Source organism: Apteryx mantelli, chromosome 1 (assembly GCF_036417845.1).
Source record: "Apteryx mantelli isolate bAptMan1 chromosome 1, bAptMan1.hap1, whole genome shotgun sequence".
In the NCBI taxonomy this organism is placed as follows: Eukaryota; Metazoa; Chordata; class Aves; order Apterygiformes; family Apterygidae; genus Apteryx; species Apteryx mantelli.
Window position 1 is genome coordinate 103645080 of NC_089978.1, and position 144179 is coordinate 103789258.

The 144179-nt window shown below is 41.6% G+C and overlaps 2 protein-coding genes across 2 annotated transcripts; one reads left to right on the top strand and one right to left on the bottom strand.

Annotated features, from left to right (window-relative positions):
• Positions 1–22341: 22341 nt before the first annotated feature.
• CLIC6 (chloride intracellular channel 6) lies at positions 22342–52851 on the bottom strand. Its single transcript, XM_013955235.2, has 6 exons — positions 52795–52851; positions 27108–27217; positions 26523–26648; positions 25183–25289; positions 24034–24215; positions 22342–22623 (listed from the first exon to the last, which is right to left on the bottom strand). The coding sequence occupies exons 2-6, from the start codon at positions 27161–27163 to the stop codon at positions 22462–22464; spliced, it is 633 nt and encodes a 210-aa protein (XP_013810689.2). The 5' UTR covers positions 27164–27217; positions 52795–52851; the 3' UTR covers positions 22342–22461.
• A 15345-nt stretch (positions 52852–68196) lies between these two features.
• Positions 68197–112615, top strand: RCAN1 (regulator of calcineurin 1). The gene is made up of 4 exons (XM_067298943.1): positions 68197–68481; positions 105378–105551; positions 106558–106717; positions 109786–112615. The coding sequence occupies exons 1-4, from the start codon at positions 68242–68244 to the stop codon at positions 109947–109949; spliced, it is 738 nt and encodes a 245-aa protein (XP_067155044.1). The 5' UTR covers positions 68197–68241; the 3' UTR covers positions 109950–112615.
• The last annotated feature ends 31564 nt before the right edge of the window (positions 112616–144179 follow it).

The window sequence follows — 144179 nt, forward strand, 5'->3', positions numbered from 1 at the left end:
AGCTAGGCTGGAAGGTGAGGGAGATCGGGTTTTACCATTTATTCTTAGGCTGCTCTTTCAAAGGGTCAGCACCTTTCATGGGGAGCTGCAGTGTTCTAGCCCCACAGAGCAATAAAAAACTGGAATTAAACAAGTATACGTAATTGTCAGGCATTAAATCTAACTACCTAAAAGCTGAGCCCTTCCAACAGGGTTCTGGTGTTTGCTGGGAACCTGAAAGCTGTTTGATATGCTGTTGAATCAATAAAGGGAGAGTGGAGTGTTCGCAGCATTTGCTTGGTGTCTGTGAGCTTAGCAGATTGTTTCTTGGTTCACATGGCGCTGGCTTGCTGGATTTAAATTGAAAAGGTCATTATATAAAGTTGTAACTAGGTGCCAGGCTTGAGGGGAAAGCTGTAAGCAGGAATGAGAAAGGCCTCAAGCATCCACTGAGTCACAAGGCTGCAACTGAGCTCTACCAGGAGGAATGGATATACATTAGTGGTAGCTCTAGAAAGAATAACATGCTTTTCCTTCTGACAGAAGGGAAATTAAAAAAAGCCATTGACCTTGTCTGCAAGACATTTTCACCTACTGTGTTCATTGCTGCTGGATGAGATTTTCAAAGCCATGCCAAGGGTGTATATAGCTATATATCTCCTGTGAAAATGGAACACATCCATCTGGCGTTTCTTTGAAAGTTTAAACTACTGATCCTTTCTTCACTTTTTTGGCTGGGAAAAAGTCTGTTACCCACTCTGCCACCATGTGGGGGACTTGAGCAGTACAACTCAGGGGAAGGATACCCTGGAGCAGCCCGAAACGTTGCATTGCAAGAGAGTAGCAGGGAAAGTGAAATCCAAGGAAGAAAAGGCTCAGAAGTAGAGCTGAGATGAGAGGGATTATCTTAAAGCTCGTGACAATTGCAGATCTCTAAATCTGAAGAAAAACAATCATTTTTGTAACTTAGCTTTCCTATAAGAGGCTTTTCTAATTAACTGAATCCAGGCTTGGCTGTATTATATCTTTGGGCCTGGGCCTTGTGGTTATGGCCCATTTAGAGGGAAATCCTGACCTTCCCAGACAGATGAGCTAGCTGAGAATGTACTGATCAGGCAACCAAGACAACCATCAGCAGACAGATCCATAAGTGCTCATGCGGGATAAATTTGAAGAAGTCATGATCAAAACTGTCAGGAGCCATAAATATATCCATATGGGAAATAGCTCAGAAGAACTTCCCAATGCCACATCAGAGACATGGAGGCTTTGAAAATGTTGAAAGTTGACTGTAATATGATGTTCAAAGCTAATAGGCTGGGTTGTCTGCAATATTGTGTTATGGCTCTAATCTCAGCAATGCATCAGATGACTTAGATGACTGATTGGAAGCTTTTTTGTTCCTTAAGAAGGCCAATTCCTACCCCTTCAGCAATATTCAGAATATTAGTACTCAGTGTTTGACTCCCATTCTTTCACATCCAAACTTTTGGAGTGCCAAGTGCTTTGTGTCTGACCTACAGGCCTGTTTGAGCCCTGTGACAACACGGATTGAACAGTTTCCAGTTACATCTGATGAGATGCCTGAGATTTATGGCTTTTTTCAGTAGAATTCAGACTGATCCAAAGATCATGAGAAAGTACCAGCTAACAAACTGGACCGTTTTGAAGCATTTCTCTGCCTTAATGATATTTTATCTTCTACATGTTTGGCTTTACTTCAAAAGTGAATGAATTACCACTTCACTGTGACTATAGCAAGTGTCAAATCCTTCGGTTCACTGGATTGTTCCAGGTGGCAAAACCAGGATCTATAAATGACAGGTGGTTTTTACAATCAGTCTTACAAACAGCCTTTTTGATAAAACTTTGGCCTAGATCTGAACATATTTTAAATTCTAGATTCAAATTCTAGACGGTCAGACCTAGAGGTTGGATTCAGACCTACATCTAAGAAACAGAAACTATTCAAAGGGAGACTCAGTGGCAACAGTTGTTTGCAAGAATAGCAAAGGTCATTTTGTTGATCAAAATCAGAAATTCTGATCTGGTTGATAATGACAGGGGCCTGAGGGCCCTAATAGGCCTTAATGGCCCTGACATCCTCATCTGAGGCCTCCACCCGTACCTTTGCCCAGGACCCTACTTCAGCTCAGCCCAGGGCCATCAGTCCCTGCCTCAGGTGTCCTGCAGGTGTGCCTGTCCCCAGCCCTGTCTCTGGCTCTGTCTCCTGGATGGACTTTGGCCACATACTATAGCCTTGTCTCCAGCCCTGTCCCCAGCCCAATCTCCTTCTGCTCCTGACTGGATCTCCTGGTCGGCCCCCAGCCCCTGCTCCATGCCAGGGGCTGTTGATGGGGCCCCATTACCAGTCCCGGCTCTGCCCACCGTGGTAAGGTGAGATGATGCCCAATGGTGAGGGCACGGCCTGTCCTGGGGTCACCCTCAGCGCCCAGTGCATGGCCCTTAGGTATCAGCTGACCTTCGCTGTGCCCTGACATAAGACCCTGAATATCAAAAATCACAACCAATATGAAAAAAGTCAGGCAAACAACTTCTTACCTCAACAAGAGACATTTGTGGCCAAAACCTATCATCTTTCCTAGTACAGATACATGTGTTTCACTGAAAATGCACTAGTTAGTTAGCACTAATGGGCACTGCTCTTGGTAGCTTCTGCAGAAGGGTCAAGGATTCACCAGAAGCGGAGGCTAAGTCGTCTGCTCATAGCCTGGGCTGGCCCTTCTGAGGCAACACAGAGGCAAGAGTGGTAGGGCTGAATGAGGGAAGCTGCTACTGCTGGAGCCCAGGTTCTTCTCAGGAGTTTGCTTGTCTCCAGAGTGGTCAAGTTATCACCTTTCCCAATGATTAAATTTCACTTTAAAGATTTATGAAATCCTGAAAAAGTGTGTAGAACTACACAGTAGGAAACATAACATTGTAATGAAAGAAAGCTGTCATCTTAATGAAATATTGTTTTGGCAGATTGAAATTGCAAATGGAGATAATACTCAAGTATCCCAAATTATGTACTATATTTATATGCTGGATTGGAAAAATCCATGAGATTAGCCTGGTCTTCAGAGGAACCTAAGTAAAAGGTGTTCTGTGAGGTCTTTCCACCCATTTTCCCAAGATCCCTGCAGCCTTCCCAGCTCAGTTGCAAAGTGTATGCCCAGAGCTAACCCTCAGTGTTGTTTCTGATACATGTTGCACTATGGAAAGGCAGGACCTACAACTACAGTTCCTGGGTGACCCAGCAGGATGCCTATAGCAAAAAAAAAACAAAAAAAAAAAAACAAAAAAACCCTAGAAATTCTTACTGATGTATGCTGCTTATCTGAAACACTGGTACAGACCTAATCTTGTAAAGCAATGTGCTGATACCCAGCCAGCCAGTCATGTAAGCTAGACTGCATTTCTTTCAGTAGCATGAAGGTGGGGTGCTGTGTTTCATTGCCACGCTTAACTTGTAATACTAACCGGTTCCAGATGTAGGTGTAGTTGTACTAACTGCATGTGCATGAAATTAGGTATACTTCGGCTTGATCTGGGTCCTCCAAAAAAAACCTGTAGAATAAAGTATAAAACAGGTGCATTTTCTCAAGTCCACATGTTTTCACAGGAGAGAATATATTCTTTTCTGATAGAAAGAAATTAACAGGCACAGGTTTAAATACCTCCTGCATACTGAAATTCCTTTCCTCTCTCACTTAGGTATGTCTGTCTTCAACATATGGTAAAATAGGTTTCTCCAAATCATTACTGTATTCATCTGCATAGCTCCCCTGGGAGTTAGATATGCATGAACCATAATTTTAAGCACTATAAGTTCAGACAATTGCATAATAACTAGGAGCGACTATTACTACTAGCAAGCGCCATACAAACATGCAGGCCTGGGCAGCTTCTTCATCAGAAGTTTCCAGAAGTGCTGAGGTTTCTGCATGGAAATGCTGCTGACCTGAGCCATCTGCACAGCAGTGAAATGGCCCCTGGCTGTGCAGCCTGTCTGCAGATGTATTGTCAAGAGTTTTGGTTTTTTACTTCTTTTAATGACTGTCAGCCTTGTCTTAACACACAGCCTAGAAGAGAAAATGGTTGTCTCACCACCCCAAGGAAATTTTAAAAAATGAGGAGTACTTCATTAACTTCTGGTGGAGAGGGGATAAATGAAAGGAACCGATAGGCAGGCCTGAGACATGTTTACTTTGCATGTATTATTTCTTTATGTTTGGGAGGCATTTCTGGTAAAAAAAAGAAAGAAGAAAAAAAGAGGAGTATAATTAAGTGAAGGAATGTTTGTAATTGTAACCATGGATAGAAGTCTGGGCCAAGGAGCTACACCTCAGTGTCCCTGGGGTGAGTTGATCACCCTCACCAGGCACTAGAATGCAAAAGTTACAGCCTCACAAAAAAACCAAACCAACACCAATAAAGCAGAGGGGCAGAAGAAAAAGGCTTTGATTAAAAGTCTTCTTTAAAGGGTAGAACAGCGCAGAATCCCTTCAGAAGTCTTCTCCAAAGTGAGAGACGAGAGTGGGCTGAAGGGTTTCCTGAATGCGCAGGGATGGGGGTAGCCTGAGATATTGCTTTCAGTCTTGCTGAAGAGCTGGGAAAATAGAAATTTCTAGCAATGCCTAGCTCAGAGAGTGAGGAATGGCGAGAGGGAATGGCTAATGGAGCAGACAGCCCAAATTAACCTTGCTGTCCAGCAAGGCTTGACAAACCCAAACTGGAAGTGGGATGGAGAGAGGGAGAGAAGGAAGTGGCCAGCCCATGACAGACCTAACCAACTTCAAAGAAGAGGACTGTGAAATAATAATACTAATATACTAGGAGTTACGTATTGCCTGTTTTGCTGTTTATCTACCTTTCTTTTCTCCCATTAATAAAACATTGTTTGTTTAGCCAACTGAGTCATGTTTGCAAATAAGGAAAATTAGCTTGCTGAGCACCAGAAAGTTTAGTTTTAATTTTCCCAGGCTTTTGGAGGGGCATCTGAGCTGGTGTTTTAGAAGTGACCCCTAAGATTTGAACTCAGTCCTTTGTTGCCAGTCAAGTCCTGACGAAAGGGTTGTACAAGCAAATGAAGGTTATCTGGCCTTTCCCTGCCCAAGGCCCCAAACAGCGGCTTTGGCTTCTTTTTTATATACAAGCTATGTGGGATCCTGTCAAAACAATTCGCTAGTCTCTTTCTTGTGGTTTCCTTACCCGAAAGCACAGCAAAATCTGTTCATACTCAGCTCTAACCACGCACCCAAGCTTTGTTTTCAAGAAACTGCCAACAAGCAGGAGACAGTGTCTCACTGAAACATTTGCTCGCCTGAGACCTGCCATAAGTGAGTTTGACAAAATGGCCACTGTGACCATTTGCAGAAACATGCAAACACATGGCCAGGAGTAATCCTATTTACTCAGACTCAGTCCTGCACGAACTCTGGGTGAAGACTTTTTTGGTTGGGTAAATTCTAAAGAATTGAGCTATTAGACATCCTTCCTCAGAGCAGATTAGGTCACATGCATCCTTTCAGGATCGCTCAGCACTTTTTATTTCAGTCAGAAGAACAATCCTTCCCTGGCAATGTATTGACAACACATTTTATCTATACTGAAGAGAAAGAATAATCTGGTGGTGAAAATATTGAAGAAGAGAGCTGCACTTTGTGCCCAGCACTGCTCTAGACCCCTTCTTTATGCTTGGGAAAACTCGTTTGGATTTCAGGCTTCTTTCCCTGAACCTAAGTAATGCTTCCCTACCTGAGAGAAACAGGCTGCAGCTTGTGGAGCAGAGAAGCCTCATTAGACAGAGGGGGAGTCCAGTAAGTGGGTGCATGGAGTTAGCTGCATGCACCATGTTGCAGTGGGTGGTGCAGCCCTGTGCCAGGAATGAAAGGGAGCCTTTTGCCCAGCCAAATGCCAGTGCTAACCCCAAGCTGCTTCTCTCTCCCCAGGATGGTTCCTTTTCCCCATGTTACACTACCTAGATGTTAGGGAGGTACAGCCCAGGGGTGTACTTTTAAGCTCAGCTACTGTTCTGCTACTGAGAATGCACCTTGCAGCATTTTCTCTGGCATTCAATACCTCTGACACGCAAAAGGAAAGCTCTTGGCTATCACTCCCTGCAAGCTGAGGCAAGCGCTTGAACCCGTGGTGGTATATCACTCCCACTTCACCTTTGGCTGCCAGCAGTTGAGTGATTTAGCCCTGCTTCTGACGGATTCATCCAGGCTGATTTCACCCCTATCCCACGTTTTGACTGAGTCCCCAGGAGCACATGGCTGAGTTTGGAGGCTTTGCTATTTATTCAGTTCTTCACTGTTTGCTCTGCTGACAGCTGGCGTCACTGGGGTGTTTGAAATCTTGGCTTCTGAAGTAGTACCCCTGTTTCTTGTTTGAATCTTGACAATGTGAATCCAGAAGATTGCCCCTGTGCTGCTGTTAGCACTCAGTCCCAAAGTTTGCACACACGTTTGAGATTCTCCTGTTCAAGCAGCAATAACACCAAGTTAATGTGTTTGCTCAGGCAGAGAAGAGGGCTCTGACGTTGGTGACTCTATTATTAGGGTGGCACAATGCAAGCCTCAGAAAATAGAAAAAGGCACATCACCAAATGTCAAAATGCAGGTCTTTGAAGTGGAATGGGATGTGGAATTTGTTCTCTGGTTAATGAGGGAAGGCCAAGGATTTATAAGGCAGGAGATGGGATGGTTCATTCAACCAGAGAGAAAATGTGCATGGAGTTTGGACAAGCTTTTTAGAGAAGTGCTCACAGTACAGACTTAGGCACCCAGAAGATCTCGTTTGACCACAATGGCAGCCAATGTGCTGGCTAATATTCTTATCACTGCAATTATTTCAAATGGTTTTCTAGCAGCTACTTCTCCAGGCTTGCCTGAAAAACCACAACTTCTAGCAGGTAAGATCTGCTTCAGTGCAGGATCCCAATGCCATCTCACAGAACCTCTCAGCAGAATGCCAATCTCCTATCAAGGGTGTAACTGTAAAGCAAGCTGATATGAAGGATGAGATCACAGATGTAACTCAAATGAATAAAGAGGTTTTTTTGTATTATTGTAGGGATAACTAAGATACAGAGCAAGATATTCTCAGGTGGAATTACTGTCACAGTCCCATGGAAGAGTCTGAAGAGCTAACTTGCCAAAGATGTTGTACTCCTTTAAATAAATGGCAGCCTTTTTATTCTGCATATTAAAGCTGTGTACTTCACAGCAAACTCCACCACTGAGCTGAACTATACTGCAAGGCTTCCTTGCTGAGGGCAAAAACATGCATAAAGGGTAAACATATCTAAGAAGGACAAGTAGATGCAAAGTCCAGCCAAATCCTAGATGCTATTTTACACAGGCCATTTAAGAAGGTGATAACACTTCATTTCTTTCTTTTCTCAAACCAAGCTCAGAGGCAGACGGCATTGGAGATGCCTGTAGCTGATCAACAAGAAAGGATACTGAAGATTTTGCCAGCATTTGATGAGGCACAAAAAAGTGCCAATCCCATAGCAGACCTGAAAATCAGTGGAGTCAAAGGTAACTGCCAAAAATTGCTTGATCTGGAAGTTTGCAAATCCACTATTGGTTTTAGGAAGTGTTTTATATAACTTATTCTTTTTATGCCTGTCTATAATGCACGTAAGAATCTGTAACAAAAAGTAGCAAGTGCCTTTTGAATGGGGTAAAGTTCTTTTTTATTTCCTTGATTGTTGTTTTTAAATGTGTTTTCCTAAGGAAAGGGTACCTTTATGTTTGTCTGTTGTGGGAAAATTTTCTGGGAAGGAGAGGTGAAACAATAGAACTGAAGGAAGCTTAAGCTTATGCATATTCCCTAGCAAAACATCTTGATTCTAGTTAAAAAGGAAATGATGAAATTTATCTATTTCAAAGACCTTCTGCACTAGAAGGTCTTACAGGCATGCAAGGTCTCAGAGAGTTAGAGATGTTTCTTCATGATGAAGTTCAAAAATGGAGAGAAAAGCAAGCTGGAAAAAAACCTACCATAAGCAATATGTCATTGCAAGGCTTTTCTTGAGTGTTGGAGTATTTTAATGGCACCTCATTTATTAATATTGGTTCTGTATGTTTTATTTCTAATACAATTTGCCATGTCATTCAGCACTAGTGACTCAGTATGACTCAAATACTTAAGAGATTAAAGATAATATCTGCAAAGCATAGGTCATGTTTCAGTGTAATTGGAAGCAAAAACACACTAAGGGGGAATTTAATCAAGAAACAAACCCACAAGCCACAGAATTTCCATTGACTTCTATTTGGACTAGTGATGTTTTGCTTTTAGATCCCGGAGGGGTAAATAATTTCTCTTACTCACACTTTCGAGATCATGTTCTAGCTTCAGAAATTGCATTTTACATAACCTGACTGAAGTATACCTTAAGCATCATGCTAACTGTAAATGACTGTTTCCTCACTATGTTCTAGTGGGTCAGATATACCTTCTGCCAGTTCAAGTGTTAAACATGGGTCCCACTTCAGTCATAAACTTATTTAGTGCAAGTTCAGTATTTATCCATAGTCTTGTAAAACTTCTCCACAAAATAACAGGGAATCTATTTTAACTTAATGAGAGGTGAAAGTGTACAAATGGAAGCAACAAACGGGATTTATTTGCAGGGTTGAAGTTAACCTTGTTGTTAACTGATCTTGTTTCAAGGAAGAATGTAAGCCTGCGAGCACTTGAGCGCTGCTCTAAATTATGGCATGAACATCCTGCTATGAGAAGCAGCAATAAATGTTGCTTAACCGTAAGCAATATAAATTCTCAATTACAAACCACCCAGCTAACCACCAAACCAAAAAGAAAGGTATTTGCAACTTTCTTGGGTCAAATTTAGTAGATGTCTCAGTATTAGAGAATTTTATCTGAATTTTATGCCTTGTCTGTAGGTATCTAAAAAGCCAGCCCACTTTATAGTCAGCTGAATTAGACTGTGATGATCCTCGTCACTGCCAGAGCTGCCACGTTGCCCAGTAGCATTTTTGACAGGTATATTTATTGTGAGTGAATGGCTCTGGCTGAATTGATCTAGGTTTATGTCTGTGGGACTCAGATTGTCTTATAGGTATTTCTGTATCTGGACAATTTCAAAGACCCTTCAGGAAATAAAACTACCTTCCTGGAGACTCAAGTCAGCTATGTGTATCTTGAAAGACAGCTTTTGCATAAATGAAAAAAAAGGGTGAGAGTTCTAAATATAGGTTTGCCCCTGCATGTCTGATTTGATTTTCTTCAGTCCTTTTCAGTCTGCTGTTCATCTCACTGGTTCTGACTGAAAGTGGCAAGGCAATGTTCATACACTACACAGTGTGACTGAGATTCAAGTGGCTATGCTTCTCTGTGTAGAGCAGGAGTGGGGATGAATTTCCCCCAGTGCACACCTGGTATTGCTTTTCTCAGGTCCACTGTCCCCAAGCAGAGGCTCTGACTGAGGCTTCAAATGTATGTACACACTGCAGTGCGTTTCTCATGGCTACTCTATTGCTTACTGCTCCTAAGTTAGGGCTCAGATGCCCTATAATGCCTGGAAAAAAGAAAAAAAAGCTCAGAAAACATCTGAACATCTGAGCAAGGATGCCTATTAGCCATAAGTGAAATACAGAGCAAATGCCTAAGGCTGAAAATAAGTGTGTCTAAAGCCAAGCAGAGTCCCAGTCCCAAGCCATAGCACCTTACATGAAGCTAGGGACTTGCAGACCTGATGTTCCCATTGGTTAAAGAACAAGGGGACTGTTACTGCTTGTGTATAGCCAGCAGCTAGTGGTTTGACCGCCTGTCAAGAGGACAGTATTCAGGATCAAATCCTTCTCCTGTCTGGGTGGTGATCTGAAGGTGACCTGAATTTCCAAAAAGTGTCCAGTTGCCAAGGTACTGGATAATCAAAAATGGATCTGTTCAGTCTTAGCTGTTATACAAGTAATAAAATGTTCATTGCACTGCCAAGAGGTCTCCTATGCTCTCTAGAAAGTCTGCACAACTCGGTAGTTCATGCCCTAATCAGAGATATAAGTGATGCTGGGAGTGAAAAAGACCTTAAAGGGACATAAGGCAACACTACATTTATAGAAAAGTTAGCTGTGGGGAGAGCCAACTCTGCTAATTTTACTCGTGGAAGTATCTACACAAATGATGGGTCATGCTGAAGCGTGCAGGAAGCAGAATCACTATCTTCCAGAAGAGCAGTTTCTAATTGTGGTTCCTTTTTGCATTTCAGCTTATGCCAAGACATATGGAAAGAAAGTTGAAATGGTGAGAACAAGCAGCTGTGTGATTTCTCTAATTTGCTATAGTTGTTGTCTAACACCTAGAAACTCTTCTTGTCACTGTTCAGTAAAGTAAGCAACAGTGTGTTCTGTGTTTCCTGGATTGCTGATGTTTTCAGTTTCTAGAGGTTGCCCCACCAGCATTGTCCCACATACGTATTGCTTTGGTCAGGAAGGTGTAAGTGAAGATCCATCTGATCGTCCAACTGAACTGAGCAAGGACCTGCTGGAAGTAAATCCTTTACGTGGAAAGAGCTTCTGGGAGCCTGCACTGCCAACCTCCTGGAAAATTAAGAGAGGTAGGACTTAGAGTGATGCTGTACCTTGCCTAGCTTGTTACTGGATCACTTTTGTACCACAGCAAAGTCTTGCAGAAGGTGCTGGAAATCCCTAAGTAACAAAATCTCTAGTGTAAACTATAGCTTTCTCCCTGAACCACTTTCCCCTAAAATTTGTCCACAGGTGGAACATCAGGTCAGTCTCTAGAATCATCCAGACCCTGGCTTCAGGCTAATCATGCCAAATGTTGATAAGGTCCACAACACAGTAGAATATCTGGGCCATGAAAACCACTGAACAGTCATCAGATAGTAGACATTTTAGTCACGATCAAATTGAATCAGATCTGGCCTTATATTACCAAAGAGAACAGCTGTGCAGCTCCCCCTGAATCAGCGATGCATTTATTACAAAGTCTCTCCAAGGAAAGCTCTGTTGTGGTTGGGGCAAGAGCTTGGAGTCTGAGTCCTGATTTCACCACAGTCTGCCTCATGTCTCTGAACCAGAAACATTTTCTTTGTGCCTTCTGTGAGTGTGAAATGAGAATAACATCCATCCTTACGTGACAGGGGTATTATGAAAGTGAATACTTCTGGAACACTCGGACACTACAGCAATGGGGGTGAGATAGGAAGCTGTCTAGAAATTAAGTGTTTCAACATTTTTGGCGTGAAATCTTTTGAGATTATTTTTTAAAAGATATTTCATTTTGAATTGACTTTCGAACCTCTTAAAATGTCAGCTTCACAAATGAGATGTTGTTTTAACATCCAGGTGAATGATTTTGACTGATCCACCATTAATTTTTTATAATGTCATTTTGTGGCAAGTTCTTAAATTCAGGAGGGGAGAAAGGTGTTCCATTTACAACTTCCCCCACTCCTATTTTAGTCATGTCATTTCTTACAAAGCAAAGTGTGGTTCCTGAACACTTACATATTCTTTAGAGAGACAGACAGACAGACAGACTGATAGAGTTTGCATTCTGACTGAGAGAACAAGAAACACATATCCTTAAAGGCACTGTGTATTGTGAATATATATAACATTGTTTATACAAGGTATATGCAGTACAAATGCTGTCTACTACTTAGAAAGAACATCTCCCTTCCCTTGTCTCAACTGACCTCCTTTTTTCTTTTTTACTCTTTCATCTTCTCCTCTTCTGCCTCTCTCTTCTCTTTGTCCTTTCTAGTTCCTACACTTTGGGTTTATATTCCCAGTAGATGCATAAATCAATAAATTAGTACCTCACTAACAGCTCATAACCCTGACTCCTGAAGGGAAAATTGCAACTAGTATTTTTGGGTTTTGTGCTTTGAAATTAATTATTAGCTTTCTGCTTGCAAGAAAAGCTGAAGCATGTAAAGCCTCAAACACCAGCAGGCAAAACAGAAGAGGGAACGCTTACCATTTTTGGTCTGCCACACTTTTCAAGTCAGTTCATTCTTCCAAAGGTCTAATTTATGATTTTTGAAGCTGAAAAGATTGATAGTGGTAGATGTACTTCACTTCAACAGCACTTCAGCATTGCATACCACACATTTAATATGCTGGAAGATTTAAAAAGCCAAGCAACAAGCAGGAAACAACCATGTAAATTCAAGTGATCAGAATCAGGTTTTGGAGCTTCTTACACCTTGGTCCCTCTCTGCATACTCTAAGTACCCCTTAGTCCTGCCTGAAGCTGTCCTCAGGTAGAACCTCTCAATTCTACCCCTCTTATTAGAGTAGGGCTCAAGCACAACAGGAGCCATTCACCTCACTTGCTTATCACACTGCAGGGCCAGCTGAAATTCTGTCCTCTCTAGCTATGCTTCTGTTGGACCTGGGAGCACTTCTAGCTCAAGGTGTGCACTCAGCCCCAGCTGGGGTGAGACCTGAGTAAGCAGCTTCTCTGCATGCCCTAGGTGAATTTCTGTGCTGCTTATGCCAAGGGCTAAAAACCTGCTCCTTGGGAAAAGGAGGACATAGGCAAAAACATTCCAGTGCTTCCCCACATGTGTCTAGAAACAACACTTAATTCAGTGAGAACCACCTTGCTGTGGCATCAGGGATGTGTCTACATGATATGAGCAGATGGCTGTGGATACCCCAGCTCAAGTGAAAAGCAGAGTACACACTTATCTTGGTGAAGAAAAATAGGGTAGCTTACACAGTTTGAACTGCTGAACCAGGTTAGAAAGCTGTCACACAAGCCTGCAAAGCCGAGGTGATTGAATGTCTTCAATAGGATGCAGGAACATGGTAGGCAGTGGCTGCTCTCACCTCTGCTATGGGTGCAGCTGCAGCCTGAGCTGCAGGTGTGACCCAGCCAGCTGTATTTCAGCAGACTGTTTTACCAGTTCATTAATGCAGTTATCTGGGTGCACTTTTGCTACCACATTTCCCAGGGCATATGTTTCATCCAACATGAGGTGGGGGAGGGAGGGAGGAGGGGAAGAGGCCTCTAGTTTAGTTTATACTGCATCCGCAGTGATGTAAGCTCTATCAGAAGAAGTTCCAGCCTAGGAGCACCCTTAAGAGAAACAGTACTGATGCAACTAGCACTTTACATCCTCAGCACAAGGTATCATGCCCAGTACTGTTCCTGTACAGACACATCCTTATCATCTTGCAGCCTGTTGGCTCAGGCATCTCTAGGCACCGCGAGCTTGTTAACGCTCTGCCTGCTACAGTACCAGTATATGTGAGGCACACAGAGCCTGTGCCTTGTGTCAGGGGCTGTGACATGCAGCATCCTCCTTGCCACCTGTGGAAGGTCCAACTTCCATGGTCCCAGCCATTAAGTATGGCCTCATTCCACAGAGCAATTTACAACTCATTTCATGTCCTATGATGGAGCGAGCTGGAAGATCTGCTCTGTGGTTATTCCTGTAGGCAAAGCAGCAGTAGGGTTTTCATGTGTAAAGACCCCTTCCTTTCACTGCAGGTCATTTGAGAAGAGTGAAATTTTCAGTAGCTTGGTGCTGATCATAATGTTTTTGCCCAACTTCTTGTTTTTCTTTAGTTTGAAAACAGCTTTTCAAATATTTTTCAACAGACGAAAATATGGGTTTGGTATAGGTCTGGTTTTCCTTTTTAATCTTGAATTGAAAACCAAGGTTTGATATCTGTTGGGCTTTTTTTTCTCTTTTCCTTTCCAGCAATTCTCTCTCTCATTTTTCCCCTTTCATCACTGAAAAAAGTAAAATGGAAGGGAATGATAGAAGGAAGAAATCCAAGGGAAACAAAAGCCCTCACTTTTTGAAAAGGAACATTTATTTTTATTTTAGTTCATTGGTTTGATTTAACCAAAAAGTTTCTTCAGCAAGTTGTAACGAACTAGTGAGATTTAGATATTTGCTTATGCTCACACACAAGTAGCTTGCTGATATGGATGGATATGGATGATGGATACTAATTTGCTTTCCTGAGGTTTATTTTTTCATTGCTTGGAAGATATTTCCAAAAAGAATGTATCAGGGGAAATATGTTACAGTTAGTTACTCTGCATTTGATTTAATTTCAGCTTGTTTTTGGAAATACTGCATTGAGCGCAAGTAGTGTTTAACCTTCAAGTTGACTGGCCATTTTGATGACTAAGATATTTGAAGCCGACAAAGAAATCTTCAAACCTTGAAGACTTTTCTACACAAGTGATTGAAGAACAATTAATAAAGTAACTATCTGACCATATTTGCCTTGCGTATAATAGGTGTTTAAAGGGGAAATGTAAAAATTTGTATGTAAAATGATAATGTAATAAAAACAATTTTTTTACAAGCAACACTACACAGAAGACTGCTTGTGCTAATGAGCATATGGAAATCAGTAGCTCCATCTCCACAAACATGCCATTAAATAATGGAACAACCTATCCCTTTATCTCACCTCATTTATTCTCCAGTAAATTGCTGAAAAATATTTCAATGGTCTTTTAAAAATAGAATAATTCGAATGTGGGCAAAGAGGGTTTTTTTCTAAGAAGCATTTCTGTATAAGGAGGGGGGAAATCAGACACTCAAAACATGTTGTAGATATGGATTCACTTACCATGGGATGGTGTAGGCACATCAGCTCTCCTCTCTACCGACTCCAGAACAAATGAGCCACTGCAGTTTTCTGATCTGCTGGGTCATTTCTCACAGCAGCAAGGTAAGGTGCTTTACTATGCCTTCTCCCTGTCCGCTGTAAGCCTTGGTAGAGCTGAGAACATCAAAATGTTTGAATAAAAGCCACCCCTATTTCTGCCCTGCTCCTGCTGTTATCCCACAAGCCTGGCGTTAGTGATGGTGGTGAGATGAGTGTTTCTATGTGTCTCTTCCTTTCCTGCGTCCAAGCAAGGGGCTGCTGGCTCTGGCTGCGATGCCATCCCCTTTAAAGAAATAAGTGGACCAGAAGGAATTGGCAGACCTGTGTAAATCAAATGGGAGCTGAAACCATTTATAATGTTGGGGAAACTTTGGAGAGCAGGGGGGCTGGTTTGTATTTTTTCATTGTAAGTTTGGCTTCCAAAGCATGACTTGCACATGTTCAGCTTTCAGATGACTAGAGATGAGACACTACATTCAGGTTTTATACACACTAGGGTAGGTCTACATGTAGATACCAGATGTTTTAAGGCACTTAAGGAACTCTGAGAGTGGGGTAAACTGTCAATGCAAGCATAGTCATCATGAGGAAATATTCGGTCCCTACCTCTGCTTTTGCAGAAGATTTGGAAAGACATAGCAAACCAACATTATCATCTGTGGTGGCTGCAGTCTCCTAAATATTCCCTATATACAACTCAAAGTCACAGCCAGAAGTCATTCAATCCCTCTGACGTATGCTCAGTTAGTTCTTCAGTCTGCAGGGCTTCAAACCACTTGGTGCCCCAAAGCATGGGATATGAGGCTGTGCCCCTCTTCTGAATGCTTTTAGCTCCCAGAGGAGAGACTGGGAGCACCCCTACCCTAGGTGGCCAACAGGCTAGTGCTTGGGGTGTGCTACCCAGTGGGGGGTGGAAGGAAGGACTTGTCTCCCCTTTTGCAGGTTGGGCAAGCACTTTAACTGTGGGGATGGGCAGTGGAAGGAGATGAGGGACTGAACCATCCCCATGTGCAATTTAAAAGAAAGCAGTCATGACTGCTTTCGACACTGTCTCCCATAACATCCTCATAGACAAGCTCAGGAAGTGTGGGCTGGATGAGTAGACAGTGAGGTGGATTGAGAACTGGCTGAATGGCAGAGCTCAGAGGGTTGTGCTCAGCGGCACAGAGTCTAGTTGGCGGCCTGTAGCTAGCGGTGTCCCCCAGGGGTCAGGACTGGGTCCAGTCTTGTTCAACTTCTTCATCAATGACCTGGATGAAGGGACAGAGTGCACCCTCAGCAAGTTTGCTGACGATACAAAACTGGGAGGAGTGGCTGATACCCCAGAGGGCTGTGCTGCCATTCAGAGAGACCTGGACAGGCTGGAGAGGTGGGCGGAGAGGAACCTCATGAAGTTCAACAAAGGCAAGTGCAGGGTCCTGCACCTGGGGAGGAATAACCCCATGCACCAGTACAGGGTGGGGGTTGACCTGCTGGAAAGCAGCTCTGCGGAGAAGGACCTGGGAGTGCTGGTGGACACCAAGTTAAGCATGAGGCAGCAATGTGCCCTTGTGGCCAAGAAGGCCAATGGTATCCTGGGCTGCATCAGGAAGAGTGTTGCCAGCAGGTCGAGGGAGGTGATCCTCCCCCTCTACTCAGCCCTGGTGAAGCTGCATCTGGAGTACTGCGTCCAGTTCTGGGCTCCCCAGTACAAGAGGGATGTGGCACTACTGGAGCAAGTCCAGCGAAGGGCTACAAAGATGATTAGGGGACTGGAGCATCTCTCTTATGAGGAAAGGCTGAGAGAGCTGGGCCTGTTTAGCCTGGAGAAGAGAAGGCTGAGAGGAGATCTTATCAGTGTGTACAAGTATCTGAAGGGAGGGTGTTGAGAGGATGGAGCCAGACTCTTTTCAGTGGTGCCCAGCGACAGGACGCGAGGCAATGGGCACAAACTGAAACACAGACAATTCCATCTGAACATGAGGAAAAACTTTTTCACTGTGAGGGTGACAGAGCACTGGAACAGGTTGCCCAGAGAGGTTGTGGAGTCTCCTTCTCTGGAGATATTCAAAACGCGCCTGGACGTGATTCTGTGCAACGTGCTCTAGGTGACCCTGCTTGAGCAAGGGGGTTGGACTAGATGATCTCCAGAGGTCCCTTCCAACCTCAGCGATTCTGTGATTCTGTGACTGCCTTTTGTCTAAGGTCTAGTCGCACATTCTCAGCGTGTTCTTGCCTGGGGACCCTGGGGCTGCCCTGCCTTCTGTTTTGGCCGGGGTTGAGGGGCAGAGAGAGCAGGGGGATGCTGAAACTATCTGCAACAGAGCAGCTTCGGAAACCCATGGAGTGCCATGGCCCCTACAGTCACACAGGGATTCAGGGAACCAGTGAAGGCAGTCCCAGGTAAGATGGCAGCCAAGCCAGCACTTTCAGGATTGACAAGTTTGGAGTTAGATGCTTCATTTTCATGTCCCTCTTTAGGTGCTGAAGTCTATACGGCTACATCTGCCATGGCTGGAATCAGGTGTGTGGTTGGGTATGGCCCAACTGGAGTAAGGGACAACATTCCCCTCCTCCACATATACATAAATACACACCACTTTGTGTTTGGTGCCTTCCATTAAACATAACAAAGTATTTGGGGCTAGGAAGAGCTTTTCTGTAGTGTACCTGCATAGGTATTTCTTCCAGCAGAGCAGATTAGGAGGATGGTGCAGTGGCTCAGACCTCCCCTCTTCCTCCACCCCTGCTGCTTTGTGAATAGTCTCGTGGCAGTCTCTCCCTCTCTTTGAGGACACCAGCAGGCCTATTCACATGAGCCTGGACAGCGAGAACAGGCACTAGCCATGTGCAAAAGCAAGGACTGAAAAAAACACCCAGACTCCTCCTAGTGTCAAAGCTTTCACACAGGCACATCTAAATCTCCAGGCTCTGCCTGCCTGATGCATGCTTTGGGGGCTGATTCAGCTCCAGCTGCATGGAGGGCTGGATGTGAGGCTGCGGATTGCAGGGCTGGAGCCCTCACAGGTGCAGTGCCCAGGGATGGTCCCTGTGCCGCTACGCGGTGCCCAGCCTGCTGGGACCTGCCAGTGCCTTGCCAGCACCCTGGCAGATCACAGCAGGAACCAGGGCCTGCCCTGGGAGGGAATCAATGGCGCTGCTTACTTGCCCCTCTTGAGGGCTGTATTGGACCAGTCTCAGCATGAGAGAGACCAACAACAGAAATAAAATTGGGTGTGAGCTCTTTGTTTTGGGGGTTTTTTTTTAATGCTATAATAATGAAAACCTCAAGAACAGCCCTCTCACTCCATCACAGGTGTCAGCATACAGGTCCAGGCTTTTTTCCCCTGTGCAGTTAACTCTCCCAGCAGCTCCTCCTCTGCTGGCTGATGTCTTGCATTCAGGCTGAATTGCAGACTTGCCCCCAGAGCCATTTTCCATCACATTTTGTTCCTGAAGAGGTGGGAAAAACCTGTTGGCCCTTCTGCTAGTTTCATTTGAGCTGGCTCTAAAACCCTTACCACTGCCCTTCTCTAAAGAGGCAAATGTAGCTTTAAGAACCACTTGGAAAAACGTCAGCTGAATTGAATGAGATAAGATGAGGGGTGAGAGCTTGCCCCATTGGGGCATATAGGGTGGTTAGGGGGGGAGTAGTTTTTGGTAGAGCAGGTGGCAGCCCTCACTGGGAGGGAATTGGGAAGGGAGAAGTTGAGAGGAGGTGTTTCACCAAAGAAGATAAAGTCTGAGGTTAAAAGCTGTGTAGTACAGGTGAAGGAAATGTCTCTGGGATGTCTAGGACACAATTCTTTATTTGGGCTAAGGGTCTTTTGTCATTTGCTTTTAAATAAGTAAATAACCTTTTCTGCTTCAGTCTCCACTTTCCATTTGGGAATATCCCAGTGAGGTGTAGAAAACCCTTTTTTCTTTCAGCTGCAAATCAACCCATTCTGCAGTTAAAGTCTATTAGAAGCTAACACTTTATTTGATAACTATTTGATGTTTGACTGATGTGTAAGAATACACTCATTGTTAGAAAGAGCAGAAAATTATTAAGCACTTCTACCTGTAGATGAATGGTTTTGGTTATGTGCACATGTGAAAAATTTGTTTTCTGAGTGGCAGTCAGCGATATAGGTCTTCCTTTTTTTATTCAGAATGTCAGTAAAAGTTTCACATCAAAATTAGAGTCTGTGTGCAACTCTCTGCTTTTCTTTCTTTTTTTTTAATATCTCTACCCATATCATTTCACTGTGTTGCTTGAAATATGCAAACACCAACTGTAATGTACTGTTTATCATAGCATTATGGGTGCCATGCAAATCACCGTAGAAGGCTGGAGCCATGAACCTCTTCTTTTGCATGAGCAAGAGAAATAGGGAAACGACTAAACATCAGGTTTCAAAGCCATCTGTGGCCACAAGCATTTAATCAAACATCCTTCTAAGCGACATCAGATTTTAAGAAAAGAAACCCTCTAGTCCCTGAGTGTCTGAGGGTTTTTCCCTCAGCCTGATACGACTGAAAATGCAGGCATGCAAGTCTGACGATGCCTTAGAAAAAGACAACAGTGTAAGGGAGGCTAAATGAATGATCTCAAAGCAAGAATTATTATCCTGGAGTGTATAAAGCATAAACATGGGCATCTTGCACAGCCCTGTGGCGTTTCTTGCAAGTGTGTTGCTAGCCCTTTCCAGCTGGTGAGGATGGACGGTGATGGGCTGCCACTGAGCCCTGGCACACCGAGTCCAGAGCTGCTGCCGGACCCGGGCTCAGCTGTGGGCTTGTGCTCGGGTTGGGAGAGCAGGCAAGGACAGGTCACGTGTTGCCATCCGTCTGGGGGAAGCAACCTTATGGAAGGGGAAGGTGGTATTTATTTTAAATGCAACTTACTCACACTTGGTTTCCCATCATTTCACTTGCACTGAGACATGAGCCTGGGCGGGCTGGGCAGGGTGGCCCTGTGGGAGGTGGCAGGCGAGGGGTTACCTGGCTGCTCCTGTTCACTGCTCTTCATTTGTGACAACTAACTGATTTCTGTATGTGCCTTTTATACCCTTTAGGGATCTGTTTGGGAGCTTATGGCTCAGGATCTTGTCTTGCCCTTCACGACTCTAAGGCAAATAAGCAAATTCCTGAGGCTCATTGTTCTTTTGGTTTCTTTATCAGGGTATTTTATGGCTCCCCTCCAGTTCTTCTTCATCTCTTTACCTTGCTTTGGGCTTCAGTTTGTTCTTCATCTTCCTGCTATCTGCTCCTTTGGGTGAATTCACTGCTACAATGCCTTGTAGCCGTCAACCCCCAGTCCAGTCTTTTAAGCTGGATTGCTTGGTTTCTTCTAGTGCTTTCACACACAAATTTCCATCCATCCTTTCCAATCTTAGTATTTCTGTTACTAATATTGTGCCAAATAGCATCATCCACAACAACATGCAGGCCTAATTTGGAGATTGGTGCTGTTTCCCACCACCAGCGTGGGTGCCCTCTTTCCAGGAGGTAGAGTTTGGCTGTGCAGATGCGAACCACACATTACTACACACTCTCGGGGCCAGAGAGCAGGCCATGGTCTGCTTTATTTACTGGTTATAAACAGCCATAACTACACTCATACTGAGAAATAGGAGTGGGCCAGGGAGCAGGGTTATGCACTTGGACCTCTGCATAAGCAGTGTGGACAATCTCTGGGTGTTTCGGGGCAACCCAGGTGGTTCTCTCCAAGGCAAAACTTTTACAGAAGGGACCAGCCCTAACCAGCACAAGTGTGGGACAGTTTGTGCCAGGTGGCTTTAAGGCCAGGGATTATGCCCCTATCTTTTTTTATTCAGCAGTAAAAGACATAGCTGCTAGGTATCTGTTGTTCCCCAGCTCTGACTGCAGGTCTGCGACATAGGTGATTCCTCGAAGACAAATCAAAGTTTGGTTAAACTTTGCCTCTTATTTCTTAAAATCCAGGCCACTCTTGCAATGCACCTTGCCAGGAAATTACCAAGGAAATAAAGACAGGACACTGCTCAAATTACTTATGGATTTGTGTATTTTATATTTAAATTTTAAGGCATATGAAAAGAGTATATAGATTTTATGTCTTATATATTTTATTTATATATATATATTTGAAAATACAAAGTAGCAATTAGTAAAATTTGATGAGTGACTGCTCAGCTATCATCCCCAATATATAAATTCAGAACTGAGAGAGGAAGGGGAAAGATATTGTGTCTGTTCTCTAAAGAAGACAAATTAAAATTCTGTATTTAACGCTGTTTACAAACAATTGTGATAGGACATTTGCATCAGAACTCACAGTTGTAGTGTATAGGATGATGTGTGTATATATGATGTAGTGTGTAGGAGCAAAACATTGCAGATACAATATACCTGACACCTACTGTTGCCGTAAGTAATGCTTTGTAAGAAAGTAGGTATATGTTTGACATGGGCAAAGATGAATGACTATTCCATAACAGTCTCTTTGTGGACACAGATGTCAAAATAGGCTATTTTTAGCCATTTTCACATCTATTTTGTACACACAGGCAAAACGCTTCCAAAGGAAATTTCCAGATGACCCTATGACTAAAGCATTGCACCCTCTACTCCTGCTTGCCTGCTGAGGGCCTGCTCAGCAGAAGGCAGCTGGGGATGTACCTTCTCACAGGCCAAACATCTCTAACGGTGCATTCCCAGATGCCAGGCTAGAAGGTATTTCTCACCAGTACTCACTGCCTTGAACACAGATTCCTGCAAGGCTGGAGGGGCTCATCTAATGCAACCCCCACCTATGGCAGAAGCAATGTCTATCTTAGATACCAGGTTAGATACCTCTCTCATCAGCTGTAAAGTTCTCAGTGATGAAGGCCTAAAAACTGCCCTGGGAAATCCAGTACACTGGAGCTCAACCAGCAGGAGAGAGTGAGAAAGGACTATTTCTGTCTTAGCCCTTCTCCTCCTCTTTGCTTTCCAAAATAAAGGGGAGTCATGGAAGGAGAGGAAAGAGTGACCCCACCTCAGTAGCTGGAAACAGATGTTCTCCCATTCCTTGTCTCTACAGTGACAAGCAAGCCTCCATTGTCAAATATTTATTATTAGATAGTCTACAGGCCAGGGGCAGTCTGTGTTCCCCTCTTTGATGGGGATCACCAGGACTGGAGGAGGCTGGGTGGGTCGTGCAGCCCTGAGAAAGGAGAAGGCAGGATAAATACTGAAGAAGGACTCATGCAACGTGCAAAGGAGTTGTTCTTCGTCGACCTGCTCTACAGGTCTCTAGCAGAGAGGAGAGGGCTTCTGGGAAGGCAGGTGTGGTTCCACCTACCAGCTGGCCTTTCTCCTGGATAAACCAGGGTGCTGTGGGCATGCCAAGAGTTGGCTTGTGGCCCTCCGATACTTCCAGAGAAGCAAACAGAAACCTTCCCAGTAACTGTGAAGTTTGGCAACAAATATGAAACAGAGATCAGAGGCAGCAATAATGACAGGTTAAACATGTGTGAGAAACAGGGTTGTTTCTTCCTAAAATTCAGTAATTTAGCGTAAGTCACTAGTCTGTAATTTTTCTATAATTGTGTGACCTATATTGTTCCCCTAACATCAACAAATGGTTTAATATTGATCTGATGCCTTTAACTTGGAATGCAGTACACACGTTTGTGTGTGTATATATCTGTACAGAGACACAAACATATACATGTATAATTTAAGAATGAGCAAATAAAGCTATACAATTACCAGAAAAGAAGAACTGGCCAGTGACAGAACTTACACTGCAGAGTGTACAGTTGTTGGGTGTTTTTTTTTTTTTCCATCTTGGCTGGTGCCCATCTAAACCTCAGAAATAAAGAAAAACAGAAGCATCTTCCATTTACTTCATTCTCTTTGCAACATCCAAATATGCATACTCAATTTCTTGATCAGCAGGACAAGTGTTTGTAAATTCATCTCTTGCATATGCATTGTTCAAGTATCTTGAAATCCCTGTCATTTCAGGTGGAAACTCAAAATTTCTGTATTTTTTTGCAACAACCTTTTATTAAAAGAAAAAAGAAAAAGATTATTACACACATGATCTGCATAAAATAAATCTGCTCTTTATATACATTTTTTATTTTCCATTCGTAAGTCTTTCATATTTACAATATACGTTTTGGTGGGAGCAAAGGAGAAGAAAAGACAAAAAAAGAAAGAGAAGACATGGGACGAAGAAAGCTAGCTAACTAGCTAATCCACTCAAAAGGATTTATTTAGTATAAATATTCTGCTAGAGTTATGCCAGTAGACCATACCTCCTGGAGGAGATGGAGCTTAAAACAGCAAGAAAACTAGCATAAACCAGAATTAACAGAATACTCTGACAGTAATAAACTGACCCACAGTTGGAAACTTTCACTTAAAACAGAATGGAAAAACTTAAATTAAAATACTAAATTTCACATGGCTATTGGCTGTTACCTAACACTTCCCTGTGGATCAGCAAGGATGGCTTGACGTTCACCCTCCACCATCCTTTAGACGTTCCTCTGACATAAGGCCGTTCCCTTTGCAGGGGCCCTATTGACCCCCCCCCACCTGTTACGCTTAGCTGTGTGTGTGCCCAACCTCTGAAAGGGGCCCCATGGAGTGGGAAAGGGCTTGTGTTCTCTTGCTGCTGTCTGAGGACTAGTTTCAACCATGAGGTCTCCTGGGATAGTTTTCACTCATGAAGGTGTCAGAAAACAATTCAATCCACTCCTCCTCTGAAAAAATAGTAGTCAAAACTGCAACTTTCTGAAGTGACCTTGTTTGTATCAAAACCAGATGAATTTCCAAAGTGGCCTTTTCTCTTCCAGAGCCTGGTTGGCTCCAAAGCAGCCTAGGGACAGGCTCTAGCAAAGCCCAGACACCTTGGTCCCCAGCACTGCTAGAGGGGTGTGGATGCTCCATAGCCCTGCAAAAAGGGGCTGGGAGCCTTGGCTGGAAGGGTGCTGGGTCCCCAGCCAGTGTTACTGATATTACTGGTGATGTTCAGCAAAGCAGGAGTTTTGGGTTAAAGTTGGGAGAGATTCAGACTTCACCAGTTGCTGGTTTCTTGAATTGGCATGGACAAAAATCATTTAATCTTATTGTTCCGTGGCACTCTTGCACATGAAATACAAATGAAAACATTTCTCTACAGCACTGAATATAGTACCTCACTCATTTAATACTTGTGTGATGCTTAGAGAGTGCAGTCATGACCCAAATATGAAATCAGATATTCTAACTGTGGAGTCATCAATCTGAGGATCTGCCTAGCTTGCTCTAATAAAATAGCCTTGTGTATTAGCATTCATTCTCCCCACATTTAGACAGCTGCTGTGCAGCTTCAGAAAAGATACAGGATTCCTCTGCCTTCTAGAAGTGAGCTTGGGCTTCTGTGTTTCCCCCCTCCTCAAAACACTGAAATGCAAATGCAAACCTTAATTATATGGAGCTTTGGTAGGAGGTTGCAGTCTGCTAAGGTGAGCTCATCTCCATCCAGGAACTTCCGGCTGGAAACAGTGATCTCCTCGGTGCTGTAAGCATCAATTTCATCCGGCAAGGGGCTATTTAAGTAGTTGTCCAGCTTCCTCAGGGCTTTAAGCAAAGATTTTTCCAAATCTAGGTTAAGACAATAAAAAGGTCATTCAAGACTGTGCCAAGGTCTCTCTTGAACACCCAGCAGACAGACAACTCCTGCCTTCTGTTTTCTGGCACCAGTCCAGCTTGCAGACACCCCCACCATGCCAACTCCTGCAATTTCTTTATTCTAAGCTTAAAACCTAATGCTGGGGTAAGAGCTATAAGTAGCTCTATTTGGTTCTGATAAAACCAAACTGGGTCTGCTTAGCCACAAACAGCTCCTGAAACACATACGGGGGCTGTTCGCGCAGAGTGGCACAGCAGCAGGGCCAGAGATGGTGAGACTTGTGGCGACAGCAGCAAGGTGCCACTCCGGACCGCATGGGAAACCCACCTGCAGGCACTGTGCTCTCCACGCAGAGTAGTGGGGTGGAGGCAGCAGGGGCTGGCAAGGGTGGCTGCAGTATACCTAGGCTAGCAGTGCCAGTGAACAACTGTGACGAGGGGAGAAGGAAACAGCAAGGGGAACAGGGCTGTAAGCTGGAGGGCAGAGAAGTTAATGCACAGTACTTAGGGTCCTACTCCAGATATGTGCATGGGAAAGTAGAGCTATGGGGTTAGAGCCTTCATGACTGACACAAACGGAGGAGAAAGGCAACAGGAGGATGGCGGGTAGCAGACCTGAAGCTAAGGTCCTGCTTTGAGCAGGCAGTGCTTGTAGCAGGGGCATGGGGAAGATGCAGTGTTACAGGCCTGGGAGCTGAAGAACCTGGGAGGAGCTGGAGCTGGTGCTCCCATGCTGACAGTGGCACCTGAGCAAAATAACTTTAGGAATCCCTGACTAAAAGAGGGAATGGGCCCAGATTTCCAAAGCTTTTATGCTCTAGGAAATGACTGCTTACCCTAAATTGCAAATGGGATAGCTACAGCACAGTATGCTAGAACTATTCAGTCTAATTTGTTCCAGAAACTACCAGGGCCAATGAAAGAACTATATTGCACGTACTTTCATTAGCATCTTTTCTTGGGTTCTTTATGAACGCAGAGAATTTCGCAAACACATCATTTCCTGCAGAGTTAGACTCAGGGTGGTTTGGTGCAAGTTTGGGATACCTGAGGAATTAAAAGAAACAAAAAAAGTTATGTGACTAACCACTTTTTTTTTAATCTCCATTAATTATTTAATATACATCATTTAAATTGCAGCATCACCCCTTTGCAAACAATATATGATTACACAGAGCTTCTGGAGGGAACCATCCTAAACTAAAGATCACTTGGCCAGTATGGCCTCTGGCCCATACCTAAACCATGTCGCTCACCTCCTTTTCCCAAGGGAGATGGGAAATGGCAATTCATGCTGCAGATTCCACCCAGACAACCCAATGCCTCTTCCAGGTCACCTCCAGCAGGGATGAGCCAAGGCTGAAGAGAGGGTGGCTCCTGCTGCGAGGAGGGAAAGTCTCTACCAGCACCGAGTGCTGCTCCTCCCAACCTCCTTGCCTCTTCCACTCACACATGAGCAAGCTCAGTGTGGCCAGGCCAAGAGCTGCTGTTGCCACGGGCAAATAGGAGGGAAAAAGTGAATGGGAATGGCTGCTAGCATGGCTGAAGTCAGGTTCGGCTGCTTGAGATGGGAGTGTCGCAGAGGGCAGCTGCTGTCCTGGGGGAGAAATGGGTGGGGGATAAGATGCCGCTAGTGGTGGGATAGCTAGTTTTGGGAGAAGTGGGAAGAGCTGCCAGGGTGGGGAAGGACAAGTCCCAAACCCAACCCCTGGTGTGTACGGAGGCTGGCCCATCTAGCCGCTCAAAATGAGCATTGACAGTCTTTGCCCCCGGACTCCTAGGACACAGGTGGCTTTCACTAGTGTTTTCTTTTAACTACTTGTTCCCAGTAAGCGCAATTATTTGTACAGTGTGAAGAGGGAAACCTCAAACACACACAAATGAAGGAAAAGAGGTCAGGTTTCTGCAATGGTATGCAGGTTTCTGCATATACTTGCTGCAGCAGGGTGGATTTCATGCCTTGGGAATGACTGTAGTGGCATAACATAAACGTGGGGTAAAGGCAAAGACAGTGGGAAGAGCACAACCAGCGGCCCGGGGCAAACCCTGGGGCCAGCCCTTCCACAGGCCTTGGCTGTGGTTCACTTCCCTCAGTGTTGCTGCTCCCAGCAAGTTCAACTGCAGCGGCTGGACTGGCCCCTCCTAAGCTTCACAGGCTCATCATAACTCATGAAGCTAATCAAGGGCTTGATCTGCTGAAACCAAAGGGGACTCTGCCACTGACCTCTGTTGAGGGCCATAAGGGGCTAAAAGCAAAAGAAGTGGTTGGGGATACAGTACCGGGGCGGCGCTAACTTTTCTTCCAAGAACTCTTCAATCTTATTGACATCGGTTTTCACTTCACCATCAAACGTCATGAAGGGGGGGTTCGTTCCCGGGGCTAGGTTCTGCAGGTCCGCGGGTTTTCTAATGGGAGGAAAGAGACTGGGTTAATCACAACGGGAACTACATTTTCAATTTCTATCCTTAACTGCAATGAATTGTTTCAACTTCAGAATAACAGATTACTATCTGTCTTGCATGTAAAATAAAACATAGCCAGCTGCCTTACACTGGTGTTGCAAGAATTAGCTAGCCCATACCTGAATGTGCTCTGAAAAGCTAAAACTGCAGTCTTATGTTACAGAGACCTACTGCAAAATAGATTAAAATCTCAAATGCTTCAAAGGAGTTAGTCCACTTTGTATTAGTGAACATTAAAGAGGAATCAGACATACAAACTGCTGTCATAATACCAAGGCACAGTGTAAATAAGGTCTGCTAATTTGCATGTGTTTTTCAAATCTGTCAGAAGAGATCCACCCTTTAAAATCACCATTTTGGTAAAGTCGCTCTGAAAAATGACAGCTCCTATTGTAATCTCACCTTTTCAAATCCACGGTTGTGACATTAAATATGACACCTTTTAGCCACAGAATCATAAAGAGACGCTGAGAGAACGGGCAATTTCCAATACTTTCCCCATCACTGCCAGCCTACAATAAAAAATAAAAAGGATACATACATCTATAATAGCCAATTTTGATAGCAGACGCAGTAAAAAAGCAGAAAATCCAGATCTGCTGTGAGTATGTATAACATGTTACTCATCTCTACTAATATGTATTTTCAGGCAAAGTTTCTTTATACCCTTCTCCCAACACGCACATAGATATGATGAATAATCCTGTCATCGTGGAGATGTATTTTTTCATTAAAATGTGTAATGAATGTTTTCATAAGTTAAAAAACAAAATTGGAATTACAGCATTCTTTCCAAGGGCAAAAGTCTCCACCTCATTTGTCTAAGTGTACATAAATCTACCTAAATCATTGCAAGATTAAAAAAGTTTAAATCAGTTTACGATCACAGGAAACAGGTATAAAAAGATTTACCAGCATAAATTGAGAAGTAATGCCTGAAGCACTTAAGGGAACAAACAGAATAAATCAAATACTTAAGTGTTTTAAACTGAACAGTTGCAGGGGCCCAGGGAGAGGGAAGGAAGTTGCACAATGGCCTTGCTTCGGCTGAACATGCAAGTCCCAGTGCTTTGCTGAACTGTGGGCTAATGAAGCACAAATGCCACATAACTATGCCTTAAAGCTGAGGAAAATGCAAAGGAGGGGAGAGGAGCACGCGGTTGCCCCGTGGCTGCAGCGCAGGCCATCTCCTAGTTCTAGACCCAGAGCTCCCACTTCTCACACTTAAGCATGACTGCACCCGAGTCACGTAACTGCTCTTCCTGCATGCACCTGTAATGATGATCTTTCATTTTGGCTAAGCAAATCATCCTGTGTTAGTGTAAAGCACAGAGGCTGCAACTCACCATACGTGTCGCCGCAGAAGCATTGCTCTAATTTACTTCGTGTTGCATTTTGCTTAGAGGTTCCATTAGAATGTGGTGAAGCCTTGTGTAGTTGTTATTGGCTACTTTAGGCTTTACACGGTGGTGTTGCAAGAGGTGAGCGCTCTGATTTTTCAGGCTTTTCTCATGATTCTCCTAAAGTGTGCAGTTTTAAAACTTGCTTTAAGGGTACAAAAGTAAAAAATCAAGTGTGTCATTTACTTAGTTAAAGGGTTAGTTCATTATGCTTGTAGGTGGTCTTTATATAACCAAATGACATGCAGTAATGAAACCAGTTCTGCTTGCTCTTTCACCTTTCTCAATGCTATCAAATTAATTTCAAATAGAGCAAAAAGTTTTCCATAAACAAACATTGCTGTTACATTGCTTTAAAAACCTCACCTTCACAAAGAGCTCTATGTCTGGAAATGAGCATCCAGTCTGGAGCGAGCAGTTTTCTGCCATGGAGCTTGAGGAATGTAAGAGGAATGATCCTTGTCCGGCTCAATAAATGCTCTTACTCTCCGTATCAACCTGAAGGAGTCTCCTCTGATAACTCTTTGCTTCCTTCTGTCTTTGCTATTATGAAACTACTAGCTTTTGTGGTAACAAAAAACAAAATAGCTTATTGCCTTATACACTGCCTGGGAATAAAAACTTTTAGAAATGCTAAAACAGCTGGACCACTGTATTAGCAAGTCTTGTTTTGTAGGTGGCAAAAATGAGAGCTGGTCATAAAAGCTACTCTTGTATTTTTCCTCCTACTCAGAGCACTGCTTTGTAGTGCTGTATAGTTTACAGCAAGAATGATATTTGGCTGAAAACTACTGTGTATTTCATAAGAATGAGATGTCTGCCAATGCTGCTAGCACGTGCGCTTCAAAACAGAACTAAATACATGACACCACCGTTTTTTCTCAAAGGATGTTAACATATATCCTGTCTTCTATGCGATGTGGTGCAAAACCTGGTGCAAAATCACGCTGCAGCCTGTGCCCGTCCCCAGTGGCTGTGCAAGGAGGGAGGTGGTTGTGGCACTGAGCTGCGTGCGGTGGGAACCCACTCCCACCCAGGGTGCTCCCGGTTCTGCCGCACCACATGGCAGGCCTCTGTGGAAAGCCACCAACCTAAAAGAGGACCGATGACTTCCCAAAATCTAGAACAAACACTTGTCTAGGAAAACTGGGAGGACAGAAAAAGCAATATATTAAGTATTCACTTATAAAAACAGATGTTCTCAGCCATAATAATGCAGAGTTACACAAGAACTGAAAAGTCAGCTTTTATTTTATTCAGGGGGTGAAGGAGATATTAGTTCTGTGTGTGTACATAATGTTTGAGTGAAATCTGTCCCAGGCAAAAAAATGCCACTTGTGATGCTTCCACTGCATCACAATCTGTGGAGGCTTTTCAAATGGAAAGTAGCATTAACACTGTAAGGTGTAAAATCATTCAATGTATACTTTGGGATCTTAAATAATTTATTATGGAGGAATTTAAACCATTAACCTAAGTCAGTAAAGAAATAATCTTACACTAAGAGTTTGCTACGTTTGGGAAATACAGCACACGTGTCCAGAAAAGCAGTTCCTATAAATAATTTGACATTTTCATTCATTCATCCTTTGATAGGCAAAAATAAATTATCTCATCAGGGTTGATGTAACATTCAGAGAGCTATGTGACCAAGAGTGACAGCAGGATGAACTTTTCCTGTTCAATTACTGTGTTCTCCTGGACATTAAATACTAAAATTTTGGCTCTAACTTTTCCTGCTGGAGGTAAGGAAACATGGCCATTGCTTTGTTTTGTCCCACACTGCCTTGGTGACAGTAAATTTCAGGGAGTCAGACACAGCAGCCCCAATCCGCTTTTCTGCGGAAATTTCCATAAGGTAGAGTCAGAGATCCAGACAGACATGTTACCATGAGAAATACAGAAGCGAAGCAGGCAATGTGTCCCAAATTGTTATTAAACTGGAATGACAAATAGGCTACCAGGAAGCTGAGGCACTGGCAGCCTTGGAGAGGTTACAGAAGCAAACGCATGTCTTGTTTCTCAGTGCAAACTTTTTAAGCATCTCACCACTACTTGGGAAGAAAATTTACTACAGCACTACTGTTTTTCTCTTTTTGCAATGGATAAAATAGCCAACAGCCAATCTCTCATCCTTTTCTCTTTATGCTGCTCAGTCTGCTAGTAACCTATAACAAAAAGTAAACAATTTGAACACTGAAGAAATGAATAAAATGGGGGATTAAGCATTGCTCTAGCCAACAGTACTCCAACAGACAGCTCTAACCATTAAGATGATTGTTTGTTCATTTGGGGTTTTTGAAATGCTTTAATTGGCCAGTCCTGCTGGTGTTAAACACTCCTCCGAAGTCCAAGAGGCTGCTGATCTTTACATTTTGTGCTGTCTCCCTCCCACGCAACATACAGGGGACGTTAATTACATCCTACCACCTGAGTTGCATTCTGTGCAATGCAGGGAGCCCAGCCTCTAGTGAGTGCAGCTGAGGGTGCCTACCCAGCCTTGCTGTCCCCTGTGGTTATGGTAACCACTTTGCTTCACAGCAGAAGGGAAGCAGCAGTCACTCAGGCAGGCAGAGCCATGAAGGTGGCAAGCCACATCTGGCTTCAGGAGGCTGAAAGCCATTTAGTCCCCTGGGGGGTTGAACTCTGGGCAGGAGGCGGAGGGAGGACAAACCACTAGAGTCTCTATTAGCCGCAGTGGGGACACATAATGCTCAATTTCTTTCCGTTCTACAGAGCTGGAGGCAAGTGACAGAAAAATTATGGTAGCCCACACAATAGCACAAGCAGTTATTAAAACGTTGCTTAGCGTAACAACAGCAAGCAGTCCCTGCTGAAGTGACTGCAAAGATCTCAAACACCAAATCTGATTCAGAACTTGACATGTTTTGACCCAGCAGCTCAAAGACACTGCAGTCAGTTTTGTGTAACCTTAGCTGAAAGCCCAGAACATGAATACTTTGACCTAGCGAGGAAACCAGGGTGAATACAGCCAGCTAAAATCACTTCAGATACATCAACTTCCATTCTGGCTTACAGGAGACAACGCTGTTCTCGTGACTCAGCTCATCTAATCCAGGGAGCTACAATTCCTACTGGATAAAAAAGCATTAGTGACACATGCCAAAGGTCTTTGTTCAAGTTTCCAAACAGAGGGTCTGCCATGTTGACACCCACACTCAAAAATCATGACTCAGGGCACTGAAATAGCTTTATAGCTCTGAATTCAGCAGCACAATAGCTGAATGATGCCATCATCATATGACAACGTACTTTCCAATAACGGGTGGCTTTTTTTTTTTAATACAGAAGTGAGACTGTGTCTCAGTATCTTTCTTTGTGGGAACATGATACAGCAGTGAGAAAAATCAGAAAAGGCCCACCTGCCCATTTGTTAATACAAAAAAAGAAGACAGCCCAGCTATCCTGGGAGTAAAACTCTCTCCACTGCCATTCAGGGATGTATTACTATGAGCTGTGCTTGGTACATGCACTAATTTAATTAACTTCCTCACTGTTGTGTTTTGTGATGACCCAAGGTGAAATCTTAACTCCAGTGAAGCCAAAGGGAGTCTTGCTGCTGGTTCAGTGGAGGATTGTGTTTCCAAACTGATTATAATCTCAATGACCAGGTAAATGCTGGTGTAATTGTAGGTAATGTTGCAAGTTGACCTCCACCTGCAATTAGTGGGACGTTCTCTTAACATCCAAACCTTGCTGGCGAAACAGGCCAAGTCATCAAAATGCAAAGCTGTTTTTCATGCTGTTCTGCTGCTTAAATGTATGTCTAACCAGTGTCTTGAGTAAGTGGCATTTACATTTTAATTGTGATCAGTCAGGGGGTCAATATGCTTTTCCTAGTAACACTGGGATTTAATGAGTTCATTAATCAAACAGTTATGACAGCCATTGCTGCAGATGAGAAAAATTTCAAGCTGTGCATAGAAGCTTTCTTTCAGAGCCTTCAGAACTCTAGGCAGAGGGTTGTATAGTGTGACAGTATCAACTCATTACACCTCTCTGTAATCATGTGCCATTACTTAATGGGATTATCACAGATATGCAAATTCTCTATCCATTACAGAATCACAGCCTACACTCCCTGTTTTCATTAATTTTTCACTGTTCCACACTCTTTGGGGTTTTTTTGTTTGTTTTTTGTTTGATGTGTGTGTGTGCACATGTGTGTTGGGTCTTATTCAAAGATACCAGGAAAAGGAAAAAGCTCTCCACACCCTTCTTTCCACTATTGCTTAAGCTCACAGGCATAAGCACCATCATGTCTTTAACTAATTTCACAAGGCAGCAGGACCTTATGCACAGGATATTAAATAGTGTCACAAAAGAACCATATTCAGTTCCTGGAGCTGCTGCTGCTTTGATTTAGCAGTTCTGCTTTTCTGAGTTGCCTCAGCACCCTCATCTATAGCAAAAGGGTAATGATAGTGCCTTCAGTGAGGAGGAGTCACACGCAGCATGTCATTCCTAACCTGGCAGTTTGGGCCCTCCCTGAATTGTAGTTGCTCTGCCTCTGGAACCGTTGTCAGAATTTGTTTTGTAACAGTTTCTGTCCAAGCTTCTCAGGAATCTTTTTTTTTTTTTTTTTTTTTAAGGTTTGACCTCAAACGTTTTGTGCATCCAAAATTTTGATGAGAAGGGAATTTGTTTTTCCTGGACTTTGTTTCCTTTTGAAGGTTTGGGGGGAAAAACATTTCAGAAAGAGAAGGCTTTTTTGTTTGTTTTTATATAATTATATATCCTTTTGAGGCTACAATAAAAAGGAGAACAAGGAGTACAACATATTCTTTTTCTTCCGTAAAGCTGAACTCCAATTCCATTTTTTTCTTCAACGCAAGGGAGATACGTTACCTCCTTTCCTGTATTTATTCTGGCTAAAAGGCACGTTTATGCAGCAAGTGGAGCAGAACCACTGCCTAGTGGGAGGGAAAGAGCTGTCCAGCTGGGAACACCCTCGTGCATCTGGCTCCTTCCTATTCCGCTCAGCCAGTGATCTCAGGCTTAACTGGAATTTTCCTGCAAATGCTGCATCTGATCCCCAGCTTTTATGTGCTCATCCTTCTCATACCACCCTCACAGCTCTCCTCTCCTTTTTCACGGTGCATTTGGTGTCCAGTCAAAGAAAAGGAGCAACAGCACCAGGCTCAAAACTATCACCTGAAAAACTAGGAGCAGTTTGTGAGCTTGGGTCAAAAGTAGGAAGCTGTTGTGAAATAAGCCCGGGTTCAACTTTTGAGAACAGCAGCTGTTTTGCTTTAATTCCTTCTACAGACTCACTCGTTCTGCACTGGCACAGCTAAACTGAGCCCACCGCATGCTGGTGCCCGCCGCTGCCCCACACAGCCTCTGTGCGCGCAACTGCAACTCTGCGTCTGGCTCCGCTACCCCACCAGGAAGGCCTATTGCACACCACGAGGTGCTAAGGAGAAAGGGGAGGGGAGCTGCCCGCACGTGCCCTCTCCTCCCGACCCCGAGACAAAAACCTGCTTCTTCACTGTGAGGCCTCCAAGCCATTTTTTAAGAACCTGGTCATGCATGCATTGCTCCTTCCTGAAATGAAACGTTCATCAAACTTCTTAAAAACAATATCAGAAGTATCTCCTTATGACTGAAGGTAAATTATTTACATGGCCAGCCACTTGGCGGTTGCTGCACCATTTAACTGCTTCCTGCAGAGCTGACAAGTTGGCCACGGCTTTGTGGCTATGGTTAATGCTCCCTCCACTCAGGCCGCTCTACCCAAATCCATCACACTGAAATGCAGGCAGGCAGATGAACCCATCCATTTTTCTTTTCTTGTTTACGTGCGTTCAAAGTCTGATATTATCTCATATTATCATGATTTTAAACGATAAAAATACCAGAGTTAGTTTTCTCAATGCAAAACCTTTGTTTAAAGGGAATAAAGTGCTTTCACTAAAGACCTTTTATGAGGAGTCCTCATCACTAGTAATTTCTGCAGACTTGGAGAAATAATGCCGACAAGATCACAGGCAGAGACACAGAGAGCAGCAGCACGATCGCACTCTCATACTCCCACTAGCACAAAGACATCCTTCAGCCTTGGCAGAGGTCCTAAGAGACCCATGAGTTAGGCTGCAGTGTAACAGAGATTTTCTAGATGCCAGCCTTGTTGTGTTGGCGTTCCGTGACAGATATACTGTTTTAATTAAAAAAAAAAAAAATCTTTTCCTTGAATGCACAAAACTTGATTTATGTTTTTGATATCTGCTACAGTATTCATGCAGATTACTATAGTGCCATAGTGCTGAAAAAATGCAAAATTTGCAATATCACTTTTTTAAGAATGCAATAAAAATACAGTTACATGTCATTCTGGTTCATTGAAAGCAACTCTAATGCGCTACAATAACATATGATGCATGGTGATGCTCACAGAAGCACCACAGACATGTCATTTGGGTAAGATCATGTTCAAACCAAAGCTTTTTGTGAGGAAGAGAGAGATTACATGGAATTTTCTCTATTTAAACACTATGTTCATTTTGTGGCCTAGGACTAGGGCATGTACACCCAAACACTGAATTTTACAGAACTGTTTTGATGCCACCTACTGGACTTGAAAATCCTGACTTCTGCTCCCGCAGTGATGAGCAGTGGCAGCCTCAGATGTTAACATATCAGGAGAGGCTTTGCCTCAGAAAAGTCTGCAGCAAGAGTCATTGTTTTTTGCTAATAGCACCTCAAGATTACTTCAGATGCTGAAATTATACTTTCAGGCTAAGTTTTAAGATAAAGCATCCCAGCCTTCTGTAATTTAAAATACATTTTTAATGAACAGAAATTAAACATTTCACCACTAATTATTTCAGTACTTTTAAGCAGTCATGTAGTTCTGCCTATCTGCTGATATCAAGCATTTAAAACAGATGTTTCCAGCTGCTATTTAATTTCCCCACTGAACTGCAGAAAAATTCATATTCAGAATGTGGTTGGTAGCTGAGATTCCTGCACATAAATTGTATTTTGGTATTTACCAGTGTGGACTCTTGCTGTGTGTGAAATCCCCAATAGTGAACCTCAGTGCAGACACTTCTTCAGCAAAAATCTCTCTCTCATTTGTTTTTTGTTTGTTTTCAAACAAACTGAGCACCCTGATATCTAAAGAGTACCATAAAGATTTGTTTTAAAAATAAATTTCTCTTTATATTTAGAAATATTAAAAACATCTATTCAATCTTTTATCTTGAACAGTATTACAGGGTTCAGAGAACACAAAACATTATCATCCATACTTTAAAAACTGACAACTCTGAACATTCAAGCTCAGCAACACACTTTTTGTCCTAAACCCTAATTCAGCTTTCAGATTAAGGAGGCAACAGTAAATATAACTACAAGCATTCTGCTAAAAATAGCTTCTTTCTCTTTTTATGGTGCTAAGGTAAAAAAACAAGCAGAGGGAAAGGGGAGCAAGTATACGAAAACCTTTTCTCTAAAGAATGAGGGGCTGTTCTGGCTTTCCCCATCCTCTGCTGAAGCTGGAAGTCTGCCTCTACTGAGTCAAATACAACTGGGACAAACTATGAGTGCTCTCCTTCCAGTAACACTAACTTCTGGTACTACACCAGAAAAGTGTCTTTGGTGAAGTCCAACTCTGTAGGAAGCCTGGCCCCATCCCACATGAGCAGGAAGAATCTTCTCTACCCTCCACCCCCAGTGCAGGAGGGACAAGTTAGGGCTTGGAAGATTACCACAGCTGCAACCTTCAGCTACATCATAGACAAATTCCCACTCTGTGCTCCCCTCGGAGCCCATATTTGGGTTGCTCAGGATGTGATCTCAGTAGTGAGATCATTAGATGCAAGACTGAAAGGATCCTAATAACCACCCATTCAAATTAACACCCATGGTGGCAAGTTGCAGTGTATCTTATAGGACATGCAAAACTGGCCATCTGGAGAGTCGGCTGAAAAATGGACCCTGGGGCTTCTGAACGTCTCCCACTCCCTCCCCTTCATCCTACTCCTCTTTCAAACCACAGTCTATGCATTTGGGTACACGTAACTTTTAGACAAGCAAGTAGACTTGCCAACTGCAAATAGAAGGATGGGTCCTTTGAGTTTTGTATCTGCTGAAGTTTGTATCCTATTGAATAGCAACCTGAAATGCAGCTAGTTATATTGGATCAAGCGGATTTAATTTTGTTGTTAGAATAAAGCAGCCTTTGATTACAACTCCTGTGCATCTATAGGTGAGAAGTGACAATAAAAAATAAAGCATCAATTGACTTTACATCCTAATGATCCAGACTGCAAATAGACACACTTTGGTAAGAGGATGTGATGGAAAGGGTAGGTGGCCAGATCAGAAAACTGCACAAAACCTGGAGACAGATGGAAGACAGAACTGCAGGAAGGAAGTCCGGAGGAGAAAGCAAAAATTCAATCTGCATGCACTTGGGCTAGACCATGAACCACTACTGCCCAGAGGCATGAAGCCCTCTCCACTCTAGTCAATGGATGTTGTGTGCTACAGGTAGATCAGCAGCACAGAGGATCTCACTGCACAGAAGGGAACATCGTTAACCAAAAAGCAGATGACATCTAGAGCACCAAGGCAGCTAGAAGCAACTCAAGTCATGGTGCCTGCTGGCTTTCCTGTTTTCTTCCTCCCGCTCACAAAAATGACATCACACACTAGTCCAGGAAGGAGCCTTGCAGGTCCTGCCTGGCATTGCAGACAAACATAAGGACATTTTTCAAGCAGAGAGATGCTGGAGAGCTATCTGGTGATAGAAAAAGATCTGCAGGTGGAGCCTGCCAGCCCAGGAGGCAGGAAATGCAGCATTACCAGTGCTTTTTGGAACAGACTGGATACCCCACAAACCACCAATGACCCTGAGTACTGGAATAGTGGAAAAATACTGGAATACTGATAAAAATGGGTACAAGTGTTACATTATGCTGGAAGCCACTCATATAATGTCAGCCAGAAAAAATTAGGTCTCTGAACAATGGAGACCAAGAAAGACACCTTTCCTTGAGGATGATTCATCTTGCCTGTCTCAGACACCCAGCCACCTGGAATGATGTGCCTTCTGGTCGTGCTGCTGAGTACAGCCTTAAACAGCCCTATACAGTTTAAGCATTTAAGTAACCTACGTGAGCTGAATCCAACCCTTTGAGACTACCTATCAGCTATATATGACCACTGACAAAAAAAGACCAGTGCGTTAATCCCAATGTGTGGCCCAAATGTCTGATACACCTTCAAGAAAAAGGTAATATGTTAGGTTATGTCAAACCAGTTACTTCCATGAAGGCCAGGCAGTATTCATGCCACAGCACACTGCACTGTACAGGGTCCTCAAGAGCTCTCTGCAAAGATCTGGAAATCCAGATTCATGAAAGATTAAGTCAAACTGAACCAAGTGCTACTAAGGTGATGAGGAAAATGAGGAACCTATCTTACAACACGGGATAGGAAAATTTGGGGGGGTTAAAGTTAGAACAGCTTCTAACCATCACAGCAACAAGATTTTGAACCAGATTTCCAGTAGGATTAATGGGTATATAGAGATGTATGTGCATATGTAACAGCACACGAGAGGAAAAAAAACAAATTTATCTAAAGACGAGACTTGATCCCTTTCAGCAGGGACTTGGACTTATTCTCCACTGGGAGGTCTCTTCCAGCCCACTGTTTCTTTGCCTGCAGCAGGGACACCACTCCAACAACTAGACAATGCAAAGCTCCATGCTTTTGTATTCCAGGCCACTGAATGTGTCCAAATGACTACAATAAATGTAACAAGCTCCAGGACAACAATGGAAGGAAAAGGTGCCACTCAGTAAACAGCAGCAGTCGTCCTGAACAGAGGCAACTTTCTAAAAGAACTCAATGTTCATTGGAAAAGGAAACAGGTGATGGATATATCACCTGTGGCAGGGAGCTCCAGGTCATCCAACCAGACATGAGATAGGATAGGATGCTATTGGCAGTGAAGAGAATGCATGTATTAAAATTAGCCAGATTGCAAAAAGCAATCAGTACCAGAGGTCATCCTCTTCCATGGATGAAGGGGAGAGCTCTTTGCACAAAAGGGGATTTTATTTAAAGGGGCTTGAGCAAATCACTGTAAATCTAAGCACAGACATCATGCGCTTGACATATGCTTACAGCTGGGGATGAACACATGCTAACATGGTCCAGTGTATTTATCCATTAGATAGGTTCAGTTGTCCACCTTAGAGAAGACAAGGAGCAGTGCGAGGATCACAGGGATGACAACTGAAAAAAAAGACTTGACTCTATCCAGTGGCTACACACAGCAATGGCCAACAGCAACAGAGTCAGAGCTGCAGTAGGACACAAGCCCTTGAGGCAGCTACAGGACCCAAATGAAACCCAAGATAGCTGCAGCAGCGTCCTTGCAGACCGTCACACACCGAAACAGCTCAGACCTCACAGAGGCCAGGAGGGCTCAGAAGGTATCTCATCCACCAGCTGGCCTGATGTTGGAAAGTCATCAAAACAAGGTATAGGCACATACGGTACCATCTCACAGAACAAAAGCGGCAATGGATAGGGAGCAAGTCTCCTACCTGTGAAAACAATATCATCAGGGAGTGGGATGTTGATTCAAAGATGAGCATACTTGGAAGACTGAGTCTTAACAGCTCATCAAAAGGTTGGTGATAAGGAGCGATAACTTTCAAACAGGTCTTACCTGCTACATGCCTGGGCCAGACAACAGAAGATTGTTCTGGGTGCTTGTGGCTTGCGTCAGCTGGGTGCAAAGCATGGATGTAGGTCGTCGCCTTGATGAAGGGCCAGTTCAGCCGCCCAAACATGCAGCCATCAGGTGTAATTGCCCAGTGCACAATCCACAGAACAGGCTACAGAGGTGATTTCTTAGGATCCTACTCTAAACAGATATCAGGGTGTGGAGCTCCAGGGCATGGAGCTTGGATGTTTTACCGTCAGCTACTAAACTGGTGCAAAGGTGCACAGATGAAGAAGAGTGTGGCTGGGATCCTCAGACAGAAGGATTCCTTGATCAGCCCAGCTGTCCCCTTTACCTCGCGGGGAAAGGGAGAAGTGTGGACATTTAGTAGTAACTAGAAGCTAAATACTAAGTCCTGTACAAATCTAGAATGAAAAGATCACTCCTAACTTAAACAGAAAACATATATGGAGAACATTAGCAGTCCTTTATGAAATACTGTGTTAGATTAAGGTTTTTAGCCAAAGTTGGGTCAAAAAGAAATGCCAAAGGAAATAGGAGTACAAGAAATGAGTATAGGTGAAAGGTGGTAAAAGGAATTAACTTTTCACCTGCACAGCTTCAACTGACCACAGACCACAATTAAACTTTTTTGTGACCACAGAATAAAAAAAGTAGACTAAAGGATGCATCTCCTTACAATTTGGGTGATAATTTAGGTATACCTACATGCTGTATATGTAATGATGCAGCTTTTTATTAGTGATTATCTTACCATTAGTTATCTGGTTATTATTAGTGATAATAAAAGATGGACTCTGTACTGAAGCAATGGTCTTCTGGCACTGAATATGAGTCCAGGCTGAGCTTTCAGCTGCAGGAGTAATGAAACCCTTGCTACCTCAAAACGTAACATCTGAAGCTTGGCAAGATTTGCCTCGTGGACTGGCCACCTACTAGCATTTCACCACACCTTCTAATAATTTCATTAATAAGACTCTCTTCTTTCTTTTAGGCTTCTGAAATTATACATTTATATTTTTCTTTCATGCGGTATTTGCATGATATTATTATGATTATTTTGTGGCACTGGATTTCATAAGTCATACTTTCAGTAAGGCTCTTTTGAAATGAGATTTTCAAAATACTTTGGTTTTTGTTGGAAATGGCTCTTTGAATTCTTTTGGTCCCCAGTTCACATTGAGGGATTAACAGAGTGCTGGAGTTTCTTTGCAGGATATTTGCTTCACTCTTGCTTAGGTATTCAGTACTGAACAGTGATCCCAGCTCAAAGGGGTTATATACACCTGGAAAGTCTAATCCTCTCTTGACGATAGAAAGGAAAAGAAGTCTGAAGCTGTAATTTCCTCTGGTTTCAGTTCTCTCTTTTCCCCAAGATGCCAGCAGCCATTTCAGAACAGAGAAAGCCTCCATTATTCTAACTTTTGCTACCTTATTTACTTACTTACAGTCTGCTGGGTAAGTAATTATTACCGAAATTAACTTAAGTACTTAGTAAGTAACTAAATGCTTTTGATGCATAGGAATAAATTTCCTTCATTAAGAAGTAACTTTTTGGCAATAAACTCTTTACCTTTCTAAAGTCCTTCATAAATAATTAGACCAATATATTGGGTCTGAAAAACACTAAAAACCAACACAAAGCCCTTTTCCATTTTAATAGCTGCATCTCTCAAAACTGATTAAGTGAAAATGGTAGTAATAACCAAATGTTATTTTAAAAAAATTAAGCAGAAGCTACTTCAATTCAAAGGTTAACTTTGTTCCAGAGCATTATAGGCATCAGTTTACAGGAACTTATAATCCAAACATCTCCAGAACCACTAGTAAGTACAGAAGGTAACATTCAGTATTAAGGAGCCAATCAAATGTTAGACCTTTTATTATTTTATCTTTTATAGAAATAAAAGGCCCAGATTCACTCCTATTATTTAGATGAAACACCCATTTACTTTTGATTTTCAATATCTAGTCTGTCCAGTACTTCTGCCGAACAGTGTCTGCCTGCATGCAGGCCTTCTAATTCTTGTAATATGTTTATAGAAACTGTGGTCTTACTGATATTCGCTCCCATTTAAGTTAAAGGAAATATGAAATTAAACCTATATACGTATGCACTCTTACAAAAGGAAATGTAAAACAGTTCTCCGTTTTACATAAGTTACTGCTGCTAACCTTGGGACAGGCCCTTAATGTTGTCACTGGTATTTTCAACTGCAACTGTGGCTCTCTATGGGCAGTTACAGCAGGTGCTCTCAAAAATCCTAAAATCAAATTAAATCGCAAGATGAAAAATGCAAACTGAGAATTTATTTCCTCAGATACCTTGCAACTACCTGTGTTAGGTCTGCAAGTAAAGCAACCACGCTAGCCACAGCACTCAGCATAACCCGGGATGGTGCTGTGACAGGGTCAGGATGAAACCATCGGTACCTCTCAGGAGGGAAGGCCACTAATTAAACCTAAGGGGTGTCTGCATCTAACTAGCTGACACCCACAGCAAAATAAGCACATGGTAATAAAGCAAAAGCAATGGATAAGCAGTAATCCACTGCTTCGCTAACTAAACAGTAATTTACTTAATAAATTATTTCAATAATGATGCCTGACCATCACAAGCAAAACTATTTGAAGCACACGCTTCTCTCGCATTGCACTGCGGGGAGGGAGAAAGGGGGATCAGGTGCTTCTGTGGCCGCACCAGCATTTGGAGGGAACCATAAAGGAGTTTTTCTGGGACTGCTTCAGTTTTGAGGGCAGATTTTTGCCTCATGCTCTGGGATTGCCACCCCAGGAAGGACCTGCAGTGCTTCAGCAAGCCCTGCCACAGGGCTGGGGAAAATTCAGCATTTTCTCTGGTTTCCATCTCCAAGTCTTAATGCAGCCATCTTGCACAGCCCTCAGTGGGCCAGATTTTAAACTTTTTAGGACAAAGAACATATTTTTTCTATTGCTTGTTAGACTTTGGGCCCAAAGCAACAATAACCAGTAGCATGTTGCTTCACAAATACAATAATTCTCTGTAATAACTTTTTTCCTAAAACACTTTGTAAAATTATTTCAACAAATAGTACTTTTTCCCATTCATAATCACCGTTAATACTTATTTATCTCTACCCCTTTACAAGGTTTACTTATAAGACTATGTTTAGCAAGCTTGCAAGAACTATGCAAGGTAAGGGAAATGAAATACAAGAACAAATGGGAAAACTGACATGTGGCGAGCAAAGACTGAAAATCTTTAACTACAGTTTATTAGGGAATAAATGAATCTTGCCAAAACTAGAAATATCATTCTATACAAGTAATTGTTATATTGCATTAAATGCACTTGTTTTAGATCTCAACCAAAATAGCATTACTGTTAGTTATCATCTTTTTTTAAGTACATGATGATAATGGATTATACGTGTATTACTCACGCACAGCAACTGAGATTTTTCAAACCAGTGGAAGTAACGATTGCCGCTTCTGAAAAATGGAAGCCATTCTGTTTTAATTGAAGATGTGACAAAATCTCTATTGCTTTTAAAACATCAGGCCCTAAAAGATCAGCCATTTTATTCGGAGGAGTAGGGCTTACACAAAGGCAAAGGGTAATAGGTGCAAAGGTGCCCTGCTCCTCTCCCCTCTGAAGTGAGCTAGAGGGAGGAAATTCCATTCCTGCTCATCTACTTTAGTCACAACAGAAACCTGCTGGCTGATTAATAAAAACACATTGCCTCAGAAAGAGCACTCTTTCTAATCCTTATCCACTTTACTTTTAAGATTCTTACTAACATAGTTTCAAAAAAACACCAATAGCCTACGAAAACTGAGCCCTTTTTAACTGAATATAGTTAAAATCTGAGCATGTGTGAACACTGGGAAACACTGCCCAGCTACAGATCACTAGCTTGCACATTTAAATCTTATACCAAGTAGTTCAAAACTGAATTTCTTTTCATATGAATTCCAACGAGAGACTTATTTCTGTCTGTGTGTTAATGTGAACATTACCAGGTCACAAGCGCATAAGCAACAAACCAAATGCTATTAGCTATTTATCCTGTTACAAGAATTATGTTTAAATACCTAAATGCTATTTCTAAGCCGTACTTAATAACATGGCAAGATACCAGTTGAACGGTCTACATTGAGACAAAAATCTTATATCCCTGTTAAATTCTTGTGGGGAATTACTTCAACAAAAGAGCATTATATTCTAGCACACATTATAGGTCTGGGAAAAACAGATTAACTGGTATTTTACTCACACATCCTGTTGTACACTTTACCATATGATACTTAACCTGCAACATAGCTGTGCTGTTGCAATCTAAATGCAAAAACTATAAACTATCTGTAATTTGTGTTGTAAATAAATAAGTAAAATATAAGTAGTAAGTAAATAAGCAGTTTTATGCTGGTTTAGAAAACAGGTCATTAAAGGCATGGTGAGGGGCTTGAGAAAATAATTTTCCAGTGGTATTCCTAATTCTGATGTTTAAATCAAGCTGTGAAGGTGAAATATGAAGAGAAGGATTTGTTTGTTTTTTTTCCCCCCTCTCCCTCTAACAGTGATATTTTGATCCAAATGGAAAATAAATCAAATGACCAGGTAAAACGTTACAAATAAAAAACCTCTCAGCTCCAGTGGGAATTAGCAAAGACTTGTCCTGAAAGAACAGTTAAAAACCAGGCTCAAGTACCTGCAAAAAACATTAGCTTGACATAAAGGGGGTTTGGATTCTATTCCTTCCTTTCCCAGTATAAACTCAAGTTCAAGGTATTTTTAATTTTTCTGCCCCCCACTTTGCTTCTATTCAAAGACTTCTGGAAACCACGAGAAACACAGTATCACCCATTAAAGTACAATTTTTAAATGGAAATATGCTGCATGAATCATACTGCAGAGCAACCAGCCCCAGTATCTACAATTGTAAACACTGATGTTCCTCAAAATAAGTGTCAGAGACCTGAGGGCACTGCCAGGCCTTATTTGATTTTTTTTCCCCAAAAAGCTCAGGTTCTGTAATAGCTTTTTAAAATAATTCCAAAAATTACTACCACTTAAATATAAACAAATGATCCTCAAAGACACAAGTGAGAATTTTTCTGAAATCCGAGTAAATGGTGCAACATCTTCATAACTGCCCCATTTTAATAACTTGAAAAAGAACATGCATTTGCCATGTGGAGTTCACAAATGTCCTGCTGTCATTCACTTCATGCCATAACAGTTACAATTCCAGTCTATTTTGAGTATTCAGATATATTCTGAAACTTCAGCATATGAAGAGGAAGAAGAATGAAGTGAAAATACCACCTTGCCACCTCTGCCTGGCTGTGAGGCTTCGCAATCATCATCACTGTAGAGAGAAAAGGAGAAAAATAACTTTGCTCTCTTAAGTTAGCTATATATATATATGTATGTGTATATATATATATATATATATGTATATGCATATGTGTGCATATGCATGTGCGTGTGTGGGTATATATGTAAAAACTAAAAAAAAAAACAAAAAACAAAAAACACAAACAAAACACAAAACCCCACCACTCGGCGGTGTGAACAACAGCTTCCCCCGCAGAGGAAGCGCGCCCAGTGACGGAGGACAAGTTTACAGCTGAAAAGGACTATTTCCTACATGTCTCATCACAAGAATCCGAAGCCTTCCACCTCACACACACGCACGTGGTACATCACACAGTTATCCAGCACAGAAGTCTCACGCTTTTCATTTGTACACAACTGTTATGTGAACATTTTCTGCTAAGTAGGTCTCAGACAGCAATTTAAGATGATACACTACACAAACTGCCACTGTTTGGCTTGAGAAACTACATATTTTTATTAAGGAATTAAAACAGCTTCCTTTAGTGCTGACAAGGCTGATGTTATTGAAAGTGACTGGAAGGCAATCATTCAGTTTGTTCAGTCTTTTATCAGTAAATAATCAGACGCTGCAAATGGAAATGCATATAACTCCTTATCACGGCGTGACATTTCATTATCAGAGCAAGAAAATAATCATGTAACCTTCATATGGCATTTACTTATGCTCCTTGGTAAGAGCCCAAGGAACATGCAATTTCTTACTTTTTAAAAGAAGCAACAGGATCTTTTCAAGGGAGAATTAGCCTTGGCTCAAAAGTCAAGACACAGAGAATACAACCAGTGATGGAACATGAGTAAATTTCCATGCTTCAGTTCCCCTTCTATAAAATAAGTATAGTATTTCCTTTTACTAAGATTATAATCTCTGAAGAGCAAGGTCTATTTCTTGCTAAAAAGTAGACAGCCACCAGTTCAAAGTGACCTTGTCTGAGATAAACATCCTAAAACCGTATAGTCATATTAATAATTTCCATTACCAATTCTGCTTCACAATAATTAAACTGTATTTTAAAGAATAACCATAAACAGAATTTTGCATGGATCCTTACAATAAAGAGCACAAGACTTTAAGAAATGCAGAAATACAGTGTCCCTCTGATGGTTAACCCAGGCTGGGGCCCATAAAGGTGAAGTGCCCCAAAAGGTGGAATTGTTTGTGGAGAGAGAGTGATCATAAGATTGCCTAATCCCCTTCCTACAAACAGGGCAGCAAAGTTCTGGAAATAACTTATTTCAAATGAAAAAACACATGGGAGGAAAAAGTTTTTAGGATTAAGGATATCTGACAAATCAAACTGGAAGGTTTTTGGTCAATGAAATGAAAAAAAGGTTCATTTTTGCTGGTAGGCAATTTAGTAAAAGCAAAATATGGATTCTCAAATGGACTGAGCATCATTTATAACACCCGCAAGGGAAGGGGACACAATGCCTCTTTATCTTTTCTATGCCAACTGTATTTTGTTTTCTCAAAGCATGTGGCAGCTCATCCTAGCCCACAACAAATCCCAGAATCAGCAGCAGCCAGGGGCCACTGGATACCTGTTGCTATTATAGGAAAAAACAGCACATGAACCATACCTTGCCTAACCATAAGGCTGCTGGATGCTTCTGACTTCTCACATTTCATCTTTCTGATGCTGTCTTGTCTCACTTGGCAGCTATTATTAAATATTGATGGTGTCAGAGAGACAGCAGTAATAACTCTGTAACTCTGCGTCTGTGGCACTTGCTTGGGTGAAGGATGCACACTAATCTTCTGCTTATGCTCCAGGCAACATCATCATTTTGTGAACAGTGCCTAAATCTAGACCAAAGGTTGACAGGTAATATTTCCTCAAAAAAAAAAAAAAAAAAAACCTTTTATTTAATCAAGATGACTTGCAAAATTTGATCTGAATTCATTAATGTTTTCATCAACTATAGTTATATTTTTCAATGAATTAAATATTGGCCAACCCCCTTTCCTTCCCTCCCCCAGAAACTCACTCGGCACATTCTAATGTTTTAGATTTGTGAATGCCAGAGGAGTGCTGTACACTGGTTTGTTACCCATCTACTTAGAAGTATGAATGAAGCCTCAAATTAGACAAACAGCATGAAAATTCCCAAGCACAAGCTGCGTAATAATCACCTAATGCAGCAGTTGTCAAAATTTCTAAAGCAACTTGTCAAAATTTTTAGATGCAGCCATCCAACAAGATTTATAAAATGAAGGTTTCACTTCTGACAACCAGGGACCAAAGACAGGAAGCAAATAAGGAAAACTTTCGTCTTTGCCCCTGGTTTGTAAAGAACATAAGATCAGGCTCCTTATGAAGACAAAAGAACTCAGTGAACAAGGGCTGTACAGTTGAATTTTGGGCAGCAGGGTGATCTCGTGAAAAGTTCCCACGGGTTTCAGAGAGCAAGAAATACAGGACATGCCCTAGGACTGAATCAAGAGAGTAGCCCCTGTTTAGCAAAGGGCTTAAATGTCACGTGACTTTAAGCCTATGCTTAAAGTAAAACACATGGTGAGGTGCTTTAGTGAATCAGTGCACTCAGAGTAAACAGAAATAGAAAAAGGTATAGAAATGTAGTTTTGAAGACATTTACTTTATTTAAAAACTTTTTTGCCTAAAATAAGCCTGGACAATAGCACAGATGTTTAAGATTGGTATAACATTATGGACACACGCAGTTTTAGGACTTCCAAAGCATGGACAAAAAGGTGGCCCCCAAAAATATGACTAGATCCTATCAAAACAATCAAAGGTTAGGTGCAACTTCACATTTGTGATGACTTATGTGCATCTGTATAATTCTGTGGTTGGAGTGTTTCTGGAACAGGATTTGGACTGTAATTTGTCAAAACTGCTATTAGCATAAGTAAACAGAGCAGTGCTGCTTCATTAAGCATGCCTCCAGCAGCAAAGCTGCAAAAATAATTTTAGGGTAGCTTTTAAAGCTATTCTTCAGTGAGTGGCTCCAAGGAATTTATTTCATTGTAGAAGTCTAAAGCTTGAAAAAGTTGAGAACCTGCATCGCCAAAAAGGAAAGCAGGGACTGGTAAAACTGAAAAAGATCATACATCCATAAAATTTGCACAGCTTTCTGAGAAAAGGGTTGAGATTGTTGCCTTTTAAACAAAAGTCTCCCAAGAACAATTTTATTTTAATAAAAAGACTGCTGAAAGAACACTCAGCTCCCAGAAAAACTGCTGCAGGTGCACAGGGCCCGCACAACAAACTGAAGAGTTAAAATCACCACACAAGCTATTAATCAACCAGCAGCCCGTAAATGGGGACTATTCTGATTTTGCTGGGCAGCCCTATGGCCCCAACAGGGCTCAGCCACAGCTGGGTTTCAGTAGATTTAGGCTACACAGTGCTCGTGCTCTGCTCCAGTACCTAAGCTTCCCCCCAAACCTCTTTTAATCCATAAATACCAGGGTAGTATAACTCCATCTATAAGAATCTTTACTTTCGCCCTCCTGAGGTCATCTGAATTCTGAGTTCCTACAGTAAATCCATATTAAAAATGAATAGTAAACACATATCTACTTTCATTCGATACAGAACGTCAGCTGTTCTCCTTACAAACCATACTTATCTAACTGATTTACAGACTGATTGCACTGATGAGCAAAAATCCAAAATTGAAGCATAAATACCTCCTTGGTGATTTTACTGTAAATGTTTATGTCAAGCGTCAGGTACAGAACAGAGTCCACTGAATAGGCATGCAGGCTATGGTGATTTTCTAGAGATTTGAGCTCCTGCTTTCCACAGACTTCATAGCTATAGTATTCAAAGCCCAGAGGTTCAGTTTTAGAACAGTCCATTTTTACTTTAAATATAAGTTATGTACAAAGCACAGTTCCATCACACAGCAGAAAATGAAATTCTTTTCTTGTTCCATAGTATGTTACACACATTAACATTTAAGCAGGATAATTTAACTGTGGTGGCACAGTTTGGAGACACAGATGCAAACACTTGTTATTTTCTATGTCTCTAGTTACAGCAAGGCTTCCGACATTTTTACTTTCTCATTTATCGGCACTTCTGATAATTCAGCACGTCTCTAAGTATATCAAGTCAGTCAAGCACATCTCAGGAACAGTGCAAGGAAACTCTGCATCAGTAAAGTAACCTCATTTTTATCAGAGCATAACAGAATCTGGAATCACATAAAAACTTTGTTCTCTGGTAGGAATGAAATAAGTCCCTGAAAGAAATAAATGACTTTGAATTTGAGTTCAAGAATGTCACAAAGATTGGATAAAGCCTACTTCTTTTCACCAGATAAAATCTATTACCTTAGGCTCATGGGCAGCTTTTACTATATGCCATTTAACCCAGAATGTAAGCAAGAACCGTCTTGGAAGGGAAATAATCTCAGAGAAGACCTCATATACAAATTGGGTTGAGCTGGCTGAGTGTTGGTGCTCAGCACTTACAGCTGAATTGCTATCCCTAGAAACCTTCAGAATGATGTAACTTGTAGTTGTGACTCGGGTGTTTAAGTTTCATATTTGTAACAAAATATAAAACTGAGAGGAAAGTTTTTTTTTTTTAATTTAGCAATGGAATTTTACATCCTATATAAGTTTTTAAGGTTTTGATTGTTTGAAAATTTTTTTGAATAATTTTGACTAGAGTTCTATTATATTCAAATAGTAAGATAAGCTCTTCCTGAAGTGGGGAGGATAGCATACACATACCATTAACCTTAGAAGACAACCAGCTAGCAAGCTTCGACATGGCCAAGGTGTCCTGCTCAAGGTGCCAGATATGCCTTGTGGAATTACCAAAGAGCAATCAAAAAGTGTATCTGGATGCCCTTTGCAAATATTTGACTTTGAAACACCAGAAACACCAAGCAACACTATCTAAAGGAAATGTACAGTGCAAGTTGCATCATGGGAAACTGGAAATCAAAGAGGAGCCTTGGGAAACCCACAAAGCAATTTTGATATGGTCTTGTTCAAGGAGTCTTACATTGTTCAGCTTCATTTTGAGCACCAATCAATTGCCTAAACACAGGTGTCTACTGTCTTTTGAGGTGCCTTAGCATAGCCTGTGTGGCTATGCATAGCAGCTAGTCCAGAAGGATGTCCTCTCCCATAGATACTATGTTATTCCTTCTAACTGCTAGAGTATCTCAGCACCAGATCTGTATCCTGAGTCCTAGGTGTCAAAGTTCAAACTACCCCGCATTGCACAGCAGCCCAAAGCAGCTTAAAAGTACAGCTCCCAAAGTCCACTACCCTGGAGGTAGCAGAAGCTTCACCAGCCACCTCACAGTGGGAAGCACGAGGCAACATGATATTCACAACATTCAAATACATGTATGCAAAATGAAACAAGCCAATGCAAAGCAGCAGGAAGCAGAAGAGAACAAATTTCTAAATTAGAAAGGACAAGCTCATGGTCAACAATGGTAAAAACAAGAAATGCTTATAACTATACAAAAGTTGTGACTAGTCATCAAATAGTTATATCCAGAAAAGGCTCACTGTCTTTTTGAAGGTGACACTTCTGTTTGTTATCCTCTGAAACTTTATTACTGAAAGAGTGGCAAGTACTGCAATGTCAGCCAAGTCTAATGTAACACTCCTAACAGGGAAACAGTGAACATCATTCTGACTACCACTTTCTTGCGAGTTTTCTCCTGTTACGGGGTTTACTTCTAACACTGCTTTGTATTCGTATTGTGCTACCAAATCATGGGACAGACCTCCTCTCTGATGAGCACTGTGCACAGAGGCACAGATAACAGGCAGACAATCCCCACCTTGTCCATTTACAACTAAGCCAAAAATCAACAGGCAAATGAAACAAACAGAAATCGGGACCACAAGGAACCTGGGGCCATACCTTGTTAGCAGCTTCCAGTGGCTTTGAAGAAGGGAAGAGTTTTAAATAGAGGTTTGAGGAAGATCAGCAAGGTGATAACTAGTGTATTTACAGGGAACCCCATCAGCTGCACAGAAGAAAGTACAAAAGGTGCTTGCTCAGAAATGCAACAGAAGGGTGAAAGACACCCTTCAGCAGCACTTGCACAGTGGAGGTGGGTGTCAACATCTCAGAAGCATGCAAGAGGTAATAGGCAGGAGTATAATAGTGGTAAAATAGAGCATAAGCAGATTGGTTACATGCATATTAGAAACATGCATGTGAAGGAAGTTGTTTCAGGCTGCAATTGAAATGTCTGCATTCAGTTTGATCGCCTATCTTGTTTCCTTAACCCTTGAGTTTTAGCAACTGCTCAGCAAGGAGCCTCATGTCTGTGATAGTGAGACTGTCTCCAAGTGACAGCAAGAGCAGCAGGAACTCTCCCAAGAGCAGGAGAGAGCTGCTTCCCACCTCCCAGCACTGCGCTCCCTGCACAGTTCAATGAGCGAAGGGATGCTGAGCTCTCCAGTAGGCTTTTTCTTGTATGAAAGTGGAGAAACTCTCATCAATCTCAAACTGAAAAAAAAAAAGAAAAAGAAAAGAAGGAAAGAAATCTAGCTCTGGGTGAGATAAAATAGTCAAGCTTTGTAATATTCCTCCAGTGAAATCATTAGAATAGTGGCTGTAGTATTTTCAAAGCATTCTGAAATTACTAATGCTAAGTCTATCATCAAAACGCCCCTTCCTCTGTCCTCATTAACTCAAAAATATATTAAAAAATGCTTAATCCTTGTATTTTTGGATTACGAAGTCACAATAAATGTTCCTAGCCTTATTATAGCCTGCTTCCTAATTTTGGCCAGGTTATTCTTCTACAAAGAGCGCACCCAGATCTGATGATACAAACGTAGCCCTTATGACTTGCTTATAATCCTGCCACACTCTGGCACTCACCTGGGGAATATGGCACTCACCTGGGGAATATGTGAGCGTAAATCAAGAACAGAAAAGTTGCAAAAGCATTGGTGCAAAAGGGAGCTGTTGATCTGTGAGCCAAAAAGTACATAAATCATCTCTGCCAGGCTGAGCAATAGAAGCTTCTGCTGCATAAACTTAACACAAAATCACATATTTCAACTCGTCTTACCATCTAGCTAACGTGGACCAACTTGACATACAAAGTTACCTTTAAGCCACAGACTCTCTCCCAGGCTGTGTTGTAAGGAAATTCCTGAATTATGTAGAGGCTGGAGCATGTTCACCAAAACCAAACATTATTAACTTTCATCTTTCCAGTATGGCGTTATCCAGTATGTTTGGCACTAAGTATATGTAAGTATCAGAGCATTCCTCAGCTTTTTTTCACTTATGGAGGCTGAGTCTTGGGGGGAAAAAAAAAAAGTGCACACTTCGGTGGGATAAATCAAGGTGTAGATATTGATCCCTACCTCCTCCTCCAGAGGAGGACTGGTGACAAATTTTTCTTTCACACTTAATTCAGGCTGCTTGGCCAACCCAGGGGGTGCAGCATTTGCATAGGAAGTATGGCTGGCAGTGGAGAATGCCCAAAACACCTTCCACTTCCTTAGGTTAAGTCTGGGTCTGCTCTGAGAAAATATCCCACCCTGTTCCACACGTTATTTTGTCCAGAGAGGACAGAGAAGAGAGAAGAAAAAGATCTCATGATGGTTTTTACATACAGAAACTTCACATCTGATATTTTGTCTCTGTGGATGGATGCTGTTTCCCACATGGAGTTCCAGTGATTTTAGTGGGATTACAGGTTCAGAGGAGAACAAAGCACTAAAGCTCTCCAGCATAAAATAGCAGAAGTTAGTTTTAAGACCACTGTATTTTTTTCACCCTTTTTTGGCCATTTTCATCTAACCTAACATCTTGCCTGTCTGAACATGCACAGGTTGTACAGTTTTAATGGATAATGTTACATTGTTGGACAGTTACTTACTGACTTTCTGAATCCAGTACTGCTACATTTAGGGGCAATTAGCTAAACTTTGGGGATTTTCTAGCATGAACCAGGATCAATAACATATTTAAAGAGATATTTTCCAGTTTCTTCCACCTAAGCACTTATGATGCTGTACTATATACCCTTACTACACTCTGAAGAGCTTAAAAATCCCTTGAGAACCCCTGAAAAACACTTCCTTACGTCAGAAGTTGCAGCTAGCTATTGGAAATAGATGCCTCTAGGTACATCCCCATGCACACACCAGGTCCCATGCACCGCACTGAGGAGGCCACAGGGTCCACCAAAACTGGAGCCTGCCAAAACTCAAATCCTGGCACATGCTTTCTATTTACACTTAGACAGACATCAAGTAACACAGCCCAGAGCTCCTCAGCAGAAACTCTGGGAGAAAACACCTTGGCAGGTCAGGTCTGTGTGTCTCTGGTCCTGCTGGTGCCACCAGCCCCCTGGGCCAAAGGGACAGGTGACCCCGGTCTTCAGTGCACCAAGCAGGAAGCCCGTTCCTGTCCTGCCTGCCCTGAACCATGAATGGAATGAGAAATCAGAGGCAGGATTATTTGGGGCGCTAATAGCCAAATCACCTTAGCTACCTGGGGTTTTCACCTGCTGGATTTAAAAACCACTAGCCACAGGAGCTACCCAGAGGTGCCCATGGCGGGGAGGCTGGCAAACCAAGGTTTCCCCGACGATCCCCCCACACCTTACCTTGACGAAGAGGGAGATATCATGTTCCTGCTTCTCCTCCTCCTCACCCTCCTGCTCCAGGGCAGCTGGCGAGCCCGCCTCATCCTCGGCGGGACCCCGCAGGCCGTTCAGGCTCAGGCCCTCGGGGCCCGGCGATCCGTCGGGCTGCCCCGCCGCTACCGCGCCTCCCCCTGCCCCCGGGGCTGCGCTGGCCTCTCCTGCCCCCGCCGCCCCCGGGGCTGCGTCCTCGCCGCCGGGGCCGCCCTCCCCGTCCCGGGGGGACGCCCGGGGGGCGCCCTGCTCCCGCGCCACCGGGGCCGCCGCCGCCGCGGGGTCTGCCCCCGGCGGGGCGGCCTCCCCCGCCGCCTCCTCGGAGTCTGCCCCCGGCGGGGCCACTGCTTCCTCCTGGGGGTCTGACCCCGCCGGAGTGACCTCGCTCGCCGCCGCCTCGGGGTCTGTCCCCGCTGCGGCCGCTGCTTCCTCCGGGGGGTCTGTCCCCGCCGGGGCCGCCTCCCCCGCCGCCGCCTCGGGGTCTGTCCCCGCCGGGGCCACCTCCTCCGACGCCTTCTCCGGGTCTGACCCCGCCGGGGCCACCTCCTCCGACGCCTTCTCCGGGTCTGACCCCGCCGGGGCCGCCGTTGCCTCCCCGGGGTCTGCCCCAGCCGGGGTGGTCTCCCTCACCGCCTCCCCGGGGTCCACCCCCGTCGGGTCAGCCGCCCTCGCCGCCGCGGAGCCCTCGGGTGCGTCTCCCTCCTGCCCCGCCGCCGCCGCCTCTCCTCCCGGCCGGGCAGCGCCCGCCGGGCCGCCGCCGTCGGGGTCCCGCTGCTCTGCCCCCGCCTCGGCCCGCTGCCCCGCGGCCGGGGGCTCCGCCGCCCCGCCGCTGCCCCCGGGGGGCCCCGCCGCCGCGGCCCGCTCCTGCCCGGCGGCGCCTTCCCCCGCGGGGGGCCCCGCCGCTCCCTCGGGGGCGCCCCCGGGCCGCGCCGCCGCCGCCGCTTCCCCGCTGCCTCCTCGCGGCGGGACGGCGCTGCCGCCGGGCTGCCCCGGGCTCTCCGCCATGCCGGCCCGCGGGGACCGGCGGTGCCGCCGCCGCCGCACCGGGGATCAGCGCCGGGCACCGACGGGGGGGACGGCCGCGCCTGCGCACGGCGGGGGCGTGGGGGGGGTGCGCAGGGCCGGGCTGCGAGCGCAAGGGGGCGGGAGCCGCAGGTGCAGGTGCTCCTCCTTCCCGGCTTCCCCCGCACGGCACCTGGTGACACTCCAAAGCCATCCTGGCCCATTCCTGCCCTTGCTTCTCCTGCCCCCTCCTTGCAGCCCTCCAGACACCCAGCCCGCCCTCCGCTTCCCACCGCGGTCTTGGACCCACGAGCCCTGAAGCAACATCTCCCGCCTGCGGGCAAGAGTCCCTGGTCTCCCCGCTCCTCCCAGTGTGGCAGTGCAGCAGGCGAGCAGATTGTGGGCAGGCATTCCCCCTCCATCAACCAGCCAGCCCTCATGCTGGTTTTCAAAGAGTGAAGCAAGTGGCTGAATCCACGCTCTGACCGGCTTTGATCAGAGAAAGCCATGGGGTCCATGCAATGCCCATCATGGCACGCCAGGAAGGAGGCACAGCTCAATATCTCTGAGAACTGCTTGAGTATTTGGGGTCAAACCTGAGCCACTGAGCTGCAGTGCCTACTGGCCACCTCTTACTGCATCCCGGTGCCCATCTAGCTTTGACTTTTGTAAGAGTGACATGGGAGAGCCAAGAGCATTGGCACCATGCACACTCAGTCAGGAGTAGGAGACTGGCGAGAGGTGAGTGGGGGCAGAGTACTTCAGGCTGCCCTGCCAAACCGGACCCACTGGCAGGTGCAGCTGGTGGCCACTGAGGAGCTAATGGTTTGCTAGCCACGGTGCAGTGCACACAGTATGGCTGCAGTCAGAACAAGGCACGGGGCTCTGCTTCCCTAAATCCAGCCTATGAAAGGAAGCACGAATAAATACCCTGAGCACCACCGACCAGCTGAAACTGGCAGAGCAAAAGTACCCATGAACCAAGATTTCATCTCAGTAGCTACTTAGTATCTGAAAGATGTTCCCAAGTAGTCTTTGGGCTGCAACAAATACTGTTAGGATGCAAGCCTGTAGTAAGGCAGTGCAAAAGCCTGTACCCATACCAACTAGCATACAGCTGTAAGAGCAAACATCATAACACTGGGGAAAAAATAACTAGACCTTATTTTAAGTAGCCTTCCCTCATATATTATCATGCCAGGTATTGCCTTGCAACATGCCCCTGCAAGAATCTGGAGTTTGCATTTAAATATAACCAGAAAGCACCTGCACCTTTTGGGTGAGGCAGCTGCAGATTCATCCCACGTACATTTTTCTTTTCAAGATATGAAGCACCTTTTCATACTTTTGGTAATTTCTCTTGCTTATGGAGGCACTGAAGCTCTACAGAAAAGACAATCTGTAGGTGTGAGGATAATCTTCAGTACAGTTTTGCTGTAGGCAAGCAGAAATAATTTTCTAGGAGATGTAACCTGCTCTAGTCCCATTCTCTCCAGAAGTCTAGTGGCGATGATTAATGTGAAAGGATTGCTTATTTCACAGATTCTGCTGCTTGAAAGGAACATCTTCCTAGTTTTCTAGGTGTAGAGGGAACAGTAGAAGGAAAAGTTAGCTGACAAGAATGAGGTAGCATATTTGAAAATATGGAGTTAAAAATTTTTATATAAGTATTTATAAAAACACTTTTTCATATTTGTGTGTGGAGAGCAAGGGGGCAGATTGTAAATGCGGGATTTTGGAATGAGCAGCAAGAGAGAAGATGCAGCCAACAGGAGCCAGGAAATACCATACGACAAATCAGTAGGCCAGATAAAATACTCACTCTGATAAAAGTAAACCAACAGGCAAAAATAATAAAAAGAATAGTGGCACAACTATTTTTCATAGAAGTTACACTTGCCCAGAGGTGCTTTGCCAGGGAGACAAAGAGAATTGGGAGATGGAGACTGAAGTCGTGGGCAGTTGTGATCAGAAGGTGTCTCAAAGGTGTGGGCATTTGGGAACAGAGGCTCAGCGTGATCCATCGTAACACAATTGTTTCTCTTCTCTAGTAGGAGCTCTGCTATCAGGGGAATTAATGCACATCTCAGTCATCTCTATTTCTACAGAGATGATATAGGCTCACTTGTCTTAACCCTTGCTAGCCGAACACTGGCCACATTCCCCAGTGCAATACAAATCCTCTCTGTAATTTTACAAAGTTTTCAGATGCGAGATGGAGCACAGCTGAAGACAGCTGTGCAGACAAGTCACTGGCATTGCCACATTGTGTCCTCTCCAAAAGTAGATGGGATGCTGGCTGGAAGGAAGAAGGCTCACCTCTGCTGAGGTTTTCACCATGGGAATGACCAACATCCACAGCGCAACAGTGGTGGGAAATTTGCAGGAGAATCCTAGCATAGGCATAACCACTGAGGCCAGCTGGCTATAGTCAGATGACCACTGGGTTTGGTTGTGCCCCCTGAGAAACTGTCTCCTGCTCCCAGTCCCCTTGAGCTCAGCTTTGATGACTGATGGGCACTACCAGTTGAGCTCCCTCTTGCAGCCCCATGTGGCACAGCTCCCTTGGGCTCAACTGAGGTGGCTGCTCCTCAGTGTTTCTTCTTTTAAACTGTCCCCTGGATGACAGCTCTGCATCACTGCTCCAAATACCTTTTTTGGCAGTTTCAGTTTTCATTCAGCTTATGAGGCTGGCATGGGACTTGCATTACAATGATTTGATGGCACTACATGAAAACCAACTGTGTCTCACCAGGGTTTATTCACTGGAGAGCAGTTTTAACCTGTTTCTTATTTTTCTTTATTTGTCTATTCCCTGCTCTGTGGCTCTCAATTTGGTATCAAATAAGGTGAGGATTTCAAGGTCAGCAAAAAGTCTTTCAGTGATAAACACTGTCTGATTATTAATGCTGGGCAACATTTAAGAGTAATCAAAGATTAGCTATTTAAATACTCATAAGAGTCTGACAAAGGCAGAACAGAAAAGAACTAACAGCTGACACAATCAAGCTACTATTGTTATCTTTTTATAACAGGGAAAAGTTTAAGGTATAGTGTTAAATACAATTGCAATTTTTATGGAGTAATGTTTGAATAGTTTGTAATGGATCTTGGTATGTTTTTCCTCAAGTATACGCACAGACATTTTTCTAATTTTGGCATAGTTAAGACCTAGCAATGATATTTGTAGGCATTGGATTAATGATTCTTTTTAAGGGCAACTAAAATATTTTGGAGATGTAGATTGACAGATTAACTGTGAAGTCAAATTTGTGATGAATCCAGCATAGAAAACTCCAAGGGTTTTTAAAGCCAGTTCAACTATTTGATTCCCCCCCATTCTTTCCATATGGAAAACATATTATCTGTTTTTCAAATGCAAATAGTTTTCTCTGCAGAAATGCTTAGATCGTTTTCATGCTGACTGTTCCTGTAGTCCATAAATTAACAGATTGTAAATGGAGGGTAGATGTGACTTGTGCAGTTCATTCTCTTCTTTGCCCTAAGAGGTGCAGTGACTGCTGCCTGCTCTAGCTGTCCACCTCACTTGTGCTTATGCTGTGAAATCCACATGCAAGCAAGACAGTCAGAGTAGAAATTCAGAGAGCCAGTGGGGAGGGGTTAAAGGGGACAAGGTGAGCACAGTTCAGAGACCAGCCAGCCAATCAGCCTAACAGAGAGCTCCTTAGAGCTCTTCAATGTGGTTTTACAAAGCGAGTTTTGGAAATAGGCCATTAATAGTAGATCTGTCCCAGTGAAATCCTAGAGCTTTGGATATCTGTTGTTTCGCACTCTGTTCATGCAACAGTCTTCCCCTGTAACTCAGTCACTTAACAATTAATCTTTCTTGATTCAGGCTCCTTTACTCCTTCAAGCTTTTTACATCCCATCTGTTGCTAAAACAGGCTCTCAGCTAATAAATACAGTTTTCCCAGTTTGGCTTCAGGAGGGATTAGTGCACACCTTCTTCATTTCAAAGATGAGTGCAGGTAATTAAGTATCACAGCTGTTAGACATTAGCAGACAACATGAAGACCCCTTCATAGTCTGTTAGCAAACAGGTTGTATCCCTGGCAGTTATCAGTTAGGCTGTACTTCCTTGGATTATTGTAACTCCTCTTCCTTCCCTGACTCTACAGTGAGCTGCAGACCAAAGTAATAGTTTTTGCAGCCTGAGGTAAGAGAAAAACACCTCTCCTTCTGAGAGCGCCATCCTCCCCAGCCCCACAGCAAAGGCAGCAGAACAGGATGGGTTTTCATGCCTTTGCCAGCCAGTTCATGGTCTTATGCAGTAACACGACTGCCAATTATTTAATGGTTTACCCTAAAACCCCAACTGTGAACTGGGGTAATGGTACCAGCAAGGTGCTTTTGCCTCCCGTGCCAGCTGCGACCTCACCCAGGAGCCTGCTCTGCCTGTTCCTTGCTGCCAGCTGAACTAGTGCTGGTTTACCAAGCATGCGCATCGGCTTTCCCCAGGGTTTACCACTTTTCAGGAATGAAGCTACCTACCCCCAGGCCAAAAACTGCCTGTGCTCACAAAAGAACAGACTTGTGCTTTTTTCCACCGTGAGCTGAGCAATTGCAAATTTGTACTGAACTCAGTGGGAAATAAGAGTGAGCAGAGCCTCTAGCACCTACTTCTGCACACGAACTATACCAGCAACTGAGGGCGATTGGCTCAGAGAGAGCTGTCACTGCTGGACACACCTGAACTCAGGTGAGATGAATCTTGCCCCAGGTGGTTCTCTTAAAGCCTAAAGTTTGAAAATGGCCTGTCAGCAAAATGTGGGCTAAAGCTTGATTCCCCCCCACACACATAAGCTCTGCATTAGCTCTTATTGCAGTCAGTAGTTTTACTTGAGCTTCCGCAAATTGTGGTATAAAGTATTATCCCATATAAGAGCATGGCTACCAAACCCTTTGTGATGAAAGAAAAGAAAAAAAAAAAAAAGAAAAAACTGTGTTTGCCTTGTATGTAAGCCGGGTCTGTATTTTCCTGCCTTGAAACTAGGGAAAAGATAAAGCTGCAAGTGAAAAAATAGTATTAGAGGGCTATAATTTTTACTGCTTTTAAAGTATGTTTATGTTAGCTATGCTCTTTTTTTGTCACTGGTTTCTTAAACTGTTGTCAAGAAGCTTGTGTGGCACCCAGTTGCTTTGTATTTGATAAAGTACTCAGTCCTCCCAATCAAAATTAGCAGAAAGAGATGCCTCTTCTCTGAAAATCAGGGTAGCACAGTGTGCGCACTGTGGGGGGGAGGTGATGCTGTCCATATTTAGTTTTGTGAGCTTCCCTGCGCTAAGCTGATTAGGGGCAATCGGCTCCTTCCCAGCTGCTTAGTGGCAGCCTGCTTGGGAAGGAGGTGCGTACGTATACGTGCAGGAGGGGAAGCAGCCTGTAAGCAGGGGTCAGAGGCAGCATGCTGTTAACGTAATGGCAAAACAAGCAACATGGGGTAACTTATTTCAGATGTTCTCTGTTCTGCTTTAGTCTTCTGTTTGCCAGCAAAGTTTCAGTGAAGTATCCTTAGCGCGACAAAAGCAAGATGATTTTTATAGATCTAAGGTAACACAGAGAGATTGTGCAGGTGGCATACTGTTCTGCTGTAATTTAGAAGTTAGCTTATTATTTATGACTTTCTCTGCATTTGACTGCAGCATCTCTGAAACTTTACAAAGTCAGTACTGGTGAAAGTTGTGGGTTTAGAAAACATAGACAAGCTACCTCTAACCAAGGCTGAGAAAAGTAACAAGGAAGAGTAGATGCACCTTTTTGCCTGATGCTACCAGTCCCTCTCTTCCTTCTGTTATTAAGTTTTCTGAATTCTTGGCTTCCCACGAAGCTGCAGGCTCTAAAGCAACTTCTACAGCAACTTAAATTCTGAGCACGATTCTGAAGTGTGATTAAAAAACTAGAAGAGTATCAATAACAAGACTTTCCAGTAATGAACTCTGTACTGTTTGCCATTTAAAAAGAAGATGGTAAGTACTTAAAATCAGTTTATTCCCCAAAAGAGCCTTTGACTTTCTTCTTCCTATCTTTTATTTTTCTTTTTGTTAGGCAGTAGCATTTTAATGAAGCAATTGTGTACTCCAAGTGCCAGTGGCAGGATAACAAGCAGACCTTGTATGTGGATTTTTATTGTCAAGCATCACATCTAAGTCAATAAAATAATTGATTTGAATTAATTTTGAAAGTGCTCCAGAATTATCACGGTCCTAGCAAGTCTAATGACTCTCCCAGATCTCACTTCATCTCATTTTCCAGGTAAATAAGGCCAACTTCAACCCTCCCCTGACTTGAACTCCAGACCTGCTTTCATTTTGGGGTATCCTGGACCATTGCCCACTCTTTTGATTCTGCTTAGAAAATCCCAGTCAGACTTATTTCACTGAATTCCCCCACCCCTCATTTTCAAATGCCTTTCTACCACTTGCATCTCCTACCTCATGTACCATTGCTTAGAGGATACTTGCACAACACTATTTAAAGGACCATCATGATTTGGACGATTCAATAGGATTACTGATATGTGTAAAGCTAAGAGTCTTTGTAAGGATCTGGGCCTTATTAAGTAACTGTGATTTCATTATTGTCATCCTCATTATTCCTCTATCCCTCTGTTTTCTGATGTATACTGTAACACTGAATTTGGGGTGTGGTTTTCAAAAGTACTGAGCTGCTCTAACTTCAGTTGAATTTTGTCTGTTCAAGGTATCTGAAAACTAGTCCTTTAAATGTAAGCTCTTTGGAGAAGATAACATGCCCTTGCTTGTTTTGCAGAACTCCAGGACATATTTATGCTCAAAACTGCATGAATAAACTATGTAAGTTTCCAATGTTGTCTATGTTATAAGCAGTACTTTTCTCACTTTGACCTGGTTTACAAAATTGCATATGAAGTCCTTGTTAGATCCATCGGCAGATTTTACCATGAACTTGGAAATAACACAGAATTGTTCCCAAGGTCCAAGAGACTTCTTTTTATTTTTAATAATGCATCTGGATATTTAAATCCCTCTGTTCCTTTTATTCCTATTACATTAAACTCTCATTTATTCCATATTAGTTTGTTAATTATTGTGCCTATAACACCTTGAAATAACTTCTTAAAATGTAATCTCTATCACAGTTCATTTAATCTTTATACTGTTGCTTGTGTGTTAAATTTCAGTTTACTCCCTACAGCTCTTACAGATTTCTTCCTGTGTAAAACAGGATCACACTCTGCACAGTTTCCACTTGAACTTGGCCTCTAATAGAGTTCCTATTTGCAAATCTCAATGTACTTTTAAAATTATTATTGCTTTTCAAATAATTATAGTTTCAGGAATAAAACTTAACATTACAAAATACTCATAAAATTATTGGAATAATTACATAGGTAATATAAAAGTAAATTACATGTGCAATTGAGAGGTACATTGATCATTAGCACCTTATCATCAGTGTATGATAATTGCAGATTTACTTGTATGCTTACTATTAAATCATTCAATCTATTGGAAAAATGGATTACTTCTATATGTAGTTCTCTGTAAATGAATACATATTTTGAAAGAAATCTGAAGTGAAAGCTATTTTATACTCTGTAAAAAATAGCTTTGAAAATAACTTTTTATATCATCAGTAAAAAAAAAAACAAAAACTATGCTTTTGTAACCCTGTAGTGAGAGGCTGGAAGAGAGAATCTCCAGAGGTCTCTTCAGCCCTATTTTTCTTTTCCTTAATTCCAATGTGAAATTCCCATGAAAGCTATACAGCTGAGTAATTCTTTTGAGTGTGTTTAATGAAACTTGTTTTGGTACACAGTGCTCTAGAAGTGATGATAAGGGGTAGGAAAAAGCAGGCACAAGATCCCTTGGGATAGGGTTACACACAGTTTGTTCTTTATGGACCCAGGTCCATTTTTCCCCAATGTTCATTTTATTGGCATGAAGATTGTACAGCCATTTCTTTTGTGTGTGTGGCTTCCTCTCTTTTCCCAGGATTAGGAACCCAACCTTATTCCTTCTATTAACAATTTTCATGCTAACAGTTTTCATACTTTTTTGTTGTTGTTATTGTATTATATTTATTGTTCTTTTTCAAAAGTGCTTACCCACAAAACCTGTTTGTTCTATGGCACTTGTAAAGGACCTCTACAGTAAATCAGTAACCAGACATCTTATTACTGATTGCTCCTGAAATAAATGGCTCATTTACCTCTACTATGCATAACTCTTTCTACCTAATTGAGGAGCTGACTTACCAGAGCATAGTTTAAAAATCGGTAGAGGTACATGGTAACCTGCTCTCTTGCTCTAACGAAGAACATATTGTTAAATCTGGGGTGGTATCCAAAGGTGGCAGTGACCTTTGGAGTCCAATTGTGCCAGGCACAGTGCAAACATATGAAGACACATTCCAGAGCACCTTAGCATCTAACTCAGGACGAGCCTGCAGTAAAGGGGCATAATGAACAAAGGGGGAAGAGGGAGATACGCAGAAAAGGGAGGAGATTGTGCTGATAGACGTTTAACAAAGCAACCAACCTGAATCGGTTGCATGAGCTCTGTATGCTACCTACCACTTTAAAGACACTTTAGTAAGCCTTAGCTGCTTTGGCACTTCAAACTCATTCTCGGCCTCCTACCAATATTAGGGTAAAGAAAGCTGAACTTCACTGCATATAAGTATGGCATTTTATTTGCATGTTTCTTCCCTGCCCTGGGAGAACTTCTACACTTTCAAATACTAGAGCACCTTCTGAAGAACACTCCAGTTAATCCTACCACTCCTTCAGATGACAGGTCCTTCTACAGGAGGCTATCCGTACATTAATGGTTTCTTATTCTCACTATTGTGGTTCCAAGAAGGATAGGTCTGTACCAGTGAAAGAAAGACAGAAAAACAAACAAAAAGGATGTTAAAAGTGGAATGGATGGTGTATTGTTATGTCATTTGGTGCTTAAAAGGTACTGGTAGCTGCAGTGAACCACCTGCTCAATTTTCTGTCAGAAATAGCTAAGTTGGGCTGTTCAAGACTTTTTGCTGTGGGAGTCAGAATCATGAGATGTTTTTAGTCCATTCAGCTGGAAATGGCTAATGTAGGTGGTTGATATGATACAGACCATAGCAATTCCTTGTATGCCGTTGACTACAAAACCTGAAAAATACATAGAAAAATGATCTGTACAAAGCATTCCAAGTCAACAAAAAACAAAACCATGGTAATGGTGTTATAAGATGTATGTTTGCCTTAGTAAGGACTTGGGGAAGGGTACCAAACTGAAGTATGCATGCTCAGGACACTTGGTCACTGTGGCTGCTGTGGCTATTGATGGCTGGAGGCCAAGTGAGGCAGGCAGCTGTGAAGACTAGAGGTATCGGGAAGGAAAGGCAGGGTGAAGGCTTGGTGCTACAGAGGTGCGAGGGGCTTGGCAAGCAGCACTGCACAGCATCTGGACTTCAGGGGCAAGGAGGGAGGCTTGGGAAAGGGAATCTCATGGGGTGTCTGGAGTAATTCAAGGGAAGGAAGGGGAGCGAGCTGGAGAGAAGCATGGCCCAGGCATGAAACCACTTTCAGCAGATCTAAGAGAGAAAATGCTCTACATCTTGAGAGGTTTGCTGGACTCCATCTGCTTGGCTGAACAAAAAGAACAATGAGGAGGGACGCCAGTGTAAAACACTAAGTGTTGAGAGAGTTCTTCAAAAAATGGAGAAAAACATAACAACAACAAATGTCTTTAAGTGAGAATCAGGCAAATTTAAGCTAGAAATAAAACATACCTTAAATAGCAGCTAATATCAGAACAAACTGTTAAATAAGGCCAAAGATTTTCTTTATAACTGTTTTCTTTTTGGGGTACAGGCTTTGCTCAAATTGAGTTTAAAGCAAAAGTAGCAAGGTGATGTGTATTTTATATGGTCATTTTGAGATGACTGGCTGGCTTTACAGACTGTCCGATCTCTATCTATGGGAAGCTTTTTTTAAGGGGAACATATCTATGTGCAAGTAATTAACCTAGATGGGCCACTTGGCAGATAACAAGCACTTGAAAGAGGTAAAGTGAAGACTTTACTAAGGAGGATTTCTAGAGGAACCTGCTAGAGAATGTGACCTCCAAGATGGCTTCAGTTAAAGCTCTTTGGACAGCTGGTGAAGGAGCCATCAGTGAGTGAAAAGGTCCTCCTAGTTGTGGGAAGGAATCAGCAATGAGTGTTTCCCCTCTGCCAAAAGACCTGGATATGGAGCAGAGGGACTGAAAAGTAACAGGCATACTTAAGGTATGTCCTTCTACTTAGTTTTAGAATCCCTTCCATATTTCTGTAGACCTTTCTAATGAAGGCACACTGCCTCACAAGGCAGTGGTGTTGGACCAGTATGACCTAACCAGCAAAATAAAGAAAATATCCAAAATAATATACCATGCACCTGGTGTGCCATGCTCCACAATGGGGAAAGAATAAACATGAATCAAGTTCTTTTGACTATGTTTTAGATTCAAGTGGAGTTTCTCTGAGCTTGAAAGTCTGTGAATATACTGGACGTATTTTTGTAAACCTGGGTGGCTATTTGGTTATGGTTTAGGAGGTCCAGGTTTCCAGTTATAATACAAATATAAACAAATAACTGGTAACACAAATGTTTCAATATCAATGTAAGCAAGCAGCTGAGGATATGTGCTTTTGTACTTACAGGATATAGAAGTAATTAAAGTATTTATTTTAGTAGCTGAAATTAATATAGAATGTTACTAAATGCATGTATTAAATACTCATAGTTTTAGTTAAAATCTGCAGATGAAGAATGATTGCAGTGCTGTCTTGCAAATAGGTTTCTACAAGGGGAGAAAAAGCACTCACTCTTCTGAAGTATTGTCACTGATACGAATGCTGTGTGTTTAAACGGCTAGCTACATTTGCCTGCATGTAGCAGTTAGAGGTGTGTTGAAAATCTATTCTGAGGAATATTAAGATAAGACAGTAGTTTAAATAAGTATTTAGGATATAAAGTCTGCCCATAGGGTGGCATGTTCTGTCTTTCTCCAAACATTTTCTGTGCATTTAAATTTTCTTTTTAATCGTGTTTTTTTTTTTTATGCTGGTTCAGGATAGCTTATTTTCACTTGAAGTGAGGATTTTTGTGTGCAGATACATGTAATAAAAGTTTTGAGTTTTGAGATGCTTTGTGCTTTTCCTTCTACCACTAGATGGTAGTGTGTGATGTTTAAAGTGCACACTAGGTAAACAGTGTCATTCGGCAATTTATTCACCTATTTTCAGCTATGAATCTGATGCTTGATTTACAATTACCAGCTGGGGGGTGGCTCATGCCATTACACCAGTAGTAGGTAGATGAATGTTTTTCAATGACAAACATAATAGTAAGGTGGTAGACTGAAATCAGAGGAATTTGGTGGTGGTGGGTTTTGTTTCTTGTTTGAATGTTTTTAAATATATGTAATAGTAGATTTCCATCCAGGTTCATTGGGTGAAATTTTTGTAGCGGGCTAGAACTTCTGATGCAGAGAATACAGGCAGGCTCTCTTTAAAGAGGTGAATGTCACCACTCACATCAGGAAGCAAATTTGAGATTAAAGAATGAGCTTAAAAATGCACTAGCTTATCTAGAGGTTGGAATAATTTATCATTAAAAAGTTTCAACTAATTCATGTGTGGGGTTTTTTTTGGGGGGGGAGGGTAAGCTACAGTTTGTCTGAACCAGTGTGAAAACTGGCATGAGAATGTATGCAGGCTTAGGGCAATTACAGCAATCAGTCACAAAAATACCCTGGATCTAAGATGAGAGCTTATCTCCCTGAGAAAGGCTTATGTGGTTCAAACAGACAGATTACAGTCTGAAAAAAATTCTAACAGAAGAGGAGGGAAAAGGCAAATTATTATTTCTTCACTTAGCATTTTTCTCCTGTCCTCAAAGATCCCGTTAAAATTGGCTGAGACCAGTAATCCATCAGTTTAAAGTCTTTGATCTGTTGGAAAAAAAGGTCAGCAGTGTTAACTCTAAGATGTGATAACAGCGGTATCTCAAGTAGTGGGGCTGTTGTCTCTGCTGCAGCCTTTGCACAATACAGATCGTTAAGTAGGACAGCATTTCCAACTGTCAGAATTAGTTTTTCAGAAGTTCTTTACTTCACCAGAAATGTCTTGTTCTATGCTACATTTTGGAAGAGAAGATCTGTAAGAATATCTTAGTTTGAACACCACTAAAAATATTTGCTGTACCATGTTTTAAACAACTTATTAACATTGCTGAACAAGTGATCCATTATAGCCTGTAGGAATATGTTTGCAGTCTGGTTACAAAATCTAATGCTGGGTTTGGCACAGTATTTTGTTTTTCCAAGAGCACACTAACATGTGTTGTCTAAACAAATGTAGTTAAAAATTCATGATCTAGAATATTAGACATTCTGTATTGAAATATATTTTTTTAGTCTGACTAGATGATTCCTGATGATAAGATCACCATGTGTAGTGAAGTGTTTCTTTCTAAATAAGTCCTGGGACTCTGCGCTATGGTACAAATGCCAGTTGTCTCCTCACTCATGTCTATGAGAAGTTTCTTGTAACCTGCAAATGAGAATAGGATTTGCCCCTCATCTTGCTTAGATTGACTATCCCATAATAAGAAGGAACTCTAAAGTTACGCCATTAGCTATATCTAGTTCATTACAGGAATTCAAGTACATTCAGCTAGTAGCCATGCTTTTGGTCTTGAGGTCTGAGATAAGAAAACAGTTTTTTGGTTGTTGATTCTTTCTTCTTTTCAGACCTCTTTTTTTTTTCCTTGTGCAACCCTGCAGAGGTAGAATATTAGGTTAGTATTTTGCCAGCTATTATCCAGCACCTTCTCACTCTTTACCGCATTTTAGTGTTCTGCATTATCCTTGTACTGGGATAGAATGTTTTGGGAAAATATGCAAGTATCACAGTAACCCTAAAAAACTGTGACCTCTGAAGTTCACTTCTGGGTGAACCACTTCCCTACTAGCTGAATGTACTTCAGTATATGTGTATATATACGTATATGTGTATATATACATATATGTAAGAAATGTGTTTGTCTAGGTCAGTTATGTTAGACTAACCAGCTGTTTAGGAGGAAGGGTAAGCACATTAGGTAGACTTTGTTCTCCTATGTAGGAATGTCTGATACAAGCAGCTCCTTGAGCCTAGCTAGGAAAGGTATAGTTCATCTTTTCCCATGTGTCAAAAGGCTATAAGAGAGGAGGGTTGTAAGATGATGCCTCCTTCAGCTCCCAGGTGAGGAGGAAAGGAGACAAACATACACGGTTTTGCACCATCTTTGCATGTCTTCTTTCACAAATATATAAAATCAAAGCATATTTGGTTTGGCCCAGCAGTAAGATACCTCTGAAGAAAGTACAAAGAAATGATGATCAGTTGCATCACTCCTCGGCAAAAGACGATGCAGCTGTCCAAACAATGTTATCACAACTTTTTTTTTTCCTTTCTTTTCCCCTAGGCTTCCTTTCAGAAGCGCTGTGCTCTGTGAACTGTTTGCAGAACACGATGGTTGGTTGGCTTGTTCTTGATGCAAATAAGTGAAATATGATGTACATGATTGCAACTTGGGGCCAACTAGTTTGGGGAAGGTTTTTTTTTTTTAAATTAATCTCTTTGGTACATAATATTCTCTGTCCTCCAAATCAAGATGCTTTGTTCTGTGCTCTGGTTGCGGTGCAAAACACAATGGCATGACTGACTGTGTGACTGCAGCAGGCCTCTGGAGCTAAATTTGGCCCTATGTTGCTTGTGGCTGTCCATGACCAAATGAAACACACGGATGCCCTCGTTCACCAAGCACGTGCCCAGCCAGGTATGTGCTGGCCTGCCATGGGGAAGCGCAGCCCACCTCAGCCGGTGGGTCAGGGAGGGGATGCCCTGCCTTGACCCCCACCCCTCACACACCCTGCCCTGACAGACCGTATGCTCTAGGCTCCTTCTTGTCATGTGTGTGCAGCTGCCACCCGTGGCAGCCCCCCACAACACGAGGGACCCTCCGGCTCCCTCGCACCCCACAGCAGCAGGGCGGGGACGGCTCGCCCACTGCCCTCACTCAAGATGGCGGCAGCGGCGCCTGGCTCGGGCCCGCCACCTGTTGCCGTGGCGGCGGCGGTCTCCTATTGGCTCCCCGGGCGCCGTGTGCCTTGCGCGCGCGGAGTGGGGGGGGCAGGAAAGAGACGGTTAAACCCTCGCGGGGGTTAAAAAAAGAAAAGGGGCGGGCGGGGGGGGCTGGTAAGTTTCGTGTGCGCGCGCCAAGGCGGAGGGGGGGGGGGGGAAGGTTACAACTGCTGCCGGCGCGAGGCGCTCAACGGCGCCTCAACCGCCGCCGCGAGCCTCCGCCGGGCCCCGCCCCGCGGGGGCCTCGCTCGCCCCCGGCCATGGAGAGCGGCGGCGGGAGGGGCGCGGCGGGGCAGGAGGAGCCGCCGCAGCAGCCGCCGCTCGGGGAAGGAGGAGAGAAAGAGGAGGACGGGGACGAGGAGGAGGCGCCGCCGCCCGCGGCCGAGTCGGACTGGAGCTTCGTTGACCGCGAGATGGAGGCGGTGGCGCTGCAGGACCTGCCCACCGCCACCATCGCCTGCAACCTGGACCCGCGCGTCTTCCAGGAGGGCCCGTGCCGGGTGAGAGCGGCGAGCGGGGCGGGCGGGGGCCGCCCCGCGCGTGGGCACCGCGCCGGGCCGTGGCCCGGCTCCCTCTGCCGGCGGGAAGCCGCCGGCGCTGCTCCGCGGGGCTCGGCTCCGCTCGGCCGGCTCCCACCCGCCAGGGCCGCTCCTTCCCCGCCGCCGCCTCGGGCTTCCCGTGGAGGGGGGGAGCGGCGGGGGCGGGCGCTGCGGGCCGGCGCCGCCGCCCCCTTCGCTCAGGACGGGGGTGGCGAGGAGGCTGAGGGGAGGGCAGAGGCTCTGTCTCCCCGCCCGCTCCCAAGACATGAAGCGAGTGTGGGGGGACGGTGACTTTATTCCGGCTGGCTGGCCCAACCGTAGGCGGCTGTGTAAAGTCTTTCTACAGCTGCCTGTCTCCTGGTTTGATCCCAGGGGCCCGGTCTGAGGTTATCCTGCAGGTTAGGGCGAATAAGTCCATAGAGGAGAAGGGAAGAAACCTGCCTCTGATGCTCTAAACAGAAGTCAGAAACATTGCAGTTACGGCTTAGTGAGGAACAGCAAAGTTTGTTGATGCACCTGAAGGCATTTGGTAAGGCAGAAGGCAGCGTTTGGAGACCTGGACGTGCAGGGTACCTACAACCTAGAGTTGGTAGACAGGGAGCTGAGTGGATATAGAGCCTTTCTGCGTGCAAGCAAATGAGGTATCACTGGCATGAGCTCCCACAGGGTGTTTGGATATACCCCAGTGACTGTCTTATTGGCAGTAGCAGTAACTCCCAGTTCCTTGCGGGTACAAGATATGAGCACAGGGAGGCATTTACATACCAATTTAAGTTGTCTGAGTATCACACAGATCTGTAGTGCTTCTCTGAGTGGAGGAGCATTTTGTTTAAAATACTGTTCCAGAGCAGAGAGAGGTGATAGCGGCTGTCAGAGGAATCAAGCAATTCTACTATAAATTGTCTGAAGTAAGTTGCAGCTGTAGATGCAAAAATGAATATTTCAGAATTACTCCTCTTAACGTTATTGTTGGCTGTCTTGACACAGGAGGAATTCAAATCAAGCTTAATTTTTCACTCTTCATTTACTTGTCTCACCCCTCTCCAAAACAAATGAATGAATGAAATTTAATTTTTCGCTAGGTTTTGTAGTTGGTTTTGCTATCAGGCTCTTATTTTCCTAGTGAGTTTGATACTGAAAGGGATGTTCTATTTCTGAAAAGGTTACAATTAATGAAATGGACTTGAAAAAATAGGTAATTATTATACTGGTTTAAAATCCTATTAAAATAACTTATGATAAACAATCTAGAATTGTTACAGTAGTAGTCCAACAGCTCGACTGTGCTAACAGTCAGTTATAGTGCATTAAAATGAGCTGGACATTCGAATACAATGTAGCTGCATCTCATGTTACTTTCTAAGGTTATATAGTTTTTTAAGGGCAACATACTTTTGTATCACTTAGGTTACCTGCTGGTGTGGTGAGAATGGCACCTTTATGAGGATTTGCCCAATTTACTTTAATTCAAGATCATTCCAAATGTTCTCAGTTTTTTAGGGTTTTTTTTCCCCACCAAGGAAAATATCTATAATCGGTTCTATGTAAAATCATCAATAGCATGTGGAAATAGTATTTTCTCAGATGAATTCTGCAGGCTTGAAGTGCATGTTCTGAAACAGCAGTTAGATGGATGATGAGATAGAAGCATAATCCCTTGCAGGATTGGGAGGTATCTAAGTACTTAAACCATTGTTTGTCTTTCTAGTTTTCATTCCAAGGAATCTTTGTCTCCAGACACCTAACTTAGATCAAAATAAACTCTTACTTATATTTCTTTAAAACTACAATTAAAAAAAAGTTTTAACTGCTTACTTTCTTGCCAAGAGTGGCAGCAGAAAGGAATGCAGATTGCTTAAAATAATAAGAAAGTAACTGGAGATTCAGGATAAACTGTCTCATCTTAACCATGGATAACAGTATGTATAGTTATCACAGCATATATTTGCATTTAAAATGGCATTTTATAAATGTGCTGGGTATACATGGACTTTTAAGAGATTAAATAACAGTTAGGTGTTGGCTGTGATCAGTGTCCTCCATTGAAATGAATAACTTGGCTTCAATTAATGCAGTTAAAGAGATGGCAACAGCAAACTCATTAGAACTGAAAAGGTACCACTGCTGTGCAGGAAAACAGTAGATTTTATGGACTGGATACACTTTTAACATGTTCTGCTAACATGTCAAGCAGCTGTAAAGACACAGAAATACTACGCTATGTATTCAATGAAAGGAAGTAAGAAGTTCCACTTACAACAAGCAGAAAATGCACAAAGCTTCAATAAAGCAATAACCTTCTTAGAGCGGGAGTTAGAGAATATTTATTTTTGCTTCCAGATGGAAATCCGGGTTATGTGGAACAGAAATTTCAAACTCTGGAATGCAAACTACCCTTCACTGCATGAAGGTGACTTCACTGTGTGAAGATACTTACCTGAGTTCTTGTGTGTGGAGTTGTTTACCACTGTTCAACTGGGGGAGGTGGGATGAGGCACCAAGGCTGGGTCTCAGTCTATTTGCATGTGTGAAACTTGGGTTTGGGTAATGTTGTTGGACTGTATGAAAAGAATAAAGTTGTATTAAAAAGAGGAAAAGATTACAGTGCCTTCCATGCATGCATCTGGTCCTGCATTAGCAGTCACTGACTCAGGTATCAAAGAAAATTGAGGTGTTTTGATCTGGAGTGACAACTTACTATCTTGGAATCATTTTCAGATGCTAATAACTTTAAAAAGCTATACTTGGAATTTTCTTACAATTAATTCTTTAATGCTTGCTTATTTTACTGGAGAGCAGATGCAGAAAAATCAAGCTTGCTCTTATCATTGTAGCAAACACTTGCACATAGCTTTGTTTTTGTGATGATGCAGGAAGAGTAAAGGCATCATAAAATATAACATCACTAGATTTAAGAAAGTGTGTATAAATATTCTGTGTGTTTTGGTCTGTGCAATATATTTCCTTCTATTTTAGGAATATCCTACTTTTTCCAGTGTGTGTAACACTCTTAAATTACCTTGTCTCCATAGCTGTGTTTTTTCTCTTTAGTAGGCCCCTTAATAATCCCGGATTGCCCTATTTGAGGACAGTTGATCCAATCAAAGGTGAAATAGAAGGACAGCTAAGAGAAGACTGACAACTATTTCTGTTTTGCCCTCCCCCTTTTCAAAGAACAATTTGCATATGTGTGAAACTCCCTCTGTACCTAGGTTTAGGTAGGTATCTGGCTCCAGGTCTTTAGATTACTGTTATCACCAAACTGCATGGGCAGAGATGTTTGAGAAAGCAGCTAGTGTAAGCTCTGTGAGTGGGCAGGTTGTCTTTATAGAATGTGAGAACATTGTGAGTTACTGTTCTACTAGATTTTCAGCTCCTGATTCTCCCAAGCTACATATGTCGTCAATTAAAACAGTCATTTGACCTAGAAGTAGCAGGCAGTACCACAGTTGGTATTTTGAGAGGATAGGTGGCTGGTCCCTGAACAGATGGATATTTAACGTCAAAGTTTATTCTTGTAGGATAGGCACCTATATAGCTTGGAATTAGTTCCAAGGGCTTAACAAAATAGAAAATGATTTCAAAGGCACTGTTTATTCAGTAAGCATTGTTGTTTAAAACAAAAAAACCCAAAAAACCCCACACACTTACATGTGATATAGAAATGGCTAAAGCAGATGGTAGTCTCAAGTCTAACATCTTGACTTCCATCTGATGCCTCTGGCTGCAGTATTCTCTCAGAGTTATGGTCCCTGCCATTCAAAAAGGGTGCTTTCTGTTCTGTTTGCATTGGTCACTGCTCTTTGTTTAATTCCTTATCTCTGAGTAAGCTTGCCTAGAGGCCATTTAATGTTATCTCTCACAGCAGCAGTTGTGAATATGTCTTCCATGCATCAGAAAGTTATCGGGAAAATCTCAAATATAAATATGGAACTATTTGTTGTTTGTGATCTTAAGAATGTCCTGGAGCTTAAAGTTAACTGTTCCAAAGTCCCAGTGAAGTTGATGGGAATACATGTTGAGGTTAGGCATCTAAGGCAGAACATCTCAAGAAATTTTATTGGATTTAGCTGTTACCTTTCCTCAAAGATTTGCACTTGTTCCTTTTGTCATCACTACCTATCCTGGCTATGAGAAATTTTATCTACAGAATAGGAAGCTAATGCTTCACAACTGCCAGCTTGGTTATGCCAATGTAGTGTGCTCTGCTGACCTTTTTATTAGTGGCTGTGTTGGCTGATGATATATCCTGTTTTGGATAAAGAATTGCAGGCTAGGGTCCGCTGTGTCTCATCAGATTTTCATATGAAAGAATAGATGCAAAATAAAAAGCGATTTCTGCCGAGCATTGTCGATGATACGAACCAAGCTGACTTCTGTGGAATCAGCATCAAGTTTAAGTCAGGAATAATAATCTTCTTCTTCCAGTAGGTTCTTTGAAATCAGCATTTTGTCTTCAGAATACCTCTTTGAGAAAGTGGTTGTTCTTTTGTTTTTGTCTTGTTGGATTTCCCTTGTTCTTCTAACAGAGAAAGTATTGAAATAAGCACTAAACCAATGAGATCCTTTTTGTGATACTAGTGATACTACAAAGGTGAATTTATATGATCTTTAAAAATCTCAAAATGAAATGTTGGTTGCATGTTCTTCCTCTTTTTTAATTGAGATATATTGATGTTGCTGTTGAGAAATCTGAAGTTTTTTGACTAGGTTTGCAATAAATTTCTTGAAAACAGACCATCCTCTCAAGTAAAATAACAGATCTAGTAAATGAGTTTCTCCTCTCCTTAATTCTCATAAGAGTTTCTCCTCTGACTGACTTAAATACCTCTTTTCAATGTCAATTTTAAAATCCTCCTGAGAATGCTTAAACACTTATTCTTTTCTTTTTTTTTTCTTTTTTTTCCCCCCTAAAACACAGTTGGAGGAATTCCTATAGATTCTTCATCCTCTTACCTGTCTTTCCACAGTAGTATGAGAAAAGCTGTCTCAGATCTAACAAAAGCTCATCTGGTCTTCAAAGCTGGCTAATTGCATTGGAAAAATGCTGTTCTGATTTCCTGATATGTCATCTTCCTCTTTCCACAGGTTTTTTGATCATTGTACTGTTGACTTTATGCAAGAGGAGTCATAATACTTACTTAGGAAAGCAGTATTTCTTCATACAGCATGCAGATGAGTTTGATCTGTTGTAACTGTATTCCTGCATGCTTATTTAAAAAAGAGAAAGTGTCAGTATCTAGTTCCTACAGGCAGCAATCATATTTTTGTACACTTCTGTCCTCCTCAACTGGTATACAATTTTTAATAGCCTTTTTTTATGTCAGTAGAGGACACTTTTTTTTTTTTTTAATAGAACTTCTACTGTCAAATGGCAGGTACAGTAGATAATAGGCTTGGTTTTATCTTATAATCCTGGAGGGATGTGGCATACTTCAGTAATGATTTTAAAGTTCTGAATACAGCCACAGGGGGGCTAAATAACTTCATTTATGTCCTGGTAGTCCCTTGCTAAGTAGGTTACCTAGGTCTGCTTAAACTGTCAGGTTTCCATTTCAACTTAATTGTAGACAAATACCACTTATTTCATTTGTGGGGAGTAGGAAAGGAACATAAGTCATATCGAGGAAGAATTCAACTGTGGTTGACTGAGGAAAGAATTTTTTTTATATATAGCTAAGACATTGAAAGATTTTTATGATGCAGCTGTTTTCCTCAGAATGCTTTGAGATCCTTAAATTACTTTAAACTGCCTGTAGTTGCTGTATTCTGCTAAATCATCTTGCAAGTTACTGCAAACTAATGAATGTAGCAGAAGGTTTCTCTTGATTAATCAAAACTTACATTTGTAGATAACAGCTTGTTGTCAAAAGTTATATCACAGTGATAATTTTCCTCCAGAGCTTGCTAGGAAAAGTTTTTCACTAAAAGCTGGATTTTTAAAGAAATTTAGCTTGATTGTTTTTAAGTGTTTTGGAAGTATGAGTAAAGCAGTCTCCTAGGTAGTCTTATGTCCTCACATAACCTCCCCTGGCATGCACAAATAGAACTGCCTTTGAAAGTGTCTATGGTAAAAATCATGAGGGATCAAGCTTGTGTTTGAATGTTAGGCCTGAAAAAGGTCAGAAATCTCTGCAGTAATGGCAGATATATTGCATCTTGTTAATGATTATCATAGCTTTAAAAGTCTACCCTTCCTTTACCTTAGATAGTTTTAATATGGAAAAACTTGTTTGTGAATTGATCTGAAAATAGAGTCGTTGTTAAATGACCCATGCTTTCGGAAATTTTTAATTGACTTGCAGCCTACTGAAATGAGATGTTCAATGTATTTTGTATTCCATTAAATATTCAGAGAACTACTTCTACTTTACAGGAAGCTTGTCATATTTCTCATGATTATTTAGAAAACTTTCTTTACAAAATAGTACTTGGGTTTTCTGGTAATCTCTTCCTGTCGCATGCCTCATTAATCCTTTTAATCACACGTTTGGTAATCCTCTTATGTCACATGTTTAAAAAATATTTTAGAAGTAAACTTCAAGAAAGTGAATGTTTGTACATGTTTTTATTTGTTGTTTGACCAAAACACTGTTTACAGTGAAATGTTCCCTTAATGGGAATTTAAAAATTCCTTAATGGAATGTTTACTTTTCTGCATATATTCTGAGAGTTTCTGGTTTTTCTCCCCTAACATTTTTCCTTAAGCCATTTTTTGGTGCCTATTTTTATAATTCTTTCTATACTACTGCTTTCCGAAAAGGACAAGGGTTTAGATTGTTGTTCAAAACCAGATCCCAATGGCCTGTTTAACATGTTGAATCGTGAAATGATTAAAAAAAAAAAAAAAAGACAGCCTTCCACTATGAAAATTTTGTCATAGAATAAAAGTTCCAGAAGTATTAAGCTCCTGTACTTTCAGATGATGATGTAGATGTATTCTGTAGCTATTTAAAGGTTAAGGCAGACTTTTATGTTACGGTAGAGCGCAATACCATGCTAATGCAGTTTTATGGCTCCTGGAGTGCATCCAGTCTGCAAAGCACATAAGCAAAACTTGTTCATATCTCTGCATGTGACAGCAGACATGAACTGTTGAGAGTCGCCAGGAGGCAACCTCCTCAGCTTCTTTAGGGACCTTGGAAAAACTTGCTGTCTTTTTTTCTAAAAAGATAACAGGCATGCTTTATGAACAATGCAAAGAGTGCTAACATTTTATACTGTATGTATAGTCTGTATGAAAACTTCAGCAATAATCCTAAGGATATAAAATATCTAGAAGGAGTGAAGTGAGAGTATTCCTCACTTTGAAGACAAGATCTTTACACTATGTAGTCTTACAGTAAATGGGAATTGTGATATCTGTAGTTTGCTTGGTGACAATGCTGTCCTCTTCTTTTTTGTGTGTATGTGTATATGTGTCCATTCTTTCTATACTCCTATGCCTTTAATAAGAAAATGGAGTTAAAATATGAATGTTGTTATATATTTTAGCAAGTATTAAAATTGTATTCAATTTTGGTGTGTCTGTTTAATTTAAGGATAGCGCCCTCAGTCTTCTCACCTGAGTGATGTTTTCTGGCCTGTGAGCCCAGAGCAGGCTTTCTAGTTGGTTGTGCCAGTTTCCATGTGGGACACTGCTTTGGTCCCCATCACAAAGGTGTGGTTTGAATAAGTGACTTTTTGAGCTGAATATTTTATTTCTAGAGTAAAAGGGTCCAAAGAGGCTGTACAGCGTAAAGATGTTTAATCAGGTGTTTCATGGCCACTTTTTTCATGTACTTTGGGGGGGGGCCTTAAATAGTGATTTAGGCTTCCTTTAACTGTTATCCCTATGTTAGTTATCCTTCTGGTGAAAAATAGAGATAATGCCATGAAACATTAGTAAAAAGCTTGATTCCATGAGGAGATGGAGACTTATTTTCACTTTTGTAGCTCTTTGCTATGCTCAAAACATTTCAGAGTGCTTTTATTACAAGTATGTGAATACCAGTTGATGTGCTGATAAAACAAGTAAGCTATTAATAGAGAACCCTCATGCTTGCAGCTTTGATTATCTCTGTCTTGTTCAGAGGAGGTATTTGGAAACAGGTTCAGATTTACAGCACGCTTAGACCCTCTCTAGGTGTCCTACTGTGTCAGGTGAAAAGAGTGAAATTCTTATTTCTGTGTCCAAAATTCTGGTGCTGGTTAAGTCCTTAAAGTACACTGATAATTCCATTTCTCAAGAATGAAAAATGTAAATATCTTCGTACTTAGAAATAAAATTATGTCATGTTATGTAATATGCTAAGAAAAGTCATACATGGGGTGAAAATAAGAGTTAACAACATTCAGGTCTGACATGGTTCATTGTAAATGGAAACAATTTCAGTAATGCTGCACAAGATAGTTGTTAGGTGTCTTAATGCTTTCTCCAGAATAAAAATAAATATTGTAAAATGCTCATTAATAACATAGATGTTGTAGATATTAACAAAAAGTATTCCCACATGAGCTTATGTGTGTCATCATTAGCCTCAAGTCTTAAGAAAAGACCATAAGCAAGATCTATGCTAACAGAAGATTTAGAGCTTTAATCTTCCTAGAGAATCAAATGGAAACTTGAAAGAACTTTGGTTTAAATCACTGTTTTCTGGTCATGTTAAAAAGTCCAGGATACATTAAGATATTACGTAGTGTCCAATTCTGATCTCCCCAGTACGAGAGATGGAGGTACTGGAGTGAGCCCAGCAAAGGGCCACAAAGTTGATGAAGGGACTGGAGCATCTCTCTCATGAGGAGAAGCTGAGAGAGCTGTGACTGTTCAGCCTGGAGAAGAGAAGACTGAGAGGGGGATCTTATCAATGCATGTAAATACCTGAAGGGAGGGTGCAAAGAGGATGGGGCCAGACTCTTCTCAGTAGTGCCCAGTGACAGGGTGAGAGGCAATGGGCACAAGCTGAAACACAGGAAATTCTGTCTGTGTATCTCACTGTGAGGGTGACTGAGCACTGGAACAGGTTGCCCAGAGAGGTTGTGGAGTCTCCATTCTAGGAGATATTCAAAAGCCATCTGGACACCGTCCTGGGCAACATGTTCTAGGTAACCCAGCTTGAACTGGGCAGGGTTGGACTAGATGATATCCAGAGGTGCCTTCCAACCTCAACCATTTGGTGATTCTGTGATTACTTTTCCTTATGTCTTTTCGTATCTTTTTTGTTTTGTAGGAACAAATTAAACTGTTTCCCAGGTATTCAGACACAGATATGCCCATGTAAAAAGAAAGTACGAAAATGAGAAGTACAGAGGGTTAGATGTGATACTAACCCAAAGCTCATCCTGAAAACCTTTCAATAAGACATTTTAATATTTGATAATATAATCGTGAATACTTTTGTTCATCAGTAATGACTAAACTTTCCTATATAGAATAGGTTTAAAATGATAAAAAGACAGTCTTTTCAACAGCAGTTGTACAGAAAGCTGAATTGTCCAGCAGAGTTTGTTGCTGAAAATGTTTATTCAGTTGAGCAAGCTTCAGTAAATAATATTTCTATAAATTCACATTTATAAATAAATTACATTTATATGTATAAATAAATAACATTGGGCTGCAATAAAATGCTTTTTAGCGTAATAAGTGAAACTTCAAAAGAACTGAAAATGAGGAAAATATTTTAAAAATGAATAGAAATGTGATCATAATTTGAGGGGTTTTATAAGTACATATAAATAAGTAAAATGTATTTTTTAAATGGATATAAGTCATGGCTTTTGATGCTTGTCAGCAGATGGGGAGAGCTTTTTTGTTTTATTTTAATGGTATTCTATCAAAGATGTGTCACCTCCTTCAGATGAGATGCCAGGTAGTTATAGGGTGTTCCCACTGGCCCCCCCCCCTTTGCTCTAAGGACAGCTTGATCCAAAGTCTCATTATACATACTTCCAAAAAAAAATTTTTTTCTAATAGAGTAAGGGACCCAGCTGACACCCTTGTAAGTAACATAAGGACTTTATCTGCAATAAAAGCCTTCCAGACACTTCTGGCATGAAATCAGCTAGGAATGGCTTTATAATTAGTTATAGGTTTTTCCATTCAGATAGCCAGAAATACATTCTCCCCTCCCCAAGGGAAACTATATTTTTAAGTCTGAAGGTATTATTAATGCAGTACAAATTATTGTAACCTAGTGTTTATGAAGGATTTTCAGACTTGTATAAAAAAAAAAAAATACTCGGGCTCCATCAAGTCCTGCAAAAAGAGTTTGAAGAATAATGGATTGTGATATTCTTTGGGAGAGGGAGCAGTGTGGGAGTGAGCTACCTCATGGAATACTTCTACTCTTATATTTCTCATAGAACACATGCTGGAAAAGCCTTGGTGAAGCTGAAATTTTCAGCTGTCTTCATTGAACCTGAAATTGAGTATGAGGTCTAAAATATAAATGATTTTTTTTCCTAAGTAATGCATAATTAAATAGTGGAACTCATTGTCCTAGAATGTTATGGAGGCCAGAAGCTTAATATTAAAAAAGAGGTGGGGCTGATTCATGGGTGGTAGCTATCAAGCAGAGTGGTTGGGATAACTTGATCTTTCTCAAAATCCTTGAAGTGCCATTGCCAGAATATGATGGGAGAAGAGTAGTCTGTTTGCCTGGCTTTATACCTTTTGTCTCTTCCTCCAAGTATTTGCTACTGGTTACTGCCAGAGATAACTAGAATGGTAGTCTTCTTAATTTTTCATCAACTGTGTGTAGTCATTATTTATTACTGCTGCTACTCAAAAGAAGAGCTATTAATAATCATAATATCTGCACTGGATTTTCTTTATTTAAAAAAGAAATCATTGTCCCAGATGGGCTTGATTCATCACTTTGGTATAGAAGACTTTCAGATAGTTCAGATAGCTGTATATGACACTTTGATAATTGAATCATTTTTACTTTTTCTGAGGTTTTCTTTTTTGCAGTTATTTGTCCTGTTGGCAAACTTCTTGGAAGGGAAATGCACTGTTACCTCTTGAGCTAAGAGTGCATTACAAACCTGATGAGTTGGATTTTAGTTAGTTACGTTGTTTCTGTAGTACCAAATGTATTACAAAGCTACAAAAAAAAATCTGCACTGTGAGGCAGTATATCTTTTTGATGAAATGGTGATTTTTTTTTTAGGAGTGGTAAATGTGACCCAGCTGCCCTACTAGGACAGTGAACTAGGAGAATGTTGAAAGTGTTGTGATTACTTCTTCCTCTCTATATTCAGCCTGGCCAAAGGTTGTTTCTGACTGGAGAAATTTGAGTCAATTGGCAGAAGATTGACAAGGAGAAGAAGGTGCTTTTGGCACTTTTGTCCTGGAGGTTACATTGCCATATTAAGAAGCTGCAGAAAGCTTTCTTGAAGCATACATGGGAACTACCATGAAAGCTTAACACTGTAATGGGTTTGTGTCTAGTCTTTTAGCAGCAAATAGCTTGTTACTGTGCAGTATTATGTCTTGGCTTTGATGAAGATTATGGTGAGATAAGGAATGTTTGACAAATGGAGATATGTGTGTGTGTGCATATCATGCATATACTTTATATATGTGTATATATAAATATGTATATATGTATGTGTATAAAAGTCTTGGTATTGACAAAAAAAGAGTCAAACTTTGACAAAGGTTCCCCTTTTAAATGCTGTTTTCCTCTTTCCAGTTTTTGTAGGTGAAGATGCCAGTCAGAATCCACATACTTAAATAAAATACATCTTCTATGAGGCTTCTAGTGAAAATATGAGAAAAGGAGGGCAACCTAACACTTTAGAATGCTATTATATGTTATGGAATGCATTATGATGAACTCCATCTCTGTTATTTCTTTATGGAATACTGATAAATTATTCAGTGCTGATGGTCTTGCTAGGAAGCTGCAGTACTAATATGTCAATTCCCACAGCAGACTGAGGTTTCTTTTAGTCCTACTTGTTGGCTAAAAGTGGGAAAATGTATGTTGCAGTCTGGTTTGCCCAGTTTGCAGAGGAGGATGGGATTAAATATGGGCAACGGAAGGAAAAAGTAGATAAGAATTAGAATCTATATTTCCTGCAGATTATGAAATTATTAAATAAGAGATGGTTTCTTGTGTCAAGTGGGCAGATAAACTTGTCAAGTATTGTGCTGAAAGCTTGTGTACATGGCTTGCGTAAGCAAGAGGGAGTTAATGGGAACCCGCTAGCAGTAATAGTCCAACTTTTGAAGTATGTGGGCGCCTCTTTGCAGGATAGATTTTTTTAATCAATTTCCTGTAGTTAGGGTTCTTGGCACTTTGGCCGTATCACTTCAGGCTGATAGCAAAGATCTGTTGGCTAATGGAAACAATGATTAAGGGCTTGAATTTTCCTGAGGCTCCAGAGTGATAGTGAAACAGCTGCTGTTGCAGGCAATGGAAAGTATGAATAACTCTTGCCTGGAGTTGTATAACCAAAGGAATAATCAGATCAGAGACTAGGTTAAATTATTGTGACTTCTGACTATTAAAAACACTGTTAGCCCATGTGTTCACGCCTCATTACAGCATATAATTTAAAGGCACTGAAGAGCCCCCCTATTAGACATGAATAGATAAAGATATTGCATCAGGAGTCAGACATTTTCCTCTTGAGAAGGGAGTAGGGGGAAAGGTCATTTGCCCGAGAGGTGTGTAGATTTAAGCAACTTTTTGAAGTTTCTTCTTTGATGTACACCAAGTGAACTTTAGAAGAAAAAATATTAGTAATGTAGCCCACAGCAGATTAAGTGCAGTAATTCTTCACAGGAGACAATTTCAGGAGAGATTGTTCCTTAATTAACCACTTGAGATGTGGCTTTGTCTCTTGTTTCTTCCTTGGTAAGTTGCCAAACTAAAACTCTGCTCTTATCAATGAGTGCAATGATGAAGATCTCGCCTGCTGCAAAAAGCAAAACCTCAAAATTCATAAAGATGGAGGAGAAAGCAGAAGATGGAATGAAATGTTGAGTTGTATTTTGTTTTCAGCAATGGTAATTGAAGTATGAGTTTATAAGCAAAAACTGTTGCCCTAAATATTCAGGAAGTTATAATGGTTTCAGGAGTTATTTTCTAATAGTGAAGAGTTTGGGTTTTTTGTTTGTTTTTTCTCCAATCATAGCAGGTGACTTCTTCCCAAATAAACAAAGAAAGAAATTAAATGTATGCCTAAAGTTACACTGTTAAGTACAGCAGAAGCTTTAAAGGTCAGGGTGTTGGGGTTTTTTTTTTTTCTTCTCTTAAGTGGTAGCATTTCAACAGCAGAATTACTCTGAGGCATCTCTGCTTAGGTCAGAGGGTCATATGTCTATTTTCATGTTTGGGGGTTGTTTTTTGTTTGTTTTCTTTTTGTTTTTTAGTGACAAAAAATTTCCACTAGCAGTTGAAGTAATTCAGCACTTGTGATGCTATCAGGTGACTGCTGAAACAAAAAGGTTAGTTACACTGAAAGCTTCGCAAACTTTGCAGACAGTTGGGCTATTTGGCTGTCAAAAGGCTTTAATTGATATTATTTTGGTATGTTCTCAAATAAAGGATATATAATTTGTTATCTAGCATGTCACTAATTTAACATGCCTGAAAAAGTTACAGTACACCAGACACTAACCACACCAAAAATGTGTGTGATTTAGGATAAAATCTAGCCTCTTCTGTGGCCCATTTTATTAACATATTTTAAAAGTATATTTTAAATTTCCAGGTGCACTTATTGTGTCCTTAGATATAGAGTAACTAACTACAGCTATCTTGTTTTTTTTGCTACCCACCCAAAACATTCTTTAAAATATTTTCATACCATCTTGCCATTCTTCCTTCCTTAACTTCAGTGGAAAATTTCATTCTCTAAAGTTCACAAAGATACAAACCTGCTTCTTAACATCTGCCGTGGTTTTCTAAAAACTTCTGGGTTAGAGAGTATAATTTTTTTTCCTTGACTGATTTTTCCCATAGTTACAGAGAATGTAGAGGAAGAGTGGTCAGAAGACAAACACTGTGAAGTGCATTACTTGTACTTGGCTATGATAATCTTTCTTTCATTACGTTAAATACTGCTGTGTTGCTATAAAGAAAAAGTCCTTTTAAAAAAAAACACGTTTTTTGGAAAAAATACTTTCATACAGTTCAGTTCTCATCTTCCCCCTGCCCTCCCATTCCCTCAAAATTTTTTTGACATAATACAGTTGCATCCTTTTTATGATAGTAAATAGTGAGGTAACTGCAGAGGTATGTTCCATTAAATTTCATCAGGGATACAGCCATATCTTCACTCAACATTAGACAGTCCATGTATCTGTCATAGTTGAAAAAACCCCCACCATAACAGGTTAGAAAAACATTTTTGGGACAAGTCCTGTTTTACTTTTCAGAAGGGACAGCTGCAAACTGAAAGAAAAACAACTAAAATACAAATCGGTGCTGCAGGGTTTTTTAAAAAAAAAAAAAAATTAAAGCCAAGGTAATATATAGACTTAGTTTTCACCTGCTAACCATTTCACAGTTTTTAAAGGATTATCTGGGTAGCTTGGGTAAAATTTGGCACATATATGCACGCTGAATTTTAAATATAAGGTATGTTAAATGCACCAGAATGACAGTTGACAACATGCAGCAGACAGTGGTTGTATAAGCAGAAATGGCCCAAGCTCCTGGTTTGCCTCTAGAAAACAGAGGCAGCTATGGTGCCTCTCAAAGGGGAGAGAAAGTTATTGCTGTCTTATGATGACTACTGAGAGTGGAGAGAAACATGCTGATGAGCTAGGCCACTGCAGAGGTGTCCTGGCACGTGGGCCTTTTCATCTTGGAAGGGGCTGTTTTTTCCAAGCAGTAGCTGCTATTCTACTCCTTCCTGCCCTTAACAGTAAAGTAGGGACTCCCAGGGCTTTTGGAGGCTCCAGAATGGGCAAAGTAGGTAGTGGGGCCACAACTGTTGCTGATGATGGTGAGTTGTTCCTAATAGCGGTTCACAGTTTGCATGAAACGCACCTTAGAATTGTCATCAGATTTTGCAGTGTTCCTGGCATCAGGTTGGATCTGTGTGCAAACTTGTCTAGTGCCACCCAGTTACCATCTCATTCTGGCCTGAATAAACTAGCTCTGCCCGAGATCTTTGCCCCTTTGTCTTTCGTGTTTATTCCGTCCCTGCTGAAAAAGCCAAACATACTCTTAAAACCGATGACAATTCTGAGCTCTGTGCATGTTCACTGGGAACAAAATTGAAATTGCCAACTTCTTTCATGGAAACCTCTGAAGAGCTAATGGCTTCCAGATACCACAAACATTAGCTAATTTAGTTTGCTACCTGCAAAATTATTATTTTATTATTATAAGCCTCTAACCCCTTACATGAGGCCTTCCTGAAGGTATATTCAGGACCTAAAAGATGTACATAATATTTGCTAGTCCAAGTGGATTAACCAATTTAAAATTCTATGCCACTGTATAACCTGAAAAGCAGTTCTGCATGCAATTCTAGATCCAGATCATGCATAATCCCATGCAGCTGCTCAATTTTTATGTACTGGTGAGTCCATTTTTTCCCTTCATAATGTACAAGAGTTCAAGTGTTTTTACATGCTAAAGGTTGAAAATCAGTGTGGTGTTATCTCTGAAAGCTTGGCACTGGCTTTTTATCTAAATAGTGGACTTTTGTCAAATCAAGAATATTTTTGCAGCCACTTCTTGCTAGATTTCTACAGAAGTCAGTGCAGGAAGTAAACAGAAATACTGAGCAATCAAGCCCCATTGTAACTTGCGGTACATGCAGAGGCCATGAAGATGAGTTTTGTATGACATATCTGGGGCCTGAAGTGATGCTGTTTAAAGAGTCCCTTGTTGGTCTGGAAAGGAGATGATTACACTGCTCTCTCTTTTGTGGGGGTGTTTCTTTGCCTCAGTTAGTCAGTTATTAAAGTTATTTGTAGTAGATTCATTCCCTTAAATGCCATGCTGAGTAATGGACCAAAAGGCATGTGATGCTTTAAAATGTGAAGTCTAATATCACTTCTAAATACATAAATAAAAATCCTAGATCACAGGAAAGCAAGGACGAGTGATCAGAAATAACTTGTGATTACATAGTAGTGGTTAGTCATAAAGCTGCTTAACTTTATGAATCTATGCTGTCTTTTCTTCCATGCTTCCCCCTCCTAGTATGTCTGACAGAACTCCTGAAGCTCTCTGTCTGGGGCCTACAGCTTAACCATGATTCGTAGGAGTGTCAGTTGCTCCATCACCTCAGCCTTAAAAATTGCCCAGGTGTTCGTATAGCAAGTATAAGCTTTAAATAGGAGGCAAAAGATCCTATGAAAGCCAACCAAAAGGAGGACAAAATAACAGCTGCCAAACTTGCACTTCTAAACCACAATGCAGTACAGCCACCCTCCAGATAAGTCAGAGCAAACTGCTGATAACTTAGTCCAAAAGCTGAGATTGTAGCAGCGGAGCAGCTTCGGCCCCTGGCAGGGCACATGGGCCCAGCAGGTGCGAGTGCCCTGGCTGCTCTGCATGACCAGCAGCTCCCTGTGCCCCAGGGCAGCGCTCTGGCAGCCCATCCTGCTGTGTGCGTCCCCCAGGAATCGGCACAGTGCTGGGTGACAGCACTGATGTTTTTTTGGAAAGTCAACCGTATTGTTTATGAATGATTGACTGTATCTAATGGGAGGAAGACAGGAAAGTTAGCTGTGCCACAGACCATGAAGGTTTGGGGTAAATACTGTTTGGATCTATAAATCTAAAAATGCAGTATGGCAGTAGGCAAATAAGTGTGCTAAAAATCTTGACATGTTAACCCATCCAGCTTTCTTTAATTCCCCTTCTTGAAATCAATAGTCTTATTTTTTGCGTAGATTGGATGTGGGGCACCAAACTTTACTATATCATAAATACAGTCAAATCTGTCTCTTTAATGATAGATTGCAGCCCTATCCGTATCAGACGGAAAGGGGATTCTTGTAATTGTTATGTCCCGCAGTTGCATCTAATTAAAAGCTTTTAAAGTTTAGTTTTGTTTCACTTTTAAGCTGCATTAGAGCAATTTAAAAGAAAAGTCTGCCTATATTTTGCAGTGTGGAATTTTTTTTCCTATAAGGGAAAAAGAAACCTTGGAAAGTTTTGTTATTGCAAGCTGATCTATCTTTAACATAACTAGTAGTTTCTGAGCTTCAAAATAGGCAGCTGACTTTTTGTAATCGTTGACAACATAGCTCTTGTAAGTACCCAAGACCACTGTTTAAGAGAATTGCTGGTAATGTTCTTTTTTCCCCTCTTTGTTTTTACCAGTCTACTTGATCTTTTCATATCTTTGCACATTATTGCTGGGCAATATGCTCTCTCTGTGCTTTAAGTCTGGCTCTTTTGCTGACTGTTGTTAATACTTTGCGTTGCATATTGTCTTATTTGAAGACTGTAATTACTTTGCATTTAAAGCTGCAAAAACCCTGTTGTAACATTTAGGTTGCATAATGTAGAACTAGAAATGCTTGTAAGCTCCTTTTTGCTCTGCTCGGAAGGTTTGAAATATCAGCTAAAACTTTTTTGATTGCCTCTAGAAACAAATAAGATATTGCTTTCCTTACAGGCTGTCAAAATTAGGTGACTTTTAGAAGTGACCAGTCTCTGGTGCTTAAAAGTACAGTGTTTATGAAACTCCTAAAAGAGTATGTATTAATCTTGCACAAACTGTTTTTATAATGAACACCTGAGTTCATTAGTGTTTGTTTTTTCCTTCATACTCAAATTTTGTGAAATAGAACATTTGATCTCTAAGCTTTTCACAGGAGTAGTTCAATCAAAACATAATTCATCTGGAAAAAAATGATAAGCCTTAACTGTTGACACGGGAAAGATGTCTTTTTCTGTATTTACTTAAAGGCTAGGTATACAATGGTAATCTTTCCTTTGACTGGGACTTTATTGTTGCAGTAACTTGATGAAGTTTCTCAGAAATACCTTGGAGAGTGGCATGAATAGTGAGCGCCCTAGGAATAGCTTAGGGCAGCGCCCTGAAGGGAGCTGTCTGCATTACTTCCTTGGCCTGAGGAAAGGCATCCGGGCTGTATTTTCTATAAAAGGGTTTGGGGGGCTATTGAAAGCAAATTAACATGAAATTTCAAAGTAATGTGGAAACCTAGGAAACTACATCCGTGTTTAACATCCATGTTTAATATCCTGTTGAAATTTCATTTTTGTTTAAACTTCACAGGGAAATAGGAACAATTTTATAACACTGAAAACCTATTTCTATAGCACTCTCTTATTTATATGTGTGATAAACTATGCTTCTAAAATTAATGATTAGTGAATAGAGAGGAGAACTTAACCACTTTAAATGATTTGAAGTGGAGACCTAATGGAAGTCCAACAAAACCTGTTTGAAACAAGGACTTTGAAGTTCTCAGCAAAATAAAATCTGTAAGTCATGTTCAGGCTGTGAGAAATGCCACAGTGCTATGGCAGACTGTCTGGGAAGGGAGGATTTGGGTAATCAATTGACTTTTTAAGTGGGAAGCAACCTCTGGTCAGAGAAATTAGCTTGTTAGCCTTTGAGCTGTATAGACACCCCAAGCCAGATATGAACAGTGTGCAACAATGTTACGTGTAGTTTCACTAATACCCAGAGGTTATCTGCATAGTAAATACCATTAAGTTTCCTTAAATTTCATAATGAAAATGGGAGGAAGTGAGGGTCCTGGGAACTACTTTGAAGACTCATTTGTTTAAGTAATACCCTCCTGCCTGAGGCTTGATCAGAGAGGGGAAACCAGAACTTTGATCAAGTACTGAAGTCAGCTCTACTGGTGTGCTGCGTTGAACTGACACCAGACGGGATTTTAGAAACCAGTCTGGCAAGTAGATTCAGAGAACAGATAATTATTTTATAGTCCCTCTATGGAAACAAACTCTTTGTAATGTTGTGACTTCCAAAAAAAGGGCAAGCTTTTAATAAAAGATGTGAGTATTCAGAGAGGCTCTTTCTAAGTTTCCTTACTAAAAAAAAAAAAAAAAAAAAAAAAAAGTTTGTTATGGCATCTGAGAATGGAGTGGTATAAATGGATTTATACAGGAAATAGAGGGAAAATATGTATCTTTATTTCTTTTGTAATGTATTTTTGGGAGACTAATCTTGAAAATAAGGATTCGGATTATTTTTGGAAAAGGTTGTGCATTTTGCATTTTTTGTTTGTTTGGTATTTTTTAATCCTTCCCCCCTGCCCCCCCAACACCTTTCCTCTTTCCCAGTTTCTCCAGACTTCCATCTTGGACAATTTGGCAGAGATAGTTTCTTCAACAATATTCTTCTTAAGGGACCACATATATTTCTTGCCATGTGGAACATCATTTTCATCTAAATTTTGAATGAAGCTAATGCTTATAATTACCACACTTCTATAAAGCAGCAAGAAAAAAATAATTGGGAATCTCCTGTTTATATGAGTATGTGTCTATAGATTTGGGATTCAAATATATAGACTTGTCTGATAGTTCCTCCCGCCACACACACACACACACACACACACACACACGCAAAATACTGTGTCCTGCTATTTAAACGCAGTAGCCCTTGCTGGGTTAATGGAGAGGGCATTATGTCTGCTGACAGCTCAGCTCTTTGAGGCCTATTTTGCAGAAACTGTTTGTACTTTCATGGGAACTTAACAGCCTCTGGCTTTTGAGGTTGCCATATAAACAAATTGACATAACCTGCCCACATAGTCTTACTTTCAGCTGTTTTAAACAGGTAAATTCCTATTTAATGTTAGTTTCAGGTTTTTCTATCATTTTAGCTTTGACATCTAAACAGTACTAAATCCCTGTTAAGAGGAGCTTACAGATAAGGACTTGATCCCGCTTTCATTTAGGAAAGCGGCAATGTTATAGCATTGGCTTTAAAGGGGAGCAGAATTAAGCCATAAAGTGAACTGCAACATCAGGACCAAGATGGACAAGAGAGGAAAAAACAAGCTATTAGAGGGTGGACTAGATCTAGTTACATGTCTAAGTAGAAATATGTGCAAGCACATTGTAACTTGTTTTTTCTAAACAAGTGTATGCATGTTTGCCATGGTAATTATTCTGGGTATGGGAGTGCTTGAGTTAACGAAAGCGTATCGAATAGAATAAGCTCATTTAAATGCTTTTTGCTTTCAGAGAAAGAGTCTTGAAGATTCTCAGTCAGAAGCTAGACAGTGGATGTATACTACTTTACATACTGTACAGACTTTGTGAAATGTTTTCCAGGAAAGTAGAGTACAGCTGTGAATCACTTGTGGAAAACCCAGTGGAATGAATTAGTCAAATGTTTGAGTGACCACCCTTTGCCTTCTGGTATCAGGAAATAGTGCAACTTTCCATGATTTTATACAGATCATACAGCATAAATAAGAAAAGCTAGAGTTAGAGTAGCAAGCAATTACAGTTGCTGCTTTTTGACTTTCTCATAGCTCTCTAAAAATTTTTATTTTGGAATAAATATGAAATTTAATTTTGGACAAAAGGTATGTTTTCTTTCTCTTGGAAAACCACACATTTTTAAGATAGAGAATTTCTCCACTTTTTCCCTAATCTTTCCACTTCTGCCTATGTTTCCCTCTTGGCATAATTCAAAATAGCTGTCCATTTTCCCCATCTCTTCCAAAAGTGTTACTCGTCTTCTCTCCATTGACTGCCAGGCTTTTTATTTCAGGGTCACAACTAAGCAAAGTCAAAGACTGCACAGTTGAGACAACTGTAAGTGTAGAAAGGAAGACTTCTGTATCAGTATTCCATAAGCTGTATATTAGATAATGTACATACATGGCAGTATTTATTTCTGTTTTTATTGTCATTCTCAGAACTGACTAAACACTGCATCCTTACATTCAGTAAACTGACCAAATATTTCTTTACTGGACAGTAATGACTGTTTCTTTTGATGTTATCAGCATAATTAACAATTAAGTACTACAGTCCAGCTTCTTTGTTTCACCTGTGCAAATGCACTGAAGTGAGTGGATTGTCATGCTGCTTGCACTGGCAGGCAAGTATGGTCTGAACAGTGTTGCTGGTTCTGGTACTGGAACACAAAAATGGTATGTCAGAAATGCCAGAACAAGTGTGTGTGAGGGAGCGCAGCTTGCAAACTTCCTTGGAACAAATCCTGAGGTAGTCTTTGTGGCTTTACCTGTTGATCCAAAAACCTAGGGAGGCTATTGATGTTTGGAAGGGGGTTGTTGGGACTCCTTGACATCTTTGCGTAGATGGGAAAGCTCTGAGAATTGACTGACAAATCTCACTTTTTGATAATTCCTCTACCTTGACAATGAGCTGATTTTGCCAAAGATAGTTGCACCCAAGTTCTTCTTTAGGGAGCTGCATAGGAAGGTTTTTTGTGAGCTACAGCTTGTGCATGGATGTACTTTGAGAAATTCTTGATTAGACCAGTTTGGTCTAGGGAAATAGATTAAATGACTTGTTACTTAGTAAGTAAAAGCTGCCACATTCACTTTTCCTATTCAGTTGTACTGAGGTGTGTCTTGCTAACTTACTGTGCTATTTCTTGAAGGTGGCAGTGTAGAGGAATGGCGCTTAGGCAATCTTAACTCTAAATTCCTTTGGAAAGGAGAGAAATGCCTTGTTTTTAGCTAAACACATCCTAAGAAATTTAATGACAGCAAAAGCTTTTAAAAACAGTTAATTCCAAGTAGTACAAGATACCATTGAATTGAACACTGACTTAAAATAACTGAAAATGAAGTCTTCTCCCTGTCTTCTCCCCCTCTCCATACACTGAACTAAGCTTGAACCTCTCACTGCACTCGCCATGAATTTGGATTCTTTCTCCTCCTTTGTTTTTGTCCACTTTAACCATGCCCCAGATAGCCATTCTGATACTTTGTCACTTTTGACCTTTTTTCTCTCTTTCTTAAACAAACCCAAAAGCATGCATATTTTGCCAAATACACTTTTTGGATTCACGTTGTTTACTCTGTATGAGTTTGTGTGTATGAGGCAGTTAGGTGGTCTTTCTAAGTTATCTTTTTATGTGATAAAGATCAGCAACATCCTTAGCCTCTGACTCATTCTTAACTCTTATTTTGAGCTCTGTAAAATCCTGGAAAATCAAGACAAACCATTAAATCACTTAAGTGATTTATTTATTTATTTTACTGTAGTGTGTGGATTAAATAACCCCCTAAAACTTAGAAATTGCTTGGTACAGTAAGCAGATTTCACAGGCTGTGGAATGAATACCTGGCTTACTCTGCATTTGTGTCCTTTGCCACCTATTTCTACAAGGTTTTGAATTCACCCATCTTTGTATCGTGTGGCATACGCCAATACTTGCTCTAGCTTGTCTGTAGGCTCACGTAAGCTGACTGACTCGCTTCTACCTAGCAGAATAGCTGACAACTGAGTTTTGCATGCCTCTTCCTTGGCCTTCCTACTCTGATATTTTCACACAACTTTTTGTCACAAACATTGTCCTTTAAGCTTTTATCCCTGTGTTGTATTTGATTGAAACTTCTTAAAAAGCTCAAGACAACCCTTTTTTTTGCCTGCTTTCTGATGACTTTGAGAAAACTCCTCCTATCACTTTAAGGGACATTTTTCTTCTGTGGATTTGTCTTTACGTGAAGGAACTCTTTCAAAGTACAGAACAATAAACAGTGCCTTTTTTTCTAGATAATTCTTTAAAGGATTAAGTGATATCCTGAGGAGATTATCCTTAAATGGAGTCTGAACATAGGGTTATAGGCTCTTAGTAATCTTCCCTTCAAATGAATAGAGAGTGCTCCTCAGAAATTTGTAACCTTTTAAGACACTATTTGCTAATGACTCTTTTCTTCTTTCCAGGTGAGAGAGAGCTTTGTGGGCTTTCTTACCTACTTTCTAAGGACACAGCAGGCATAAATGTTCTTTGCTGTGTTTCTGTGTTTTCCAAAGAGATATTAGCTACTCTAGCTTGGATAGTTCTTAGCTCCCATTCCCAGGACAGCTTTGAGGTCTAGATGAGTAGGATGCAATTCTGGTGCTGATCATGCTTTCAGGCACCATGAAATGAATTGGTGACAACTGAGCATCAAGGTTGCTCAGTTTATGTTAATACCTTCCACAATGCCTCTTACTGAACAACACACGGGGGTTTCTTGGAGATTTCTCTACAGAAGGTTCTGTTATCCTCTTAACAGGTTTATTGATGATTAATTTAAGATGCTGGTGTTGCATGGGTGTTACAGCTTTTGAATAGTTTCTGTTTGTATAATCTGTCCATATGGACTGACAGAATGCTATGCAAATCTCATTTACTTGTTCTGGTTTTGTCTTTTATTCATTAAAATTATTTTTCTATACCAAACAAATTTAATTTAGCATAAGTGGTTTATCTCTTCTAAAGTACCCCCAGCATTTGAAGATCCTAAGATACTTTTTCCTTAAGTCCACTGTTCTACTCGATTGCTGCAATTTTGCAAATTTCTGGATGCTAGCTTTTAGCACTTAGAAATCATTTTTCTGAGTGGAATGATGTTTTTAATATGATTAGAAAAGTGATTGCCAGTAAGTACCCTTCATGAAAAGTACTTATTTCATTCCAAGGTGCTTGAATGAGGGCGAAATTGCAGATACATTTACTATGGATCGCTTGAGTGAATTCTTTGCCAGGGTGGAAACAGTGTTGAAGAAAGATTTGAAATATTAGAATATTGGAATATATTTGCTATATTAAAAGAGTTTACTAAATGTGTCTAGCCAATTACTCAAATATTCTGTAGTGGAATTTCCAAATTACTGGTTTAATATTACCAATCGGTGAACAGGAATTTAGTGTTTAATGCTTGGAAATGGAAGTGTAAGTCATGGATTTTTCCAAGGAAGGAATAAGCACACTGTAGGTCTTTGTTTTTCTGATGGATGGCTGGAAAACTGTCATGCATTCAATCTGTAAATAGCCCTTCTGTGACAGAGCACAACTCTTTATATACTGTTTGAATGCCTGTAGCCCACATAATACAAGTGTAACAACAATTCATATATTTTAAGCTTCTACTTTAAAAAAAAAAAAAATCTTGTAAGAGTCTATTCAGGATAAACAGCTACTTTCCTTCTTGGCAATGCATTTGAAATCTGTGTTTAAAAAAATTGTCCATGGGTTATTGAATTTTTTTTTTTTTTCTTTTCCTCTCTCTTCCTTCTCAGTGGAGTAATTGTGAAGAGGATAGCGTCTGTGTGCTGACAAGTGGCTGAGTTCAGCACTTGACTTCATAGAAACCTCACTAACATCCATAGGTGACATACACTACTTTGGTCAAAATTTTGGATCCCTTGGCATTATGGATTTCTGCTGAAAGGACATGCAGCTTCAGGGCACAATCTGTGGTTTCAGACTCTTCAAATAAATGTTTTTAATTCCATTAAGGACTCATTTGAGTAGGGTTACTTCTTCTGTTTTTGAAAGAATAGCAATAGATGCAGGCAACCTTCTTTGGAATCTCTTTCTTCTTCCTTGTGAAAAAATCTTGAATTAAGATCAAGAAAAGCAGATAGGTAACAGGCATTCACTGGAGCCAGGTTGTGTTGCAGTTCACATGTCTTCAATAGGTGAAATTTTTAAGTGGAGGGAAAAAATTAGAGTTGGAACTTTTAAGAATTATTGATTAGGCAGTAAACAAAATTGTCTTACAGGTGGTGGATATTTCTTGAAGAAATACCGTTTGACTTTTCCAAACCATTTGCTAGTTTGGTGGGGGGTTTTGTTTGTTTGTTTGGAATGTTTTCCTTTGAAAAAACAAAGTTTATGTAAAATAATCAGACTGCAGGCAACTCGCTGTGGTACTTTAGCAAATGTCATTGAAGAGTAATAATAGCTCTTGAGGTTTTCAAATCATCTGTATTCCATCTGTGAGGGGGAGTAATCTACATAATGACACCTGTGTATTATCTTTGGATGTAAGACTATACTCAAATTCTCGAAAGTCCACCAGAGTAATGTTGAGAAACAGCTTTGGGGAGGGGGGACTCCCGAGACCACTGGTTTGAGTTAAAGTAGCACCTTGACATTATGTTGGGAGGTAGGGGAGTAAATAAAATGCTGCTTGCAGAAATAGTCCAAGCTGCCTTTTTTTTACTTTCATTTGCCTTGGAGAGCATGCATATGTTTGAGAGAAACTCCAGCTTGCAGAATTTCAAGACCTTCAAATAAGGAAATACAAGTGGAACTGATGAGAGAATCTGTTGTATCTATCCCTAGTTATTACTGTTTTGTCTAACTAGGCATGGTGAACTGATCTGATTTCCCAAATGTGGTCATGAAAGATTCATTGCAGCTTAAAAGCTACAATTCTGCTTGAGTGGAATCATATAGGAATGACTGGGTTTTGTTTTCCACAATTAAATTTCCACCATATTCATTTAAGGTATTATAGGCTATGTTGTATTGCAGTACACTCTGCTTCTGTTTATCTGCTTCTGATGCTTCTGTTTATCTCACGATCAAAATTTAATGGAGGAATAGGGATAATGGTGCAGGTCATACCAAAACAAAGTTTGGTGACATGATCCTAGGAACCTCCGAAGACATCAGTAGAAATGATGTTGGCTTCTGAGTTTTCTTGCAGTAAAGAGCTTTGGAACAATTTCTTTAACCATCCAAGAAGTCCCCTACTAACAAAAGTAAGGGTGAGGCCCAGAAACCACTAAAATACTATCTGACTGTGTCAGAATGGATTTGAAAACTCTATCTGAGCTTTGTTGCTCAAAGTAAAAAGTAGTTACATTTCTTGGTTGGTATATCTGAGGCTTTGATATGCAATCATTCATGCTTTACAATGGTAACTCTTGTTTTAGGCTTTGACTAGGGAATCAAGGTAAGCTGACACAGATTCCCTACTTCTGCTTGCTTTCCTCAGTCTTGACCTTTTATGATATATACTTTGTTATCTAGAATATATAATGAAAAACACATGAGAGAAGAATATCTTGGTTGTTTGACCTTTCCAGAGAAGCTTCAATGGATATGGTAGAATACTGAACCAGAAATGCCACTTACCTTTTTATACTGCTGTGATGGTGTGTGCTTCATAAAGTCACAGAACAGAATAAATATTTTGTTTCTCAAGCAATATTTAAAAGAATAGAATGCTGGGATGAAGCTTTTGCTGTGACTAAGGTATTATACAAAAAAAAATAATCAAACTTCTGTTTAAAAAATGTAGCCTTTGATTATTTGAATCTGGATCATAACCCCACCCACTCATCTCAGAATTTAGTTTTTAAAAGCTCCTGTTTTGTAATATATATCATGTCTTCATCAGTGTATTTAAAAGAGTATATATCAAAATAGACCCCAATTTAATGGATTTTTTAAATCATAAATCAAACTTAGGTTCAGTGTTCTGTTGACATTTTTCATTTATGTTGTTCATCCATCTTTTAGGTCCAGGATGGAAGGCAGGAATTTTACAGGTGTGTACTTCCTGCCAGAACATCTGGATGTTGTAGAGCTTTGATCACCCTGGCTTCATTTTTATAGGGTTTGAATAAAACACTCCGGGTTGTGCAACTGGATTGTGATGGACTGCTGGGTTCCTTACTGGTGTCCTTTCCCTCTTACCCTGAGAGATATTTGGAGAACTTAGTTCTTGTCTCTTTCTTTCAGTCTGCATCCTTCCATTCTTGTTGTGTTGTAAGCTGTCACGGCTCAATCATCTTCATTCAAGAACTTCTGTTCCTTATCGCTTCTGATTCTAGTTGTAGAAGATGCTTCTGTTTATCTCATGATCAAAATTTAAATATATTATGCCCAGCACTGAAGGCCCATTTCTTTGAAATACAGTCCCTGTTCAGTCTTCAGACATGGTATCTTTTAGATCAGTGTGCAAGCCCAGCACACAGATTTCCTCAGTTCCCTTTAGCTCACCCGCTTGTTGGGGTGACGTGCAGAGGCAGTGCCAGTGCTGCGCTCCAGCTGTGCTAAGTGTCAGAGTATGAATGACATGCTTAAAGAATGCATGAATCCAACTCTAAGCATGTGCCCTATCCCCTGACCTCCCCCTCTGCTGAATCTAATTTATAAATAACTTTACAGCTGTTCCCTCTCTACAAAACAAAGCGTTCATCTTCAGAAGGTGCCCCCTCACTTGAGAAATAATTAACTGAAGGGCCATTTTTGTTTTAATAGCTGATGTGTATAGCATGTACCTTCTTTCATAAATTGCTTCATCTTGCAAATCCACCTATCAGTTAATCACTGTTTAGACTTTTTTTTCGCCACACTAATACTCAAATAACCTTGAAAAAGCCAGACTGCTGATGATTTTTCCCAGTTATAGTGGTAGGAAGAATACCTCATACTTCCTTTATTTCATAGTTACACAGTGCTTAAAAGAAAGAAAACTTTATATCTTGGGGGTGGGGGGATATTTTTATAAATAACTTCCTTCAATTCTGCTACAAAAAGTTTACAGATGCTTTTTATTTATTATGCAGAAAAATAGCCTCGTAAGGCATTTTGATTTAAAAGCCCTTGTTCCTTTTTAGTTGATAACATAAATATAGAAGAACTTTGGAGATTTTTAATTTTTTTAAAATCTCCACTCTGAAGAAAGGATTTATATAGATATCTATATTTATGTAAGCTTTCAACAAGTTTGAGTAAAAAGGGAAGAGGGTTGTTTAATTATTTCCTGCCCTTCCCTTTCCATAGTTAGCATTTTCTAGTGTGGCATATGCCCCATTTCCATGATGAGTTTGAGACTGTACTATTGTCTCCATCACCTTTTCTTTCCCTTTTCCTCCTGAACATAAATAAAAATCAACAGTGCAACTGTTTCTAGCCATGGGAATGATCTTAGTTACATTCTTTCCTGGTGAAAGATTGTCGTTGTGGTCTTTGGCTTTTGTTCTTTGTGTGCTTTTTTTGTTGTTGTTGTTTTTTCCTCCCCCCAGCCCTCACATCCCCAAACATGTAATGGATCAAACTATAATATTGCTGGATAGTCTTTTCCAGGTATTTTCATCCACTTTCAACAAGCAGCTTATCTTCATGAACGTTGTTCTGATTATTGGAAACCAAACTGTATCACTTTGAGGGATTCTTTGGGGTGGGAGGAAGAGAAACCTTACAAGAACTTTCTCCCTCCCTTTTTCAGCACTCCCCCCCCCCCCCCCCGCCCTCAATTATTCTGGAGGGACTTGACATTTCATAGTATGCTCTTCCTGCTCTACATATATTACTTGTAGATGATATAAGTAAAATGAAAAGTTAAGTTAGTGAATTTAAACAGAAATAGAAGAGAAAAATAGGGCTTGGGTTGTTGGTGAGTCTTTTTTGTTTGGTTGTTTTTTTGTTTGGTTTGGTTTTGCTTTGTTTTGGAAAAACTTGTTTTGATTGGCGTTTATCTGTTATATAACTTTATATAAAGGTATGTCAGAGTCTTGAGGTTTAAGCATGTGTACCAGCTTAGTAACCATGCAAAATCTTCATAGCTGTTCTGCTTGCTTTGACACGTTTTGCTTAAAACTTTAGGAAATTGTCACTAATATTCTTCTGCTATATTTTCTGATTGGAAGAGGAAAAGGGTTTTGCGGAACAGTCAAAAGTCTAAAACATAGGTGATATCTCACCCAGATGTGTGCCCTTGACTTTTCGTGTGCTTAATCTATCCCTGTCCATCTCCAATAAGTAACTACATCAACATCCAAAAGTATGTTAGTGATAACTGTGCTGAACTAGTGCTCTGATAGATATTTCTGTGACAAGATTCTAGCTTCATTTCTGAAAAGTTGCTTTTAATACTGTCCAGTAGTTCATAATTTTATAGCAGTCAAAGACTTTTTCTCAAAAGGTGCTCGTATATAGTGTTTGATATAACTTGGTGTAGTACACTTAAATAAGCCTTTCTTGTGTACCTGATTATTATATGGAATTAGATGCTGAAGTTTTGTTAAAATTCAACCAATTTTTATTCCCCTCCCCCAGCTGGAAATTCAGTGTCTATAATACTTACATGCTTCTGAAATAGTGAACAGTCATGTGTTTTCTGTTCCATATTACAAACAAAATTAATGAAAGGAGTTGATGATGACAGTCTTAACTCTATTGTAACTCCCCTTTTCCATTTTGTAATCGTGTGGGTGTTACCTTGCTCAATATACTGCACATTGCTCTGCATAATTTGGAAAACCAGTTTGTCTACTTGTCATGATGTTTTGTATGATTCCTGTAAATACAGTTGCAAATGTCCTTTGTGCAGTTCACTCCCTAATTCTAAAGACTCTTCTTTCGCTTTTTTAAAGGTTTTTGCTGCTGAATATTTCTCTGCTAATGTACTAAGTTTATATGCTTTTCTTGTAATTTCTCTCTGACAGTCTTACAAATGACTAGAATATAAATTCATATGTACGTAGCTTTTTGAAGAACTTAAGGCCTTTCATAACCACTAAATCAAGGAGACTACCCATTACCCCTTTCAGTTGCGTGATGATTCTGGCCCCTTCTCCTCCCTTACACTCATATTACACTTGTGTTTCTGAGATGGGTTTGCCTGGCACAGGAGAAGTTTATATAGATACATTAAGGACTGCGTTGTTGCATGACTGCATCAGTAGGTGTGCAGCCATTTCAATGTTCTGGATTAGAGATCAAGGTTGTCAGGGTCTCCCAATGTTCAGTCTAATGTAAAGATTTTTGAAGAAAAAAATATATTGAAACATGATTGGTCTGCCAATTGTTTTTTCTTCACAACAAATCCTGTCAGACTTGCAAAAAGAAATCATGTCCAGATTCCCTTCCAGTGTCAGACACTGAAAAATACTCTCAGTCGTTTTTTTCTCTTTATTTATTTATTTTAGAGGAGTAAAATGAAGTTAAGAACTCCATACAGACATTTTAAGGAAAGTGATTTTTGGGTGAGCCAGCTGACAAAGATGTGACGACTTCTGCTCATTAAGTAAACAAAAATAATAATAAAAACTCCAACCTACACAAAAAGCAACCCACCTTTTGAATCCTAAGGGCAGGAAGGTTTTCCCACGATGTAGAATGTTACTGTTCCCTGACTGCAGTGCCAATTTGCAGAGCACGCTCAAAGACAGTTGAGGAAAAATTCACTGTCAAGGGCAAGTGTTCATTACCCCTGCACATTTTAAATTTTCTTACTTTTTCAGAAAGTCTAAGCTCTGGGGATTTTTATCAGAATGCATATTCAAGCCAAGCTCTTATCTAGTATTAAGTTCTAGAAAGGAACCTTTTTACCTTTTCTCCCTCAGAGCTTCTGTCATGTACAGATATATAACATTCCTGTTCTTGCATTGACATGGAGGTTAGAAGGTCACTTAAATTCAGATGCGTGCAGTGCACACAAAGTATAACTAACTGACCCCAGACATACATAGATAGGTCTGGAGGTTGAGTTCATAACTGTCTTCCCCTCCCTCTCCTTTCCCAACCACTAGGAATATGAAACCAGTAAGTACAATTACCCATTCTAGATTACTTCAAGATGTTTACCCATGTCCTAAGAGTTAAGGTAAGATAATTAGTGTGAAGACAGGAATGGAAACTGTATGTTGATGGCAAAAGATCATCAAGCATATACAGTTGGGTGTAGAGGGACTGTGTAAAGAACACCCTCCAAGGATAATTGTAAAGGTCTGCCAGTGACGACAGAAAGGAATGGACTATGTTGTTCTGATTTATGTCTTGTTAAGGTGATGGGGGTTTTTTTGCTTGCAGAATTGACATGTTTCTTTTCAGGTTATGTTAGTTTTCTTCCTTGGATCCTTAGCTTGGCTAACATAGATATCCCCAAGGAACAGTCATTTTTGTGACTTGCTTAATCTGTGCCTTTTGTTCTACTTCTATGTTACATGGTCTCATTTCCTCCTCCCTCCCTCCCTCACCTATTTTACTGCATGCGGAGATTAAATTATAGAGCTATTTATGGCCTTTGATTTTATGTTCCCACTATTCCACGTGCCTGTTTGTGAAACCTTGTTTCTCCTCCCTCCCCAAAAAGCAACCCCAAAATTGTCTCTGCTAGTCTTCTTTGCCTGGGAGCTGCTACCAGTGGAGCATCTGCCAGGAGCTGCTGATGTTATGGAGTATTTTAGATGTTCAGTGAGCCTCTTGTCTGCAGTTTTTACAGGCAAAGGTCAACTTGTAAAACTTGATCTCCAGAAGGTGTACTCCTGAATTGGAAAGGAAAACACTGAGAAAGCAGGGCTGTCCATGTTGTTGTTTCAAACTATTCTTATGCATTTGGCATTCATGATTCTCATTGACCAGGATCCTGTTGCACTGGTGAGGTTTGTATTATTTACTATCAGGCACCTGCATGACAGAATGTATATTTAAGCAGGTGATTGCCTTGCCCTTACTCTGCTTTTCTGCATTATAGTCATGGGGTCAGTAGGGAGTCTAAAAGAGAAGATAGAGGCAGTAAGCTCTCAAAAGAGTGAGGAAGAAGAAAAATAGTACTCTGATAGTTTCAGAATTACAGGTCCTAAAGTTCTGATAGTCTTGCAGTTCTTTCCAGATGGTTCATTAGCAGGCGGCTGATAAATGTCATAGGATGTGAACACCACAGAAGAAACCTTGCGACACTGTGTCAGGATTTTGTAATGTGTTTTGCAACTTTGACTGTTGGCTTCTAAAATAGATCTCAGGGTTCTCAATGTAGGGCTACTGCATTAATTAGCAATTCATTAAATGAAACAGGAGCCCTGACAGTGAACATGTTTGGGGGGGGGGAAGAGAGAGAGAGAGAAAACTAGTCTTCCTTTCATTTGTTTTTAACAATTAAATGTAGCTTAACCTGAGATGTCATAGATTGCATTTTTGTTATAGAACTTAGAAGTAAGAGTATTAGACTTCATTTCAAAGTGATCTTTTTTCAGGATACCAGTTCTCTTTATTTTGTGTTGGAAATGGAGTTCCAGTATGCAGCAGTCCCCGTCCCCCCCTTTTTTTTTAACCCAAGTTGTTTCTTTAAGAGTGACTAGGGACATAACCTTACCAAAAAAAAAGATAATGATCACACAGAGCAGACCAGGATTGGTTTCTTCCCTTTGTTTTTTTTAAACTTATGGAAGAAAATAAAATCCTAGTGCATAGCAATGGAAACCTTGGGATGTCATCTTTTAAATTCAGAGAATAAAGTATGAGAAATCTATTTTGTGAGATGTTAAACCTCACAAATGGTTTATTTACAGCTAATATAGTAATACAGCAAGCTATAGTCCTGTTTTAGATTACAAAGTTAAATTTAAAAGATGGCAGCAGTAAGACTTGTAAAGTCATTTTCCTTGGACCTTAGCCTCAGGAATAGGTGGCCTAGAGGATAGCAATCAGAAGTATTTTTAATGCCTTATTCTTCATGGGATTTGGATCTAAATAAGTTGTAGAGTTACAAAGGGATGTTAGTACCTAGAGTCTGCTTGTTCTACTTTAAGCTCTGAAGTCCAAAATTGGAGTATTGAAGACCTTTACAATCACTAGACTGATAGGAAGCTCTGACAAGCTCAGCTATATAAAGGTCTCCAGCTAGGTTGCCCAAGGCTTCTCTCCAAGTAGCTTAAAAGCTGCCTCACGTAGGCCCTGTGAGGCTCTACAAATGAAATATTCTTTCCACCTCACCTGCAGAGACCCATTCACCTAGGTAGCCTCAGAGTATGCCAAGTGACTCTGACTGAGCAGCAGGTAAAGGGAGGACCTTTACTTTCTTATCAGGAGCTATAGCATTCACCTTCCATTTATGCCCAAGTGATTCATGGCCATGTTTTCCAGATGAGCATCTTGACCACTGTTCTATAGAGTCATGCTTGGTGCTTCCACTTACGAAGTTTTTAAGACACCTGACAACCTAATTTCAGGGCAAGGACAGGATTCAAGACATACTCTGCATGATTTTCTATGGTAGCTCAGGCAGTTTACTGCTCAGCATAATGGCTGTTTATGAATCCTGTACTCAAGGATCTTGTTCCTGGCTGCAGGTAGTGAGCTTGGGAACTCAAACCTGTTCCCACTCTGTGTGTGCCTAGTCCAAATCTTGAAGCATTGTTTGACAGGAAAGCCACTGCATCCCACGCTCCTGTGAGCTTAGGGAGAGGAAAGGGACTGTTCTTTCTGCTCGTTCTTTCTGCTCTGTCCTGCAGGCACTTGCTCTGGGAGTACTGGAGACCTGCTTTCTGTCACTTTATTTTAGAGTTTGAGTTTAATCTCACTGACGGCATCTATATCCGTTGTTAACATCCTTCAGAACCGTTTCTCTTTTCCTGAGATGAGTTTATTTTTAAGGATTGGCTTCCAAGGAAAGGTACTAGGAAGTAGGCCTGAGTAGTTTTTCCCACTAAGGTAACTTTGTATTAGTTGAGAGTTTGACTGGTAAATAGTGACTTTGGCCTGTGACACAGTAAACATCTTTAACTTCAAGTGAGTAAGCAGAGCCCACGGAAGTCAAGAGGACTGTTCATGTGAATAGTTAAATGTTTGGTTAAATGTTTATGAAATAAGGTTTTTAATTTATGACTTTTTTTTGTTTGTAAGTATTTCATAAAAGCTGGTGATTCTGTGATGTTGTAGCTCCATTTTATAGTAAAATGAGCTAAATGCATGTACAGTTTTGACTTTGTTACACATTTTGATCTAAAGTTCCATAGGACAATTTCAAATAGCTTGTAAATGCTTCAGCATAAGCTTAACATGAACTTAACTTAAACTGGTAATGATTTTTTTGATTGTTTAAAAAAAAATAGTGTATCCTGTGCTGCTTTAGGGGAAATGTTCTCAAACCATGATACAATTCCATAAATCAAAAAAAGTCATAAATGTAGATTTTTATCCCTCATCACTGCAGTGAGTAATTCGGTTTGTCTCTTAAAACCTTGCCAGCAGATTACTGCAGAAACCCCTACAAAAAAAAAAAAAAAAAAAAGTCAGTTCACAAGGCTCAGGCTGAGCTTCTAATAAAGTGAGAATGGGAAGTAATCCATAAAGTTGAATTGAAGAAAGCTTGAAAATGAATTCTCCCTGCAAAGGAAAAAGTGTTTTCCAAAATCAATTCCTCCTAATCTCTAAACTTCAATGCTTTTGTATTTTTCCAAAAAAGTTAACAAAAGCTGTTGACCTGAGGTATTTGTTTTCCGTTCCAAAGCCTTGAAATTTTCCTCCTGGCTAATTGCAGCTTATTACTGTAGACTTTGGTCCTTCAGCAAGCAACATTTTCCATCTTAAGACGGGTTGTCCCATTCCAGTGAAGAGCATGTTGTCTGAGTGCTGAATGGAATTACTACCAGTGGAAACTATGCTGCGAGAGGGCTTGATAAAGCAGCTGCCGTGCAAACCTCAGCTGTTTTTTCCATCCTCCCCAGCGCCGGTAATTAGCATAGGGAAGCTGACTAACGTGCTGACGTCACCTCTTTCCAGCCGGAGCTTACAGTTTGTTCCTGCCTGCCTCCAAGCATGCAGGACTTCGGGCAGGAATTCGCTGCCGCACACAGGATACTCTGAAACTCTTTTCTTTTTTTCTTCCCCCCACCTCCCCGAGGGGCTGGACTTGTTTCCTTTATAAACACTCTCTGCTGCACTGACAGCTTCCTTAAAAGTATTTGTTTTTTGCCGAAGCGCGAGTGTTCCTTTAGAGAAGCACAGCATGCATTTTAGAAATTTTAACTACAGTTTTAGTTCTCTGATTGCCTGTGTGGCTGAGAGCGATGTCTTCAATCAAGCAGAAACAAGGGTATGCTTTGGGTTTTGTGTTTTATTCAAGCGAATTACTGTACGTAGGTGCTGTTCTAATACTGTTTAAAATATAGTACAGCTTACTAGCTTTTTGACCTGTAAGAAGCTTTCAGTTTGATGTAAGGGTCTTGGGTCTTACAAGTCTGCGATGGTATGCTCTGTTGTGAATGAATCATCCTCTGGCGATTGTAAGATCTTGAGCTATGTGTATTCGAAAGATCAGAAAATCACCTCCAAACATTCTTTGTTGCCTGTATAGTGTATTCTTCACTTTCATATGTGTTTTCAGCAATGTTTAGATTCTAATTTTGGTAGTAAGATCCATGTAACCTACAGTACGCTCTACCCTTTTTCAGGCTTTGAGGGGAGGGGCCTGGCACTGGAATTGTTAATAGTGTAGTGCTAAAACATTAAAACTTTTTCTCTGATTTGTACTTACCTGATTAGAATTCATATAATGTAAGTAATCCAGTACTGATACAGTGAATTGTTGACTACTAAGATACTTAAAGGACAAAATAACATATAATTTTGTTTAATGTCATATTGCTAACATGATATGTGACCTATATAATTCACGCATGCTTTGAAAAACTACACATATTGCATGAATCTTGCAGATGATCTCTGAATTTAAAGTAAAACATGAACTTTGAAATACAATTCAGCTTGTCTTTTTTTCAGTGAACATGTGACTAAGATCTTGGAAATTCAGGCTTATTTTTCATGGTTGGGTTCAGCTCACTTTCCAGTGCAGGAAGCTAACAAACAAGGACTTTCTGTGCTGAGGGTTCTGTTCTTGTCTCAGTTCTCATTTTGAAGAAGCTTAAATGTGGCTTAAGAAGCAGAACAGCTAGGATTTTAAAATCTTTTTGAAATATAGTGGTTATGTACATAGCTTCAGAAAGGAAAATTAAATTTTGAAGTAAATACTGTATTCTTATCTTTTGTTGCTATTTCTACTAATCCAAAATGTAATTGTGTATGAAAAAAAAAAAAGGCAGTGCAGTTTTACATATTTCTGGCTTCATGTTTAACTTTTAATAAGCTTTTATGAAGAGAAAACACCCAAAATGCAAACATGCATTATCTATCACCATTGCTGAAATAAGGCTTGTGGCTGGTTACTATGTTTGTAATGTGAGCCTGAAACACTTTACAAGAGCATACCAGCTTCAGAACTTCTTGCTGCTTTCTCCTCCTTTGGTCTGGCATCCTGAAGTAAGAATAGAAGCATTCTTTACAAATAATACAAAAAAAAAAGTCTGATTTGCATAGATGCCTTAGGAGCTCTCTAGGTGAACAAATACTAAAAGCTGAATGAGGCCTCAGCTGTTGGTAAATATGCTGTAGTCCTTTCACCCAGATATGACAGTTAAATAACTCATCCACAGGTCTATAAAAGTATGAGGTTTTGGTCCAGTTCCTACTCTTACTGCAGAATCAAAATAGAAAGTGTGTCAAAGGCCCTTCAGGATCTGTATGGTTAGTGCTCAAGACTTTTCAGAAAAGACAGTGAGAGCCTTTTTAGAATTTAGTTCCAGAAATAGCTGTTCCAGAGGCTGTTAAATTAGAGTTCAATAATAGTATATTTTGAGGTTCATTTTCCTAAATGAAAGCAGCAGATATTAGAAAAGGCAATGATTATGAACTTTGTTATGGGTGCTGATTTGCTGAAGAAAATTGCATTTAGCTTGTAAATACACTTTTTCGTTTTTCTCTATTAAAACAGCTAAGTGTTGATTACCTTGACAATTGCACACTTAAAAAAAAAAAAAAAAAATCTGCCAACTGTGCCATTGTCTAAGGTCTTTGGATATTAATTTTATAAACAAAACAAGTATTCCTCTTCAGTATCTTGCCAATACTGCTATTTCTATTGTGCCACTAAATCGGAGTATCTCATCCAACACCTTTTAGTGATAATAAGCTATTTTATTTAATAAGAAAGAAAAAAGATGCTATACAGAAAACAAGTGATACATTAGAAAATAAAAAAACAAAACCAAGCCATTACCTATAAACTAATAATAAAAAATGTTAGTATGCCACTAGTAATAACTGTAATTTACTTCTGTATTTCTTTAGAGAAAATATGTAACATTGCATATTCACTTTATTATTTGGTCTTTACTTTTCAGGCCAAATTTGAATCACTGTTTAGAGCATACGACAGAGATATCACCTTTCAGTATTTTAAGAGCTTCAAAAGAGTACGAATAAACTTCAGTAACCCTTTATCTGCAGCAGATGCTAGAATCCAGTTGCACAAGACAGAGTTCCTTGGGAAGGAAATTAAACTGTATTTTGCTCAGGTGGGTCTTCGCATGATTTCTTTACAAGGCACTAAAGCTTAACACTCTTAGCGGTAAGCTTCCACAGGTCTTCAGTCATGCTAATGAATACTGTGAATTTTTCAGTTTGATTGGAGAATGACAAGTTGTTCTAAAGCTAGAAGTGTTTGGAGGCTGTTACATATTTTGCATTTATGCCTCCCTGATTATTGCTTAGAGATCCTTGGGGAAAGGGAGTAGATGACAGTAATCAGCACAGTCAAAGACAGTTTGATGTGCTGGGGGGAAAGCCAAGTGTGCTTTGCCAACAATACAAAAAAAAAGTGGGAGGACTCAAATGGAGTCTGAGGGAATCCAAAGTGTAGAACTAAAATGTTCAGGAGTCTGTACCCATTGATCCTACACTCAGTACTGCAGATCATTTTAGCACACAGTTGTACTTGCAGTGTGCCATCAGTGCAGCTCTAGAGTTAGCTACTGCCTGCTAAAGCTGTGAAATAATTTCAGGTTCTGGTAATCCAGGTGCTTTTTGGTGGCTGCTGTGTATTTTCCTCCATAAATTTAATGGGAAAATTAATCTATGTGTTTCTGTTTCAGATGTCCCTAGGGACAGTCCTGAAGGAGCCAGTTTATTTATATACCTTCTAGAATTCTCACCACTCTCACTTGTGAAAATAAGTTTCAACACCATTTGTCATTAGGCCTTAAAGCCCATATCCAGCTTCCTCCTACTTCGGTATTTTGAGGGCAGATATTTTCTGGTGAAATTTTTGTAAAACTCCATAATGAGAAGATGCAGATATGCACACTTCATTGCATGTTTCATCAGAGTTATGAATGTGGTGGCTTGTCTGTATTTTGTATACTGGTCTTTCATGCAGCTCTCTTTAGTAATATTGTTACATGCTGCCACCTTGAGTGCCTGTTACAGCATAACATCTATCCAAACCTTAAAATTCCTCATGAATGACGGATTCATTGATCATAATGAAATAGCTTTGTTCTTTGTGTGGATTTTTTTTTTCAGACTTTGCACATTGGAAGCTCACATTTGGCACCGCCAAATCCAGACAAACAGTTTTTGATTTCACCTCCTGCTTCTCCACCTGTTGGTTGGAAGCAAGTAGAAGATGCTACTCCAGTCATAAACTATGACCTTTTATACGCTATCTCCAAGTTAGGGCCAGGTAAGAAGGATTAGAAGCACTGAAATTTTGCTTGAGTAATATAGCTTCTAAACTTTCTCAATTTCTAGAATTTTTCAAATGAAATAGTATCATCAGTTATATTTATAACTTCAGAAGAAGTATCAATTGACTCGCTATTTCATGTTTGTTTGTTTTTTTTTCACCCTGTGTCTTGCCTCAAAGCGAAACATGCATTTGGGGGGACCCAGACCACAATAATGCAGCTTCCCAAAACTGAAGAGGCAGTTCTGTAGTTGCATATCTTTTGCAGGGATGAGAAAGTCTTGTTTCTGATGAGAACAAGCAGTTAACAGTTCTGTAGCTTTGCAGCTAGAATTACCTCTTTCTTCATCTGAGACAGTAGCGCGAGCAGGAGGGAAGCTACCAGTTTCAGCCTCTGGTTTGAGGTAGTAATTTTCCTTTGGAACTAAGAGGGAGAGGTTTCTGCCACTCCCAGCTTGTCTGTATTTTGATCTGCTGCACTTTATTCATTTATCAGAAGCTCTGAGGTAGCTTTGTGCTGTTCTGATGGGAAGAAAAAATGCTTATTTACAGGTTCCTTTCCTCCCCTCCCCCACAACTAAAGGAGCTTTTAAGAATGAACCATGCCTTTGGGAAGCACTTTGTAAAACACACTATCCCTTTATTTCTAGTGCTATCCCATAAGCTACTTGTCATTTCAGCTAACCATGCTGTGTAGGCTGCTTATACATTTATTTATTAAAAATATATAGCAGCAGAGAGGAGAAACAGTTTTAGCTGGTATCTATTTTTAAACCAAGTATTACTTTCAGAAATAGATGTAAAATTCCACTAAACTGAACTAACTCATATTTTAAACATGATTCTGATTTTCAGAGACTAATATCACATCCCTTGATGTCATTTTATACCTCAGTTAAAACTGCCTTCTTAATGAGAGTTGGTGCATTAATGAGAGTTGGTGCAAATTCTATTTCCCAAAATCTACAACTGATTTAACCAGTCTGCAGCTGTCCTATTAGGTTTAGGAAAGAGAGGAAATGACTACATGTAGCCTTATCAAAGGGGATATAAACTGTAGTCTAATTGTAATTGTAAAGTGTAGTCTAAGTGCAATTTTTATATATCTATTTACCTACCAACTTTGGAAGCAAGTCTTATGTCAGTAGTATGGGGTGGAGAAGAGAATACAGGGAGAACTTTTAGCTCCTCATGTATTGACTTTCTGTGTAATAGGTGATGATTGATTGTATGCTAGCGATATCCATGGATTCTAGTGGAAATGATTATATAGCCCATAAGCCACTGGGGAGTTCTTCTTGCCTGTGAAGATTCAACCTCCTGCAGTTTGTGGAGGGGCAAGAATCTATGCTTATGGTGGGATAAAAATTGGGGAAGGTTACTGTCAATTTTTAATAAATGCCATTTTTAAATAGTGTGTGAATTCCATTGCTTAAAAACTAACAGCAAGAACAATTTATAGCAAAAATGTAACAGAAGTGAAAAAGTATAAAATGATACTGAAAATCATTTGTTTATCCAAAAGTATGCAGGCAAGCCTGCATATAGTTATTTGAAACCATCTGTCAAGAATAACCCCGACATACCAGAAGTTTTTATCAAAGATTTTTTTTTTTTCCTGAAAAAAGTTTTTGAAACAGAAGTCCAATAAGAGTATGCTTGTCAGAATAAAAGTAATTTTTGCTGAAGCACAGGGAATAAATAAATAGGGTTACAGCTTGCTGATCTTATCAAAGTTCAGAGCTTGCCCAGTGGTTGCTGCTTACCTCACTACAAGCTTTGCTCTTAAGTTTTAGCAAAGTCAAAAAGATTTAAAATGAAAGCCCGTGTTTTAAAATAAATATTAAAAAGGTTACTAAGTAGTAAAAACTGCTCCTTTCTCCCCTGCAAGCTCTCTGCCAGTGAGCTTACTGCAGGGTATCCTGATAAATCTGTGATCCCTTTCCCCATGAATTTTTTCATATGTATTGTGGACATTAAGTCCTATAAGCTCTACTTATTGACCATTAGGTTTATTAGAACATGAAGTAAATGGAGGCAGTTGCAAGCGGAGTTACTCTTAGCACAAGGACTTGTACATTTTTGAAGTTCTGGAGGCCTTTTCCTCTGTGGAACTGCTCTTGCCAGCTCCCCCAACCAGGCCTCAGGGAAACTTAGCCGAGGATGATTCAGAGCCTTGGTGCACTGGGGAGTGCAGCTTGTCACAGTCATCAGCTGTCTAGAATGGCTGACATCCAGATCACCATGGTGGTCTTAATAGAGACTGTTCTCTCCCTTTATTAAGGTAATGAGTCTGAAGTAACAAGAAAAAAAAATTAAGGGGAGCTGGTCAGAGAAGTGGTGAAAAGAAATCATTTACTCTTTCCCTGGTCTAGCATAAGATTAAAATTATCTAAAACCCAGTTAGATTTAAAAACAATTCTTTATATTATGGGGAAAGTAGGTGTCAAACCAGTGGTCAACCAAATTCATATCATAACACTTCCACATGCTGGCCCCATTAAATCTGAATGTTTCACATTACATATGCATGAAGCCTACTGCCTAGCCCTGTTTCTCCACAGAATGCCCAAACAGTATAAGAGCACTTATGCGCGAGGTGGGGAAAACTGTATTCAGCTTTCTTAACGTTGCCAGCTTTGTGGGGGGAGGAAGATCCTATGGTTTTATGTCATCATTTAGGAAAATGAAATCTCCATGGTACAGTGAATGGCTAGTCTTTGTATGCTTGAATACTACAGCTATCTGTTTAATACAATGAAAACCCACCAAGAAGGCTCATGACTGCCCATGTAGAACACTTGCTTGAATGCTTAGGGTAATTTATATAAACTTGCGTGTAAGAAAGCAGCTGAGCTATGTAGCTTTGAAAACAGAACCTAAGTGATTCCAGATGGTAGACATGACTGTTAGCAATGCACCTGCGCCCTGTAATGCGCTGTGGCATCAGGCTTTTGTCATTACTTACAAGTTTTTACTAAGTTTTTTCTTTTTAGTGATCTCTTTCATACTTTTCTATAAAATGGATCCTTTTTAACCAGTTTTGCTAATATTTTTACTTTCAGGAGAAAAGTATGAGCTACATGCTGCAACTGACACTACTCCTAGTGTTGTTGTCCACATCTGCGAGAGTGACCAAGAAAATGACATGGAAGAAGAAGCGAAGAAACCCAAACCAAAAATTATTCAGACAAGAAGGCCAGATTATACTCCTACCCATTTAAGTTGAACTGCTCTAGTTTTTGAAGGGTTACAAGCAGACATATGCAAGGGAAAAATTTACTATGGAAATAGCTGATTTGCCACCAAGTCACAGATTTGGTGGCAACAGCAGAAGTTGTAGTAGGAGAAATTCCAGTGTAAGGTTTGCTCAGAAAAAATATAGGAAGTTTCCTCCTTGTTTCTAATGCTGCCTGTTGGTTGACGTTATGAGTGTATTCCCAGATTGCTGGGAATGAAGATAGGCCGAAAAAGACATTTTGAGAAGTGACAAAACTGAAACTGATATGGGCTTATTTTGGGGGGGTACTGTTCCATTATAAAGCAGCTGGGGAAAGCTTTCTTTGTTCTGTCTCACATAAATCCTCAAACATATAGGCTAGTCATTTTGTGAAGTACGTAGTGATAACAGAGGTGGTTTTAAAGATTAAGGTATGGGAATCATAAAACTTTTTCTTATGATAGATTTTGTGCATGTGTATTCTTGCTCTTCTAAAACAACTTTGCATTATTTTCTAAAATTTCTCACTTCATGTTTTTGGAAATCTGGGGATTTGTTTAAAGTATTTATTATCTAAACATCCCAGAGTTATTACTAGATGCGTATATACATATATATTTATATTTGTTTTTATTGGCACTCCTTTTCCAGCAGGCATACAATTTATCTGGCACCTTACTTTGGTGCTATGTAACTTGTGCTTTTAAAATTTTAATCTTTTAAATGCTTGTATAGGGTTTTGTCTGGCAAAGTTATGGAAAAAATGTGCAATAGGAAAGTTATTTGAATAAGTTGATTTTAAATTATTTAAGTTTAAATAATTTATACCTTCAATAACATTTGTTCAGTAACTGACTTTCTCCTTTGGAAAAAAAAAGTATTCTTAAATGTATAAATAAAGCTAATATTGTATATTCATAGCAACGTACTTTTTCAGTGAAAAGAATGGCAATGGAAAGAAACATGAACTCTGTTCAGTATGTGATCTGCAATGTTGCAAACAAATGTTTTAGGTGATTGAAAAATTGCACACAGTGCACAGAACAGCAAAGAGAGACGGAGTGCCTTTTGCCTCATTCATTCCTGATGTGAACTGTTCTACGAGCTGCATATGGTATCTCTTTTTCTAATGGCTTTGTGTGTCCATAAGTATATACTTTCCTAGCTTTGTTTCCAAAACAAGCTAGTATTTAGAAATGCTTAATGATGCATACCTAAGTAATGGTAGACATGGGAAAAGCTTTAGAGTTTCTTATATGTTACTGTTTAAAGACAGTGGCACATGATATACAAGTTTAGAGGAAGAAACATCTCAGAAGTGTTTTTTCATATTTGTTTTTAAAATGGAGATCATCACTTTGAAATAGGCTTCAGTATCTTTTTTTGTAAAGATGGTACTTGATATCTTTGGGAAAACACCACTTACATTTTTAGAAAGGGGATGTTTGAAGCTTCTCAATGTGTTTTTAGAAGTCAAGAGCCTGGTTCTCTCCTGGTTGAGATTTTCCACAGTTGGTCTGAAAATGAGTTTTGTAGCTGAAGTTAATATAAAAAAAATCATTCTGTGCCATTTGAAACAAACATTTACTTGGATGCCCAGGTTCACACCTCTTGTTAAAAATAAATAGTGTAGCAAGATGTGTAAGGGAGCCGTTCCAAGTTGTGGTGCAGTGTTAAATGCAGCGTTATTGAAAGCCGGTCAACATACTAAGCAAAATAGGAGCTAATATCCTGTGACCGAAGAGAACAGGGATATATTTAACTTAGTAATACCTGCAGTAATGGCCCTGTTCTGATTGCTTTGGTTTACAGGGCATACCAAACACTGGCACTTGGTGTGCATCTTGAACCTAACTCATGTGGCACACTCTCCTTGTTAAGCTGTAGCCCAGGATATCTGTAGGTGAAGAGTCAATACAATATTGCTGGATCCATGTTGCATGGATGTGGAGGTGCATAAGCTTTTTTGTGTTACTAAGGTGTAAACATCAGTTGGATAAGTGTACTGCTTATTTAACACACACACACACCAAAAAAAAAAAAATGGAGGTGGGAGGAGGAGGGAGAGAAATCTCAGAGGTTTACCACAACTGCCTTTAACCTATTCCAAGATTGTCTTTCACGTTTCTCAAATTACTACTTGACTTAGTGTTTTACTTCATTCAATTAAAAATTGTTGGGGTAACTTCTACTCTGTCCTTCTTCCATCTGTTCACAATTACCGATCAAAGTATTAGTTTTGTATTAGCAACTTAGGTTGCTGCTGTTCTGCTTCTTAGCAATCCTGAGAAAGTAGTGCTAATTTTTGATTAGAAAGAAAAGGGTTAAACAAATACTGATGTGATTTTCCATTTTGGTACACTGATACCTACCTAATAAAGGCAGGCAACTAGAAACCATGGAAGACATAGGATGGCTACAACGTGTTCCCCTTTTGGTCTTAATTGTGAACAGGGATTTGTGAGACAGTAACTTAACTGTCTTTCTGGTTGTGCATCTTGACTTGTGCCACCTTCTGTTAGCATTGCTACAGTGTACTGCTTGCTCTTTCTGTGTGTGTGTGGGGGGGGTGGTTTTGGTTTTTTTTTAATGTTCAAATGGATGCTTAGTTGGTATTTTATACAGTTGTATAGTATGGGGTGTATTTAAATTAAAATATTTTATTGTCTTATAAATGTCATGGTGGTATTTATGCATGGAACTAAACTTCAGATTTTGGTCTAAAATCTTCAACTACAAGTACCAAAGCACTTCTGATTTGAAAAAGGTAAGATTAGTGTCCCACATCTCATCCTTACCAACTGGATGAATGTATGCAGAGAGAAAAATTTTCCAGCCCTCTACTTAAGAGACTTGCATGATCACAATTCAAGTATGAGAATCTGCTAATGGATAAAATACAGTACAAAAGGCTGGTTAAAAAGCGATTCTTCTGTGCCTAAAGTTGACCTGCTACCTAATAATGTTATCAATATCTTTTTTTAAAATAATCCCTGCACATTCCTAATATCTTTACCAGTCTTCTGCAACATTAGTAATTCTATTTTTAGGCCTCTTTAAATATGAAAAATGTGCATATGTCAGCATTCAAATGGCTTCACTTAATAACTGTAAGTCTTTGGGTTGAAAAAGTTGTCATGCAGAAATGCTATGATCGCTTCACTCTCAGTCTAAATATGGGTAGAAATTCTTTCGTGGCACAAAGGAGTTTTATTAATGCTGGTCATTCTTCTCAATACTTATGCCTGGTGAATACTGCCATTTGTAAGAAATTGTCCTATACATAGAAATGGCTAGAAATAGTGAAGTTCTGCTACTCATAATAGCAAGCCTGTCCAGTGGGAATTCCTGTGTTGAGTAACAGGAGTAATTTGGTCCTGAAGTGATCAAACAAAAGATACAAGTTGAAATAGCAGTTTTAATTGAAACATCATGCTTTAAAAAGAGTAAGTCTCCTTTATTTTCTTTCTGGAAGTGTAGGTCACTCTGCTTTATTATTTGCTGTCCGCATAAGTGTAGCATCCACAATCTTATAAATCTGGAAGTGAACACAGGTGCTTGTCATTTTGCAAGACTTGTTGCCAGTTTATTGATACACATGAAGTTTGCATCATTGGACTATGCATTTGTGTGTGCCTTACCAAATTAAGGGCCTTGTTACCAAGGCTGATTTCAAAATATGTAAGACTAAAGTTTGTTTATAATGAAGATGTTATTTTTCAGAGCAGCAAGTGTAATAACTTTGATACTTGAAATACTGGACAAGTGCATTAGCTGTTGTTGTGTAGCCCAGACTTGTCAAGGGTGGGGAGAGGAATGAACTCCAGCAACTCTCTCTAATACCACTTTTAACAGTTACAGCATGGATTTTGCCATTGGCATAAATCACCTGTCTAATCAAGTCTTGTTTTGCCACACTAGAAAGAATGTCTTGGGGAAGGCTTGTTCTTTAACTTGAAACTGTGGTTTCTATCTATAAAGCTTGTTTATATTTTATTACGTCCAGAACCCTCTCCCACTTCCAAACATATGAAATGATTGTGAGAGGTAGACTGTTACTGTAGGCACAGACTGAGTTTGGAAATTCACTCACTAGGTCTCAGGTTTAGCTTTTGTACTTCCTCTTTCATCTTTGCTCTAATTCTGGATTAAGTTAAATGTGCTTTAGAAACATTTTACAGAAAATCATACCTACTTATCATTTTCAATAATTCATGTTTGGATGTTTAGAAAGACAAATACAGAGCAACCAATAATAACAAAGACAAGACACCTTGTATGCTACAATGATAAAGCAAGACCAGAAAGGTGACTCAGTTGATGAACAGATGACAGGATGGATCTGGCAGGACTGGATTTATCTTCTCTGGCAAAATTTAAATCGATAAAGTAATGACTATCATATTTGAAACTTTTTGTCACTTGCATAACCTGTATTTAAGTATTTAACATTATAGCATCTCTATCATCTTCCTTTTTTTTTTTCTTTTTTTAGTAACTGGCAATTGGTTTCTCCTGTGGTACTCTCCATGTGGCATAAAAAGAAATAAAGTGATGGAAGTTTAAGTATGGAATATACTAAACAAGAGGAGGAAGAGACAGAGGCACCTGAGGTGGCACTTTTTCACTTGTGGCAGTCGTGTTGTCACCTGCTCTGTTTTGGACTCCCTGGCTCTCAAAGGCCAGCCCTCGAAGCTGCTGTTCTTCCTAACATTGCTTTCTGCTCCCACCTCTTCCTCAAGGTGGTATTCCATATGTTTCCAACAGACTGAGGTCCTCTGAGGCTTAGAAGCATTTCCCAGGCCTGTTTCTGAAATCACTTTTCCTCTTACTAAAGGGTAGGTGTAGCTCAGTATCTGTGGCTTCAGAAGTATGTTACAGGCCTTTGCCTTGTATGCTGGTAGCATAGCATGGGGGGGAGCGAGCGCTAACAGGAAATCTTTCAGTACTCTTCAGTCTGGTGCTGCTTTTGCTACCAGCTGCTGAGCTTGGCAATAATCACTTTCTTTCATGCTTCAGGTTATTTTGAAGACATTTGTAGCTTACATTTGTTAGCCTCAGTCTTTCCTAGAGCATGAATTTATTTTTTTTATTTGTATCTTTGTTCCATCTTGAAATCTTTCTTCCACTTTAACTTTTTTTTTTCTTATTCCCACCCCCCCTTCTTCCTACATACTGGATTCCACTGTATGTCATCTACCAAGCAGGGCCTTTACTTCCTTGATTTCTATTTTTTATTTGTGTGCATCCGCATACATTGAGTGTGTGCATGTTTTCTTGCTGCTGAAGTGTGCCATTCATTCTGTTTGTTGTTTCATCACAACCACATCCCACTGCATGAAACTTATGTGCTGCTGAGAACTCTTCCTGTATGCACCAAATGCTCAAGGTGTCATGCCCTTTATTAATCCTAATGAAATGGTATCTGACTTGCTGTTTGCTCTGTGTTGCATGGCTATTATTATCATCTATACATGCTTATCCTTTTATTTCTCTTACTGGCTCAGTGTGTAATACTGTGCTCTGATGCTATGCATCTGTAACTCTGGCCAAGGCATAATCAATTCCCTATTTCTCAGCATGTATCATGCATTGTGATATCCTTAATACTTCTGTAGGCCTGGGAAGCAGTCTGATTCTCATGGATGCAATGTTGGCTGCTAGTATCATTGTCCTAGTGTCTGGAAATTTTGAGGTTGTTTGTCCTTTGCTACCGCCTCCCAAGTCCAATGAAGAGATCCTTTTTTAAGGAAAAGGAAATGTACGAAGGGCCCTAGAATATAGGTGGGAGTTTAACTTCTCTCTCTCTCTCTCCCCTCCCTCCCCCCCTTTTTTGTTCTTTTTTAGCGTACCACCCTTTAATTGCTTTTTAATTTGTTATACTAACAAATATAACAAGTTAGTCAAGATAGAATATCTTTATATATTATTCCTTTTATATATTTCTCTCATCTGAGTACTTGCATTTGATATTGAGGGGTTCTGCAGGTAGACAGTATTTTGATCACATACTCCGTTGTTTACAAATCTATTTTGTTCAGTTTTGTATCTGGAGCCTCACTGCTTTAAAGGTGTGCAGAATGGGGCTTACTGAGGCATTGCAGAACTCTGGAGAAAGAGGCACAAAATATCTATTTGAGTCTTTTTGTGCTACCTAGGGTTACACCTCTTGAGTGAACTGCCAAAGATGGGCTGATTATGTGTGTAGAGTTACTCCAATATCAAGCAGTCACCTAAGCCCATAGGAGTGCTAAAGAGAAAAAGCTGTCCTGTGAGTCGTTCAGGTAGGCATCACAATTATTTGATTTGGATTTCCTTTTTGGGGAATGTGTTGTGCTTTCTGGGGTGCCCAGGAAGCCACTAGATCTAGGCATGTAGTTCTGTAGCTCCTCTTCCAACTTTCTCCCTCTGTGCTTTTAAGTGGTTGAAAGTTTATCCTATGGCCTCTGCCAAAATGCTGTTGTTGTTTTCCCCTCTTCCTCACGTCGTGAACTTATGTCCCCCGATTCTTAAAATCTTTTTTTTTTTATGTAATAGTTCTTCTAAAACTTTGATTAAGATAAATCTTTCAGAATATGATGGGCTTAAATAGATTTTGGTAAAATCATCTCAGTGTTGTTTCCTTACAGTGTCTGCCTCTTGTCAGGAAAATTAAATAGAATAGTTCAACTTCCTTAAGAAGCATGTCTGCAGTATTCAAAAGCTAAATAGAAGGTGACCTGCTTGTAGAAAGTAGCCATTTCTGGTTATAGTGTTACCAGTGTTTGGGTTACTTTTGAGGGAACTGAAGCAAGTCAGCTTCTTAAAATAAGTCTTAAAAAGCTCACTGTTTAGCATACTAGATCTTGGCTTAAGAGGGTCAGCCACTATGAGTGACTTGGAAAACAGGTCATCTTTGTTTATTCTCTAAAAAGAGATACTGAACAATTTTCATTTTAAAGATGCAGTTGTATTTAGGTTGCTTCCCCCTTCCCCTTTATATTAAGTGATCTACATGCTGTGTGATTTAAATAAGAACTTGGATCCTAACTTGAATGCAGTTCTCAGCAGAATTTTGCTTCTACTTTTTTTTTTTTTTTTTCTCCTGGAAAAACTTGCATGGTCAGAGCCTTAAAACAGAAAGAAATTGTTTAAACTCAGTGACTTGAAAGAGGTACGTGAAGGTGCCCAATAGGTGGAGCTAAATATCAAGTAATGTCATATTGCATACTACTGAATAAAACTTAAAATTCAACCTGCAGCCTGCTAAGATTCCTGTCAAAATAGCAGATGTGGAAGAGAAATAATTTTATTGTTACATCATGAAAGCAGAGTCTTCCATGTCTCTGATAACTTTGAATATAGCTGATTGAAATGTTTCTGTGGTATACAGTAAATTTTGTAGTGAAATACTCTTTAAAGGTTGAACTTAAGCACATAATCATGAGCAGTTTCAGCAGTATGTTGCAGAATGACAAACTGTGCCCTGCACGCTGGTGTGACTCATGAGATAACTTCACATATGCAAAGTGTTTGAATCAGCTAATAAATCTTCATTTTTCAGATGAGAGGAGGTTAACTACAAGCAGCTAGGTAAGTGTTAGGTTCACATCTGAGCTTGTTGAAGGCTTCAGGGATGGCTACAGGTTTTCAAGACTTTCATTTCTTGTTGAACAGTTTGTGCTTTATAACATCTAACAAGCACATCTCTGTGCACCCTGAGGGTGCAATATATCACAGCAAGGTTGCTTCCAGTACTTGTATAACTTTGTGTATCCCTCTATGCAAGGTAAGCACGCATACTGTAAAATGGGGTTAATTCAGATGATACAGCATATCCTATGCAGGATCTACATGCTGAAGTGTAGTAAGTGGTTCCACCTGGAGAGTTTTTCTCTACAGGGTAAGAGAGTAGAAGTAATCTCTATAATACTCACATAACAGGAAGAGCAAGTTATAAAAGGCTGGCATGCATTACAGTCTTATAGTGATGGTCAATGCTTATAATTTTGACAATGTCTTTAGATTATATTTTTTCAAACTAGTGTTAATCCAAATCCCATGTTTAAGTGAACCAGGTCAAAGGAAATGTAACCAGCAGGGAAACTACGTGTTAAAAGTTGGGTATGATTTTATGCTAGAGGAAAGAAACTGCTGTTTGGGATATAATCCTGTTTGTATTGCATTGTCATCTGTAACTGTTCTCTCTACTAGCTTCCTTGGCCCTCAATGTGCATTTGTGCCACATAAATGAGAGTAAAAATTGCTAGTGGTATATAGACATTAGACATGTTTAAATTATTATGAGAAAAATTTCAAAGGATTTTTTAACTTTTCTTAGACCTGTGCTTTAAACAGACATGTGGAACATTTACAGTGAAAACTGGCTGGTTACAAGCTTAAAAGGTGAAGTTTAGATGTCCTGCTCTTTGTGGTCACTATGTAAAATGATAATAATTCACAAGGAGCATTTGACTTAAAGCAGCAAGGTAAAACATGGCAAGTAGTTCATCCAAAAGGATTTCTTAATGTGAATTACTGTCAGACTAATGTACAGAGAAACAGCTACATGAAGTGCTTTTAACAGCATTGTGGGTGTTTGTTTATTTTTGGCCTTTTCCAGGATTAGAGTTCAATGGTGTAGGACTGAGCCTTTGTTATGATAAGTAAACTGATGATCAATTTATTCATTTTGTTTGAGCCAAGAAAACACAAGACTTGGTGTAAAAAGCACATCCTAGCCCTTCACACCTCTTGCTTTCCACTCTTAAAGTTTTACCCACACTGTAATGTGGAGTTTGATCCTGATGCCCTGCTGTGGTCTGAAAGGAGCAAAGTGCTGAGGTGCTCATCAAATTCAGAAGTGACAGGAATGATTCAGGTGCTAATGTACTTCAGTGTATTAGACCAAGGGTATTCAACATTACTTTAGTTGATCCCTTGCTCAGTAAGGACAAACAAGAATCAGCAGTCATCTGGCATTCAGCTGGCACTTTACACAGAGTAAATCTGTGGAGACTGTGTGTGCATTTATTCCTTAAAAAGTGCCAAGTATTTCAGTGTTTTTAAGTATCTTCTGAATGTCCCTTAGGTACTGGATGCCCCATTCAAAAGTTTCTAAAAAAAATGCTGTTTCTGATCTCTTGAGTATTGCACAAATTGACAGCCAGTGATTTGTCTCTATACTAAAGGCCACAAGGAAATTTTTGTTCAGCCAAGTAATTACTTTTCAGACATACCTCTTAGATGATTTGTGAATGCTGTGTACTCTATTTGAAGGAGGGAGAGTATGCAGAAAGAACGTATGTGCTAATGCATTTGTTATGAGAAGGAATTTCTGTATCTTCCTTGTTCTGATAATGAAGGTCAAAACTATTGCATGTCATAACATGCAGTATTCTGGCTGAAGGAAAATAGGCTAATTTGTGATGGACACCTGGAAGGAGTTTTATTTCTTGTAAGGAAAAAAGAACTGAAAAAACAAAAGTGCTTCAGGTAAAAAATCTTGCCTGTAATTGTTTTTCCATTCTGCACAAGGTAGTTGTTTCTGAAACAAGGTAGTTACCCAAGCTCTCTTCAGATGCAGTTCTTAGACATACTGGAGTTGCTCTAAAGTGTGAAAGACTGTTGGGATCAAGCTTATTTTTCCTCAGCCAGACACAGGATTTAGTTTAATGAATCAGAAAAGTCTGTCAAGAAAAATCTTCGCAGGCTTAAGTCCAATGCAACAGACTTTCTTTTTCTTTTCTTCCCCCTGCCATGAAATTTCCATGTTGAGATTTTAAGGAAGAGCAAGGGGCAGTCAGACTGAGGCAGAGGGAAGAAAGTGAGCATAGCGTGGTAGAAAAGGTGGCAAGAGGTAGTAGAGGATCAGAAGAAAATACCTAGGAGCAGGTGAACTGGTTTGGAATTAGGAGACTGGGAGGAAACCCACACATACAGCAGCCATCACTTATGTCTCTTGCTGTTTTCCTGCTGCATATTGAGATGGTATAACATCTGGTAACCTGATCCAGGCCTAGATCCAAGCCACCCCAAGAACTGCAAGGCAGGTGCAAGAGGAAAGGAGTGAGCACACTGGGGGCACTGACCTTCTGTCTAATCTGTGATTCCTGCTGGCAGAGAGCTGTGTGAGAGATGGGCAGCCTCATTGGTTCTTGCCTGGGACTCTGCCACCCTTCTTTCTCCTCTCTGGGTAGCTAGCAGGGTGGACAAGTGTCAGGGATCTCAGGTTACGCACTGGCATCTGTCACTCTCACTTCTGCCTGTGTCCCAGCTGGGATGGCCAGCAGAAGCTGCAATTGTTCTTAGTCGCAAGAGGGTCACCTCGCCGCTTGGGGTGTGAGGCAGCCAGATGCCTGCTCTGTCTCCTTGGCTAGTGCCAAGCCTGCATGAAACCATTGGGCAAAAGGAGAGGCAGAAGTTCCTGAGGCTGAGATGAGGAGCTTTGATAGGAAAAAAACAAAATAGGGAGAGTTTGGCATGGATATGGGGGCAAGCTTGGCTCAGATTTCTTCCCCCACCATTCCTCAGTCCCCCCACGTATGGCTCTTTGCTGAGGATGCAGCAATCCTCCAGGTCCTTCTTACCCACTGGCAATGCTACTGCTGTAGACACCATCGCACAATCCTCTTTGTAGTAGCTCCAGTTCCAGCACCCAAACCTTGCTGGCAAAAGAGCGCTTTGCCTTACACGCCCAACACACATGTTCCACCACCCCAGGTTCCTCTCGGACAGCACCAGTTACCTCTCAACTCCCCATCTTCCTCATAACTTTTGAAGCGCATCGAGAACAAGTCTGTACTTCCTTGTACTCCCGTTGCATATCTGTAATTCTTTGACCTTCCTAACCACTGAGCTTGAGCCACATGGGAAGTTCTAATGGCCTCACTGGTGATGGTGCTGATCAGGATCTGTGTTTTTTAAGGTTCAACCAAGCACAGCCATGGCATTCATTTTAAAAGTACAAACAATACCATTTTCTTAGCTTATTTTTAAAGCTAAGGACTTCAGTGTTATCTGGATTTTTGTTGTTGTTGTTTTAAGGATAATACATGATTCAGTCTGGCAGGTGTGCATGCACACATGATCTATATTGCATAGCTGAGCTCATCATCTAAAGGACTAGATCGAAGAAAATAACCTAAACAGCATTGCTGCGTGGGAGAAAGCTTGCTTAGATGCAGTGTGCTTGCAGTAAAGAGGGGAAAGCTAACTGGCTTATGCTGGAGAAAAAGCCACTAAAGTGAGTGAAGACTTCTGCTGCCTTAGAAGATCTGTTGAGGAAAGGCAAGATGAAAAACTTTGCTCTTATGAAAATAAAGCAATTTATGTTGTATGAAATCTTCAAAGAAGGATAAGGGAGCTGTTGTACCTGGCAGTGAGGTCTTGAATTTGTTTGGGTGACTAATGGTTAAGTATTCAGTTTGAAGCCTCAGCTGTACTAAACAATAATCCAGCAATTTGTGTTTAACCATGAGTTCTCTAGGTACCTTCAGCTCTGTATACTCTTTCCTTCTAGGGCAACATTATAGAATGGAAACTTTGACACAACATTAATTATAGGCTAGTGCTGCTATAATATAGCTCCTGTAGGTAGGTCAAAAAGCTTCCTGACCATGGAACAATGTTACAGCATGTACTTGCTGTAGAGTAGTTCTCATAGCTGGCTACTGATGGAGAAGAGTGTTCTAGCAGTCAAAAATTTTACATGAGATCAAAAAGAAGGTGTGCTCATGATACCGTTAATCTCTCTGCCAAATTGTATTGTGTAGGAGAGGCATTTAGCAAGAACTCTTCCATCCTTTGTCAGTCTGTGGAATCATCCAGGAAAGGAATAGCACTAGCGTTTTGGGAGTTCACGTGTGTTGTGCTGTTTAGTAAAGACCCAGTCCTTCTCCACATATCATGACAATGATTTAATGTAGGTGCAACCTCATCCACATGTCTTAACTTCTATTTCCAAAGGTTTCCAAAATACCTTTGAGTATTAATACTGCTCTGTATTCCATCTCTCTGCACTTGCTTCTCTTACACATCTACTGCATTGCCAGAACCATTCTGGGACCTGTTTTAAGCGTAGTCTAGTTTCTATGTCAGGGAATGTCAGGGAATTTCAGTAAGGAAGCAAGGTGTTGCTGTGTTGTTTTAGGGGTACGTTGCTCATCAGATACCAGGATTATTGAGAGCTGTGGCAGATGTGTGGGCTGTGTGGAGGAGGCAAGAAAAATTGCTCAGGTTAAAAGCTATGATTAATTGTTGTTCGCCAAAGTTCACAATGACACATGTGCTTTGCAAACACCAGGATCAGGAAGGTTTCTGTCTTGAGCTACTATGAGCTGCAGTATGAGCAGAGAGGATCAGACACACAGGCATATGAAAAGAGACTCTGAGGAGTCCAGAAAGAACAAGTCATTGAACACAAGTGGAGTTTCAGTAGAAATGGCCCAATCTATGACCAGGCTTTCAAAATCCTCAATATGGAAGAAGCTCTTAGAGCTATTTATGAGAACACTTAAAAATGAAGCCCTACTGGAAATCAAGGGATATAGCACATACTTTAAGTACATGAGCAGAGGTCTGTTATGAATTGTACTGGACATAGCAGTTCTTACATGGGCTTTCTTGGAGAGGCGGAGGAAGACTATAAGCTTGTTTTTCCTCCCGAGTCAGGGTGCAGCTACTGTGTGGATGGAACAGGGACACCTATACAATTTTTCACATGTTTTGTGATCCAGTGAACACGCACCACCTTCAGTAATGGCAATGGTAAAGAATATGTGTGTCTGTCTCATTTTCAGGGGTATGGAGGACAGGGCTTTTACAGCCTCTTTATGAGTCCTTGTCTGGTGCCTTTCATAATAATGAATGGAGCTTCTGGCTAGGCCTGTCATAAATACATATTTAAAAGTTTTTTCAAATTCAGACTCCAGTTTAAAAGCTGGGTCCCTTTCTAACACGGATTTGAATCAGAGCCTTGGTTTGGATTTCTTGCTAGGGGAGATTAGAATGGATCTGAATTTCCCTGCTGTACCACTTTTGCAAGCTGGAGTGCATGAGGTGGTGGAAAACAGGAGTACAGTACAGGCAGCAGAGTCTAGAGAGCTCTTCATATCACTTACAGTAGATATCTTCATTTGGACAGCCAAGTTGTGCAGAAAAGCTTGTGAATCTAAGTAGATGCTGACTTGATGGAAAACAAAATGCACTGAAGAGGCTCGTTTGCTGTGTTACCCAAGGGGTAAGTCATCTAGCCCAAGGATACACTAGCAGTGCTGTCACCTTCTGACTAGGGTGAGTGGGAGGTGAGAAGGTTGCCATTTTGCTATCATTAGTCAATCTGAACAGAAGTGCCATCCCCAGTCGTCTTGAAAACAAGTACTTCCTCAGCTGACATTGCAAAATCAGCAAGGCTGGTTGTGGAACTGGAACCGACAGACTTCTGCTGATGGCACCACAGCTTGGCTGGCTATGATGCTGCTTGGTAGCTGCAAATGTTAGCTATTTTGGTTCCAAACTTCTCAATTTCCCTGTGCTCCACTTGATTACACAATACCAGATGGTGCAGCAAATTCTGCACCAACTCCACAAACAAACTCCACAGAGAGAGATTCAAACAGAAACCGTGCAGAGAATTTATATTGCAAATAATCTTGAGGTCCGGCCGGGTATCATCTTCTGATGGAAGTTTCACATAAGTAGCTGGGTGCAGAAGAGAGACCTGTTAGTGCCTTTAATGTGGGTAAAGAAATAGAGGACCCTTTCCTTTATCAGAGTAGAAAGTTGACATGGAGCTGTGAAGCAAAATAAGGGAGGGAAATGCACACAACAAATGTCCTACCTTCCTGGAATGCTTCAATCATTTTGTGGGTTTTTTGAGTATCAAAAATCCAACTGCAGGACAGGTATCCAAAGGGATGCAAGTTTCTTTGATTCTTCTGCTTGTGGAACAATTTGTTCAAAATATCATATTTACCCACAATAGAAAATTTTCAGTGATGTTACTCTTAAAGTGCTTTTAAAATGTAGTCAGTAGAAAATGTAGGATGACATTTTGATGTATGGTCCATTCACAGAGGTCCAAATTCTTTTCCAGCTCCCTGTCTCAGCCTGTCCAATGTGGCAGTAATATTGTTACAGTATTATCAGAGCACCATAAAGCACATTAAACTGATTGCATTAAACACCTGAGCTCATCTACTGTGGTATAATGTCAGCAGTAACTGACTTGGAGCCAGTTAATTGTGTCGCCAGCTTAGGCCAGCCTTCTCATTTGGCTGAAGTCCAAAACTGCAAGAATGTGAAAATCCAGCCTCTTGTGATTACTGCCTTTATCAGCAAATCAGACACCCATGTTGTGCATCTTAAAACGGGTGTCAAAGCTCTAGATGAGGCAACAGATGGATCTTCAAGCACAAACAGCTGCTCTCAAATTTTCTTTTCCTATTATCTTCTAAGCAGGAACATAACTTTCCCACAGGGATGGTTGGAAGGAGGAGGGGGGAAATCTGTATGCTTATCCAGTCCCCTGGCATGCTGGATTCCCCAGGTAGCGTTTCTAACCCAGCAGTCATTAAGCTCTTACATCTAGAAGCCACACTCAGCTGCTGACAAAAATTTTTCGGGTAGTGGAAGCTGAACTTGGATGCTCGAATGTGTTTCAAGTGTAACTTGCAGATTTAGGACTGTAGAGTGTTATTCCCTGCCCCTCCCACCAGCTCAAATCCAGTTCTATGAATATTAAAAATGGAATTAAAAAATATCTGGACAATTTGATCCAAAGATTTTTCTGAACAGGAAAACTTTTTTCCTTTGTTTCTTAGCACAGATAACTGTTGGGGCTAGATTCACAAAACTTACAGGAAGGAGTCATCTTCCCCTTTAGTTTCTGGCTGCAGTGACTTGACTGTCAAGTCAAGAAACATACTGGGAGCATCTTAATGGGAATTACTGTGGGTCTTTGTTTCTCTCTCTCTCTTTTTTTTTTCTTTTTTTCCCCTCTATGCAAGCATTTGGTGGCACAGAGAATAGAGCAGAAGAGATGGCCCTGTGTGTGTGCTACCACTGAAAATGGTGATAGACACGTGGTTGAAGTCCTTGTGTCGCAAATCAGCATATTCCCATTATTTCAACCTCAGTTAACAGGATGTTATCAAATAAAATGAAACTCCTGGGGATTTTTACTTTGGTGATAGAAGAACAGAAGGCTTTTGTGTTTGATTTGTTCTGGGTGGAGAGGGGAAGAAAAAACACTCTTTCAGTTGCTGATCTGAAGAAAAAATAAATAAATAAATACATACATACATATTTGCACTAGCCTGACTCTAAATCCAGGTTGCTTTGTTGGCTGATTGCTGTTTGGGCAAGTAGGTAAATTCTGACCCACCTTAAAAGAAATGTATTAAAGCTCTGGTTTCACATATTTGACCGGCATCAGCTGCTGGAAAGTTGGCCCAACAGACACAGCTACGTGGTGCTTGACAGAGAATTGTGTTGGGGTGTTCGTCCCCGACCTGTCCAGAGGCTGGCCGATGACTTTGTGCGAGATGCCTCCCGAGGGAGATGTGCCCTCTGGGGGGTGGCAGCTCCCTCCCAGGGGCACAGGCATCCAGCTCAGGGTTTTGAAAGAAACCATTGATTTATTATTATTATTATTATTATTTTTAATCTTTACAGACACCTGAATTGGTTTGTGCAGTCTGTTGACATAAAGGTCCCTTGTTATTTGGAGGTACTTTAGTGCCTGGTGTCCTGTTCCTCTTGTACAAGCAGAACTAATGATTGTTGCTGCCCAAAGAGTTTGGTCTGTAAAGTTTCCTTGATTGAGTCATGTTCAATGGTAGCGAGGTAGCTGTAACAGAACCTAAGCTGAATGCAGCAGGTCATAAATGAAATTCGTATAAACTCCTGTTCCTTAAATGAATTTTTATGATCTATAAAACTTGATGATTGTAGTGCATTGGGAGGAAAAACTTTAAACAGAAAGGCTAAGTCACATGGAAGTGCCAGGGCAGAAATGCAACAGCTCTTGGAAGTGTACCATCTCAGCTCTGAGACCAACATGTGTCTCCTAAATCAGTCTGAAGTGGGAAATGTTGCAGGGTGAGACTCCCTGGGCATCACAAGCCATGTCAAATGTGAAACCTATTGCAAAGAGAGCATCTGTAGCCTGGCTAGTGTGTGTGGATTTGGTCTTAGGGTTTCTATCATTACCCTAAGCAGATGTTAACTAAGACCTATATCTTTCTTTTCAATATCCAGTAATTCAATTTTAGAAACAAAGCCTGCAGAAAGGTGAATAAACAACATGAAATATCAATTTTGTACTGCTACAGTGTCTAACTAATGACTTGTGTTGTTAGCCAATCTCTTCCCTCAGCACAAGGACGGATCCAATGGAACGGATCACTGGGAAAGATGCTGAACATAACAGGTCCTCTCCCCCAGCATCAGTGAGGAGAGCCGCACCCTGCCCTGGCTGGGTGCAAAGAGGGGAGGGCAGCACCCAGCGGGGCTCCCACTAACCCAGACAATGCCCTAGTAGAAACCAGTCTGTACCATCAGGACAAATCGAAGCCTTGATCTTGTCAAGTTTTCATGCATTATGAATTGTGCTAATGAACGTGTGTATTTAAACACGTGCTTCAGAGCTCTGGGAATGAAGCCTGAGAACTTGCAAAAAGCCTCTCCAGGTACTTTTCTGATACGTAGCTTTTTATGTTTGTTTAGTTATGAGAACTCTTTTTTTCCCAACCGTTATTTTTGGTGATGTTGTTTCCTACAGATGTAAATGCTTGCAAGGTGATCTTAGTTTAAAAAAGTCATGAAGAAAAGTGCACAAATAACAAAAACGCTGCCTTTGAAGAAATATATGAAAAATCAGTCATCAGTATTCCCTCTGATTTTTGTATGTTCCTTTTCTCAGTGAAGATGCTGTAGTGAGTCATCATGGTGCTATCTTGTTGCAGTTTGAGAACAGCAATGATGGCAGCAGTTAATAGAGGGGCTGATGGACTTGGCAGATGTGGGGATGCAGTGACCTGGCAGGCCCTCTCCTCTAATTCTCTTTTGAAGTCCTACATACACGGGAGAGAAGATGAAGGCAGAGCAGGTCTCCCACCCTGTGCATCTGCAGCACAATAGCTGTCAGGATGGCCATCTCATGAAGATGAAGCCACCTCTGTTATGGCTTGTCTAGGCTGCTGTACCATAAGGAGCAGCCTGAGTCTTTCAGGCCTTCCTTTACATTTTCGTGTCCAGCTCTGCATGCATAAATGTAGCAAGGAAGCCAGGGAGCTGTCCCAGGCAACCCCTGCTCATTGAGCATGTGTTTTGCAGGGAGAAGGGAACTGTGTGTGTGAGTAGAGAAGCTTGGTGGGGTGGCAGAAGAGCAGAGGCTGAGGATGAGGAGCATTGCTGCTTCACCCGTTGAGTCTTGGGAGAAGCAGCCAGGGATTGCATTCACAGGGCACCCAACCCAAGGGGACACCTGTCCCACTTGACTGTTTGGTTGTTACAGCATTCAATGATATTTGATTATGGACTATTTTTTGGTTTCCCATCAGGGAGGCTGTACACAGGTGACTCTAGCATTTCCACTGGGGTGGAAGTCTGTACTTGACTGGGCCTGGTGTCCAGCTCCCTCCCTGGTCTGCTATGAATTACTGGGCCAGGGTTTTGCCATGGGTGGGGAAGGGAAACACATTCCTCCACCTCCAGGGTGAAAGAGCAGCCACTGCTACATTTCTGGGGCCAGCTGCCATTTCAAGAAATTATCTTTTTGAGAGGGAAATGAAGCTACAGGTTAAAAAGGTAAACATTTTACTCTCTGTCTTCTGGTTACTGAAAAGCAAAACTACATAGCCTTCAAGTACTTCATGGACATCCCCTTTGTTCATTAAAACAAAGTATTGCTACCTTTGTTATTTTTCTATATGCTGTACCTGTGTCTACTTTGTCATTATTATCAGAAGGGACTGAGTAATTTTCAGTTTTGTTTCCTGTTAGTTTTAAGCAATTCTGATTTCCTGGTTCGTTCACTAGTGTGACACAGCTGCATTCAGATTGCAGGCACATATTGATATTATGCATATGACTTTTTTTTTTAATGGGATTAAAAGAAAACAAATCATGGAAACATTTTGCTCTTCTGTGGAAACATGAGTGGGTAATTTTGGCCTGGAGATATAGCCTTAAGAAAAAGCAGGTGTGATAGTACGGTAAGCAAAAATATTGTTTTTATGCTATTGTTTTATTCTAGAAAGCTTTTCTTTATGGCAGACTTTTCTCTTTGACTCTTTTTCAGGAGGCTGTCTAATCTCCAGCAATTAAGTCATGGCTGTCAACGAATTCAATTTATTTGCCATCAAGAGCATTATTACATTTTGTGAAGGATGAGAGAGAAGCATTTAATATCGTAAAGATCAGACTTACAAGAACAGAGCTGAGTGGAGGAGAGTTATAAACAAACAGCATCTTCTATGAAAAAGATTTAAGTATTCATTCATCTCCCAGCTGTTGTCATGGCAAACCCCTCGTAATGTCTGATGCTGCTGCAGCGTGGGTACCTGGTTAAGCACAGAAAGGGGGGCAACGCACAGTATATGCCTTTTCTCCCCTTCCCAGAGTGGCTTCATGAGACCTGCCATGTCCGTTGCCACTATGTCTTTTGCTTTTATGTCCTCCCTGTCTGAGGGTGTTGGGTCGCTGTCCTTCCTTGTACATAGGGCCACGCGTGCGAAAACTTGCCCCTAAAACAGTTGCCACGCTAGGACTGTAGCACTGGTCTGACTGCAGCAGCGTGCTGGGGAGTGAGCGGCAGGGATCAATGGGGGACCTCTGGAGAAGTTGTGAGTTTTGGCCCTGGGAGGGGGCAAGGGAAACCATCGCCCCCCTTGCCTCGTGTGGCACAGCAGTGATTGCACCCAGCCTCTAGCTGAGCCACGTCCCTGCTCCCAGCCCCGAGTTGTCACTCTGGGGCCAGAGCGAGGCGAGCCTGAGGCTGACGGGCTTCAGCTTCGGGGTGGAAGTGTGCCAGCCCCAGCCCAGCTGGTTTCTCTGGAGATGCTGGGCTTCCTGACCCCAGGACAGCCTGTGGGATGAGGCTGCCCCGAGCTGTGGGTCTTGGGAAAAGTGATCGCTGCCTCCCCAGGAATCCAGCAGGTATTTTCATGTAACCCTGCCTTTGGGCAAGTCCATGCCCATGGGGGAAGTTTGGTGGCTGGGCTGGCGAGAGCAGAACTCCCCACAGAAATGGAAATGAGGTGACTGCACAGCACTGTGCTGCGCCCCGCAGCTGATGGCACAGCCTGACCAGCCCCGGGGAGCTGGGAGTAAACGGTGTTTTCCCAAAAACATGCCATGGCTGAAAAACCTACCCGAGAAGTCAACTGCCTGTTGGGGAGGTGTAGGAAGGGGCAGATGGCACTACTCGGGTGTTTGGGACTCGGCCTGCAATACTCCAAGAGATGTGATTATCTAAATTGTTGGTTCAGATAAAATATCCAAGACTAAGACTCTCAAACTTTTGAGCAGTTGTCTATTGTCCCCACTGCATAGACTGCTCAGATGATACTTTCAGGTTGTGAATCGCTCGTGGTTTTAACTTCTGAACAAACAAGAATCTCACTTACTCCTTTAAAAAGCATTTGGGATAAAAGATGTCACTAAGTGGAGCTTTTTGACGTGAGTATAGCTGGTCAGAACATCAGGAAAAATATCCTCTTGATGAGATCTACTGGAAACTATTTGGATGGTAAATCTGTGACATTAATACAGTTTGAGTAATGGATGGTGTTTGGAAACTAAACTTTCCAAACAAAAGGAATAATGTCCTATATCTGGCATGAGTGCTGAACAACAGGAATTCACATTTTCCATTTCCCAGTGCAGAACAAACAAAGTAGGCTTAAAATTAGTAAATACGTTAGTCACTGTATTATGAATGGCATGGTAGAGTAATGTCACCGCTTAGGAAAAATGCCTTGTTAAGAGCTGTATGCAGTTTTCTATATAACTGGCCTGCTGCTTAGCGTATGGGCCTCACCTTAGTAAGATGGAGCACTTGACACCTCGCATCCAGTTAGAGCATCTTCATTTGTACATGACAGAGGGATATGGGCCCAGGTGGTGGACCGGGTCTAGCAGCCAGAAGTCCCCAGGCTGGTCTGGACTGGTGCTGACCACAAAGCGTTTTGCAGGCTGAGCCCTGGGGCTGTCTGGTCCTGCCCAGGATGACTGGACAGGAGGCTAACAGAGCACAACACCTGAGCGTTATGACAGCACTGGTGCTTCTGCAATGGCAACCTTCTCAAAACTCATACCTTTTGTAGCAGTTTTGGATTTCAGTAAAAGACCTGCTCTCCCACAGTACCTCTGTGTCTTCCAAAGCAATTTTGTCTGGATCTGAAACTTATTTTTAGCTAGAAGCTTTTCATTTAATGGTGATAAGTTCTCCGAGGACATTTGCTTTTCAGTAATGAGAAAGCATATTTTCAATCAGGGATTTGTAAAAGCAGAAGAATAGATTAGTTTGTTAAAATGTCTCAGTGATGGATTCCAGCCCTTTTTTCAGGCACGGTGATTAAGCTCACCTCACCATTTGCTTGTGGCTGGGCTATCTCCAGACTGCGGCTCAGTACAGCTTATCCCAGACAATAAATCGAGTATGGGCAATAGAGAGGACACTTGTCACAGCACCATTTCAGAACCAGACTGCTCTTCAGCCTCCCTGATGACCAAGCAAGAATGGAAATTGAGTTTAGCAACAGTCCCTTATTTAAATGCATAGTAAGAGGAATGTGTGACAGCCTAAGTTAAGGAAGGACAATTTCATCCCATGTCTAGCCCATTGTTATAAGTGGGAGGAAATTAAAAAAAAAAAAGTTTGCTTAGGAGGAAAAGAAATGGCTAAAGCAATGAAAATATGTGGTGTGTGGAGAAAATGTTCGTGTAAACATGTTTAAAGTGTATGCGTGTGTATATAAATACATATATGTAAAATCCAGGCTAAGAGGAGGAGTAAGAAACGAGGCACCTGAACTAGGATTCCCACAAGACTCTGCAGCACCTCCAGGCAGGGCTGATGAGTGCAGAACCAAATGGGCAGGAGCCAGCACATTGCACTCTGATCAACAGCATCAACTCAAAGCCGTCTGGCATCTTGGAGCTGCACAGTCTCCACTTCCCACATGGTCATTTTTTACTTGGATTTATTAGAATTTCTTATAGACAAAAATTTTGGCAAAAGCAGGACAAAGTTTTTATTATCTAATAATTCTTCTCTTCAGGGATGGTAGAATAAACAGATTTTTGTTTCTTTGTCAGTCTAAGAACTGAGAGTGTCGAGTAAAAATGTTTCAACGCCTCATAGAAAAAGAAAGCTATCAGATTATGTGGGTGTGCCTTTTATGATCCCAGTTCTCGGCCAGAGTTTTCTGAAAAAATGAGTTGAAAGGACCAGTTCCTTTTCCTGAACTTTCTGCTGAACTTGCATTTCTAATGCATTTCTGTCTCTCTGTCTCTTTTATGTCTGCACAAAAAACAGGCCAACATGCTGAGGGCTGGCTTTTAAGGCTGATAGTAGAGGTATTGTAAATTATCAGGCCAGTATTTCAGTGGACTGGCCTGAAACTCTTGGGCTACACTTGAATGTTACTTTACCCATCACTGCCTTTGACTACCAGCCATGTGAGCCATTAGCTTACATATTCTCCAGCTGTCTTTTGCAATAGCCTTGGGCTTATGTCTCCAGATCACTGACAATAAAAGTTCAGCTGGAGCGCTGACAGCCTATCCACCACAATTAATCTGTCTCAGCACGCATTCAAGGTTAGCTTTGCAATGTCATTAGGTGGAGCTACAGCCTCTGGCACTTCTGGGAAGCTCTGTCTCTGTCATTCATTACACGAACTAAAGATAGATGATAACTTCAAAATCAATTAATTATTATCATCATTACCTCTAATTATATCATGCCCAAACTCTGTGAAAGATTTTCAAGGTAAATGAAGGACGAGGTCTCTGCCATGAGGAAGCTACAATTCAAACATACAGTGCTGACAGAGAAAAGGAAGAGAATGCATTGCCTTGAAAAATGGAGAAGCCTACCAATGGAGTTTGCCTGTGTTAAGCTTTGTTTCACAGTTCTTCTCATCACCTCTGTATTGTGGGCCCTGCTCTGAGATAAGGGTTTTACCGCTGATTGATTGATTGAAATTGCATAATGTAAGCCCATAGCCAGTCTGGTCAAGTCTTATGCTTGCAGGTGGTCTTTTTCCACCACCATGGCCAGTACAGCCAGTTCCTAGACCCCATCCTTCACTATATTCCACATGGGCAGTTTGCAGGCAGCTTGGGACACTGACTCCAGGTAGGTATTAAAAAAAATCCGATTCTATTTGAAAAGGATGAGAATTAGCTGGCTGTTTTGATAAAATGGGGATTTCTTGTCCATCAGTTCTGTGGCCTGCTCAACTGTTTCTGCAGCATACGTTTCTTTTCCAGGTCAGAGAACAAAGTATTAGCAGCCATGTGGCTCAGATGCTGCAAGGATGGGCATGGTATAATAAGTTGTATAGAATGAAACTGAGCCAAACACCCATCAACTGCAATAGTGTTGGTATTATAGAAAAATCTGTGATCGCTTCTTTATTTTTCAATGCCTTTATGGGCTAGAGGTATTGCATTATACTGAATCAATAGGTTCAGGGCCATAGCAAAGTTGAAACTTCCAGACAGTATTATGCTTATTTTACTTATTCTATTATGCTATTTCTGTGTTTCTTTTTCTGCACCTATTTTGTTGTAGAAAAACTCCTGATTTTTTTTAATGATTTGATTTTTTTTTTAATTTTATTTTATTTTATAAAGGTCACTGTTGTCCCTAAATTCAATAAGACACAGGAAATTGTCTAACAACAGGAGGTTCTGTGCAGGTAGCATCTACTACAGCAGTGGCTGCTGGTAGCTGAGAGGCTAGAGGGTGCATAGCTTAAAACTGGTTGCTTATCTTTTCCCTAAACATTTGCGTATCAGACTCAATGGGATTGACCAGTTATGGCATCTGTAGGATCTGGTCAATGTTTCCTGAAAAATGAATCACAGCATATGCCTTTGCTTGAATCCATTTCAGAAGTTGAGTACCCATGTCTTATCTTCGTGTCTTCTGAGTCAGTCCACACCCTTTTGCTTTTTCTTCTGTGAAACATGTCGAAGTGAAGAGGAACCTGGCAGAAAACACTGGCCCCAGTGAGGAGTAGAACTGCTCTTGTGCTTACTTTTCTGCACTTTCTGTTCCCCAGCCCCAGGATTTCATTTCTTTCTACCTGATTCTGATCATAAAAGAAAGATATCATATGTATTCCTTGCACTAACTGAAAAATAAGGCAGCAGCAGGCAGTTTTCTTGCTCACCATTGCTGAGTCTAGCTCACTCTTTCCCATTGCTACAAGGCATGGGGGAGCTCTGTGTCTCTGCCTGTGTCCGCCACCACTTCATCTGCAAACCACCGGCTGCCTTCCTGAGGTGCTCCTATTTCCAATGAAGATCTTGGCCTGGCTTATCAAGCCTCATTGTACCCCCGCTTTCACTCAGCCTGTCCTCCAGGGATCAGTGCAACAGCAAGACCTGCTCTCCCTCTGGCCACTCCTAGGATTTCCAAGGAGGCGTCTCAGCACCTGCAGGGTTGGCAGTGCCCCACTTCCCCAGTAAGACTGAGACCTTGTGGCAAACAGGGCCATGGCCAAGACCAGCAAGGAGCTGAACGGCCTTTCCAGGCAGTCCCTGGGACTAAGGACCCGAAGCTATGCCAAGAGGCAGTGTGAGAGGTGCCACCAGCCACAGGGTCCCAGGACAACCAGAGCATCTGGGAGTGGAGGACAAATGCCAGAGAGCAGGTGTTATGTTCTTTCGTTGTGCAGACCCTTGTTAGGACAACAGCAACCGTGTTTTGTGGTGGCCAAAACGTCCGGGTCACGTGATGGAAAGACCAGCTGGTTGCCATGTCCTAGGCTGGCGGTTCTGGGTCCTCTGCTCCTCCGTGGGAAGGTGCTTCCTCCTCGGCACAGGCAGAGGGAGCAACTGTGAAGGCTCTGGCTGTGCTCACAGGGCGATAGGCCTGACTTTCCTCATGCCAAATAGGGAGAAAATCTATTAATATGGTCAAATCTGTACAAAATTGAGGTAAAGAGAAATCAGATGCTCATCTGCACCAGTGGTTTGAAGAAATCCAAATTGGGGGGTGTGAGCTGCGAGTTCAGAGAGAGCATATTCTGGGGGCAGAGCTGGCCTGCTCACACCACTGTTGGTCAGTGAGCCAAACATGCAAAGGATTTCAGATTTCTGAAGGGTGGCAATTTACTCATACCACTCATGTCTAGTGTTTGCTCAAGGGGGGAAAAATATAGCAGGAAGATATGCGTGGTTGCTGCTGGAGAAAGGCTTTTCTATGCCTTACTGTAAAAGACAGGGTGTATATTTAAAAAACAAAAAAAATCCTTGATAATGCAGCCAAGGTTGGACCTTACTTTACATGCAAGCATTACAAGCTGTGGGTTGGGTGTGCTAGAGTGCAAGGGCATAGCTTTATTTTATCTAAATTGGTGTAAAGCTATTTTTTTTTGTTTTTGCTTCTCAGGGCAGTGTGTTTGGACAGGTTTCCCTTTCCCCACAATTTTTCCCCTTTTCTGAATGGGTGCATGTTTGAGAATATATCTCCTAGAGGGAGCATTTCAGGACCTATTCCACTGCACCATTAGGGGATCTTTCATTTTGCTTTCTTCTAGCAATGTTGCCAGAGAAATTGGTTTCTGAGCATATAACATCTCTGTTTCTTGATGTCCTGGGAGAGCAGTTGATAAAAATGGGTGGGTATAAAATATCCTCAGAGGTGGCTAGATTCAGTGAAGGAAAAGCCAAAGTTTCAATATCATTTTTGCTTAAGCAGCACATTGCCAAACAATAAAAACCTGACAAGTTTTTGATACTTTGGACGTTAAAAGAACAAATAAGCCTCCAACAATGTAGTGATACTGTTGTGAGTTCAGAAAGCCCTGCCTACCTGATACTGCAGCTCTTCATGAGTCACTAGGAAGGCAAACCCTGCTCTGCCCAGGGAGGGGTTTGGGGAGGGGGGGTTCGTGTTTTGTTTTTCGATATCCTATCATTTAATGGCTGTGGACACTTGAATGTTGAGGGATCTTGTCTGATTAGCTGCACTTTGTGAAAATAACCTTTTGCCACCTGATTGGGTCAGGGTTGTGGTTTGACAGGGTTTTTGTGACTCTGCATCTGCCTGGTGCTTTGCACCTGCCATTGGGAATGACAGGAGGGGAGGGAGGGAGAGAGGGAGGGATTTGGCAGCACGTGTTTCGGGATGGGGCATTACCCCAAGTGTGGATCTGAATTTCATGTGCCCCAGCATAGGCAAAGTCTCTGGCTTTTTTACTTAGAAAATAGAGAGGAAATCTTCCAAGAGAGATCAGCAGAGGTTGCATGGTGAGTTGCAAATATAACCTCAGAGTTAACCAGGGAGCAGGATTTTTTGTATTCTCCTTATTTTATAATGAGCCAGGGTATGAAGCGACAATGATTGCTCAGGCACATGCTCATGTTTTAGTTGGTGCATCCTATAGCCTGCATCCAACATGTATGCTGACTTTGGGAAAAGTGTTGTTTTGCTTTTTTTATGGAGCCTAACATGAACTTAGATTCCTGTATATTGCAAAAGAGAAAGAAAAGAAAAAAAGTTTTAAATATTTTCCTCTCAGTGGCTCCTGTGAGTGTGAGCCCAGCATTAAAGTATGGATGTTTACGGTGTTTTCTCACTGTGCTCCTTTTACAAAAAGCTTGTAGCTTTTTGTTTTTAAGAGTACATAGTTTTTGTGAATCTATCTGGTTTATGCAAGAACTTCAGGTAGCGCTTTTAGATCCTCCTCTCCGTAGCTGTGCTTTGCTGCTTTTTTTTTTTTTTTTTTTTTTGGAAAGATGCACATATCCCTAACCTTTTTAAAATCCTGACAAGAAAAATCAGGTGGTGCAGACCTCCAAGCTTCCAGTTCAAGCTTGTGGCCCAAGCAAGCACTGTTCAGCTCCTGCTGAGCCCTGGAGGCACCTAACCTTGCTCAGTGGCTTCTTGAGGAGATTGACTGAGGAGCATCCCCAAGTGGGCCAGGAGATTAGGTCCTGGGGAGAGCAGTTTTGAACTTGGGATCCAGAGTCTAGTTTTGCCTTACCTAAATCTTGGAGGGCCCCAGTACAACAGGCATGTGCAGAATACATCTAACACAATCCTGATAGGATTGAACGTCTTATAAAACATATTTTTTGGTTTCCATTTAACTTGCTGATGGTGACATTGGGAGTTTCCAGCACTTACAAGGGAAATGAAAGATTTGATTGCATCCTCAGAAAGTTGTTAACCAGGCCGTCTACTTGCAAGGGGAGCGTCTTGCAGGGTGATCAGGCTGTACCTTAGCTCCAGGGCAGTTTAACTTTATATCACTGTGTTAAATGCAGAAATTGAGACAAACACAAGAATTCAAGTCACTCCCCTCCCAGGACAGGGTCCTAATCCACAGGTGGCAGCATAGGGCTCCCTTTTCATTCCCCTTTGGGCCCAGGGTGCTAACTGGACAGAGCTACAAAAGGAGAGCGTCCCCCGCCACTCACAGACGTGTGCGTAGCCCAGGCTGTAGGAGGTTTGAAATCCTTTAGGGCAGGAATGTAGGCAGGGGACACCTGGTTTCTGGAGGGTGGCTGGGGGCTGGCAGGAGCAAGACACCAGACTGCGTGGCAGCGCTGCAGCTGGGCATTTCTGGGTGCCTGTGCCGGCACCCCGGCAGGGCCCGAGAAAACACAGCGCAAAGGGGTAGGTTGGGTGGGCACTTCACTGGCAAGGCAGCAGCTAACCCTGTTTCTTACTGCAGTTTTGGATGGGCTTGGGCAGCATGCCAAGATTACCTAAATGTACCTTCGAAGCATTAAGGGGTTTTTGGTCCCAGTCCAGTATTTCCATGAGCAGAATATTCTGCAGGAGGGCGAACCAAGTAATTTCGGTGAAGGAATTACATATTTATCACCTCCCAGGTGCGTGCTGAATGGAGCAGAGAAATCCCTGCCTGCGCGAGTGCAGTGCACGTTTTGGCCAAAGGGGACCGTCTGGGTGGTGTGACGAGGTCCCCCCGCAAGGCTGGGTCAGAGCTGGGCTGCCCGCAGCAGACTGAGAGAGGGGGAGCCCCGAACGCCGCCTCCGATGGGCATGCGTGCAGGGCGGACGGGCAGACAGGCAGTATTGTCTCCCCTCGGGCGTTTTTGGTGTCCAAGGGTGCCCTGCGGCGGGCGTGCATGGGGGCAGAGGGTGCCACCAGCCACGCTGGGTACCCCAGTGAGGGCAGCCCCGGGGCTGCGCCTGTGGCTGGCATTAGCAGGACAAGAGATGCCTCAAAGCGGTCCCGGCCCCTGGCTTGTGCCAGTGCGGCACCAAGCCAGGCAAGAGTGGAAAAAGCAGTCCAAAAAACATCCCTAAAGCAAAATAGCCCGGTGTATCGCTCCTCCAGGACACACAATATAGTTATTCCTCCTGTTTGTTAACATGGCCTTTTAATCCGGGGAGACAAGGGCAGCAACATGTGCAGACAGGCTCCTCTCTCCCGGGAGCAGGAAGGAAGTATGACAGGGTCTGTCACAAACTGCTACAAATGGACTGGGCTCCTCTACTACTGCTTGAAGCAAAACTTGCCTTCCTTTCTCTGAGCTGGCCTTGGGGAGATTTGGGGACGGTTATCAATTCAAACAGCATTTTTTTTTTAATGTTTCATGGGACTGAGTGTTAGTAGGAGAGTGTGATAAGTAAAAAAAAAAAAAAAAATCCTCTGTTTCACTTACCAAACTCTACCCATTTGATGGAGGAAAAAAAAATTGTTAAAAAGGGAGTCTAATGTTTTGCAAGTAATGTGCTCCCGCTGCCGAACGTGCAGGGCCAGTGCTGCCAGTGGCTGTTGTGATGTGGCCACCTGTTTACCCAGAGCTGGGCAGAGACCATTTAACATGATTACTGTGTTCTTGTCCCAGGAAGTGCTCGTTCCCTGGCAAGATCTGGGCAATTTACTGCTGTGAAATGACTTTGCTAGCCAGTAGAAACATGTCTGGGAATTTTATGGCGGTCTCCATGTACCCACGGAGTGAGATTGTGATTTTTTTTTTTTAATCAGGTTCTGCTTATCGTTAGGTAGCCATACTCAATTTTAGGTGTATTTGCAGTAGTGCCTCAGGACTGAGCAGCGGCGATGGTGAAGCTGTGCTGTGTAGTAGCAAGGGAGCGTGCCAGTGCTTTCCCCACAGACAACACGCTGCAGATCTCTTGAAATGCTGTTATTGAAAAGATGTAGGAAGTGCAGCAAAGGTGCTGCAAGAGCTGATAACTGCAGTTTGCTCTCAAGGGATGTGATTTTGAATGAATATGAATTTCTAGCTAATGCAATAGCCTTCCCACAACACTTGGTGAACAGTCAGAAGAATAAACTGCAACATCGGTCACCGCTAAACCAAATTTCCCCTCTCTGGTCATTAAAGCAATGAGTGCTTGCTGATTGGGGATGACTCATCTGAATCACCATCATAAAAATGTAACGCTCTAGCCTTTGTACCTCTACTAGCATGTATGAATTACTGTTCAGAAAGGGAATTGCATTTAACCTTGTTATGGGGGCTGGAAGCTTCTCCATCCAGTGTTTTTTTCCAAATGCTGCAGATGTCAGCACATTTTTAATTTAACGTTGTGTTTTTTACAGTCCAAATTGTATTTCATTATCAGGCTGCAAATTGCAAGCCAATTTCCCCAGCTGGTGTAAATCCACACAACTCTGTGTACTTTGCTGCAGCTACTCCGATTTATACCAGCTGCACATCTGACCTGTGATACCGCTCCTGCTTCTGCAGCCAAGTGAACTTCTATTTTGTTGTTGTGTAATAGCAGAGGATGTGCAAAAATAGGGGAGCAGGTGGTCCATGTCCTTGTTTTTAGGAATTGGATGCACTTGAATTAGTGCTGGGAGATCAGCAATTGAATTAGCGTCACTCTCTCAGCCAGGATTGTTAAATGCTACATGTGAGTCTGAGTATTTTTGTTTTTGACTATCCAACTCAGGATACATGGTGGAGCTTGATTTGCAGAAAGCCAGTGCTGTGGTTTTCCTGAAAACCAGTCCTCTCCAAGATGACTTGGATAACCCTCACTGAGAAGCCACTTCTACAGGGTTTGTGCTGAATAGCAGGCTACGTCCCGAAGAGGCTTGCCAAAGCCTTTAGCGGCGGAGCAGTTTCATCCAAGGTCATACTTGGGATTTGAGATGGAGCTGGAGAAGCACTTGAAGCACTGGCAGTCCCCTCCCCCTGAGCTCTCAGGGAGGGTGGCAGAGGGGAGCAGGCGACTGTGACCTGCAGCGGAGGTGTCTGCCACCGGCTGTGCCCAGATGAGGCACCGCAGGAGCAGAGGAGACCAAAGGCACCATCTGAGTTACTTCTGCACCCACCCCGAGGTGCCCTGAAAGCTTTTTGGTTTCTGTTCAGGGCCTTGAGCCGGAGACCAGCAAAACTCTACAAATAAGGGTTTGCATAACTTCCTGCTGATTTCCCCTGATTTTGAGGGATTAAGATAATAAGCATGGGAAACTGCCAAAGATAACAATCTCCTTAACAGAAAAATGTTAGACTTTATTTCTTTATGCACAAGAGCCCCAGCAACAGTCTTTCTAAGAATGAACAAATACCCACTGAAAAAGTATGTAATATTCTTTACTCCCTATATCCAGTTCAGTGTCTCTTTTAACAAAATGAAGACCAAGTTAAGAAAAAGCCCCCCACCCCACCACCAGGAATAGGGTTACAAATGCCCTGCAAACTCCTGTGTTTGTGAAATGTCCCTTATCACCTTCCAAAGATAATCTATGTTTGCTTTCTGATGGATCCAGTCACTCCACATGCCCTCATTGTACTGAAAATGAAACCATCAGCTACTGACAGATCTGGGAGGGCAAAGAAACTTTTTGCCCAGAGTGGTTTTGTAGCTTTGTGCCTAGCCTTTGTATATTGCTATTGTTATAATAAATTAATCTCCCTGTCAGGTACCTCCAAAGTCAAATAAAAGTTATGTTAATGCTTCTAAAAAGATGAATTTGGTCTTGCATAATGAAGACATAACTCTACTCTCAGTTGTAATGGAGCCGTGCTCATTTGCTGGCAGTGAAACTGAGATCACACAGAGACCTTGAAATCTTTTTAAAAAGAGACCTTGCTTTGGTTTGTTCAGCCCCACAGCTCATCCCCTTCAAAGCTGCATAAACTGTAATGGTTTTGCTGGAGGTTACTCCAGTACTCAGTGGCATGAAGAGACTATCAGGTGTTGGGAAGTGCAGCTTAGTCATTATACTCGCTTTTGTTTTTCCCGCCATCACAGGATGTGAGTTAGTAGGCTCCTGTTCCCAGATTCCACCCTGATTTTAGGAATACAATTGCAAATACCAACATGCAGTGAAATAACAAGAATAAAGCAAACCCCAGACTTACCCCTTGCCTGTAGGTCTTTCTTTAGTGCCATGAAGGCAGAAGGTGTTTGTGGGCTGCAGGAGGGCTGTAGGGAGTGATGGTGTCAAATATGCCAGCTGCATGTGAGCACCTTTCTGTCCATTTGTCTGCCTGGGATCTGACCAGCCTGCATGGCTGCGGAGGCAGTGGCCCAGCCCAGGATGGAGAACTGGCGGGCCAAGAGGCACTGGCAGGGATGCGCCAGCAGTGGCACGCTGCTCTTCTTGACGTACTACCACCCAGGACTGCAGAGGAAGGCAAGCAAACACAAAAATAGTGCCTTCCCATGTAAGTGTTTAGCATGTGTTTGGCAAAAGCTGCCCAAAAGCCAGTGATAAATGATCACAATTCATGGTTTTTGTGGTGTGGGGGATTTTGGTCTGTGCTCTTGTCCTTTTGCCTTGTTCTCCTGGTAACTTGGTCTCAGGTGAAAGACACTCTCAGTAGCCTTTTGTCATTCGTGCCAGCTGAGAGCCCTGCCTTGCAGAAAGGAGACATGAAATCAGGCCACTGTCATTAAGCCTTTGCTCAAAATACCTTCCTTGGATGCCAGTGTCCAGCCCATATCATGTCCTCATGGCCCCATCCCTGCTCCTACCCCTCTTCAAGAGGAAGGGCATGGCCACCAGGCCTACACAAGGGAAATATTCCTCTTTCCAAACATTTTCCCATGTACTGAGCCATAGAAAGAAGGAGGACAGACCAGGAAGTGACTTTGTTACCAAAGGCGATTTCGGTGACAAAATGATCTAACTTGTTACCAGATTTCCCCTGTGACGAGGAAGCAGGACCTGACTGTTCGCTCTCTCCTGTCACTGACCATGTAAGTACTCCTCCGGTCCTTTTCCTCATTTCTCACCTCCTTTCAAACTCTCTCCTGGTACGAGGCTCAGCTTTTAATATGCTAAAGCCAACCAGAAGTGGAGTAGGATGCAAGCAGACCACCATCTTTGCTACGTGCAGACACAGCACTCTAACCTTATTTTTGTTCTGTCTCCATTACCAGAGGATTTATCAATTTGTTCATCACGCAGTGCATTCTCTCCTTATTAGCCACAGCCCTTCATTATAGCATCTTCTCTTCTTGGAAATTTCTTTAGCATTCTATTAAACTCACAGCAACTCCTTCTGTGTTTTTGATCAGTTCACACACAGGCACATGTTTCTTTTTTTTTCCCTCTAGCATTTGGTGGCCATGCTTGGCCTGGAGTTGCTGCCACTCATCGCTTAGAGGACAGAAATGACTACCTGAGTGCCACAGGGACGGTCCCACTCTGCCACTGACTTGTCTTCTGCATTTGGGCCATTCATTTAACTTCTCTTTCTTCCTTAGCTCTACAAACATTATGCTTCATGGCATGTGCTTAAAAGATCTCGAAAGGGGAAGGCTCTATGAGTGCTTTGGGGATGCATTAAAACAAGAACTACCAGGTCTGGCTCAAGACTTCTCAAAAGTGAAATGAAACTTAATTTTGCTGTCCCGGTGTGACCAACCAGGACATCCCTACAATGGAAGCAGGTTCAGAGGAGATGGACAAGGGCGATGTGGCCGCAGAGCTCATGAATAATGTAGGGTGTGACTGACCACGGCTGCCGCACAGAGCACTGACTTTATCTCAAAACAAAGGGGACCTGAGGGTGGCCTTTGTTTTAGATAAACAGCTGTGTCAGTTGAATGGATCAATGGGTGATATAAATGTTTCTCCCCGAGTTCATCAAAAGACTGTGACCGTCTCCCTGAGTTAGCCAGGCCAGCATGGGAGGGAGCATATGCATGGCTCAGCCCAAAAGAGAGTATAAAAACTGAACAACCAACAAAAGAATTTTGAAGAGGGCAAGGGGCTTGAGCTGGTGTCAACCCATGTATTCCTTCCCAGTGACTGGGGACGCCTGGCGTCGTGACGGTGAGCATATTATAGAGACTGGCAAAGGGGATCACGCTTGTATTGTGATTGAACTGTATATTGCAATAGCTATATTTTGTTAAGTGTAACTTACACTTGTATTGTGATTTCAGTATATTGCTGTGTCATGCTGCTAAATCAAAAATCCCATGTAACATCAAATATCTTCAAGTAAGTAAATTTTGATATGACACATGACACCCTCCTTGTGCAGAATATCTAAAAGAGCTGGTTAGAGACTGTTGGACTCCGACACCGGGAGGAGGGAAACTGAGGCCCTCGGCAGAGGGCAGGAGCTTGCCCTCAAATGGCAGCAAAAGCAGGCATGTTTTTTCCAGGATTTGAGTCCAGCAAAACAGCTGTAGTGCAGTCGCCAGCATTGCCCATCCCCTCAGTCAACAAAGTCTGCTGCTACAGGTTTCCCCCCGCTTTTGTCTGTACCTAGAGCCAGCCTGGGAAATTAGCCTTTTTAATAGCCTGCTCCCTCATTGGGAAGCAGCAATCTCCCAGGCAACAAAAACATAGGCTGCATCCCCCACCCCACTGAAAACATAAGCTAAACCTCCTGCAAACGGATATGCAAGAAAATATACTGTTTTCATCCATTCATGTTAATACCTCAAGTTATCTTCCAAATTCTCCTCTGTGACAGTCATCCTAGCAACAGTCCTAAGTAAAGCCAAGCAGTGTCAAACCCAAGGGGCTGGCGCTGGCCCTGTTTTCTATGGACTGTTGAGAGTCTCAGGTCGGGAATTGTCCTTAGCAGCCACAGGCCAGTGCAGATCTGCCAAGGACCACCAGGGAAGAAAAGGGCATGTTATTCCCTGTCACCAGCATTCTCTGAATGTACTTAAGTGCCGCTGCCCTGGAAAGCTAATAAATTCATTTTATAGATTTCAGCTGGGCATTAATGAGCACTCCCTTTGGCTGACTGGTGACTACAGACATCTCTTTTTCTCAAATGGAAAATAGCTCTTTTTAGGTCATGAATAGGCATCAGTCAGTGCCCCCCCCCCCCCATAGCAAGCTCTGTGTGGGAGTTTCAAGGGGCAGCGCCAGGAAATGGTTCCCACCACCCCTCCTGCTCACACTGCAAAGAGCATAATGCTGCTGGAAGATGGACTTCACCTTACAAGCGTGTCGTAACAGCCCCTAATCCCAGGTTATTCTGCTGCCACTATTCTTCTGTACAAAAATGCCTCCCTGCGTGCCTGTGTGCACATTTTTGCATATCTGCACAAGCAATGGAGGAGCGGTACTCAGCGCACAGCAATGACGGCTGTGAGAGGGCCCACTCTCCAGTCCCTTTCCTAGATCTGAAGAGATACGGGGCACAGTGTGCATGTGTGTGTGTGTGTGCAGGGAAGCAGGGAGACTCCCACGCCACATGCCAGGCTGGGACGCAGGCACAGGGCCTGGGTGACCGGATGCGAGGACAGCTCACGTGGGGCAAGCAGGGGGTGCCGGCCAGGGCAGCTGGGCTGGCAATGCCCCAGTGCAGAGGCCAACAGGCACCAGGCCCATCTGTCACACCAAGCACACCCTGCGGTGCCAGAGCCCGCTGCAGCGCTGCCGGGACTGGGCAGCCCCCTGCTACTCCCAGGGGTGCCCAGCCGGGGCTGCCCCGTGCCCGCCTCCCGCCCCTGCACCGGCACACGGCGGTGCATGCACCCTGCAGTGGGAGGCCGGCTCACAGCACCCATGCCACGGGCTCCTGCCCTCCCCCAGTCTGGTGAGGCCGGGAGTTTTCCTGTTCGCCTCTTACCTTTTGCACTGA

Coding starts and splice junctions, on each gene's coding strand:
- CLIC6 (XM_013955235.2), bottom strand. CDS start 27,163: ATGATTCTGTGGCTAAAAGGTGTCATATTTAATGTCACAACCGTGGAT. Junction 26,649..27,107: donor ACAACCGTGGATTTGAAAAG/GTGAGATTACAA, acceptor TCCTCCCATTAG/AAAACCCGCGGACCTGCAGA. Junction 22,624..24,033: donor CAAAGCTCCATATAATTAAG/GTTTGCATTTGC, acceptor TTTTAATAAAAG/GTTGTTGCAAAAAAATACAG.
- RCAN1 (XM_067298943.1), top strand. CDS start 68,242: ATGGAGAGCGGCGGCGGGAGGGGCGCGGCGGGGCAGGAGGAGCCGCCG. Junction 68,482..105,377: donor TCCAGGAGGGCCCGTGCCGG/GTGAGAGCGGCG, acceptor TTTACTTTTCAG/GCCAAATTTGAATCACTGTT. Junction 106,718..109,785: donor TATCTCCAAGTTAGGGCCAG/GTAAGAAGGATT, acceptor TTTTACTTTCAG/GAGAAAAGTATGAGCTACAT.